General features: G+C 47.9%; 1 protein-coding gene and 1 long non-coding RNA gene across 5 annotated transcripts; one reads left to right on the top strand and one right to left on the bottom strand.

Moving 5' to 3' along the window:
- Positions 1-29,419: 29,419 nt before the first annotated feature.
- Positions 29,420-37,410, top strand: LOC142431393 (uncharacterized). Its single transcript, XR_012780827.1, has 3 exons — positions 29,420-29,739; positions 30,013-30,118; positions 36,553-37,410. It is a non-coding gene; the product is annotated as an uncharacterized LOC142431393 (long non-coding RNA).
- On the bottom strand, positions 35,011-65,842 carry ZFP90 (ZFP90 zinc finger protein). Of its 4 annotated transcripts, none has more exons than XM_075536300.1 (5): positions 65,676-65,842; positions 65,332-65,396; positions 56,494-56,620; positions 56,062-56,157; positions 47,959-51,808 (listed from the first exon to the last, which is right to left on the bottom strand). In XM_075536300.1, exons 2-5 carry the CDS (start codon positions 65,362-65,364, stop codon positions 50,163-50,165), a joined length of 1,902 nt encoding a protein of 633 aa, XP_075392415.1. In that variant the 5' UTR covers positions 65,365-65,396; positions 65,676-65,842; the 3' UTR covers positions 47,959-50,162. The 4 variants fall into 4 exon arrangements, 3 of the variants coding, with proteins under 3 accessions (XP_075392415.1, XP_075392414.1, XP_075392413.1); XM_075536299.1 differs by having other exon boundaries at positions 65,704-65,842; XR_012780826.1 differs by lacking the exons at positions 47,959-51,808; positions 65,332-65,396; positions 65,676-65,842 and adding exons at positions 35,011-37,398; positions 47,834-47,899 and having other exon boundaries at positions 56,494-56,538.
- Positions 65,843-127,082: the final 61,240 nt, after the last annotated feature.

Raw genomic sequence — 127,082 nt, 5'->3', positions numbered from 1 at the left:
CCGGGATCCAGCTCATTGGACCTTCGCCTTCGCCTTTGGAGCCGTTTCTCTCCTTCCTAGCACTCCCCACACTCCCCGACTACAATGACTAGGAAATGCTGTAATCCTTCAATTTCACGGCTGAGGATGCGGCGAGCAATTGGCATCTGGCATCACGGGAGCGCTCCGTTATCCGACCGGTGGTACCCACAGCGGGGGAAGAAGGGCGCGAACGGCGCGCAGGAAAAGCCCGGCGGCAGCTCTCAGGTTTCCGCGTCTCCGCGCTCCTTGCCAGCCTGGCGCTCCAATCAGGGGCTCCGTCGGTGCCCGCGGGGGCGAAGATTGGCTGCGCGGGGCGAGGCGTGGCGCGGGCCGCAGACGCCACAGGGTGTCAGGGCCTCTCCCCGCCTGGCAGGTTCCCCTGCGCCCGCACGGAGCCAGATGCAGCCATTAGGCGGACGGTTAAACACAAATGAGCCTCGGGATACTGGCTCTAATTAAGTAAACACTCGGCTGGAGGGTCGTGGAGCGCGCTCATTTCCGCCTCCTTCCTGGGCACTCAGCATTCCGGGCGGGGGCGGGGACTGGAGAGTCAGCTCTTTTACTTGCCCCTGGGACGGCAGGGATGTTTTCTGCGCGGCTCCCCTCCAGGTGGTTCATTCGTTCCTTCATTCATTCAGCAAATGATGACCGATAATAGCCTGCTGGGTGCAAGGCACTGTCCCGTGCAGAGGGGATAGATATTCCAGTGAACAAAACACATAAATATCCCTACACCCTTGGTCATCTAACTCCGGAAATCTCTCACCAGGGCAAGGAGGCAGTCAAATGAGCTATTGTGGGAAACTGAGGACCTAACCAATATTTGGGCACAAGCTGTGTACCCCCAACTGAGTTTAGCATTTGGAACGTGTGTTGTAGAGAAAAACGATTTCATATCTCTAGCTAGCTAGCTATATGTATATCAAGATAGAGAAGATAGATTTGGTCCCCTGAATCCTGAGGTTCTGGTTCAGCATCTCTGCATTCAACCGACCACAGACAGAAACTACTGGGGGAGAGGGCGCAATGAAGTAGTCAAAGCAACCTCTCCAGGCCTAAGAGGGAGGGGTCAGCGCTAGGTACACAGTGTTCACCTCGTGTTGGGTCTCAGAGCAATCTAGACGTGGTTTGACCTATTGGGGGATTGCATGGGCTACAAGCAAGTACTCGACCATTTCATGCTGGGAACTTGAGCACTCACTGGCTTTGTGTCCCAGAAGCAGCCCTATGGGGAGTCTGAGGACTGCTGGAGTGTGTGTGTGTGAGTGTGTGTGTGTGTGTGTGTGTGTGATGGTGACATGCGCAAATGGGCAATGAGGTGGGGGTGGGGGTCCCAGGCACAATGTGTGGTTGGAAACTGTAAATGTCAGCAAGGTGATCCCATCAGGATTTAGCAGGAAACTGAATCCAGTGGGGTCCATCTCTAATGAAGGGGCTGGAGGCAGGGGCAAGGCACCGCAGGCAGGGATGGTTCTGAGGTACCAGAGACCAGCAGCTACAGGGAAAAGTTACCTCTTGATGGCCTGATGGGCAAAGGGAAGAAAGGATGTTACAAGAAGCCATCAAGAGCAGGAGGGCAGGTCCAGCCCTCCCCAGGACAGCTGTGGTCAGCAGGAGGAACACAGCCACTGCTGAGTGGCTTGAAGGCAGCACAGGGGGGAGGTCCCCCATCTCTCTCCCAGCCCCTTCCATCCACTGGCAGCACCTCCCTCCCACCTTCTGTTTAATCCCAACCAGAAGACTGCAGGCAAGGAAGCCCAGGTGATGGGTTAACAAGTGGGTATGGAAGGTACTTTTTGAGCAAGGAGCCATCAATGGCTAAGCACACCTGGGGGAAATTGTTCCAGGAAGAGAAAACTTCCAGTGCAAAGGCCTTGGGGCAATAGCTTACTTGGGATCAGAAGGAAAAAAAAGTCAGTGTGACTAGAGTCGGAAATGAGTCAGAGTTGGGAGGCTAGTGTCTTGGAGCTGCCCAGGCCATTGTGAAAACGTTGGCTTTTACTCTGAGTGGGAGGGAAGGTGTTGAGCAGAGGAGTGGGGTTGAGCACAGAATTGGGGATGAGGACAGAACTGAGAGGTCAGTGGGTTCCATGGAAGTCACCCAGACAAAAGGTCTTAAGGGCGCTGCGAAGTGATTGGACTATGTCTATTTCAAGGTGTCCAAAGATCCACTTGGGGGCTCAGATGCGGGATGTGACAAGAGAGAGTCAACGATGGCTTCATCTCCCCCACCGTGGGGCTTCCTTGCTTCTGGTTGGGTTTCTGGGCGGCGTCTGCGGAATGTGAAGGTCAGAGAGCTATGGGGGGAGCTTTTGTTGTTGTTTTTGTTTCCCTGTGCTCCCGCTGCTGCGCTCCTCCACAGTTGGCATCTTGAGGGTTGGTCCTCTCGCAAGACGGCAGTGCCACTGTCTGAGATGGGGAAGATGGAGTGGGCAGCATCAGAGCCCTGCTCATAGCCCCTGGTGGCTCTTTGAAGATTTCTGAGCGGCCCTCTCCTGGCTTCCTATATGGTGCTGCTTCTAACAGCTTTCTCCAGCATGTGTCTCTTCAGAGGTCTGCTCTCTGCTTTCTGGATCTCTTCATCTTGGAAAGGAGGTCCCCAAGACTTTGCTTCCCCAGTCCTTAGGCCTGGCATCAGTACTGACACGGGAGTGGGAGGGCTCAGCCACCTTCTCTGCAGGGAGGCAATTGCCAGGTATAATTCACACACCCAAGTGCCCCGCCAGGATCAGACCGTGGCTTCTTCTGTGCAACATCCATCTCCCGAAATGACGCTACTGTTTGGCTTCTTGTCCTTTATCCTACTTCTCCCACTCTTGTACCAGCTCCTCCTCCATGTTTCCTTGGTTCAGGAGCTACTTCTTGGAAAACCAACTGCAAGTAGAGAAAGTTTGGCTTGTGGGGAAGAGCAGGAATTCCAGTGGCGATATGTTTAGCGGTGCCTATTAGTGGCACCCTAGCTGCTAATGTCAAGGTCCAAACGGTACCAGCTTTTTGCTTCCATAAAGTCATCCTCTTGGAACCCTAAGGAGCAGCTCAACTCTATACTATCGGGTCACTATGAGATGGGATGGGCTCATTGGCAGGGGGTTTCAGTAGTGGCCCACTGAAGAAGCTGGGGTTGGAAATGCCAGCTGAGGGGAGACAGTTGGCATGTGGCTATACATTTGTCACAGTGGGAACACATATATTCTGGAGGTGACCTGTGGAGAGAGACTTGCCCAGCTAGCAGAGCCCGGTATATCTGGGACCTTTCCGTCTCTACCAGATCCTGGCCTTCTTCCGCAGGTCATGCTGTCTGTAACTGCCTCCACCCAAGTACGACTGGGCCTGTTTTCACTTTTTGTCACTCCTTCACCAAGAATTGCTCCTTCTCTGTGCTTCTTGTCTGCATCCACACTCACATGTATGCTACTTGATGCTGTCTCACATCTCCGGCACCGGTACTTCCTGCTAGCTGTCTTTTCTGCTTCACCCTCTACTAGCCCTTGCCTTCCTTCTTGGGAGCTCCTTGGGGGTCAGGGATCAGCACTATCAGACTATTAATGATTTCAGACTTCCCTCCAGCACCCAACCCAGGAAATTGAAATTAGAGTCCAGTAGACTTGAGTTTGAATCTTCTCTCTGAAAAAGAATTGCTAAGGGAACCTGGAACAATCCTTTTGACCCCTCTAAGGTTAATGCAGCTAATACTTCCTACTTGATGAATGATGGCAAGAAAGATCCCAAAATGAACTCCAGAGACTTCCCCCACAAACAAGCTCTTCCCACAGTCTTTTGAGTCTTCCAAGTGAGAAAGGTGAGCCATTCTTTTGTCCTCTGATCTTATCCTCTGCCACTTACTCACTCTGCCTCTCCCAGACTGGCCTCCCTGCGGTTCCTCCACCACATCAAGGATGGTCCTGCACTGGCTTGTGACTCTGCCTCGACTATTCTTCCCCAGGCCTCTCTCTCTTGCTTCCTTCAGGCCTCTGCTCAAAGTGCTCCTCAGAAAGGCCTTCTCCGACCACCCTGCACACAGCACGGCAGGACCACCCTCTTGCCCCCCTTGTTGCTGGTGGATGCCTTCCAGATCACTTTGCCTTTGTGACCCCATAGGACAGAATCAGAGGACCCCGTGGGGCTTGGAATCCAACTCTTTCAGACAAGGCGACCTCGGACAAGTGACTTTCAGTCCCCACGCCCCTGTGTCTCAGTGTCCTCGTCTCTAAAATGGGACAAGCGTACTCATTCCTTCCGCTTAGGCTACCAGCTAAGATGTGCAGAGCACTTTAGAGCGATGTGACCTCAAGCATTCATCGCATTGCATTGAGGCTCTCCCTTGCCCGTTGAGTGTGTCCTCTGTGTGGGCGTGGGTTTTATTTGCTTTGCTCACCCGTGGGGATTCGTGCAGAGACAAGTCGGGCAGATAAGAGATACTCAAATATTTATTGAATGAATGAAATCAATAAAGATAATAATGGTTGAGGGTCTGGCAAGGCTGCTAGATGCACCGGAGAAGCAAAATCAATGTTAGTTACATGACCCACCTGGTGGAGTTGCTAGGAGATCGAATGAGTTAGCGTGGGGGAGGGTTTTGCAAGGTGACATCCAAATAAGCCGAGGGGGGCTTCAGAAAGTTCCTGGGAAAACGGAATGAAAAGACAGTGGGATTTGTCCATGAGCATCTTGAAGCCTCTCTGGCATAAAACGAACCTACTTGACAGCAAACGGTTTAGCAGGAAGTTAACGTAAGATGTTTCCCTACCGCCTCTGAGGGCTCACTGGGACATGCGCTGTGTTCAGCACTGTCATGCGTGATCACAATCGCAACTCCATGAGACCTTTCTTAACCTCACTGCATAGACGAGGTGACATGCAGCCCAAGGACACGCAGCCGCAGCAGAGGCAGAGCCAGGGTGCTAGCCCAGCTTTGTCTTGCTCTCAAACACATTTCCTGAATCTGCTGGCAATCTGCTGTCTGTAAATATTTGCTGGAAGAATAAATTCAGGAAGCAGGTTTGGGGGGACAGTGGGAAGAACTCCGTAATATCAGTTCTTTCCTCTTAAGAACCTCTTAAAAATAAACACACTTGACGCTAGTCCAAGGTTAAATTCGGAGTCCTCCTGGACCCAGAAAGGGCTCCTCTGCCCATTTTTGGTAGCAAAGTCTCCAGAGCGCCCCTCCCAGGGAACACATTTCAGGGAGGTGTCCTGGAGACTGGTGGCTCCCAATTCCTGTGGGCCCTGGCCTTTTTTTCTAGGAAGTAACCTAAAACCTGGGTGAGTCACTGTTTCCTGGCCCACCTGTTTGACTCACTGCCTGGCTCTCCGCCTAGTGCCCTATAGGTCGGATCCTACAGTCTTCCTCGCTGTGAGTCTCTTCCTGGCCTGCGGAGAGCTCCTTTACTTTCGTCCTGTGATTCTAAGAGTCAGACCTCCCTAGTCATCTCTTCTGAATGCTTCAAGGTGCTGAGGCAGCTGATCCTTAACCAGAATACCTGACTCTTCCCCGAATCTCAGCCGGGGCTGGCTTCAGCCCCAGCATTGTTTATTTTTTTCTGCCAAGGTATGCAGCTGTCGGTTTCCAGAGATCAGAAGCCAAGCATTTGTGTGTGTGTGTGTGTCTGTCCGTTAAGGGGGAGGCATCGATTAATCAATAAGCACTCATGAAGCCCTGAGTCCTAGTAGTTGGCCAATGTTCAGAAACTCTAAGAACTTTAGGGCCAAAAAGAACTAAGGGAGAAAAAAAGTAATAGAAACCAACGATGATCGGCCTTCCCAGGCAGTCTTCATCTGCCCCTTGTGAAGCAGGGCTGACTGTTCCCCAGACTGTCTTGAAAGACAACTTCCGGCTGGGTTCAGCCAATAGGGTGCACTGATGGGCGCCTGGAGGGCAGGAGACAAGGGGCAAGCCAGGGGATTCTGCCTCCTGTCTCAGCAGGCAGTGTCCTAGCAGTGGCTGTGTCTTGTTTACAGTTACAGCCTTTGCTGTGGGGCAGGTTCTGCCCGGTGACCTCAGACTCTGGGCTTCAGTGACACCATCTTGTCCTTCTTTCTCCTGCTTCCTAAAGGCTAGGTTATGTCACTGTTCTGTTTGACTTCTCAACTTCTCCATCCCCTTGTATTAAATCCTCCCAGTGTGAATACTCACAGTGGTTTCTCCCCCGCTGCTTAGACCCTGACTGCTGTACCCTGTGTACACACAGGCACTGATTATGCACCAGGCAGTGTCCTAAGTTAATGATGTAAATTAACTTACTTAACCCTCTCATTGGAAGGATGATTACATTTTACAGCAGCGAAGCTAAGGCAGAGAGAGCTTGATCCAGCCCAGTGAGGCCCAAAATCTGGATGCATATCAGAAATCAACCAGAAAGTTTACTGAAAAATGGAGGTGAGAGATGCTGTGTTAGTCTGGGTAAACTAGGGAAACAAATCCACAGAAACACAAACATATATATCGTTTTATATAAAGAGTAAGTGTACATTAAGAAAGCATCCCAGAATGATGAGGGCAATGAATGTCCAAATGTGCCCAAAAGAGCCACAGTGTGGCAGAATAGATTTTTTTAAAAGAAGCATCGTCATGGAGAGCAAATATTTTGAGAATTATGAAGGTAACGAATGTACAAATGTGCTTTATATAATTGATGTATGTATGGATTGTGATGAGTTGTATGAGTCCCCATAAAATTATTTTAAAAAGAGAAAAAAAAGAAAGCATCCCAACTCAGTCCTGTCCAAGCCTTATAAGTCTCTAAAGCAAACCCAAACCAACTGCCATTGAGTCCATTCTGACGCATGGCGACCCTATAGGGCAGGACAGAACTGCCCCCTGGGTTTCCAAGACTGTAACTGCTTATGGGAGCAGAAAACCTCATCTTTCTCCCATGGAGCGGCTGGTGGTTTCAAACTACTGATTTCAAGGTTAGCAGCCCAATGTGTATCCACTCCACCACCAGGACTCCTCTATTGCTCTAAAGGAGAATGCAAATGGCCAATACTGAACTGAACTCACTGCTATCAAGTTGGTGCCGACCCATAACTACCTTATAGGACAGGGAAGAATTGCTCCTGTGAGTTTCCGAGACTGTACCCATTCATGGGAGTAGAAACCCCCTTCTCTCCAGGGCTCCCTATCTGACCCAGCCATTCCGTTCCTAGCTGTCTGCCAAGACTGAGAAGCAGGGGCTTGGACACGGATCTGCACCCTCGTGTTCATTGCAGCATCATTCGTAATGGCATCACTTCCACAATGGGGCGGAAATAACGCATGTGCTCACTAACGGGTGGATAAACAAAGCTTGGCACAAACACACTCAGTGCAATCCTAGTCAATCACAAAGGGAAATGAAGTTCTGCTATGTGCTATGACGTGAATAAGCCTGCTAATTAAACATGCAGTAAGTCAGACACACACGGACACATTCTATGATCCCACTCCTATGAAATGCCTAGAATAGGCAAATGCCTGGAAACAAGATTAGAGGTTACCAGGGACTGGGAGGGGGTCGGAATGGGGAGTGATTCTCTGAGGGGTCCAGCATTTCTGGTTGGAAAGTTGAAAAAAGGCAGGAAATATAGCATGTACATATAATTAATGTCACTGGATTCTACACTTAAGAATTGTTAAAATGGAAATATTATTGTTCCATATATTCTATCACAATAAAATAGGATCTGTAGTTAAGAATACAACCCAAGATAGATTTTTAATACCTCCACCTCCTGCTCATTCAAGGTCGTATGGCTCATTTTGATGTTTGGATTTGCTTCTCCTAGGAGCTACCTGAATCCACATCTTAATAGAACTGCTTTTGGAAAATCCAGTAGCTACACAGACACGTCTGCTGGGTGGCTGAGTGGTGGATGGGTCAATGTTTGGCAAGAGGAAAAGGGAGACAGCTTTATCCACTTAATAACTTATTTCTGGATTGTTCTGGATAACTTCAGGGACTGTGTTTAAAAAAAACAAAACAAACGTCCCCAGGCAATCTCCCCCCAATTTTGACTCAATAAAGTTGTGCTATAGCCTCGAATCAATGAGCTCTGGTGACATAGTGGGTTATGCCTTAAGTCCTCATTCAAGGTCAGTAGCCCCTCTGAAGATAAAGTAGGAGATTTTCTGCTCCTGCAAGGATTCATAGCCTCGAAAACTCTAGGGAGCAGTTCTACTCTGCAGTACAGGGGCGCTAGGAGTCAGAAGCGACTCAATGGAATACTACACAACGTGATGAAACACGAAGCACCTCATGATACCAATGGGCCTGGAGAACAGCCTGCTGAGGGACAACTAGTTGATCATGAAAGCCTAAATACAATGAGATCACTACTATAGGATAGAAACCAAGACAAAGACTTGCATACCAAAGGAAACCGACTTTGGAGGTTGCCAAGGGGTGAGGGTAAGGGAGGGAAGATGAAGCAATGGCCTAGCCGGTGGACAGGTGTTGACATTGGTGAAAGGGAGGATGGAGGCCTACAAGAGCAAAAGGGGGGCAAGGGATGAGGTGGGGTACAACACTGGGGGGTGTGATGAATGGTCTGAACCGCTAAATATCAATGGACAGAAATAAGCCTAATTCATAGCAAGAACAAAATCATCTAAAAGCAGGCTGGGATCTGAAGGGATTTCAGTACGACCACAACCTCAGAAGGAAAGTATCTTTGTCTTTTTTTTTTTTTTACAACTATTGCTAAAAAATTTCCAGCTGCAACAATAGTGTCCAGCACATAGTAGGTGCTTAAAAAGTAATTATTGAATTAATTAATAATAAATGCCTCCTCTTGAGTTAAAAAAATATTTTCTGGACAGATACCTATCAAACCCTTGCCATTAAGCCAATGCCCACTCACACCCACCCTATGAGGCAGAGCAGAACCGCTCCACAGTGATTCTGAAGTTCTTAATCATGGCAGAAACAGGCTGCCTCATCTTTCCCCCTGGAAGCAGCTGGTGGGTTTGAACCACCACCAGGCTTTGGGTGAGCAACCCAATGCTTAACTCACAATGACACCAGGTTCCTTTCACAGGGGGTCACTGCCACTGAGTTGATTCTGACTCATAGTGACCCTATAGGACAGGGAAGAACGGACCCCTTTGGGCTTTTGAAACGGTAAATCTTTAAGGGATAGAAAGCTGCAGCTTTCTCCCTTGAAGCGGCTGGTGGTTTCGAACTGCTGACCTTCCGGTTAACAGCCCAGTGTGTAGCCCACTTGACCACCAGCACTCCTCATAAGGGCTAGAACCCTATTTACAGATGATGGAATTGTGTTCAGAGGCACTGGGTGACTTGCCCAGGTCACAGAGCTAGCTAACACAAAGTGTTGCAAACCCCTGATATGCTCCCCTCCCAATTGATAGGAAGACAGGTGGGGCTTGGCATATAAATGCAAAAGAAACCACCAGAAAAAAGGTCAAATAACCTGGCAAGAGTAAGAAATTCTAACATTTGTTTTCCTTAGTGGAGGAGGAGATTGGAAGCTCCAAGGTTCCAGAGAACACACCAATTCCTTCTTCTCTCTCAAACTCCTAAATTTACTTGCTAATTATAATTTTGTGCAAATGACATGCACCTTCTTATTTATTTACCAATCACTCCTTCCCCCTAGAAGTAGTTTTAGAAATACTAGTCTTATGCTAATTTTACAGCAACCTGGTTTTTCTAAATTGGCACAGGTGCCTTATGAAAACACCTCCCTGGAGGGAAAGAACAGTTGGCAAACAACCATAGAAGGAGCATATTATTTATATAAAAACATGGTAATCCAAGTAGCCCTTGTTCACCTACTGTATTGGTAATACTGAACCCAAATCCACAGTCATTGAGTGAATTCCTATTCACAGTAACCCTGGACAGGGTTTCTGAGACTGAACATCTTTGTGGGAGCAGACAGCCTCATCTTTCTCCTGTGGAGTGGCTGGTCCAAGGTTTGGAGCAACAGGGTGGAAGTTCAAACCACCAGCTGTTCCACAGGAGAAAAGAGAGGCTAGCTGCTCCTCTAACGAGGCAGTCTCAGAAACCCTAGAGAGCAGTTCTTCTCTGTTCTGTTGGGCTGCTATGAATCGGAATCAATGAATCGCCGTGGTGTGGTTCATGATGTGTCAGGAGCTGCCTGAAGCACTGGGGAGACGACAGTGAACCAAACAGACAAGATCCTTGCTTTTGTGGAGTGTGTGAGAATAAGCAAGCGGAATGGTGTATCAACAGAATAATTACTGACTGTTGGAAGTGCTATGAAGGAAATAAAGAAGGCAACCAGGGAGTCATTTGGGGAAGTCCATTTTTGATAGAATGGTCAAAGTCTCTGAGGAGGCAACTTTTGAGTTAAGACCTGAACGTGGATGAGTTCACTGGAAAAGCTGTGAGAAAGAGTATGCCGGGTAGTGGGAACAGTACATGCAAAGGCCCTGAGGTAAGGCAAGTTCTAGAAACAAGGAACACAGGCTGATGCAAAGAAAATGGAAGGAAGTTATCAGTGAGGTTAAAGCTACAAATGGGAGCCCAATGACACAGTGTTCTATGTAACAGTTGTAGCCATGAGAAGTAGTCTTGGTTTTCTGTGTTCAGGCGAGAGATGAGAGTGAGTAGGAGAAAAGTGGCCGGATTCTACAGAGCTTTCGGGTATGAATTACTGAGCCTTTCTGATGGATTGCTTGGGGAGTGTGAAAGGAAGGAGGAATTGAGACGCTCTCTTCGGCTTGGGACTTGGATGGATGGTGGGACCATTTATGGTGAGCTGAGAAGGAAGAATCAAGAGTTCCATCTAGACTGTGAAGTCTTAGGTGTTTGGAATGAGACAGGCACAGAGACCGAGTTGGCTGAGGCTCTCGGGGTCTGGTGCTCCGAGGATAAGGCTGGGCTGGAGACACAACTGTAGCTGTCTCCATAGAGATGTGGAGGAAGCCATCGGCTTAGTCCGGAAGCACTCCAACATTTGAAGACTGTATGAAGAGGTAACGGGAACCCCGACGAAGGTTAAAATCCACAGGAGGAGACTGAGAGGAGAGGAAGCAGTCAGCTGCATCGACCGCTGCTGGACGGGCCTCCAAGATGAGGTCAGAGACGTGGCCACTGAATCTGGCTGCTGAAGGTCATTGGGGCAACAGTTTCCCTGGAGAAGCAACTCAGAAGCAAGATATCATCAGACTGAAGAGCAGATCGGAGGAGAAAAGACAAACAGGCAACTTCTTCCGGTTTTGTTGAAAGTGGAGTAAGAAAATCGGGCACAGCTGCAGGAGGGGTGAGGTCACATGAGGGTTTCTTTCTGTTATAAGATGGAATTTATTAGACTCATGTCCTCCAAACTTCAGTTATTGAGGAACAATCTCTTTTTCTTTTTTAAGCTATTCTTATATCCTGGCTATTACATACTTCATACTTTTCTTAATAGGACTCAATTTTAATTTCAGCAACTTTATACTGAAGAGCAAATGATACGATTACATCAAATGGAAACCTAACACCACTGGCCATAAATAGAAGGTAACTCCTAAAAAAAATCAATAAAATGAAAACAAAACAATGTCATTAAATTCTAACTGGCTATTGCTGCCTGTTAGGACTTGAGCCTGGGGCCAACTCTCTGTTTAAAAGGGAAACCATTAAGTGTGTCCGATGTTAAGTTGTCCTGACATCAAAGGGAAACTTGTTCTTGAACTGGGAGAGAACGGAAACCGCTTTCTCATTGTCATTCAAAACGACCTAAGGCCCAAACTACATGTTGGGAAACAGTTCTTTTTTATTGACATAAATGAATTATATTTAGTTGAGTGAACGTATTTTAAATGTGGGTAGAGTTTGATGGGGGCTTACAGAGGAGGGGTTAGCCCCCTCCCACAAAAACAACAACAGAAAAAGTAGTACATATTTTCTTCATTACATGAGCACTGAACCGCTCGCTCTGAGTTAGTGCACCCAGTGGCTTCTCCTGGGAAGGTTCTCTCTGGTCATCGTGAATTTTTTCATAAAAGCAGTTTCTCTCGAACCTTGTTTTTTGTGATGGCTGAGTTAAAAGAACAGCATGTGACTGTAAGATTTTGCTTACTGCTCAGGAAAAATGCCTCAGAAACTGTTGAGATGTTGAACACAGCTTACAAGAACAGCAGACAGCACTATGGGAAAAACTCAAGTGTACAAGTGGTTTTCTCATTTCAAAAAGGTGAAATGTTGATCGATGACAAACCTCAATCTGAAAGTCTGTCAACTTCCAGAATGGATGAAAATGTCTACTGGTAGTACATTTGGAGTTCATTCCACCAGGTCAGACTGTTAATCAAGCTTTTTACTTAGAGGTTCTGAAAAGATAGTGTAACAATGTGTGACAAAAAGGCCTGACATTGTGTCAGACAGGGGACTGGTTCTGCCACCATGACAATACACCTGCTTACACAACCATCTCTGTGCACCTGTTTTGGGCAAAAAACAGCATGCCTCTCTTGCCCACGCACCTTACTCATCTGACCTCCGACGATGACGTAGAAGAGGTGAAGATAAAATGAGGGAGGTGCTATCAGCCATCCAAACAGATGAGTTTGAAAAATGTTTCCAAAAATGGAATCACAAATTTGACAAATATATTAACTGTAACAGATAGTACTTTGAAGGTGATAAGGTTGCTTTGTAAAAAATTTAAATACAGTCCACCACACCATGGCGAAACACTAAGAACGTGCCACAGAGCAGCAAGGGAAGCAAAGCAATGAAGTCCCTGAGGAATACCAAAAATTGACTTTGGGGCCAGGGTATGGCTCGACAGGAAAACACTCATAAAGGTCAACAAACAGACTTGGAACTATTTATAGGCTTCTCTTTTTTGTTGTTGGTTCTTTATGTTGTTTATTTTCTTTTGTGGTTTTGTTTTTTTTGCTTATTATTGTTTTTGCATGTTTATCTAGATAGATAGGTGGAATAAACAATCTGGAGGAGAAAACAATGGGACTAGGATGGGGGGGGGACACAGGAGAGAGGGAGGTGGGGAAAAAGCAGGGGGGTGCCAACAAACCCAAGGACAAGGAAACAAAAAGTCATCTAAAATCAATGGCCAAGGGGGTGTATGATGCCTGGAGGGGCTTAATCAAGTGCAATGTAGCCAAAAGGAATTACTGAAACCCGAATGAAATCTGAACATAATAGTGGGACAAGTGGAAAGCAAAAGGACATAGGCGAAAGTACTAGGAGGCAAAGGACATTTATAGAGGTCTAAATATAGGTATGTACATATATAAATATATTTATATATAACTATAGGGAAATAGATCTATGTACATATATTTATATGTTAAGTATCAAGGTAGCAGATGGACACTGGGCCTCTACTCAAGTACTCCCTCAATGCAAGAACACTTTGTTCTAATAACATGGCATTCTGTGATGCTCACCTTCCCAAAAACAATCGCTGAAGACAAAATGGGTGCATAATCAAACATGGTGAAGAAAGCTGATGGTGCCCAGTTATCAAAAGGTATAGCATCTTGGGGTCTTAAAGGCTTGAAGATAAGCAAGCGTCCATCTAGCTAAGAAGCAACCAAGTCCACATGGAAGAAGCACACCAGCCTGTGTGATCATGAGGTGTTGATGGGATCAGGTTCAGGCATCAAAGACCCAGAACAAAAAAGTATATCAATGTGAATGAGGGGGAGGGTGGAGTGGAGACCCAAAGCCCATCTGTAGACAGTTGGACATCCCCTTACAAAAAAGTCACAAGGAAGAGACGAGCAAGTAAAGGTGCAGCATAGCACCAATGAAACATACAACTTTCCTCTAGTTCTTTAATGCTTCCTCCCCACCCCCACTATCATGATCCCAAATCTATCTTATAAATCTGGCTAGACCAGATCATGTACACTGGTACAGATCAGAGCTTGCAACACAGGGAATCCAGGACAGATAAACCCCTCAGGACCAATTATGAGAGCAGCAATACCAGGAGAATAAAGGGAAGATGGGGGGGGGGGGAACCGATCACAATGATCGACATATAACCTCCTCCCAGGGGGACAAACAGCAGAAAAGTGGGTGAAGGGAGACAGTAGTCGGTGTTAAGACCTGAAAAAATTTAAAATAAATTTTCCAGGGTTCCTGAGGGAGGGAAGTTGGGGGAGGGGGGAAATGAGCTGATACCAAGGGCTTAAGTAGAAAGAAAATGTTTTGAAAATTATGACTATGCATGTACAAATGTGCTTGACACAACGGGTGTATGTATGGATTGTGATAAGCGCTATAAGACTCCAATAAAATTAATTAAAAAATTTAAATACATAGGTTTTAGGGGAAAATTCTGGATTTTTTTGGGGGGGTAACCCCCTCATAAGTATACACCAGTGGGGGGGGGAAAGTACACACTAGTGTATCCACCACACTGCTCAATATGTAGAAATTTCCAGCAAAGAGACTAAGTATCCACTGAAGGCATATTCAACTCTGTTCCTCCCAAGGCAAAGTATGCCCTGTGAGGGCAGATTAAGGTGGGTTAAGTGTATCTAATCCAGGGGTTTAGCATTAATAAGCCCATGTGTCTGGAGACTTAAAGCCACATTCTTCAAGATCGGGTCTCTACATAAAGAGGTGCCATGTTGGGTCTCGTCTGCTGAGTTCTGTGTCTTTGTTCTCAGTTGGTTTAGAGGTCAGGGTGCACAGAAAGGGGTTATTTAACATCCCAACTGGAATGTTCTTTTGAAGAACTAAAAATGATGCCGATCCTTTGAGCTTGACATAAATGTGGCATCCATTGAGGAAGTCAAAGCAGACAGTCAACAAGCAACGGGAGAAGAAAATTTACTTGCATGGACAGATGTGCTATATAGTGCAGGGGGGTTCACACTGTTGACTACAAGGAGAAAGGGACTGATGGATGTGTAAAACCCACTGCTGTCAGGCCCATCTGACTCATACTGACCCTATAGAATGAAGCGGAGCTTTCCTGGAAGCTTCCCCCCGGCATGACAGAGATGGCCAGTTTTATCCCAGGGGAAGCTGGTTGCGAATCCCCAAGCTCTGGTTAGCAGCCGAGCACTTTACTCACTGTGCCACCAGGGCTCCCCGAGGGATGAAGGGAGAGATGGGTGCCGGATGGATGGGTGATACAGCAAACGCATCAAAACGCCGACAGAAGATTCTAGGTGCTGCTCTGGGGTTCCCGCTGTCCACTTCTCTCATGTATTTGACATGTCTTCATGAAAAAAAAATACCCCAAAACAATATCCAAAGGAGAGTCCCTTTAGAAAAAATAATGACGTACATAAAGGTACAGAAAAATCAGCATCTATTTTTTTCTTTAAAGAAAATCTGATCATTCATCTTCCCTGCTGGAAAACCCTGTCATGACTTCCCATCCTCCCCCCCCCCAAAAAAAAAAACACCTTGATATTTTCTTTTTTTTTTAAACATTTTATTAGGGGCTCATACAACTCTTATCACAGTCCATACATATACATACATCAATTGTATAAAGCACATCTGTACATTCTTTGCCCTAATCATTTTCATTTTTTTTGCTCCTCTTTTCTTTTTTCACATTTTATTAGGGGCTCATATAACTCTTATCACAATCCATACATATACATACATCAATTGTATAAAGCACATCTATACATTCCCTGCCCCATTCATTCTCAAAGCATTTGCTCTCCACTTAAGCCCTTTGCATCAGGTCCTCTTTTTTTTCCCCTTCCCTCCCCGCTCCCCCTCCCTCATGTGCCCTTGGTAATTTATACATTGTTATTTTGTCATATCTTGCCCTCTCCGGAGTCTCACTTCCCCCCCTTCTCTGCCGTCCCTCTCCCAGGGAGAAGGTCACATGTGGATCCTTGTAATCAGTTCCCCCTTTCCAACCCACTCACCCTACACTCTCCCAGCATCGCCCCTCACATCCTTGGTTCTGAAGGTATCATCCACTCTGGATTCCCTGTGCCTCCAGCCCTCATATGTACCAGTGTACAGCCTCTGCCCTATCCAGCCCTGCAAGGTAGAATTCAGATCATGGTAGTTGGGGGGAGGAAGCATCCAGGACCTGGGGGAAAGCTGTGTTCTTCATTGGTACTACCTCGCACCCTAATTAACCCACCTCCTCTCCTAAACCCCTCTATGAGGGGATCTCCATTGGCCAACACTTGGGTCTTGGGTCTCCACTCTGCACTTCCCCTTCATTCAATATGGTATATATATAAACATACATACACACATACATATATATACATATACATATACACACACATATATATATTTTTTGCATGATGCCTCATACCTGGTCGCTTTGGCACCGCGTGATCGCACTGGCTGATGTGCTTCTTCTATGTGGGCTTTTTGCTTCTGAGCTAGATGGCCGCTTGTTCACCTTCAAGCCTTTAAGACCCCAGACACTATCTCTTTTGATAGCCGGGCACCATCAGCTTTCTTCACCACATTTGCTTATGCACCCATTTGTCTTCAGCGATCCTATCATGGAGGTGTGCAGTCACTGATATGATTTTTTGTTCTTTGATGCCTGGTAACTGATCCCTTTGGGACCACTCGATCACACAGGCTGGTGTGTTCTTCCGTGTGGACTTTGTTGCTTCTGAGCTAGATGGCCGCTTGTTTATCTTCAAGCCTTTAAGACCCCAGTCACTATCTCTTTTGATAGCCGGGCACCATCAGCTTTCTTCACCACATTTACTTGTTCACCTACTTTGACTCCAGCAATTGTGTCGTGAGAGTGAGCATCATAGAGTTCCAATTTAATAAAAGAAAGTATTCATGCACTGAGGGAGTGTTTGAGTAGAGGCCCAAGGTCCTTCCACCACCTTAATACTTAACCTATAAATATAGACACATAGATCTATTTCCCCATCCTCCTATATATATTTGCATGTACATGTCTTTGTCTAGACCTCCATAAATGCCCTTTGACTTCTAGCTCTTTCCTCCATCTCCCTTGACTTTCCTCCTGCCCTACTACCTAATGCTTCGTCGCTACCTGGGCTAGAGTATACCTCTTCTCTAAGCAACCTTACCCTTGATCATTCCCCACCAGGCCTGCCACTCCCCCTTCTCTACCATTTGGGGTCCCATGTTGTTCCCTTGTCCCTGTGTTTGTTAACACCACTTCCTTACCCTCCTACCCTTCCCACCCCAAGTCCCCCCCGGAACTGTAGATCCTGTTGTTTTTCCTCCAGATAGTTCATCCAGCCTGTCCTATTCAGACAGACCTGTGGAGACACTAACATGCATGAAAACAAGACAGAGGAAAACAAAGCAACAGTATACAACCAGACAACAAAACAACAAAAACAAACCACTGACAAAGAACAAAACAAAACACTTCACAAGAGAAAAGCTTGTAGTTAGTTCAGGGATCGTTTGCTGGCCCTTAGGAGCGTTTTCCAGTCCAGTCTGTTGGGGCACCACGCCCTGGCCCCAAAGTCCACTTTCAGCATTCCCTGGGGACCTTGCCGCTCCATTCCCTTGCTGTTCCGCTGCACTCCCCCAGTGATTTGCCTCGGTGTGGTGGGATCAGGTCAGGTGTAATTCCCACATTGTGTCTCCGGTGCTGTCCCCTGTATCGCCCTTAGTCACTGATTGGCATCATGTCTCATAGTAGGGCCAGCCATGTTGTTCTCTCTACCTTGATATTTTCCACGAGCTACTTGGTGGGCTCTGGCTCACCCTCTGTATCTCCCTCTCCACCCTCTGGGCACCTTTCTACTCCGGCCCTAAGGCGCTCTGACTAGCCCAGGAACTGCCAATTCTACCTTGAGAATCTGGCTAGATCAGAGGATCTTTCCTGTCAAAGGACATTTGCATACACACTTCCCACTGCCCGCGGCGTTCTTCATTCCTTCTCCTGTCATCTCCGGTCAGCTGCCACTTCCTCGGGGAAGTCCTTCTAAGGAGGCCCAGCCCCCGGGACAGGACGGAGGAGAAATATCTGTGGGTTTCAGAGGCTGGAAATCTTTCAAGGAGCAGAAAGCCTCCTCTTTCTCCCGCAGAGCTGCGGGTGGGTTCAAACTGCCAACCTTGCAGTTAGCAGCCCCATGCCTAACCCATGATGCCATCTGGGCTCTGGATTTCATACGCTCCTAGGTTCCCGAGGAGATGGACTGACACCGTTGAGGGGCTCGCACAAGAACAATTGTGGAGGAGGGCTCAGGACTGGGTGATGGTTTAATCTACTGTCCCCAGGGTCACCAGGAAGGAGCCCTGGTGGGGGAGTGGTTACGCCCACAGTTAAAAATCAACAGCCAGGGATCAGATATCAGGTACCAAAGAACAAAAAATAAAATAATTGTGAATGAGGGCAAGTGCAGATTGGGGACTCAAGACCCACCTGTAGGCAACTGGACATCCCCTTACAGAAGGGTCATGGGAGGAGTTGAGCCAATCAAGATGCAGGGTAGCAACAATGAAACATACAACTTTCCTCTAGTTCCTAAATGCTTCCTCTTGCCCCCACCCACCCACCTATCATGATCCCAATTCTACCTTGCAAATCTGGCTAGACCAAAGGATGTACACCGGTACAGATAGGAACTGTAAACACAGGGAATCCAGGATAGATGATATCTTTGGGACCAGTGGCAAGAGTGGCTTTACCAGAGGGTCGAGGGAGGGTGGGGTGGAAAGGGGGAGCCGATTGCAGGGATCTACATATGGCTTCCTCCATGGGGGATGGACAGCAGAAGGGTGGGTTAGGGGAGATGTCAGACAGTGTGGTATATGACAAAATGGTAATGGTTTATGGATTATCAAGGGTTCATGGGGGAGGAGGGAGCAGGGAGGGAGGGGATAAAAGAAGGAGCTGAGACCAAGGACTCAGCAGAAAGCAAATGATTTGAGAATGAGGATGGCAACAAATGTACAAAAGTGCTTGACCCAACGGATTGATGTATGGATTGTGATAAGAGTTGTATGAGCCCTCAATAAAATGATTTTTTTTAAAACCCAAAACCAACAGCCACTCCATGGAGGGAAAGACGGGACTTTCTGCTCTTTTCCATCGTTATCCTCTTGGAAAACCCACGGAGGGTCCCTCTGAGTCGGATCAGCTCGATGGCAGTGAGTTTGATTGGGGATCCGTGAGGGTCGCTATAGGTCAGAACTCTGCTTCCAGAGCACCTAACAGCAGCAGCAGGACCAGAACCAGAAAGGACACCCTCCCCCTGGATAAAACCACAAACAAAACATAACAACCCACTACCCTGGGCTGAGAGATAAGAGAAGCAACCAAACAGAAGACTCTAGAAACAATTCTGTTCCTGTGGGGAGGGGGTTGGGGGGCAGGAACGGAGGACATTCAAACCACCCTTTGGAGCCCTCTCCGCAGGCCAGCCTGCTAATCTCTCACTGTCCATCTTTCCAACAGCCGTGGCTTTTACACCTTCATGCCCATTAGTTAGGGACACCAAAGCCCGCTTGTCAGGCCTCTTATGTAAAACAATGACATCCAAACAAAGCATCACCAACAAAAGTCTTTAAAAATTTAAGGAGCCTGTTAAAAGTCTCCACTTGGCATCTGCCACCACAGGAAACTGCCTCTAGCGGTGCCTCTCTTGCTGCCTTCCCTTTTCCCTGACATCTTTTCCCTTTTCCTTCAAACATTTTATTGTGAAATAGGTAGGGGGGGGATAAATAAAAGAAATAGGCGAGGGGCTACCTATCAGATCCTTGTGTTTGCATTCAACCACTTCAACAGCTTCTCCCTCCTCCCTGTGGCTTACACGGTTTCCTCCCCTCTGCCTTTCCCTCCACCTCCCACTCCTAGTGGATTAGCTTCCCCTTCACCAGTTCACATCTGTCTCCCCCCTAGCCTAGTGCTTCCCCGCCCCTGCATTCACTCCCACTCCTGGTACCCATCAAAGTCTGCTTCCTTTGGCATGGAAACCTTTGCTGGATGTTGAAACACCGGCGATCTCCTACAATACCCGTCCTGTATAGGTGTGACTAACTTCACTGGGACTAATGTCCTCCAGACCCCTCCATGCCATAAGGTGTTTCCATTGTCTCAGGATTCTTTAGCATTGCATAATCTTCCATGGTGTACTTGATTTCTCCGTCTTTCCAGAGATGGGCACTGAGTTGTTTCCATCTTCTTGCTATTGTACAGAGTACTGCGCTCCCTCAGCTCCCTCCCTGAGAGACGCTCTATTGAGAAGACACATGGCGCTAGACCGTGGGAGCTGGGGAAGCCACATGGACCTACCCTGATGCAACCAGACCTCTGGAGCCGGAGAAGCCACATAGAGAGCCTGCCAGCGCTGAGATGCTCACAATGCCACTGGATCCACAATACTTCCCACCCACTAGCCTGTGATCCTCATGCATTGGCATGATTGCATGTATTTCATGAGTCTGAACAGGACTTTATAAATTGGTATCGGACATATGGGCTAATATTGGACTTATGGACTTGATCTGGACGAGGCCAGGATGTTTTCTCAATATTCAGGTGCTCTTGTCTATAAACCTATTTCTTATATACAAAAAAGAAAGAGTGCCATGCCGATCCTGGGTGTGTCGGTATCTGCTCTGCTCTGCTCAGTGCTCTCTTTAACTCTGTAGGGTAAGCACCAAGGAGCAGGGCTGCTGGGTCCTGTGGGGTTCCTAGTCCCAGTTGATTGAGCAAGCGCCATCCTGCTCTCTGCTGTGGTTGGATTGCTTTTCCAATCCCCATAGCTGTGTCCAAGAGCTCCAGGCTCGCCCCCTCCAGCATATGTCAGGTTCTGCTGTTTTGAACGCCACCCCTGCTGGGGTGAGGTGGCTAGGGATCGCGAGCATTTCTTCCTGTGGCCGCCTGAACGCCTTCGCTGGCCAACTCTCTGTCTAGGTCCTCTGCCCTGTCCCTGACACCACTTCTGCAAACACCGGCCTCAGTTGTTGACTGAGTGACAGTCCCTCTGCCGGAGGAGCTGGAGGGTGGGGAGCCCCAGCCCCCACCCCACCATGTTCACAAGGGAGAAAGGAACCACGTGATGTCCCTGCAGCAGGTTGCGGATCAAAGCCTGAGATGGGAGAACATAGTTGCCTGTGGGCATGAGTGGGCTGGGGGGCCTTGGCTGGCTGAGTGATGGGCACTGACCTGCTCGTGAGAGGCACAGGTGTGAGGGCTGGCTGCAGCGGGTCAGGTCCTCACGCTGATGCCACAGACAAGGAAGGGTTGATTACTGTGATTCATTAAATCAATGCAGGGATGTACAGTGATGTGTGTGGGGGGGGGGCAGTGGGGATGAAGAAAAGGGAAGAAGAAATAAACCATCAGTTATATGAATTGAATTCTCCCGGGCCCAAATGAATCCAGGTTGGAATTTGACTTCTTTGCTTCCAGCCTTTTCCTGCTTACCATTTAAGGAAAAAAAAAAAAAAAAGGACCAGTGTCCTTTTAGTACTGAGATAAATCAAAGAAGTATGCCAACAAAATGCTAGAAACGTTCATTAACCCAAAACAGCCATGTTTCTCGACAGAGCCTCCGTCTCGGCCTGTACATCTCTGAATCAGTGTTTCCATTGCTCCAGCCTTTCCGGGGAGGATTCTGTCTCCTTTGATTTACATCCTGTTGAAATGGCCATTGGAGCCTCCTCCAGGGACTCAAATGGTGTTTCTTTTTAAAAGTCCTTTGAGTTTAGGAACAAAGAAAAGTCTGAAGGGGCAAGATCAGGGCTGGCGGCTGGAGGCTGGATCGGGTGAGGTTTCCCAACAAAATCCTCATAGGCCAGACCTAAGCGATTGCTCGGTTGTGACGGGGGAACAATCCTCCGTACAATTTCCCCGGCCTTTTCTCATTAATGCACTTTTCTATTTCCCTAAATCGTCTTCCTTGTAACCCTCTAGGGTCACCCTGTTTCCTTTGATCACATCTACTCAGATTACCCCCTTGGGATCCCCACACACAGTCCCCTGACCTGACCTCACGATCTTGAACTTAACTGTTCCCCAGTTCACTTACCCCCACACATATGGAATTTTTATGAAGCACAATAATTGCCTTTCAAATCCTGGTTTACGGATGTTTAACCCTAATGAGTACTGAATGTTATCGGCAACTTTCTTCTACCGGCATGGAGAGAATCCCATGTCTCTCCTCTGACCAGGAATGACTGGGAGCGCATAACAGTCTATTCATAGGGGCTTACATGCAGAGAGAGCCTGCAGCCGAGACACCATTGCATTCCTGGGACAACGTATTGCAATTCTTTCCCACGTCACATTTTTTGTCTAGCTCCCGTCACAGATCATGCTTTGGAGGGCAAAGTCAAGTCCTGTCTTGGCAGCTGGTCAAAGATGGCAGTTTCTCAGTAGGCATGCTCTCCTTGAGGCCCCGGCAAGCTTGGCCGTCCATTCACGATGTGGTTGGAGTAGCCGAGCGGCTGCGGAAGAGCCTGGGGCGTCGGGCTTTGTGGTATATACTTCAGAGGAGTCAGGTGAAAGGCAGGCGTGGAACCAGTAGCGAGACATCGTCTGCCGAAGCCACCCACTGTGACTTGTAACCATAGATGCAAATGTTCCGCCAGTGCCGGTAAAGTATATTCTGTCTCATAGACAAACTATAACTTAATCCCTTGTGTTGTGAGTACTTCCTAGGACCCAAGGACGACATGCAGTCATTGTGGGAGAGAGAGCATCCTGAGGAATGATGGTGGCTACTGCTGACTGATCCCTCGCCCACTTCCAGGCACAGGGGTAACTGTGGGGTGAATCAATCGTACTTCATTCAGTACCATGAACCACTCTCTGGGGCAGAGAGTATGACTTCCATTGTACAGACAAGGAAACTGAGGCTGGCTGATCACGAGACGGAGCTGAGATTCCCATCAGGCATCTCTCCCCACAGAGCCTGAGCTCTTGACCATTGCGGTACACACCATGGGAAATTAGCACTGTCAACTGAAGCATGGCATTTACAAAGTGCCCCATAAACTCCATGACCAGTCTCAAGTACTGGTCACTCCGTGTGACCAGCACATGACCGGGCATTGGCAAGGATAAAGGATGGGAATCATCTGCGAGCCAATTGGTCTCCATGCCAGGCCATGACACATGTTCACATGAGGTGCCGTGCAGTAACAATCCCCTGAGGGAGACTGTGACACTTCAAAAACCCAAACCGTAAAACAATGACAGCTTTACTGGGCTGCAATCCACGCACCATACAATGCATTCATTGAAACAGACCATCAAAGCACTAAGAATGTTCACGAAGCGGTGCAACCATCAGTATAACGAAATATTATACAGCAGCTTAATTGAGACGTAGTTCATATTCCATGCATTCGCCCATGTAAAGTGTCCAATTCAATGGTTTGTGTGTGTGTGTTTAAAGGGGCCTTTAAAAAGTTCATGGGAAAACCCCAGTATCATTTCATTCCATTTTCCATAAACGTTTTGAAGGCCCCTTGATATGTGTGACCATCACGACAGTGAATTCATGAATACTTTCATCATCCTAAAAGCAAACCCTGGAACCCCCAAACTTCTAGCATTAAGCATCCACTAATCTATGTCTGTAGATTTGCCAATTAAGGACAGTTCGTATAAATGGAATGTACTATAGGCAGTCTTTCGTGTCTGGTTTCTTTGACTCGGCCTGGTATTTTCAAAGCTTATTCACAGTGTACTACATATAGATATAAATTGTGTAGTGTTTGTTCTTACTGGTGAGTAACACTTCACTGTGCAGATAGACCACATTTGCTTGTCTTTTCATCAGCTAATGGACATTCGAGGGACTCCCACCTTTGGGTCGTTCCGAGTACTACTGCCATGAACGGTCACGTACACGTTCTGATATGGACCCATATGGACTTTCCATTTGTACATTGCTTTTCAGATGGTACGTCTAAATCCAAAACGAAACTCACTGCTGCTGAATAGATTCTGACGCCTGGTGACCTTATAGAACAGAGTGGAGCTGCCTCCTTGGGTTTCCAAGGCTACAAACCTTTACTGGAGCAGGAAGCCTCGCCTTTCTCCTGTGGATCAGCTGGAGTGTGTGTGTGTGGGGGGGTGCGTGGTGCAATGTGTAACCCACTCGCGACCAGGTTCTTATATGGTGCATAAGCATTACTTACTTTTGGAAAACTTTTGTCCATGTTCAGTTCAACTGTTCTGCAGCTGAAAACGCCCAAGAGCATCTCTTAGAGAGAAAAAGAAACCAAGTGCTCATGGATACAGCGGTGGGTTCGTTCACCAACTCCAAGTGTGTGAACAAAGTGGAAATGGTTCCCAAGAAAGTATTGCCTATTCTGCATCCCAGCCCCAAACTCACTGTTGCTGATTCCAAGACAGAGTGACCCTACAGGACAGGTTCCGGGGGGCATGCTCAGGTTTTTGGCTGGCAGTCTCCCATCTCCACACCTGAGTTCATGTCCCACCCAGAGGCCATGTCTTCGACATTCTTGCAAGATGCCTTTTGCGTTTCATCATCTGTCTGCCCTCTGGGTGTGCCAGGTGCACTAGAGACTGCAAAGCTGCCAGGGGCTGCCACACAGAGCCTCCTTCTCAGACAAGGGCCCAGGGGTGTTCTGTGTGAATTATGGTGGCTCAGAACTGCTCCTATCATTGATGGTCATGCATTCGTTCTAGGGCAGGTCTTGCTGGTGTGGTTTTAAAACCTCATTACTCCTGAACACCCACGACCACACCTGTGGCTGCACCCCCAAAAATTGTCTAAAATTCAGCTAAGAGCCCAAAGGGGAGAGGTTCTCTCTCCCTCCCTCGCCCTTGCTAGTGAGTCTTGCCTGTTTTTCTTGACTTGATATTGATATGTGTGAATTCCGGTTGGAATAAATTGGTTAAAAAACAATAAACAAACAAACAAATAAAAAAACTTGTAAAAATCATAGCATTGTGAATGAGGGGCAGTGCAGAGTGGGGACCCAGGGCCCATCTGTGGGAAATTGGACATCCCCTTGCAGAAGGGCTGTGGGAAGGAGATGAGCCAGTCAGGGTGCAGAGTAGCAACGATGAAATATGCAATTTCCTTCTAGTCCTTGAATGCTTCCTCCTCTCCCACCCCCCCCACTATCATGATCCCAATTCTACCTTACAAATCCGGTTGGACCGGAGGATGTACACTGGTACAGATAGGAACTGGAAACACAGGGAATCCAGAACAGATGATCCCTTCAGGACCAGTGCTGAGATTGGTGATACTAGGAGGGTGGAGGGAAGGTGAGGAAGAAAGGGGGAACAGATTACAAGGATCTACATATAATCTCCTACCTGGGGGATGGACAGCCGAGAAGTGGGTGAAGGGAAGTGTCGGACGGTGTAAGATATGACAAAATAATAATAATTTATAAATTATCAAGGATTCATGGGGGAGGGGAAGTGGAGAGGGAGGGAAAAAATGAGGAGCTGATACCAAGGGCTCAAGTAGAAAGCAAATGTTTTGAGAATGATGAGGGCAACAAATGTACAAATATGCTTGACCCAATGGATGGATGTATGGATTGTGATAAGACTTATAAGTCTCCAATAAAATGATTTTAAAAACAAACAAACAAACAAACAAACAAACAAGCCTTATTTCTCTGCCACCATCCTAATCCCCGGGGCTGCTACCAGACAAAACACCACAAGGGGCTGGCTTTACAGAACAGACATCTATTTACTCGTAGTCCTGGGGCTAAAAGTTCTAAACAGGCTCTCAGCTCAGTTGACCCTCTGTGCCCATAGACCTCGGTTCCCTTCTCTGTGTGTTCCTTGTATCTAACCTGCTGTTTCTAAAACTCAGAAGTGATCAGATTTCGAATTCTGCCTAATCGGATTAGGATCTAATTGCAAACAAAACCCTATTCCCAAACAGGACTGCATCCACAGGCATAAGGGTTAGGATTCTCAGACACCTGCTTTGCTGGGGGGTGGGAGGAGCCACAGGAAATATAACTCACGATACCCAAGCTAATTGGGTCCCTAACTCAATTTCCCTTTAGTGACTACATCCCTGAGCATGTCCCCCTAGACCTGACCCAGGGATTTGCCAAAGTGTGGAGAAGAAGAGGAATGTGGGGCAAATCAGGAGGAGCCGATTCAATCAGGCAGCGTAGTCATTCGGTCATTCACCGAGTATCGACTGAACACCTGCTACGTGCCAGGCACTGGTGTGGGCTCTGGAAAAAAACACTCCAAAAAGCCCCTGCTTTCCTTGTGCTGTTGAGGTGGGAGGATGGACAAAGAGGACAGTCACCCTAGGACAAGGTGAAGGATCTGCTCTCTTAGTCCCTAGCAACCACCTGCTTACTGCTGGTGGGAGCTGCTAGGTGATGTGTTCATCTTGCAATAGACCCTGTGGCCTTGCCACGTTACATCATCACGTTGGTTGAGAAGCCACTGCCACGCAGAGAAGACCCGCGACAACACAGCGACATGTGGATGTTACTTACGACAAACCGTGATAGACACAGCTCACTAGAGCCAAGCGAAACGTGTCCCCAACTCAACTTCCCTTTAGCGACTAACTAACCCCTCCCATAGGCCCAGGACCATGCCAAAGGTCCTCAACGCAGGGAGGGGGAGCGCCAGGGTGACAGAGGGAATGGCAGACTGGGAAGAGACAGTAAAACGTTTACCTTTGCCAATTTCTGAAAACATATCCAGGGCCCCTGCTGGTTCTCCTGTGCAGCTGGTGTGAATGGGGTGCTGGAGTTCAGACTTCATTGGGTCCTTGGTAACGATCTGGAGTAGAAAGACTAATGCCCTCTGACCTCTATAAACAATTGTCCACACCATCACTCCTGGGATCTTTGGATCCCTGACTGTCTGGGCCAAAGGAGGTTGAGGATGTAAAAGAAAAGGCGGGTGTGTGTGTGGGGGGGATTGTCATTGAAATGATGGGATGAGGGGGAAGAGCGTCTGGGGTCTCATGGTAAGGAAGGCGTTGATTTTAAAGAGGAGCACAAGCCACAGTCATGGTTCCGGGCAAGCAGGCAGGGCGCGTGCGCACAGACAGATGCAGGTCAGGTCACAGGTGCCTGGGGTCACGGGGTTGGGGGGGGGAGGGGGGCTGTGGCGCTTCTCTTCTCTGGCTTCCATTTCCCCACTGAAATCACCTGCTTGGCGTGACCATGGGGTGAGGAAGTGTTTTCAAGTGGGAGCGCGAGGAGAAAGTCTGAAATGAGGAGCGAGAATGATCTAAGCCATGGTGGAGATGGTCAAGTGCATCACGCTGTGAATCTTTTACAGGCTTCTTGGCATCCTCTGAGGCATCCGGGGATCAGAGTCGCTAGTTCTAAGGAGTTGGAATCAGAAAACCAAGAACCTGTCATGCTCTGGGAGCCGTGGGGACCTCTCCTTCCCACCTCTTGCAGCCCCTGCCCTCTGATTCACAGCCAGCTCCCCCCTCCTCTGACCCGGCACGACCTCCACAACGCCAACACCACACATACACCCTTGGGTGTCAAGCGCACTCTCCCGTCTAACCAACTTCAGCAACAAGGCCGCCCATAATTTTAGATCATTTCATTGGGGGCTCTTACAGCTCTTATAACCATCCACACATCAACTGTATCAAGCATATTTGTACATATGTTGCCATCGTTATTTTTCAAAACATCAAAACTTTCTATGTGAGCCGTTGCTATACGCTCCTCTTTGTTCTCGCCCTCCTATTCCTCTACCTGCGTGACCCTTGATAAATGATGAATTATTATTTTTATATTTTACACTGACCACTGTCTCCCTTTCCCCACGGCTTCTTTCCCCCTCCTCTCCCCACTTTCCCCCTACCCTCCTGGTATCTCTACTTCCATTTCTGTTCCTGAGGGGTTTATCTGACCTGGATTCCATGTGTTGTGAGCTCTTCCCTTTACCGATGTACATGTTCTGGTCTAGCCCCCAGTGCAAGGCAGGACTGGGGTCATGATAGTGGAGAGTGAGGAAGACTCAAGGAACCAGAGGAATAGTGTGTGCTTCATCGGTGCAATACTGCGCCCTGTTTGACTCATCCTTCCTTGTGACCTTTCTGTGAGGGGATGTCCCACTGTCTACAGATGGGTTTTTTCGGTCTCCGCTCAGACCCTCTCATTTTCAACAATATGGTTTTTTGTTTGTTTCTAGGCCCCAACTTTCCAGGACAAAGAACCTGATTGACTTGAATCCGGCCCAAGAATTGGTGTCCCTCTGGGGTTTGTGCCCCACTTGCAGTTCAGTCAGCCGTGTCCTGGGCGTGGGTCACATGGTGCACCACAGGCGGCTGAAGCAGATGCTCCTAGACCTGAGTGAGGCTCAGGAGACAGGGACTAGCAGCTTCATGCTCCCACCCAAGAATCACAGACAGCAAATAAACAAGGAGCTGCTGCCTGGCCTCGGGTAGCTATGCCCGATGTCTGCAGAGAAGCTGCACTAGAGCTGTGCTTCTCTGTAGGCCTATTGGCCCTCACAGCTGGTGGGGCTCCTCTCGAACCTCCTGGTCTAGGGTCTACCACACTATAAACCTTCAGGGCTCACGCAGTCATCTGGGCAGGCCGACGAGAAAGCCTAACTCAGACACCCATCTCTCTCTGGGCTCAGGGCTGGGGGAGATTTGTTAGCATTTCATTTCACAGATGCTTCCGGAGAATCTCTTCCAAGAGGTCAGTTCCAGCCCCAACCCTGCCACAGTCCCTTAGCTGGTCCTCATGGACGTAGACAAGGAGGAGAGAGAGGAGAAAGAGACGAGAGAGAAGCGTGGAGAGGGAAAGAGAGGAGAGAGAGGAAAGAGAAGAGAGAGAGAGGAAAGAGAGAGGAGGAGAGAGGAGATGGTGGAGAGAGTGGGGCGGGGAGAGAGAGAGAGATAAAAGCAAAGAAGGGATTCGCCACGAGCCTCTGTATCTTGAAGGGATGGAGGTGGGATGAGAGAAATTTTATCTCACATATAGAAAATATGATGACTTAAAATCAATGCATACATATTATTATTATTATTATTTGGTTATCACTGAAAATAGACACAGCAGAACACATAATTCCCACAGGTACAATCGAGTGACATTGATTGCATCCTGCAGGTCATATGACCTTTCCGGCCTTCCTTCTCTGAATTGTTCCTCCCCCTTAACACAAGCCCACGGCCTCCTCCGCTTCTGGTTACCCTGGCTGTCAGTCTGAGCTCACACAGAGAACATGGCACCGCTACACAACGCAAGGCTTCCCACGGGTTCAAGGGGGAAAGCAAGTCTCTCCTTTCTGATCCTGGGCTTCTCCACTTCCTTCCTCAGAGGCGGTCCCCGCTCACCATGCACGCCCTTCTGGGTTCTTCCAGAGACACTCTGTGCACACACAGCATTGACAGTAGCTCCTTCTTTTCTACCCCCATTAAAAAAACAAACAGTCGGGCACCTTGCTTCTCTCATTTAATATGAGAAGATTTCAAAAAGTTCCTGGAAAAGTCTTTCTCTTGGCATTCCAAGTCTTTCTCTTGGTATTCCCCAGCACTTTTGGAAAGTCCCCTCACTTATCTCAGCTTGTTCTCTAAGGAGCCCTGGTGGCATACAGGGTTAACACCCTGGGCTGCCAACCAACGGCCAGGTCAGCACCTCGAAACCTCCAGCTGCCCTGTGGGAGAAAGATGGGGCCTCCCACCCCCCCTAAAGAAACTGCCCAGCTGCCAACAGCCACGGGGAGCAGTCTGTGCGGTCCTACAGGGGGTCTCTGAGTGGGAATCGACTCGATGGCAGGGAGCAGTTTCGGTTTCATTTTCTAAGAACTCATGATGAACTCTCGCTCTGTCCACTGCACAGTTTTCCACGGAAACGGATGTCAGTTTACTTGGCTGGTTTTCTACTGGTAAATATTTGAGATGTTTCCAGTGTTTTACTAGGAGAGCAGTTCAGAAAGTTCCTGGGAAAAATGGAATGGGGAGGAAGGGGGAAAGGAGGAGCGGACACCAAGGGCATCGAATAGAAAGTAAATGTTTAGAAAATGATGATGGCAACTTATGTACGCATATGATTGATAAAATTGATGTATGGAATGTTATATGAGCTGTAAGAGCTCCCAATACATTTAAAAAAAATGGAATGAACAGATGATAGAATGTTTCTGTGCATTTTTCTGAAGCCTCCTTGGACTACGGGCAGTGGTTCTGTGTGTCTCCTGGACGTCCGATGCTTCCCTGCTGTGCACATATGTCTGAGAGACGCAGTCCTGGATGGCAAAGTGCTGGGTAAGACTATGTGTACCTTAAACTATGGTAGAAGCTGCTTTGTGTATCAACCAAGGTCCTGTGCAATAAGCAGAAAGCACACTAGGTATTTTAAGCAGGAGGAGATGTAATAGAGGGCATAAGGGAATAAGGGGCTCCTGAAATTGTTGGCCAGCTTAGAGAGTCGCCTGTAGCCTGGGCCTCCAGGGAAGATACCAGGTCATTACAGAACTAACCCTCCAGGGAGGCCACGACCTCTGAAGTCACCACTGGAGCTGCAGCTAGAATTTGGGTCCCAAACACTCCTCTGAGCACATCTGCTTCTTGATACTCAGAAGGTCGCAGAAAGACTCTGCTGCAGGAAGACCTCAGGTTTCCACCTCCTCTGCCAGCACCAACAGCCAGAGGAGTAGGGGGGAAATGCCCCCTGTCTTTCTTTCCCCTTCACAACTTTCAGGGATTCCTCTGACTGGCAGACCTACCGTTTGTACTCGAGTATAAGCCTACCTGCATATCAGCCGAGGCACCTAATCTGACCACAACAAGGGCATTAAAAATGTGCTGAAAAACTTATACATGAGTATATATGGTAATTTGCTTATGGAACCCTAGCTGCAAGGGAGCCTGGGAAAGGGAGGATTTAGCTTTTCACTGTCTCCAACTAGTAGATGGTGGAGTGAGAGGTGAGAGAGACAGCCCACAGTATTCACCTCAGGCTCCCAAACCAAAATCAACTTGGCTCTGTCTGGCAACCCCAGAGCTGTGCTCCATAGGGTCTTAAGGCCAGTGCTGCCCCCTGGAGTTGTGCAGCCCAGGGACCGTGCAATGTGGTGAAGATCCATTTGCATTTCTTCTGTGCCTTCTTTGCCCACCTGCTGACCTTCCGAGCCCCCCTCGCACATTGTAGCTAGACACACGTGCAGTGGGGCTGAGTCTGGCTCCCTGGGTACCCCAGGTTCCCACATGCTCCTTGTAGCTATCTCCCCTGGAAGGCTAGTCTCCGTGTGTGGAAAGGAGGGGCAGCTTCTGCCGGAAAGGTCACAAGTATCTCAAGTCCTGAAGCTTCAGAATGTGGAACCTCCCTGGTCTTTGTGGCTCCTCCCAATGGTAGTTTGTACACTGTTCTTGTTTCCTTCCTGCCTGCCGCTGATTTAATTATGAATCACGCTGGATGAGAGGGTAAGCACACGGCGTGCCTAGTCTGCTGGGCTTGCGTTCTTGTGGTTTATAATGTCTTCTCGGGTGAATAATAAGCTCGAGTCCATGCCAGGCTTTTTGGTCCTTGTTGCTGACCTATAGGAGGGCTGCAAGCCCGAGATCTCAAATTCAACAGCAGCCTTTTAAGCCTGGTCAATCAATCAGGCTGCATAGTCAGAGCTCCTGCAAGGACACAAGTTGCTGATGCAGAAAGACCCAGCTCCCCACAGGAACACACCACTTACCAGGAAGCGGGAGACTGAATGCTGCCGGAGGGTTTCAGATGCTCAGTGGCAGGACCAGCTTGCAAGGTGTGCACCTGGGGACTTTTCCTCTGAGTCTCCATCTGATACATCAAATTCCATAATTAGGTATTCACTCCTTAGGCTTAAACCTCCCCTCCAAGTCACCAACCATTCCCAACTCTTTGCCATTGGGTGGGGTTCAACAGGCTCTGGTCATCTCAGGCCCTTTTCTTCCTCGATCCCCTCCCCCTCCAGTTAATTGAGAGGAATCTTTGATTAGTTCTTCAGCGTGTCCGGGGAAGACCACTTGAAGTGGCCCTCAGACCAGCTGTGTGCCCTTGAACAGGTGATTCAACCTTCTGAGCCTCAGTTTGGCTCCCCTGTAGAGTAAGGCTAACAGGATACTACCTCACAAAGTTCTCATGAGGAGCAAGAGTAAGGCGTGGCTTTACAGAATTCGAGGATTGTCCGTGGAAAATATACACGCGTGCATGCAGCAGCAGCTGGTCCTTCCTGCTCTGTTCCTTCTTCCCTGGCCCGATTTCAGGCCTCTCTTCCCCTCATTCCTGCAACAGCTTCACAACTGGCCCTTCTGAGAACACCCCACTCCCTCTCGTCCCCTCGTGTATTCATTCAATCCGGTCCAGAGCAACAGACCCAGTTAGAGATGTGTATGGTTTTATCTTCGCTCGTTAGGTTGGCAAAGATCCTGCTGCCAACTCAGGCTTTACGCTGAGGGTCTGGACCGGTGGTTCTCCGCCTTCCTCAGGCCGCGACCCTTTATTATAGTTCCTCATGTGGTGGGGACCCCCCAACCATAACATTGTTTTCGTTGCTACTTCATCACTGTCATTTTGCTACTGTGATGTATTGGGCGACCCCTGTGAAAGGGTCATTGGACCCCCACAGGGGTCTTGACCCACAGGTTGAGAACCACTGGGCTGGACAGCCACATAAATTTGGGGTGGACACTATTCAGCCCCGCCCAGATCAGCTGAGAGTGTGCAGACCCCAGATTCAAAACCCCACCTTCCCTTCGGGCATCTCACCCAGTTCCTCCATGTTCATGCACCTCCCCACCCCCAAGACTTGAATAGCCATCAACTCCTTGGGGCCTTGGCTATCTGATCAGTATCTCAGCCTTTCCAAAACAAGATGGAATGTCCCACCCCCAGGCCACCTCAGTCCCTGTCCCTCAGTGGCATCTCTGCCTGCCACACTACTCCTGATGGCTTCTTTGGCTTTGCATGGCAGACTTGGGCAAGAGTGCAGGGCTCCTGGGGCCCAGTGGAAACTTCCTTCTTCACTTGTGCTACGTTCTATGGTCCCAAGCAAGGCCAGCCCAGATTGCAGGACTGGAGAAGTAGACCCCGACTTTTAGAAGAGACGCTACAAGGGCCTGGCCCAGGACGAGGCTACAGGGAGGTGTGAGGGTAGCCACTGGTGCACTGGCATTGGGTGGTGGTGGCGGCGGGGGGTGTTTCAGAATAAATATACTGGTCAGCTGAGGAAGCAGGAGTCTATTTTCTCAGCTTGGAAGCCAGTTCAAAATGGGTTCAAATCCTGGCTCCCCTGCTAACCTCGCCAAGCCTCAGGTGCTTTGGGGATCCAAGAAGGCAGCCTATGGAAGGGACTGGGCCCAAGCAGTGCCTAGCACCCACAGAGAGAATATTCAATACACAGAAGCCCCAGTTTTCTGAGAACACAAGGTGGGACCCTCCTGGGCTCCTGCCAGTCTGGCTTCTGCTGCGGGGGGGGGGGGGGGGGGGAGGGGGTGACTCCAAGGGGGAGGGGCGAGCCATGGAATGCCAATTACAGAGTAAGAACTTAATTACCATCCTTTGGGAAGAGAACAGAGGAAAGCAACCAGGTAGGCAGAGGGGAGGAGGCTGGTAAAGGCAGAGGGTGGGGGGAGGGCAGTGAGGGGGAGAGCCTGGGGGAGGGGGAGGCACGGGGAGATGGTTTGCTTATCCAGTCACCAGCTGATGGGCACATGAGTCCATTTCTACGTGGAGGCGATGACAAATAATGCTGCTGCCAACATTCACGTCCTGGCTTTTGTATGGGACCTGTGTGCTCACTGACGTAGGCGCCCTGGTGACACAGTGGTTACCCACGAGGCTGTGGTCCTTGGGCAGTGTTTTGAAACCACCAGCCACTCCTTGGGAGAAAGACGGGGTGAGACGGGGGAGGCTTTCTATTCCTGGGAGTTCCAGTCTAGGGGCAGTTCCACCTTGTCCCATAGGGTCGCTCTGAATCGCATCAACTGGATGGCAGAGTGACGGTAACTCTGTTGAATCGATGGAGAAAGCAGCCACATCATATGACATGCTCAGCAGTCGTGAGAGTCCTTTCGGACACGTGTACCCGAGGCAGCCAGCTGCTGTCCAGTGACCCCGCCGCGTGCCAGGGCGCGAGTCCGCACAGGAAATCAAAAGCTGTCCCCGTGACCCGCGGTGTCCTGATAGGACAGGGTAGAACTGCCCGTGTGGATTTCCAACTCTCACCACAGAGCGGCTGGTGGTTTTGAACTGCTGACCTTCTCGGGATGTTCTCACTGCCCCCACAATGCCTCAACACTCTTGGGTTTTGGGTCTGCAGCACAGCATGATGTCTGAGGAACTGGGGTATTGGGATACACATACCTGGGAACTAGGAGGCACCCTACAGAGGGCCAGCTAATGGCAGAAGACCTTCCAGGAAGCCAGCCTCGGGTCCACTGTTAGCAGACTGCTAGGTCCAGGTTTGCATTTTGCTAGGCCTTTTAGACTAAGGACCCTTTGGACTTCTATGCCAAAGTATCCCCTTCACTCTTGCTGTTCAAACCTTTTCTCTGACTTGGGTCTAATTGTGTCCCTCACCTGAAACCTTTCTTGTGAAGAGACAAGAACTTAGGAGTGCAGAGACGTGAAATTCTGAGCCCCCTTGCCTTCGGGAAGCTGGACTTCTGACAGAAACAATAAGCATCAGGCCTTTGTGAAGCAGTGGGGTTGAGGGGCACAGGGAGGCATGGGAGGAAGCAGAACTCTGGCCCGGAGGAGGTGGGAGCCCCAGTCTTGGGGCAGACATCAAAGTCACTTCTGATTTAGTTTTATTAGGCAACAGCCAGAGCCAGGTTCTGACTAATTAATGATGATCAAAGTGCTCTGACAAGATGGAGTGCTTGCTAAACACCCACCGTGCATTATTCACAGTGGAGCCAAGCGGAAGGGACTGCCTTTGATTCCCCAGAACCTGCCAAAGTAGCTCCCTTGCCTCCTGCTCAGTGTGGGGGAGCCGGAGCTGTCTGCAAACCCCGGTTCTCTGTCCTGAGTGGGCCAATGATAATCTCACTCTTTTCAGGACCCGCGGGAGAAGGGCTGGCCACTGAGTCTGTCCCCATCAAGCCCAGAGCAGCCCAGCCCCAAGCTGCTCTCCCCCAAACAATAACTCATAGCCACAGTATCCCCACAGAGTTCCCAGACTGGCAGATACTTAAAAAAAATCATTTTATTGGGGGCTCTTACAGCTCTTATCACAATCCATCCATCCATCGTGTCAAGCACATTTGTACATAGGTTGCCATCATCGTTCTCAAAACATTTGCTTTCTCCTTGAGCCCTTGGTATCAGCTTGTCCCCCGCCATGAACCCTTGATAATTTATAATTTCCTCCCCACATCGTATCTTACATGACCGCTGTCTCCTTTCACCCACTTTTCTGTTGTCCATCCCCCTGGGAGGAGGTTATATGTAGATTATTGTGCTCAGTTCCCCCTCTCATCCCCACCTTCCCCTTCCCCTCCTGGTATCTCTATTCTCATTATTAGTCCTGAGGGGTTTATCTCTCCTGGATCCCCTGTGTTTTGAGATCTTACCTGTAGCAGTGTACATGCTCTGGTCTAGTCGGATGTGTAAGGTAGAATTGAGATCATGATAGTTGGGGGGAGACAGGCAGATATTTCCTATGAAGGGCCACACAGTCCATGTTTTAGGCTCTGCAGCCCACCTGGTCACCGCTGCACCCTCCTGTCTGCCACAGTGGGGCAGAAGCACAAACAAGGTGTGTGCATTGTTCAATGGAAACCCAGTTTGCTCGGTAAAGCTGGACCCCAATAGGAATTGCTTTTCCCCAAACAGCCATGATAACATGTGAATGAAGGAACACACATGTCCACTGAAGCTTTACCCATGGACAGCAAAATTAGAATTTTGTACGCTTTTTCACAATCTACTTTTCTTCTCGGGATTTTTTTCTTCATTTAAAAATGGAAGAAAACATTCTTAGCTTCTCTAGACGGTCTGACACCAAGCCTCAAGAAATGACACATACTGTGATCAGTTTGACATGACAATTCCACGCCTACATTGGTATCGTCAGGTGCCACTAAGTTGGCTCTGCCTCATAGTGACCCTGTGTACAATACAGCGTCCCACGCCAACCTCGCCATTGCTCTCATGTCTGAGCCCATGGATGCAGCCACTGCATCAGCCCATCTTGTTGGAGGGCCTGCCTCTCCTTCACTGTCCTGGGGCTTTACCAAGCATGGTGTCCTTCTGCAGGGACTGGTCTCTCCTGACAACATCTCCTGACAAAGTCTCACCATCCTTGTCTCTGAGGAGCATTCTGACAGCACTTCTTCCAAGACAGATCAGTTGGTTCTTTTGGCAGTCCATGGTACTGTCAATAGTCTTCGCCAGCACCATAATTCAAATGCATTAATATTTCTTTGGTTTCCCATAGAACAGGTCCAACGTTCACACTCAGGAGAGGTGAGTGAAAATACCATGGCTTGGGCCAGGTATACCTTAGACCGCCAAGTAACCCCCTTGCCTTCCAACACTGTAAAGAGGTCGTATGCATGCAGCAGTTACTCCATGCAAGGTGTCTTCTGATCTCTTGGCTGCTGCTTCCCTGAGCCCTGACTGCAAATCCAAGCAAGACAAAATCCTTGAGACGTCAATCGTTTCTCCATTTGTCATGATGTTTACCTATCAGTCCAGTGGTGAGGATTTTTGTTTTCTTTACACTCAGTTACCATCCATCCTGAAGGCTGCAATCCTTGAACTTCCTCAGCAAGTGCTTCAAGTCCTCCACACTTTTGGCACGGAAGGTCCGGTCATCTGTGTATCACAGGTTGTTACTAAGCCATCCTCGAATCCTGGTACCGCATTCTTCTTCCTGTCATCCAGCGTCTCTGATGATTCGCTCAGCGTGCAGATTGAATAGGCATGGTGAGAGGATGCAACCCCGACACACACCTCTCCTGATTTTCAACCACCCAGTGTTCCCTTGTTCTGTCTGCCCAGCTGCCTCTTGATCTGTGTACAGGTTCTGCGTGGACACAATGAAGAGATCTGGGATTCCCATTCCTCTCAAGGCTACCCCTAGTTTGTTATAGGCCACACAGTTGGATGCCTTAGATAGTCTAAGTCTACATCCTAAAGAAATAAAAACTCGCTCCCCAATTTTTATAGAAGCTATTATTATAATAAGCAAAAGGTGTGTGTGTGTGTATAAGGGTGGGTGGGGGTGGGGTGGCGAACAGGACCAAATAACTACCCTCCCCTAAAGAACGGACACATGGGGCGGAATACACACACACATACACAGGCATATTATTTGGCAATATAAAGGAATGACGTCCCAACTCAAGCTGTAGCATGAGTGAATTCTGAACACATTATTCACAGTGAAAGAAAGCAGGCACAAACGGTCAGTAGGATTCCATTTAGATGCGCTGCCCAGAACAGGCAAACCTAGAGAGACAGAAAGTAGATGAGTGGCATTTCCAGGCGGGGCGGTGTGGAGGGAGCTGGGAGTTTCTCTCTGGGGGGATGGAAATGTTCTACATCTGATCATGGGGATGAGTGCCCATCTCTGTGAACAAACAAGAAACCATTGAATTAAACATTTAAACTAACCAGATTTTGCATGCGATTATTAAAACAAAACAAAACTCACTGCCCTCAAGTTGATGCTGACTCATAGCCACCCTCTCGGACAGGGTAGAACCAGAACCGCCCCTGTGGGTTTCTGAGCCGGTAACTCTTTAGGGGCCAGAAAGCCTCATCTTTCTCCTGCAGAGTGGCTGGTCGTTCCTGACCTTTTGGTTAAGCAGCTCAAGACATAACCACTACTACACCACCAGGGATCTTTATGTGAATTATAGCTTAATAAAACTGGGGAAAAACAAACAAACCCCAAACTAGACCCAGATGGAGGATGAAGGTGGGTCGTACTTTGCCAACACCTGACAGCACCTCGTTGTACTAGCCTTTGATAAAGCACCTGTCACCTGTCACGCTACCCAGGTGCCATCCCTCTGAGCCTCGCCCTAGGACAGAGATAACCAATGGGGAGGTGTGTGTAGGACCGAGGTCTCCTCCTCCTTTCCAGCGTCTGTTCCATTCACAGACCTGTCAAAAACTACATCCAGGAACTGAGCACTCCTCGAAACCTCAGGTAGAGGCCATGACAAGCCCAGCCCCTTCCCTTGTGTCTCCACCACACCAGATACCAGCTTCCAGCACGGTCCCTCCCCATACATAGAAAAGGCTGAACTTCTTCCAGTCATTCAGCCCACAGGGCAGAGCTGGAAACTGGAGCTCAGAGAGGGTGAGAACAGCCCAGGTGCACACAGCTGCTACTCAGACCTTTGAGGGCCATGGAACAGAAGGAGGAGGAGTTGGGAGATCGGGGTGGGGTTGGAGGGGAGCAAAACTCCTCTGTCACATGCTGATTCTGTGCCCTCCTCTCTTCATATTTCCCAAGGCACCAAGGCAGAGAGGGCCAGGACGAAAGTCCTCAGCTGTCCTGAACTCGGCTCTCATTCACAGAGTGACGACTGGTTCTGGGGTCTCGCACGAGGTTACAGTTGAAATGTCACTGGGACTGCAGCTTGCTGAGGCTGCAGGCGTGGGGCCAACTATGGGAAACCGCAGACCTCCCTGGCTCGCCGGGGGCTGCTGTCCCCACAACAGGGCTGCGGACTTCCCTACACTGGGTGCTCCAGAGGGCACGGAGGAAGCGGAGTTTCAGAAGCACATCATGATTCCAGAGCTAGCTACTGGCTGGGTAGGGTTAGCTGCCTGTGTGTTGGAGGTAGGGATGGGGAGGTGGGGGCAAGGATTCCTTGGAGATGAGCTAACCCAATAAGAAACAGCATGAGCTCTGTAGTCAGTAATATTGCAACTAATTAATAAATCACACGACACATGTGACAAAACCACCCATAAACTCAAGAACATTTCATAGTGGGAGGAATGGGGGGATAAAGATCAGTGAACTCATGGAACAAAAACCAATTAGGAGGGCTGTGAACTGAGACGGTTCATCCAACTCCCTGCACCCCAGTGTCGTTGGGGGCTGCCGAGTCCCACGGGGACAAGGTGACAGTCATGGTGGCGGCCATCTCACTGAGGGTCTTCCTCATTTTAGCTGATCACCTAACTTCACCAAGCATGATGTCCTGGTCCCTTCAGACAACATGTCCAAAGTACGAGAGACAAAGTCTGTTGACCATCCATCTCCTGAAAAACCCCAAAAAAGGTGGTGGGGGCGGTGGGTGTGTGTGTGCTTGAACTAAAAGAGACACCTGGTCCAACATCACAAGAGTCCAGCTTTCCGGGCCTGCTGAGCCCCCTAAACTCTCGCTGACCTGGGCAACCCTTCCCTGGCTACCTAGGGAAGGTTTTGCCTGCGGGAAGGGGTGGGGACCTGCAGAACCAGCCTGGGAAGAAAAGACCCAGTTATTATCCAAATGGTGGTGCAGGTGGAGGGCTCCCTCCCTGCTGCCTGCATTCTTCCCTCTCTGGAGACAAAGGGGCTCTCAGAGAGCAGAGCCTGGGTGGGGGCACCCGCGCAGGCTAACACACACATCCCCAGGTCCCCACCCCCCACCCCAACTCCAGCCTGGGGTGTGGGATGGAAACTCATTTCCTTAAAAATGCATCTTGCAACTCTAGGCCTTATTAGGTCTTACTGTCTCGCTCCGGGGTCTCATAAGCTCTGCCAGGTCATTTCCAGAAGCTCAGGGAAGGGGGCTGGCTGCTAATTGTTTTGCTTCCCTGTGAAGCCAGCCATTGACCCGGCAAATACACGCTGAGCTCCTCCTGAGGACAGCCCAAGGCCCAGTGGGCAGGTGCGTGGGAGGTGGGGGGACACGTGCTAGACAGACAACAAACAAGCAGGAAACAAGACGTGGGGTCCTGGTAAGACTTGCTCCTTGGGAAGTATTCCGAGTGATTCCTGAAGTGTAAGGAGGCCCCAGGCGAGTGAAGAGGGTGCACAGGGCTCTGAGGGTGGGGGATAAACGCTAGGCCAGTGGTTCTCAACCTGTGGGTCGCGACCCTTTCACAGGGGTCGCCCGATTCATAACAGTAGCAAAATGACATGATGAAGTAGCAACGAAAATAATGTTATGCTTGAGGGCGTCACCACATGAGGAACTGTATTCCAGGGTCGGGGCATTAGGAAGGTTGAGAACCACTGCTGTAGGTGCTTGAAGAGATTAGGTCATTAGGAGGAAGACTGCCCGCTCCCCCCGCCCCCCGGAGTTTGGGGTTTATTCTGCGCATTAGATCTGCCTCCATCACAAATCTCTCCTCTCTGCTCCAGGACTTGCGGGTGGAGATCGCTGGGCGCTCAGGATTCCCATCTGAGCACGCGAAAAGCCAGCAGAGTTTAGACTCTAAACTTTAGAGGAGGGAAGGAAGGAGAGAGGGAAGCCCGCACAGATTTGCGAAGGGAGGGAAGGAGGGAGGGAGAGAGAGAGAAGAAAGCCCGCAGGGATTTGGAAGCGCAAGAGCCCGGCTCCGCCGCCTGCCGCGCGTCTTTGGAGTCCTGCACCGCCCCCTGGTGGCCGGAAGGCAGGAGGGGCCCAGCATCGCCAACTGGGGCTTGCTGTTTGGGGCGCGGGAGAATGTGCCCCCGGCAGAGTTCCGGGAGGGGGCAGGCACCCCCAAAGTCCAGGCCTGTTCACCTGTCCCCAGTGACTCAGGCACGGTGCAGGGCGCTTTACACATTAACTGGCAGCTGCCCTAACAGGTGGGAACATGGAAGTCCCCAATTTAACAGAGGGACTTGATGGGTGAAAAGGTCGCAGAGCGCACTACAGCCCAGCTGCTCCTAATGATCACGGGGCTATACTAATGGAAACAGTAACACCAATAGTGCTGACTGTGGGCCACACCTGGTGGTAAAGTGATGGATGGCATGTTGGACTGTGATCTTCACGGTCAGCAGTGGAAACAACCAGCTGCCAGTTAAGTCTTGGAAACCCAAAGGGGCATTTCTACCCCGTCCTATAGGGCGGCTGTAAGCTGGCATTGACTTGATGGCAGTTTCATTTTTAGGTTATACCACATCAACATTTCTAACATCAATTCCTCCCCTCTTAACCTCATTTCTTTTTTTTAATTTAATAAATCTTTTTATTGGGGCTCATACAACTCTTATTACAATCCATACATACATCAATTGAGTAAAGCACCCTTATACATTCGTTGCCCTCGTCATTCTCAAAATTCGCCTTCCACTTGGGTTCCTGGAATCAGCTCATTTTCCTTTTTTCCCCCTCCCCTTCCCTCCCCGCTCCCAACCTGTTCTTTTTGGGTTTCATAATTTACTGCAATATTTCTTTTTTTTTCTTTTGTCTTTTTTACTGCAATATTTCACAGAATTCACACAAGTCCTAAATCTGTAGGTTGTGTGTCAGCTTGGATGCTTCGCTTGACTCACAAACTTGCAGGGGCTGATGAAGCCAAATTGGCAGGTAGAGGACAGGCAGGTCAGAGGACTGGCTCTGGAACCAGAGGTCAGATGATGATGAACTTAAGACAAGCTCCACGGCAAGAGAAGGAACTTTGCCAAAGTGTTCGTATATATGAGTCAGCTTCAAGAGTTTGTTGGGGGAAACAAAAATGGAATTAGAAGACAATGTAGTTTTCCCATGAGCTTTCTTCCTATCCTGGATGCAGACTATATCCTCAAGGAAACTCCCTTGACTTGAGCAAGGCAGTGCATAAGGGTAGTAAATGTGGTACGTGGGGTAAAGAGAGCGCCTGGAGTCATATCCTCAACTAAAGTGGTGACTCAAGATGTAGCCTCCCTAATCCTGCCTCGTTTATCGGACAACTCAATCCCAAATGGGACCATAACCACGGGTACAGTTTTACAGCACCTCACAATATGGAGGATGATTGCATCAGATGAAAAAAGAATGAGGACAATTATATCAGACCACAAACAGAGGATGACTACATTATACATAACTACATTGTACATAAATATAAAACCACTGAAATCATGGCCCACCCAAATTATCACGTAGCCTTACCCTTCACAGGTTCAATACACCTAGCTACAAATACCTATTTTGCATGCTTGCACCAAACATCATAGGTGTGAAGGTTGGACACTGAATAAGGAAGGCTGAAGAGAAATCAATTCATTTCAACTATGGTTTTGGCAAAGAATATTGAAAGTCCCATGGATGGACAAAAGGACATACAAATCTGTCTTGGAAGAAGTACGGCCAGAATGTCCCTTAGAGCAAGTGATTCTCAACCTTGCTAATGTCTGTCTTGGCCCTTTAACACAGTTCCTCAGGTTGTGGTGACCCCCAACCATAATATTCTTTTCATTGCTACGTCATAACTGTCATTTGGCTACTGTTACGAATTAGGTGACCCCTATGAAAGGGTCATTGGACCCCCAAAGGGGTCAGGACACACAGGTTGAGAACCGCTGTCTTAGTGGCAAGGATGGTGAAACTTAGTCTCACATACTTTGGACATGTTATCAGAAGGGACCAGTCTCCTTAGTAGGGTGGAGAGGCATTTTAAAAGCAGCCCTGGACAAGATGCATCAACAGTGGCCGCATCGATGGGCTCGGACATGAGACCGATTGTGAGGCTGGCGCAGGAGCAGGCAGTGTTTCATTCTATTGTACACAGGGTCGCTAAGTCAGAGCCAACTCAAATATCACCCAACAACAACCCCATCACTCCGTGGAAGTCACAGTCCTTCTATGGCTAGAAGGGCGATATTAAATATTTCACAGCACCACAGAAAGCACTGAGAAGTCTAAGAACTGTCAGCTTCTTCGGTTCTCAAATGCTTTTCGAGTGTCTACTAAGGAGCTCTGGTGGCTTAGTGGTTTCAATCCACCATCAGTTCCGTTGGAGAAAGCGGAGGCCGCCTAGTCCTCTAAAGATGTAAATTCTCAAAAGCCCAGGGCGGTCTCCTCTGCCCTGTACGGTCACTACAAGTTGAAATCGACTTATCGAGGCAGTGAATTTACTTGGCGCAGGTTCCCGCGTTAAGACCTACGCGTGCAGAAGATGCAAAGAACACAAAACAGTTATTAGACTACTGAAAAGGGAAACCAGGCAAGAGCAGAGGTAATCTGTTCACAGACATGCCATCCTGCAAGGAAGATCCTCATCCAGAAGAATGGAATGGTGTGACGGCGCAGTGCAGAGATACCTGGGACCGATAGATCTCCGCTTACCTAGGCGATTGCATTCCTATGTTTCAATTCATACCCATTGTGCCAAGTAGAATAGGGGAATGGTATGGCGCCCCACCCAGCCTCGGCCCGGGAAGAGCCGGAAGCGCGGGGCACAGAGCTCCAGTCCCGGGTCGGGGCGGAGGTCGGGCCACCAGACAAGGTGCAAATGAGGGGGCCTGGCTTGGGGCGTCGGGGCCACGGGTCGCGGAAACGTACAGGCGGCGCGCGAGCACGCTAACGTGGACCCAACCCGAGCGCACCTGGCGCTGGAGGCCGGCTCTCAACGCACCGCAGCCCACAGCCAGAGAACGACCCGGAGCCGGAAGTGCGGCATCCACCGCGAAGGCTTCTGGGGAATGTAGTCTCGGCGTGATAAGCGGCCACACGTGTGGTGATTGCTCCGGGGAGGCTCTCTTCACAAGCACCAGGTACATACCTGAACGAATCCCACTCCCTACTCATAAACGGCAGGGGTCAAGAATGGAAGGAAGTGGGCTTCCTGTGGCTGCTGCTTCTCTTGAGGACACACTCAAATCGTCATGTCATAAATTCCAATTTGCATGATTTAACCCAGTGGTTCTCAACCTTCCTCATGCCACACCCTTTCATACAGTTCCTCGTGTTGTGGTGACCGGCAACCATAAAATTATCTTCGTTGCTACTTCCTCACTGTCATTTTGCTACTGTTATGAAGTGGGCAACCCCTGTGAAAGGGTCGTTTGACCCCCAAAGGGGTCTCAACCCACAGGTTGAGAACCACTGGTTTAACCATTAAAAAACAAGGTCTCCTCAACCACACCAGGCTGAGATCACCTTTTCGAATCCCTTAATCTCAGCAAATACAATTTCGGATATTAAGAATGAATCCAACCCAGTTCAAAACCTCAAACGTATCCTAAGATGCCAGCTCTGGCTTGCCAGGTCCAGGCCTGTCTCCTCCAGTGGGTTGCGCGAGTGGGAAGCAGAAAAGACGTGAGAAACAACGGTGCCCGGATGATGACTGCTTGAGGAGGGCAGAGTAGTCCACAGGTGGAGGTGTTAGGTAGCTACCATAGGGACTGGGGCATTCATTACGCATGCTCAGAGGTTTGAGCTTCTGGACAGGAAGGGGTGGTACACCTAGGTGGGCGTTACACCTGGATTGACCCATCTAAGCCAGGCGAATTTGATTCAGCCAATGGGGTCGACCAAGCCTTCCAACAGGACCCCTGAAAAGCCAGAGGTTTATTTAACTCTGGGCTCTCTTTCTCCGTGCTGCTACACAATGTAGCAGAGCTGGGCTGCGGTCTGGAGTGGCCAGGCCACAGTCTCGCAACTGTGCCGTGGGCCCTCTCTAGCTTCTGTTCCATTTACTGTAGAACCGGAAACTGCTACTATTCTCTATAAACCCACTTGGATCACAAACCAGGCTTCGGCGTGAATTCTTTCTCGTGCAGAGCCAGGGACCAAGGTATATCTCTCCTCGGAGAGATCTAACAGAGGGGTAGGGTGTGTCTAGGAGCAGCACTCCAGGGCCCTATTCATTCACCGCAGGGCAGCCTAGTTCCTCATTGGGTCCATGCAGCTATCTTCGCTCCAGGTGGTATATCTTCTGTTTTTGAAGGGGAGCCTCTGGGATGCAGCCCCCATGGCTCCTGCCCAGCCTCTGTCCCTCCTTCTCAGAACCTCCAGACACAGGGTGAGTGTTCAGCGTGGTTTGCAGGATCAGTCCTGACCTTCTGTTTGGTTAGCTTCCCCTTCATTTTCCAGGGTCTGTTCGTACTGCATCACGGATTGGCTGAAACATGGGGACTCTCGGGAAGTTTCTCACTTTGTTATCTCTCTCTCTCTCTCTCACACACACACATACACACACTCCAGAAATCCCCAAAGCAGTGGCCACCAGCTGGTAAGCGTAACAATGAGGACATAAAGATTCTAGTGGTGTTGGAGCAACAGCAATCTAGCTGAGAGGAATTCCTAAGAGGCAGAAGAAGGGTGAGCGTGATGGTGGGGCAGGAGGAAGTAAATGGAAAGATCTAGGAAGCAAAGCTATGGATATAGGTATAAACATAGGTGTATACCTATGTAAATACATCAGTTCATGAAAAATAGAGGTATTGTCCTGTGTACATATATTTATATGGCAATACACTGAGGTAGTGGATGGACTTTGGGCCTCTGATCATTTCAAGAACACCTTTTTCTAACAACCTGGCATTCTGTAATGCTCACTCTCCCAGCATGATCATTGAAGGCAAAATGGGTGCACAAGCAAATGTGGTGAAGAAAACGGATAGTGCCCAGCTATCAAAAGATATAGTGTCTGGAGTCTTAAAGTTAAACAAGCGGCCATCTAGCTGGGAAGCAACAAAGCCCACATGGAAGAAGCACACCAACCTGTGCGATCATGCAGTGTCAAAATGGGATCAGGTAACAGGCATCAGAAGACCCCAAACAAACAAAAATCCGTATTGTTGAGAATGATGTAGGTCAGAGCAAAGACCCCAAACCCTTCTGTAGATAAAGGGACATCCCCTCACAGAAGAGTCTCAAGGAAGGGATGAGTCAACCTGGGTACAATGTAACACTGATGAAACACACAATACTCCTCTGGTTTCTTGAGGCTTCCTCACCCCCCACTATCATGACCCCAGTCCTGCCTTTCACTGCGGGCTAGACCGGAGCATGTACATAGGTACAGGTAAGAGCTCACGACACACAAAATCCAGGAACAGGAATGGGAGTAGTGATACCAGGAGGGTAGGGAGAAGGAAGGTGGGGAGAGGAGGGAAGGGGGAACAGATTGCAATGATTGACACATAACCACACTCCCCACACCCACACCTACACTCCCCAAGGGGGAAGAACAACCGAAACCCATGGGGGAAGACAGCAGTCAGTGTAAGCTAATAACAATAACTGATCATTTATCAAGGGGCCACCAGGGTAGGAGGGGGTAAGGAGGGAAAAAAGAGGAGTTGATACCAAAGGCTCAAATAGAAAGTAAATACTTAGAAAATAATGGTAACATATGTACAAACAGTCTTGATACAATTGATGTGTGGATTAGTATAGAGCTGTAAGAGAAAAAAAAAAAAAAAGCTGTAAGAGCCCCCAATAAAATTATCTTTTAATTTAAAAAAAAGTGGGCATCGCCATCAGCATTATGCTTAACACCCACCAATGTATTTTACTTTTTAGTGCTGGCAGAGCTGTACCGAATACTCTAGTGGATAGAACACCTGCCATCCAGCTCTCTTCCTCATCCACCTGGCACCACGGAGAGGGGCGTGGGAGGATAGCTTTCTCCTTTGGCAATTTGAAGACAGTTTATTCTTAGACCTTTGTATCAAGCAGATGGTTTCATGAGTCTCAAATCATCTGCTTATACGGCCCTACATATGAACCAGCAATCTCATTTTGAATATTTTCTCTCATTATTTTCAGAAAATATCTTTGTGTGTGTGTGTGTGTGTGTGTGTGTAAAAGGATAAGAGTATCCCCATTGCTACTTATAAAAACCAATATTAAAAATAGTTCAATAAGTGTCCCCACATCAAGGGACTGGATACTGGAAGCTATGCTCCATAATAAACCAAAATAACCACCAAACCAAACAAACAAATAAAAACAATCTCATTGCCATTAGGTCATTTCCAACTCAGCGACGCTATCGAGCAGAGTTGAACACTCCCTGTGGGCTTCTGAGACTGTAACTTTTCACAGGAGTAGGGCACTTCATCTTTCTCCCAAAGAGCAGTGAGTGGTCTTGAATTGCTGACCTTGCGGTTGGTAGCCCAACGTATAACCATTACACCCCAAGGATTCCTGCTCCACTAGCATGCATGTATATTTCAAATACCAGTAGGTCACTCCCTCACCCCCCATGGGCAGGTTTCCTTGGACTAAGGCACAGTAGAAAAAGAGCCTGGCAATCTACTTATGGAAACTAGCTAATAAACACTCTTGAGAACCACAACAGAATATTGCTCGTTACAGTGCTGAGATGAGCCAACGTATTAATGATCACGAGTACGGAAGACCAAGCAAAAAGCCATTGTTCTATGTAAGCCCACTGTGAGTTGGAGCTGACTCAACAATGAACAGTAACAATGACAACTTACTGAACGAGTTTGGAAAACTCACTCTGAAGCTATGCATCATTTTGTCTCTGCTTGGTCACCAACCTGACCCATCACTGTAGCCCTTCAACCTCTGATCCCCTCAAACGAGCAGTTGCATGCAGCTCCGGAGCCATGTGTTAGGTTAAGAGCTGCCCTTAAGAACCCTGGGTTTGGAACCACCATCTGCTTGTACATTACTTCTGGTCTCTACTTGTTACAAAACATGTATGGTCTCTCCGTTGTAAGAAATATAAACAAGCAAAACGAGGAAATAGTTTGCTATTGGGTTTACTTAGCCCAAGAGCTCAGAAATTGACCAAGGGTATGGACCTCAGAGATGGGCGATATAAATACCTTATCCTCTCCTACTACATTATCTGGTACGGAATTGGGCTCCAGGCCTTCATCTATCCTGTCAATTCCAAATAAAGACGTTTCCTTGCCAAGTATATTGTGGAAAAATTCTGGCAAAGAACTCTGGTTGGCCTGACATACTATCGCCAAGCCTCGAGGACCATCCTGATTTACATAATGGTCCCCTTGTTTCCCTGAGATCAGTAAAGCAGGCATTGTTACAACAAAGAGAAAAAGGGAGAAAAACTTTGGGCAAACAGAAAAGAAATCCAGCAATGCCTAAAAGCACTTAGCATGATGTTGTTCAGTGTATGATAAATGGCAGCTATTAGTAACTCACCTGGCTGTGAAGTTTAGCAGTTAATCCATCCTCCTTGAGGGGCCTTTTCTTAATCTTATCCAAGTTCTGAAAATTGAAAAAGACAAACTAGCTCCCATTCAACCAAGAAGGCTATTTATTGAGAGAATACATAAAACATGACAAGGACAGATTTCGTGTGGCCCAAGAAAGCTGCGTAGTTCATGGTTGCTGGGACTAAGGCAGTCCTCTGCTCCTGAGGACTGCACGTACATCCTGAGCTCCCTCCTTGCCAATGAAGGTGTGCTGAGGTTGACTGGTTGGCTCTAGGTCAGGGTCTACATATAAACCAATTGTCTCCTTTGGGTCTTCTGGAACTAAAGTGGTTACACATTTGGCTGTGACCTTTAGGATCAGCAGTTCAAAATCACCAGCCACTCTTCAGGAGAAAGGTGGGGTTTTCTACCCCCGTAAAGAATTAGTCTCAGAAACTCACAGGGGCAGTTCTACCCAGTTCTATAGGGTCGCCGTGAGTTGGAATTGACTCGATGGTAGTTTGTTTTCGGAGCACTTTTTGGTTACAATCACACCATTCCACTATGGGAATCTCCAAACAAACTGCAGCAAAATTAGTTCCCAACACGTATTCCAGTCAATCAACCAGGGAAAGATCTGAATAGAATTACCCATAGTCAAACTGTGAATCAGACAATACAAACAAGGACTTGGTACCAAGCACAGAACATCATTGACAATTTCTTTTTTTCCCTGAACGGTGAAGGCAGATCTGCTGTTTTACAGGTGGTGGACTCACTGCAATAGACCTCTCACGTTTGTTCCCATGAACGGCTTCCCTGCCAAAAATGACAAAGAATGCTTGGGAGCGTTCTGGTGGTGTCCAGAATACAAGAAGGGCTGGAGATCCTGCGACCTGGCATGCAAAGAAGCCAGTATGGAAAGCTCCTATTATCTCTACCCATGCCACCCTTCCTCCTGACTCTTTATTCTCACTGGGAAATGTGTTTATTTTAGGGTGAAACAATTCTTGTCTGAAAGGGATTAGTGTTCATAGTTGCTTACACATGTCTACACTGTCGGTGCCAGTAAGTAGTCCAGGTCTGGAAATTCATTTAGGACAAGCCATGGGAGATGTTAGGAGTTGGCTTAAGTAATGCTTCTCTGATGGAAAAGCACCATGGACCAAGTTAAAAAAAAAAGCTATGGTGAAATATATCATGTGAACAAATACCCTATGTTTTTCCAAATGGAATCAAATGCAGAATTCATAGCAGCAGGTAACTGGTCTTATGCTTTTCATAAAATTTGGGATAAGTTATATCCTTAAGTCTCTTTTTTTCTGAGGGATCTATGACAGAAAGCTTAGGGCACTTGCTATTTCATGGAAGTGAGTCATGAAGAGAATACACACACAGAAGGGCTTCATTGTATGAAACAAATATGCTTGCTCAAAGTTTACAGAATTATTAGAGTTGGGAAAAGGACTCACCAGAAATTCGACCATCTACGATCTTTGTTAACATATTGGTTTATAAGTTTCCAACAAACCTCTTTAAACAAATCTGTGACAAAACTGCGTAAGTTTTGCTGCCTTAGACCTTTATTAATTCCCAAAGTGTTCAACTTATGGGTGCTCATTAGATGCTGTGCCTCTGCATCCAATTTACTTGAAATTTTACTTAAACCCCTCTGAATTAAAACAAGACGAGAAAACTTTTTCTCAGTGCCAAGACCATGGGGCCAAAGGTCCAGGTAAGCTGCATCTCTGCCCAGCAGAGCCATTATAAAGCTGCATCACACTGTGTAAACCACTTCACATCTTTGGTTTTCAGTTTCTTCATCTGTCCAAAGTGGTTGGACTAGTTGATCTAATTCTTGAAATATTGAATTCTTGGAAGTGGGATCGGTTTCCAAGGTAAATTTTGTCCGCGTTGCAGCTGGGACAGTTGTAAACAGTTTAAAAAATGAGTTTTGGTCATTGCTGCAGGTGTTTATTTATAAAAAGGCTGTAAACAATTAAGGTTACAAGTCAAGCTATCAAGAGTTGAGAATCTGTGCATACATATATTCAAAAGCTTTATAATGTCCAATATATAGGCATATCATTTCCAACCAGTTACATAAGACATCGGCAGTTGTTTATACAAAACCTGTAATTAGATCTAAGAATGTGGCTTTCATGAAAAAAAAAAATCACACAATGTCTACTGGCACAGTTTTCTTCACACACAACATAGAAACACACACATAATTACATTCTTATACTTTCTCTCCAGTATGAACGCTGTCATACTGTGTAAGAAAAATAATTTAGCGAAAGGCTTCTTCTGCACATTCCTTGATTTCAGGGTTTCTAGAGTTTATTTCTAGCATGAATTCTCTGGTGTTTCGTAAGAGCCGAGCTTCGACTGAAGTTTTTCCCACATTCCTTACAGACATAAGGCTTTTCTCCTGTATGAATTCTCTGATGATCATGCAGGTTGGTTTTCTTTCGGAACGCTCGCCCACATTCGTTACATTCATAAGGCTTCTCTCCTGTGTGAGTTCTCTCATGCTGAATCAGGGATGAACTTTGACTGAAAGCTTTCCCACAATCAATACATTCGTAGGGTTTCTCTCCAGTGTGGGTTCTCTCGTGCTGTGTCAGCGAGGAGCGCCGACTGAAGGCTTCACCACATTCGTTACATTCATAGGGTTTTTCTCCAGTATGAATTCGGTGATGCTCTATGAAGCTTGTACTCCTTTTGAAAGCTTTCCCACAAACATTGCACTGATAGGGTTTTTCTCCTGGATGAGGATGTGGTTGCTGGCCAAAGGTCTGCTCGCAGTCATAGTACTCCCCAGTGTGCATCCTCTGATGGTCACTGAACTCTGTATCATCACTGAAGTCTTTCCCACAATCGTTACAATGATAGGCTTTCACTTCGGTAAGCGGGCTCTCATTTTGGGTGAGAGGCGAGCTGTGCTTAAAATCTATGCTGTAGTTACTGCTTTGGTAAGGTTTGCCTCTTTTATGGATCCTCATATGTTTATAAAGAGATGGGCTCTGGCCGAAAGCTCGCCCACATATGCTACATTCAAAAGGTTTCTCTCCCGTATGTGTCCTCTCGTGCTGGACAAGGGACGAACATCGACTGAAGGCTTTCCCACATTCCTTACACTGGAAGGGCTTTTCTCCACTATGTGTAATCTCGTGCTGGGTGAGGGAGGTGCCATGCCGGAAAGATCTTCCACACAAATTACACCGATAGGGTTTCTCCCCAGTGTGAATTCTCTGGTGCTGGACGAGGGAGGAGCTGCGCTGGAAGGCTTTCCCACAGAGACTACACTGGTAGGGTTTCTCTCCAGTATGAGCGTTCTCATGCTGACCCAAGGACGAGCTGTGCCTGAAGGCTTTCCCACACACATTACATTCAAAGGGCTTCTCCCCAGTGTGAATTCTCTGATGCTCCGCGAGCTGTGTCTTCCAGAGGAATGTCTTCCCACAGTCAGTACATTCATGGTGCTTCTTCCCAGGATAAATTCCCTGATCTGTACCATTAGGGAAAGCTGCCTCTCCTTTATGAGTTTTCTCATGTTTGGTAAGTGATGATCTGTGAATAAAGGCTTTTCTGCATTTATTACACTTATAGGGCTTCTTTTTTATAAGGAGACTAGTCTGATTAAGTAAGTCTGAATTATGTTCTAAGTTGCTTCCAAGAGTATTACATTCACTAGATCCTGTTCTTGAGGAAATGTTTAATTGTGTGACCAGGTCCGTGCCTAATCTGGAGTTTTCACCAGATTTATTCTTCTCAGAATTTCCATCTGGTGTGATTATTTTCTTCTGGACATAGGCATCTGGCCCCAGATGTCTCTTCCAGGCTTCCTGGTGTCTCTGTAACTTTCTACTACTATCCAAGCTGTCTTCTTGAATGACACATGAGAGCTCATCTGTGCGACGGGAGACTTCAAATATGCCTGGCTTTGACGATTTGGCTTCCGGCCTGGTCTTCCAGTCTGAAAGAAATTCAAAGTGCAAAAATCCCTATTCTCTCCGGTTCAAACAAAGTGCTACAGTAAGAATGAGGATATGTTCTGAAATCAGTCCTTAGCCTGGGGAGAACACCCAAAGAGGGAATGTGGAGAGAGGTGACAGTAGACTTACAACCCCAGAGTGTGTTGTAAAGCGAATGGAATGGGAACAGAGTCTGACTTGCACGATCCTATTCTCCAACTTTCCTATCCATTTTACAAACCACCACAAAAATCTACCTTCCTAATGGACCCACTTCCTAACTTCTTTAAAGTCACCTATCAGATTCCATAGTGATCCTATAGGCCACAGGGTAACTGCCCCTGTGGGTTTCCAAGACTGCAAATCTTTACAGGAGTAGAAAGTCTCATTGCTCCTGTGGAGTGGCAGGTGGTTTCAAACTGCTGACCTCGTGTTTAGCAGCCCAATGCATAACCATCACACTACCAGACTCCTTAGAGGGCTGCTATCAGTTGGAATTGCTAGATAGTAATGAGGGATTTGTTTTTATGAGGCTCCAGGTCTCCAAACCCTGCCAAGTAAATCTGCAGCCAGTAATCTAACTGAAAGGTTTATTTTATACATGTGGACACAGAAGGATATCCTTCAACTAGGGAAGAAAAACGGTGGTGTGTTTATCTGAGTTCTGGCTCTACACTTACTCCGACTTAAAAAGGGTTTACCTTAGAATACCAATAGCAGAGAACAAATTTCTAGGCTCTAAGAATGGCAACTTTTGAAAACTAAGAGTAGAGAACCCTCTGGAGCGAAGGAAATAGTCCATGTTGGTAGGTTCGGGTTAAATGAATAAATGCATCTATCCAAACAACTGGAAGGTACACAGAAGAGTTCAGTATATCATTGTATGCAACTTCTTTAAAAGAGAAAAAACAAAACTTTCTGCTGGCAAGTCAATTCTAATTCAAAACGATCTTAAAGGACAGAGTGGAACTGCCCCCTTGGGTTTCTAAGGCTGTAAATCTTATAGAGAGACTGCTACATTTTTCTCCTGTGGAGTAGCCGGTGGGTTTGAATCACCAGCCTTTTGGTTAGTATTTTATCTCTTTAACTACTACCCCACATGGGCTCCTTAAAAGAGAAAAATTCTAGAACCATTAGAACTTTAGATAGGAATAAGTCTGCTAACATATTTAGGAATAAAAATATATTCATAATTTCAACTTATTTAGAAATATATTAAATATGATGGATTGACAGGGGGATCGTGATCAAGCACATATAACAAAATGTTAATTGCAGAATCTACATGTTAAGTATGTGGGTGTTTACTAATTATTTTAACTTTGAAAATATCAATAATAAAATGTTGGAAAGAGAAAACAAAACTAAAGGCTCTTATTCTCTAAAATTCTTCACCCTAGAACTGGACTCAATTCTAATCTCATAGGAGCAGACACTTGGCATGATTTCTTTTGGAAATCCTTCTCAACAAGACATTCAAGAAATGTTTAATGAAATGAACAAATGAGAATTTGCCTTCTCAGCCATACTTCAGAGCTACTAGTGAAGTATTATCTCACTGTCTTTGAGATAACCTGCAACAGACGACTCTTGCTCTAGGAGCTTGAAATCTTAGAACAGAAACAAGACTCAATATTTTGACAATTAAAAAAAACCCAAAACACATTGGATAGTATTTCAAATTTGAGTATGTGTAATAGAGATGATATAAATGGTTATCTGTGATCAAGGAAGAAGGCGATATTTATGTATATAAACCTTGAACTCAAAGAATTTGAAGAAATAGAGTATTGTATCGCTTCTTGCCCTTTTGGCTAAGAGTGAAAGTATTACCTAATAATGTAAAAGTATATGCTTAAAAAAAAAGTATTTGCTAGTTAACAGAGAATACTAAAAGAAGTTCAATCTAACAAAACAATAACAAATAACAAACAAATAACAAAACAATACTGGAAGGTATGACAGAGAACTGTAATGAGACGGAATAAGATTTTTTTTCAGAGGTCTGTGGCTTATGAAGATAAAGCTTTATAATTTAACATGGCCTAATCATTTAAGAATAAATAGAATGTGATATATCCATATGGTGGAAAATTATTCAGCCATTTGAAACAAGAATGAAGTGGGTGAAGGGAGATGTCGGACAGTGTAAGACATGACAAAATAATAATAATTTATAAATCATCAAGGGTTCATTGGGGAGGGGAGAGCAGGGAGGGAGGGGAAAAATGAACAGCTGGTACCAAGGGCTCAAGCAGAAAGCAAGTGTGTTAAGAATGATGATGGCAACAAATGTACAAGTGTGCTTGACACAGTGGATGTATGTATGGATTGTGATAAGCGTTGTACGAGCCCCCAATAAAGTGATTAAAAAACAGAAAGAAAAAAGAATGAAGTAATAATATATTCAACAACAGGGATTATTAACCTTGGCAACATTAAGTGAAACAAAAAAGATACTAAAGGCCACATATAAAATGATTCCAGGTACCCCAAATAACCAGAATAGGCAAATGCATATTGATAAAAGTAGATTAGTGGTTGTCAGGGCCTGGGGATACCAAGGAAAGAGGAGGGGGCAGCCAAATGGGCTTGGGGTTTCTTTCTGGTATGATGAAGAATATCTTAATCAAAACCCAAATCCAAATTTACTGCCATCACATTGATTCCAACTCTTAACAACCCTGGAGAACAGAGTAGAGCTGCCTCCGTGGGTTTCTGGGACTGGAACTCTTTTCCGGAGTCGGAACCCTTGTCTTCCTCCCTTGGAGTGGCTGGTGGTTTGAACTGCTGACCTTGCAGTTAGCTACCCAACCTGTAGCCCTATGCCACCAAGGATTCCTGGGAAAGCCATCATGCTTGGTACAGGAGAGGGTCAGTGCAAATGAGTAAGATCTTTGATGAGATGGGCTCAAACACAAAAACAATTGTGAGGATGTGTACGACCAGGTGGTGCTTAGTTAGTACAACGCTACTGTATAGGGTTGGTATGAGAACACAACACAGCTTGGTTCAGGATGCTGCCGATACAAATCAAAAGTTTTTTTGTTTTTTTTAAAAAAGGTAAATATTTTTCGCCAAGGAGAAACAACATGAAGAGATCAAGTAATGGGTTTAAAAGAGAAAGAAAACTAACTTGGTTATGGAGTCTGGCCCAAGTGACTACCAACTCAGTGGTGCCCAATGGTCAAAGGTAGACAGAGGCTGACATGAGTAATGGGCAAAGCAGCAAAATATGGTGGCTGGGGGTAAAAAGATGATTCGTTATTTTATACACAGTCAACATGGACTGAATGGGGCTTCTAGGTGGAGAGGCCCTGTCAGAAGGAAGAGGTGAGAATTCTGAGTCTACAGCACAGACTGAAGAGCTGCAACCAACAGAATGAAGGTGTCCTTACAGGGACACAATGTAGCGGGGAAGGCTGGAGGGCAGATCTGTTGAAGCAAGTTCACTGAGGGGAAGAGGCAACACATGCCTGAGAGCCCAGAAGCACTGGATAAGCAAGGAGGCCAGCGGAGAGACCACAGGAGCCACCCTGGGCGGGGGGCAACGAATGCAAGCACATAAAGGTGGGCCAGAAGGAGGCTGGTGCTGGTTCCTGGAAGAGGTTTTAATGTTTCCGGGAAAGAAGTCTGCAGACAGGTTACAAAAGCAAGGGACAGTCAAGGCCGGGAATGTCTCCTGCAAGTCAGAGCCACCTTACAATGACAGTGACTCCCCCACACCCTAAAATTAGAGGCGATGTGGAAGTTGGGGAATGTCTGCATGAGTAATGGAGATTGAGGAAAGTCAGAGGAGAAAAGAATTCAGTTAAGTAGGGTTTCAGGCAGTGGTTCTCAACCTTCCTAATGCTTCGACCCTTTTATAGAGTTCTTCATGTGACTCCCCAACCATAAAATTATTTTCATTGCAATATATATGTATATTTTCATTGCTACCTCATCACTGTCATTTTGCTACTGTTATGACCCACGGGTTGAGACCCTCTGGGTTAGGCAGAAATGGTCTTCACCGTCCAGGACAAGAGGGAGGTTACTTTTAAACAGGACAAAATGTACTCTTTCCTCCATCCCTCAGTGATGTCATCAACACCCTGTGGTGGCAGACCTACAAAGGCGTCACCAGGAAACCCCAAACCAAATGGCGTCAACTTCCTCTACAGGGCCTGGGGCTCCCGAACCAGCCCAAAGGTGCACCAGCCACCCGGCTTCCCTGAGCGGACCTGTCATCTGCATTAATTCCTCACTCGGTTACCTGAGCAGAGAGGTCTTTGGATTTCTCTCTCCGAGATCCATGGCTCTTCTCCTTGCTCCAGTTTGAAGATGACCTCAGGCTTGGAAACTTGGTACCCTGCTCATGGGTAAACACACAAGCTTAGATTGTTTGTGCAACTGGACAAAGAACTTTCCTAGATGTCAACGACAGTCCTTAGTCAGCAGTAACTCTGGAGCACGTGAGAGGTGCTATCTAGGAAGCCAGGCAACTACATGGCCTATTTCTAATTCTCCAAAAGAAAGACGTTTTCTCTTGAAAGCAGAATCAAAACCCCAATATGTTGGGTCCCAAAGCAATGAACAAGCTGGACCTCCACCTTACAGCTACCTAAGCTATGAGCACCACAGCCTTACTGAGCGAGAAAGAAAAGGTCCCACCCGGAGGTTAGACACCGAAGGGAGCCATTCTTACCAAGCGACACCAGGTGGCTGTAGTTCTCCAGCATGACATCCCTGTACAAGATCCTCTGAGCGGGGGCCACATGGTGCCACTCTTCCCTGGTGAAGTCCACAGCCACGTCTTTGAATGTTACCGATTCCTGTAAGAGCACATTCCTGCTTCATTAGGGATGGAGTTGACAAAACACTCTCATGCCCAATCTCTGGAACACATCACAGCATTGATCAAAAGCACTGATCACACACATTTGATTTTCTGAGAGGGTCAGAATGGGTTGTATATACTGGTGTTTAATTATATAACTTTATATAAAGTCAAGTGTAACAGGCAAGAAAGTCTGGTCTCCAAACCTGTCTCCCAGTTAGCTAGCTCTTCTTTCTTTCCTTCAGAGACAAGCCTCAAAGTCAAGTTGTTGTCCAGCCGGGGTGGCTGGGGGTGGTTGGGCAGGGAGGGTTTTCAATATCCCCATTCCATGGGAGTAAAAGTGATAACCAATGTGATTTTCCTCACCAGTCCTATTTCACTCTTCAAAAACCAAATCCATGGGCGAAGGGAGATGGTGGGGAAACCAAACCAAACCAAACCAAACCAAACCAAACCAAACCAATCACTGCTAATAATTTGGTCTATAGCTTAGGAGTCCATTTATCCTGTTTAACACACACCCTCAATTTGTAAAATATCATACATAGAAGGGGACTTCAAAAAGTTTGTGGGGAAAAACCAATGAAAAGATACTGGAATTTCCCCCCAAATTTTCCAAAGCCCCCTCGTTCCACCTCTTGCTCTTTACATTTAGCGATATATCACTTCCTCATACAGCCACTGCCGAAAACCAACAGCCATTGCCCACTCACGACTCTAGCCACCCTGCTGCCCGTGCTGCTGCTTGAACAACTCAGGCTTGTCCCAGTCCAGGTGGTTACATTTGCTATTCTCAGATCACCACCTGGCTGACAACTTGTCACCTAACATTTCTAGTGCTTCTTCTTCAGAGAGGCTGTCTTAGCACCTCTTCTAAGATACTCTCCATCATATGATCATGTTTAATTCCCCCCACAATACAGCCTCTTTCAATGTCCCAATTCTTGCTACCAATCAAATTCAAATAGAAAAGAACACGTGTACTACTGAAAATCGGAGATCAGCCAGCTGGCTAGTTGAGTTCTTCTATTGTAAACTCCTTGAGAGCAGAGATTACTCATCTTGATCAGCTGTATGCCCAGGGCTTAGAACAATCCCCAGCACAGAACAGATGCTCAAAACACACCTGGCGAATAAATAATAAATGGAACAGTTCTTTGTTCAGTGACATTAGAAGGGCATGCAGTGTTGTCCAACTGTGAACATTATCACAACAGATATTTTTCATCAAGGCATCTAGAATTTCCCTAGGATAACTAGAATGGAAATTGCCAGGTCAAAGGTCTTTTCATACTTTTACCCTACTCCAACCAGGCTTCTTCTACACCACTAAAACCAAGTCAGTCAAGTTCCCAATGCCTCCCAGCTGTTCCGAGGCTGTGGGCTGCTTTCTGCCTTGCCTTCTTGGGCCCTGTTAAGCCACGACATTTGCGACCATGCCCTTCCTGCAATATCTCCTTTGGTTCTGGTGAGTCTTCTAGCTCAGGAAGTATATAATGAAGAGTGGAAAAGACTACTGGTGTGAAGACATTCAAAGCAGAGCTGGGTCAGCTGCAACAGTAGGGGAAATAGAGTCAATTTTCTTTACTGTCGATTCTCCATTGCCTAGTATAGAGCAGGCACAAAGTAGGTATTCCACGAGTATTTAACCAATAGTTACGACTTAGTAAGAACGTTACCTGCATCTTCTAAAAAATTATGGGTATTAACGTTTTTATACTCATTTATAATGTACATCATATTTACTTTGGACGAGGCAGTTCCAGATTATCTCTCAGCTCTGGTCTTCTTTCCCTCCCAGGGCCACTGAATCATCTTTCTCTGAAATTTGGCCTTTTGCCGCTCCCCATACCTGACTTTGCCTCTACCAGGTGGACCCTCTGCCATCCATCTATTCATCCCTTCTCTCCCTCTGTATCTCTTTGCCTTTCAAGCAGAACTTCAAGCCAGTTCTTCCCAGGTCAGGAAGAGCCAATGCAGCAAACCAGGAATGGACCAGAATCTGTAAAGTGTGGGTGAACCGAGATGCTAACCACAACAGGAAAAATTACAGGTGATCACCCTGTTCAAACATAATCTCCATCTTAGAAAACAATGCACTGCGTGGCAATGGAATCGACTAACTGGCTTAGTTGGAACACTGGTGACCCGCTCAGAGACGGTATCTGACAGCACTGCGAGGAACGCGTGTCGCTCCGCCAGAGTGCTGGCAACAATCCAATTCCTGCAACCAGTCTCCTGAAAGTGCCTCCCTATGCCTCTTCCAAGTCTCCCATTCCAGAATAGCAGTTCAGTTTTCCCTGTTGTTCTGCTTCACCCAGATGTTAAAATTTTGGGTCTGTTCTGATTTCAGTTAGTCAGTCATGACTGCACCAGTTCAAATCCCAGATTCATATCATAGCATACATACTCCATTCTGACTATAAAGTCCTTTCTTTCCTCAGTTCTATCGCAAGAATCCTTGGTCATCCTTCTAGAACTAGGTCAAGGGGTCCTTTCCTGCTGAAGCTTTTCCAGATCCCCTCTCCCATCCCCTTCAGCATCTACTCCATGTGGCCATTGCAGAACTGTATTTGTTTAGTCATATATTCGTCTCCCTTATCAGTTTCTCAAATCTCCATGGCTACTATCTGAGAACTCTTCATGTCGGACTCCCCAATACAAAGCATGATGGGACTGTCCAGAGTAATCTGGGCAACTTTTCTAAATTACCCATGGAGGACCTTGTCAAGTGACCTACATAATTGGAAGAATGTTCCATGTTCAAAGGAAGACAGCATTGTGAAAAAGACCCTCTCTCAAAAAAAACACTCACTATCACCGAGTCAATTCTGACTCATAGCAACCCTATAGGACAAGGTGGAACGTCCCCTGTGGTTTTCCAAGACTGTGACTCTTTCTGAGAGTAGAAAGCCTCATCTTTCTCCCACAGAGCAGCCGCAGGGTTTCGAACTGCTGACCTTGGGGTCAGTAGGCCAATGCATAACCACAAGGCTTCTAGGGCTCCTAATACTACCCAGAGTTATTCTTAAATATAATGCAATTCCTACTTAGTTATTTTAAATATAATGTAAGGTCCCAGGATCATTCTTTAAACAGAAGTAAAACTAATCAAATTTATACAGACAGCAAAGAAACCCAGGATAAGCAAAGCACTGTATAAGAAGAATGTGGGAGGGCCTTCCAGCTCCCAACCTCAAAGCCTACTTACTATACAGTCCTGGGAGTCAAAACAGTATAGTGATAGAGATGTAGATCAGTGGAACAGAATGGAGAATGGAGATATGAATTCATCCACCTACAGACAACTGATTTTTGACAAAGGTCCAAAATACACGAAATGGGGAAGAGGCAGTCTCTTCAATAAATGGTATGCTCATGGCAGCACTAGTCAGAAGAGCAAGCAGATGGAAGCAACTTAAAGGTTCATCAGTGGAAGAATGGACAAATAGAGGGAGGGAGGGAGGGAGGGAGAGAAGGCGGGAGAGGAAAATATGAGCTGATACTAAGGGCTCAAGTAGAAAGAAAATGTTTTGAAAATGATGGTGGCAACAAATGTACAAATATGCTTGACACAATGGATGGATGCATGGATTGTGTTAAGAGTTGTACGATCCCCCAATGAAATTATTTTTTTAATGGAAAAATACACTTTGGTACATACGTACAGTGGAATAGTACACATCGCTAAAGAACGACAAAACTGAAATACCTCATGGTATGGATGGATTTGGACATTATGCTGAGTGAAGTTAATCAATCAAAAGGATAGAGTGTATATGACACCACTGTTATAAAAGAAGGGGAAAAAAGGTTTCTAAGAAAAGAAGCAGACGGATGGTTACCGGGGTGGCAGGGTAAGGGAATGAACAGGCTGGAGGGCAGACGGGTGTGTTAACTTAGGTGACGGTGAGGAGAGTACCTTTTTTGAGGGTGAAGAGAAAGAAGAAGAAAGAAAAGAGAAACAGTGGCAAAGGGCAAGCTACTGGGAGGTTTGATATGTAGTTTAAGTTATGGAATACAAAAAATGATTGTCTGAAACGTAAACTCTATAAAAAAGTGTTTAAAAAAATTTAATCGTAGAGGGAGGGTGGGGTGAAAAGGGAGAACCGATTACAAGGATCTACATGTGACCTGCTCCCTGAGGGATGGACAACAGAAAAGTGGGTGAAGGGAGACGTCGGACAGTGTAAGATAAGACAAAATAATAATAATTTATAAATGATCAAGGGTTCATGGGGAGGGGACAAAATGAGGAGCTGATGCCAGAGGCTTCGGTGGAGAGCAAATGTTTTGAGAATGAGGAGGGCAATGAATGTACATATGTGCTTTACACAATTGATGTATTGTGTGTGTGTATATATATATTAATGATGTATGTATGGATAGATGTATGGATTTTAAAAAATTAACGACTTTTGTATTGGGAAAGTGTAGGTAAAGATGTCACTACCCACCATGGTATTTTCAATGGTCTCTATTGCATATAAAAGGTGTACAATGCATAAGGAAGCCTGGAGAAAAATGGATGCATTTAAATTGAGGGGGTAACCCCCCCAAAACAGGAAAGAGTTCCACTGGGCAGTTTTTATAGTATGCAGTTTTCCCTGCTAGGTGAGCATCAACCAACTATCTCTGAGCTAGTGGACCCAGTGGCTTCACCTGGGAAGGTTCTCTCTCGTCACAGTGAACTTTTTTGTAAAAGCAGTTTTACTCGGACCTCGTTTTTTTGTGATGGCTGATTTAGGAGAACAGCATGCGGCTGTGAAATTTTGTTTCCTGCTTGGGAAAAACGCCGCAGAAACTGCTGTGATGTTGAACACAGCTTACAAGGACAGCGCTATGGGAAAAACTCAAGTGTATGAGTTGTTTCCTCATTTCAAAAAGGGTGGAATGTCAATTGATGACAAACCTCATTCTGGACATCCATCAAGTTCCCAAATGGGTGAACTGTCCACCTCATGCATTTGGAGTTCTTTCCACCAGGGAAGACTGCTAATCAAGCTTTCTACTTAGAGGTTCTGAAAAGAAAGCACCACAGTATGCAACAAAAAGGCAAAGGCCTGATTCGTGTCAGACGCGGGACTGGTTTTGTCACCACAACAATGCACCTACTCACACAGCCATCTCAGCGCACCAGATTTTGGTTAAAAAAACAGTTATGCCTCTCCTGCCCCATGCACCTGAGCTCACAATCTGTGCGACTGCTTTTTTCCCCCACAAGTGCAGGGGGACTTGAAAGGACAGTGATTTGACAACGTAGAAGAGGTGAAGAAAAAAGGAGGGAGGTGCTGGCAGCCATCCAAACAGATGAGTTTGAGAAGCGCTTCCAAGAATGGAATAGCAGATTTGACAAATGTATTAAGTGTAATGGAGAGTACTTTGAAGGAGATAAGATTGTTTTGTAAAAAATTTTAATGCAAAAATATATATATATTAAAATTTTTTTAAATGCATAGCTTCGAAGAAAATCAATTTTGTTTTTTGAGGGGTAGCCCTACGTATAGTGCTGGTGAATATTCCAAGTACTCTGTGGACTGCCAAAAAACAAACATCTCTCTCAGAGGAAGTGTAGCCAGGATGCTCCTTAGAAGAGAGGATGGGGAGACTTCGTCTCAGGTACCACACACGTTATGGAGAGAGAGCCGTCCCTGGAAAGGCGCATCACGCTTGGTAAAGTACAGGGTCAGGAGACAAGCCGTAGAAGGGCCAGGAGAGACATGAACACTTGAGGCTGGTGCAGGACTGGGCAGTTTTGTTCTGTTGCACACACTCACACTATGAGGCACAACCAACTAAACGGCACCCAACCACAAGCCAAGAACACACACCTATGTAAACTTTGTTCACTAATGGAAGTCTGGGTGGCATCAACAAGGAAACCTGGACTACTGGCTGAAAGACTGGTGGTATGAACCAATCCCGGGGCACCGCAGACCAGCCTGACAGTTCCCAAAGGTCCCAGCCTTGATCACTGCGGCAGTTCGCCTCTCCCTGCGCAGGGTCAGCACAAGTTGCGATTGGAATTACTCCACGGTAACTAGTACGGGTGTATCCCAACCTCCTGGGAAAGTGCTCGCTGATGATCTACTGATGAAATGGATGGATGGGCCACCAGGAGTCGTAGTGGGATAGAGGACTGCAAGTTGGGCTGCTGACTGCAAGATCAGCAGTTCTAAACCATCAGCCTCTCTCAAGGAACAAGCTTTCTGCTTCTGTAAGGTTCTCAGCCTCTGAAACCCCCAAGGGTAGTTCTATGCCGTCCTGTCAGGTTCCTGAGTCAGAACTGACTGGATGGCAGTGAGTTTCGTTTAGTTTTTCCATGGCCAAAGAAAAAAACCCCAAGTTCCTTCTTGTCTCACTTCCCCATTGCCTACAGCCAGCACCTTTGTCACACAGGACATTGCGGTGCTGGTGGAGAACAGTCAATGTACTGTGACAGCCTTGGAGGAAGTGCAGCTGAATCCTCTTCTCCACCCTCTTTATTTTACTACCTGCTTGGAGCCCTGGTGGCATAGTGGTTACACGTTGGGCTGCTAACTGCAAGGTCAGCAGTTCAAAACCACCAGCCAGTATTGAGGGAGAAAGACGGGGCTTTCCATTCCCGTAAAGAATTGCAGTTTAGGAAACTCAGCATCAACTCAATGGCAGTGAGTTCGGTTTGGTTTACTAGCCACTACCTAGCACGTCCTACTCACAGGTGAGTCTTCAGTAAATGCTTCCCACAGACAGAATTTTCTCTGTATTCAAAACAGCCGTTGGACCTCTGAACAATACCTGACATCCCCTGTTCCTGGAACTGTGTTTCTGCATGAGACGATCTTCCCCCTGAGATCAACTTTCTGGGTAAGCAGTCAGAGCGATTCAGTCACGAATCTTTGCATTCCTGAGAGCCATGCTTAGAGAAGGGAAGCCACTGGCCAAAGGGAAACTTCTGACTATAAATCTCCTCTGTAGGGCAGTGTTCTCCTGCGGACCCTGCCGGCTCAATACTTAGCATCGGAGCTAAGTAACCCAAGGAGCTGTCGGGGAACCGCAGAATAACTGAACCAGAGTGCTTGGGGAACCCAACTTTAAAAGTGCCGTCGAGTGCCATCTGTAACATTCACATCTCCTTTCAGCTTTCTGGAAGACCATGAGCTCCACCTTTGAACAGACTTCAAGCTCAGCATCATGAAGGAAGCATCCCGCCCCTGAAAAGAATCATCATCTCAGGTAGGATGCTAATCAAACAGATCCCCAAAGCGGTGGTGGCACACTTGCTATGCAAAAGGCCAGCAGGTGGAACTCACAAACTGAAGCAAGGAGTCAGTAAAGACTGTAACCTTGGAAGCCCTGTGGGGCAGTCCCACTCTGTCCAATAGGGTGAGAACCTACTCAAAGACAGTGGGTTTTCATAGAAAAAATGTGAATCTAAAGGTGATAATGATTTGCCAGCATCTCCTCAAACCAAATAACCGACTAGCTCTAGCCGGTCTTGTCTTTCTCCTTTAAGGCTCACCTCTGTCAACAAAACAAGATGTGAAAACATGAGTCGTGCGGTTTAGTGCCATGGACGGCTTTTCAAGGACACTATTCCCAAACCTAAAACCCAACAGGCTGCCATCAAGTCCATGCCCACTCACAGCAACCGTGGATAGGGTTTCCAAGGCTGAGGAGCAATAGGTGGGTGTGAACCACCGAGCTGGTGGTTAGCAGTCCAACCGGTTACCAAACAGCAGCACCAAGCCTCCAAGAACACTACTCTCACTGCCTCAAAAGCACAGAGTCAAACAGCTACAGTGGGTTTTCTGACACTGTAACTCTTTACAGGAGTGGAAAGCCTCAACTTTCTCTCAAGGAGCTGCTTGCTGGTGGTTCAAACTGCCAACCCTGTGGCTTGCAGACCAATGCACAATCCCCTATGCCACCAAGGTTCTCTAGGCATTTTTTTCAGATTTGAGTTTCAAGGTCTCACACACGAAGCGAACAGATCTGTACTTTTTTCCTTCCTCCTCGAGTGGATGGCCTAAAATATCATCTGTCCCATACTGGTTCACGGATAAACTTCACGTGATTCGAAAGATAACCTAAGGAGTGATGCGTCTAGAAAGCTCCCCAGGTCGACTCCCACCCCCTCAAAGAATGAATGGGTTCACAAATCACCCTCACAAGCGTGAGGGCTGGACGTGGGGGCAAGTGCAATATCACACCTGTGTAAGAGCAGAAAAGGGCCCGGGAGATGACAAACAAGTCCTCCTGGCTTTTTGTCTTCTTGCCCAAGAACGCCCATCTCCAGCCTCTTCCAAGGACTGGCCTCTTTGGGCCCTTCCTGGCACTCTGGCGACTGGCTCAGAAGCTGGCGCTCTTCTCTCCTTTAACGCCCCCCCCCGCCCCCCAGTCACTGCCCTACTGTTTTCGACCTGTTGTCCACTCTCTCCATTCCCTAACGCCATAGTCCAAAGCACTCAGGACTCTCAACACTGACCCAATCCAACCTTACCTCCTCTCCCAGACCACGCCGCTCTGCTCCCTTTCCCGGCGCAGTCCGAGCGCGCCCTGTCCTGTAGTGCAAGCCCGTTATGTCTACTCCAGACCTGGACATCATCCGCGTCCACCGGGCTTCCCGTGTGCGACCCAGCGAGGTACGGACGTCTCTAGGTGGAGAGCGAGGACTTCCCCAAACAACCTTCAGGCGGCTAGGGGAATTAGGAACGGGCTGCTCACCTGGAGCGCGGCCTTTGGTGGCCTTGGGGCCATTCCACCGCGTCGGGGGCTCGCTCCCACACGGGCTGGGGAGAGAGGAGAGCACGCACTTACCCTTCTGCAACCCCAGCCCTCAGCTCTCCCTGCCCGACCCCGCTGCATCTGCCTCAGCCCTCAGGGCTCCTCTTTGCGGAGCGAGGTGGAATGTGCGCAGATCCGCTCCCTCAATTTTAATCCTCCTGCCGCGTCCCGGACCCCTACACCTCCAGCCACGCCCGAGTCCCCAGGCAGACGGAGAAGCGCATCCTCTCACACCCCGGCCGACCCGTGGGAGGTGCCACCCGGACCCTTGCACTGGCAATCACCGCCTCCTGGTAGCTGAGGGCTTCTCACCCTCCGGCCCACCCTAGGGCCTCGGGTCGGCTTCTCCCGCCCCAGCTCCAGCCTACGTCCTCCCTTTCGGAGAAACACAAGAGTCCCCCAGAGATGCCTCTGCTGCACCGGGGCAGGACAATGGCCGCAGCTGCGGCGCAGAGCCGGAAACGCGCCTGCGCACTCGGAGCCTCACGCCCGTAACCCTCGGGGTCGCGGCAGCCACTCCAACTACATTTCCCAGGTGGCCCTGCGCGCTAGTCCCCTAGAGGCGGCCTCGGGGAACTGCAGCCCATCTCTTTTCCCCTTTTTTTTTTTTGGCCAAGTGATAGGACGCAGCGGCTGATGTCAAAGAGAATCTCAAATCTCATTTAAGGAGAACATTTATTAAGCCCTAAACAGGACTAGGACAAAGACGGATCCTAAGGATGCAGGAGACCATTAGCACAAGATCATAATGACATACAAGCATTTACAGAGTTTATGGCTTAAATAGGACATGGGAGGACAAAGGAAATTGTCAGAAGCATGACTGGTGGCAGATCAATATATCACAGTCGCAGAAGGGACGACAGAAATGAAACGGGACCACAAAAGAGCTGACAAGATGGTCCAGGGTCCTCCAACCAAGGCACTCATGACTGAGTGACCCCCATACCCCAATCTCCATCAAGGGCACACCCCGGCAAGCTTGTAAAGGAGACTCTCTTTTCTGGGCTGTTGGTGGGGAGGGGAAGTAGGACTGGAGGTGGTGGGGGCTCATACATCCATCACAATACATACATCCATTGTGTCAAGCACATTTGTTGCCCTTATCATTCTCAAAATGGAAGTTCATTTTCTAATGCACTCTGCCCAAGGCTGTACATATCCCTGCTTAGCGGTCAGAAGGAATTGAATGGAGGCTTGATCCAAGTGGGGGACTGTGCAATTGGGATTTTGGGTTTTCATTCTATTCATACCCTTTGGCAAACCTGATGCTCAGAAGTTAGATCCCAATACAGGATAAGTCCTGCAAATCTGCAAGCTTAAAAACTTCCCATCTTGACAAGTTAATAGAAAATAAAAGACACAGGAACACCATAGGGAAGACAATCACTGAGAGGTGACAACGGAGTCGCAGAATGGAGATAGGATTTAGCCAGGAATGTGAAGTTGAGAAAGATTTTATTGAGGGAAAGCGCTCCTGGGAGGAGTAGGGAGAGCAGATAAATGGACAGGAGCATCTTTAGTAACCGGGCAGGTTCCAGTTAGGTCAGGGAAACCGTGCCAGTCAGTGGGGCAGTGGGATATTTGTAGGATTTGGGTCAGGGAAATATGCAAATGAGGTGGAGAGAGCTGCTGGTGCTTGTGCGGATAAGGAAGGCTTCCTGGTGTGCAGGTGCAGAATCTGAGTCCTTCCCAGAGCAGCGTCTTGGAATGTGGGGGGAGAGGCTGCACAGTCCAGCTCTGGCCCTGAGAGGTGGGGGGAAGGGGCTGTGTGGATCCTGCCCGGAGGGATAAGCTCCTTGGAATGCTGGAGGCAGGGACTGCACAGTCCAGCAGGTCCCCGGTCTTTCTGAGAGGCAGGGGGAAGGGGTTGTATGGTCTGGAACCGGCCCAAACAATCACAAATTGTGAATCCTGGAAAATTCGACAGGACAAAAGATTTTCTTTTTCTCTCTCAAAATATACATGGAGAAAAGTTAAAAAACGGACAAGAGGAGGAAAATTAAGAGAGATAATAAGCAATATGAAGATCTGATCAACATTATACTTTAAACAAATCAATTGGGGACATTGGAAAGTCAGGAATGTGAACATGATTGTTATTTCCTGCTACAGAAGTATTAACTTGCTTTAGTTGTAATAATCACAAGGTCGTTGTACCAACAGAAAAAAAGTCTATCTTTTAAAGATTCACACTAAAACATTTATGGATGAAATAATGTCTAATTTGTTTGACAAGATTCTGGAAAAGGGGGTGGGTAAAAGTACAAGTCAAAGAAGATCAGTGATCAGGTGTTGATAATAGTTGGAACTGGATGATGGAGGTTCAGTACATTCTCTATTTTTCCCCTCCACTTTATTTTAATACTTTTATTAGAGGCTCTTACATCTCATCACAATCTATACATTCATCCAGTGTGTCAAGCACAGTTGCACATAGGCTGCCATCATCATTTTCAAAGCATTCCCTCTACTTTATTTTTCATGTTTGCAATTATTCTGAAGAAGTTAAAAATAAAGATAAATGGGGAGGGAGGGGGGGAAAAAAAAGAGGACCTGATGCAAGGGGCTTAAGTGGAGAGCAAATGCCTTGAGAATGATTGGGGCAGGGAATGTATGGATGTGCTTTATACAATTGATGTATGTATATGTATGGATTGTGGTAAGAGTTGTTTGAGTCCCTAATAAAATGTAAAAGAAGAAAAGAGAAAAAAATGATTAGGGCAAAGACTGTACAGATGTGCTTTATACAATTGATGTATGTATATGTATGAACTGTGAAAAGAATTGTATCAGCCCCAATAAATTGTTAAAATAAAAAAAAAAAGATAAAAGCTTGTCAGCTGTAGCTTGATGTTCAGTCGAGGTTCAGATGGGTGAGAACCAGGTGGTTGCTTTGATGGAGTCAGCTACCTTTTTGGGGACGGGCAGAGGGGTGAGGGCTTAGTCCCCAAGGCAGGGGGTGTCTCACACAGGGAGTGTGGCAGATGGAAGTTCTGGCCTTCTGCAGGTGATCAGGGTACACGGAGTGAGACAGCCAAGTCTGAACTTCAGGGTAAATGAGAAATTGTACGCTGGGAAGAGATGTTGGTCGGACAAGGGCTGACTCCCCACAGGACTCCTCCTTCCATCTGCCCCACCCCCACCTAATTGATAGCATGGGTTTGCGCTGACCTCACAGAGCTTCTCCGTGTCCATGGTAACTACAAAAACAGAATGCCCTCAGGTAAGTTCACTACCATTTCTCTTGGAGACAATAGTTCATAAGGTTGCTGGAGAGAGAATGTGTGACCAGATTGTGTTCATTAACACCAACATGTGTCCTGCCTGGTGGGAAGGTCACAGAGCAGGTAGGCCTATGGTGGGCATCTGTGTGAGAGGCATTTTGTACACACAGACTCATGGGGTGGACACCTATCCTCCTGCAAGACAACTCAAAACTTCTCCCCAAGTAGGGTCAAGGGTCTGGGATCTCTTCAGGAGCCCCTAGCCTATTCACTATTGACAGTAAGGCTCTAATCTTAATCAAGTGACTTCCCCTTGGGGCTAAAAGAAGGCTCCATTCAGACCTTTCCTGACTGGCCTCTCAACAAAAGCCCACCATGTTTCTTGGCAAGGGATGTAGAGAGCAGTTTGAGGAGGAGTTATTGGAGGGCTCCCACGAAGCTCCCCTTCACTGGGCTGTCCTAAGACATACACATAGGGCCTTCAGACTCACACTGCAGAAGAGGTATGCCTTAAGGAATGTTTCTTGGCTTGTGGAAGGGAGGGATTGAGGGGACCAGGCCCATAGTCATTAGGGGTTGAACTGTCTTCCCTGGAAACATGGATTCAGTTTCCAAATCTGTGATTGCCCAAAGGCTCCATGGGGCTCCCTTTTCAGTCAAAATCTCTTCTGCTGAGGACTCTGAGAGGCAAAGGGCCAGGACTCTAGTTTCAATGTCAGTTGGCTGAGAAGGTTTCATGCAGAAACAGAGAGTGAGAGAGGGCGGGTCTTGGCAGCATCTGTGTGAAGTATGGACGGCTGATCAGTTCTGTTTTTCTTCCCAGTAGCAGTGGCTCCCAGGAACCTCTCCAGCCCTGGGCACTACCACGTCCTCTACCGTGGGTACGGAGAAGCTCACGTGACCTGGCATGGGGAGACCTACTGCCTGGTTGGTGGCTATCGTTCCTTTGGGGACCCACCTCTGGCCACCTCACCTGACATGGCAGCAGAAGAGCCAATACCCAGCCAGGTTCCTGACCAGCACCGGGCTCAAAAGAGACATCTGGGTCCCATGGTGTCTGATGGGGAATTTGGCTGCCCCAGTGCCAAAATTCCACGCTTGGCAATGACAGTCAGGAAGCTGAAGTCCACCACAGCTCGCTGGGTCAACCTGTCTAACAAGTATCGCAGGCTTGCTGCCCGCCTCAGACATAGGAGACAGACCTCAGGCACTCTGCCATAGCCTTCCCCAGCCAGGAGGAGAACATGTGACCTCCATAAGGCCAAATCTAGAGAGCTTACCAGCCCTTTCCCCAGGCTAATCCAAGACTTTCCAGCCCCTGTAAATATCCCATATCCCATTACCAATAAAATTATTATTTTTAAAGTTTTTAAATGTTTGAAATCAAGCCTCTTTAAGTTGTTCCTTGAGGTACATCTCCTCATGGGAAGCATGGTTTGGAAGACCTTCTTCCAAGAAGGGCCTCTGGGTGTAGCTTCTTACCCCGCAGGCCCCTCCCTGATGTCTGTGCAGAGTGGGGCAGGACACAGGCAAGTTCTGTAAAAGAGAGAAGGAGAGAGAGAGAGAGAGAGAGAGAGAGAGAGAGAGAGAGAGAGAGAGAGAGAGAGAGAGAAAGGAGAAGGGAAGAGTCAGATAATACTGCTACATCCATCCATCCATCCATCCATTTATTAAACAGATATGCATTGATTGCCACACTTGAATCAATTCAATGTTAGTGGGTTGGATTGGGTTTTTGGTTATTACCTACCAGCCACAGGGCCTCCACTTAAGACACCCCAAACTAAGGCGAAGAAAGAAGACAAACCAGTCAACAGTAGGACAAGACAGTAAAACCAAGTGGAAGAGGAATATCAATGAATCCAAATGGGGGCTGTGCCAATGGATTTGGGGCTTTCCCCGTTATCCCCAACCTCCTACAAACGTGGTAACTCGACATGGAAGGTTGAATCCAGTGGGCAGGGTGTGTCTAGTGGAAGAAATGGCAAGTGAAAACCCTGACTGGAGTAACCTGGCCTGTTCTCCAAGTCATTGCCATTCTGACTCACAGAGACCAGGCAGGGCAGAGTTCAACTTCCACAGTAGGTTTGAGACTGAAACTCTTAGAGTAGAAAGCCTTGTCCTTCGTCCATGGAAGGATTGGTAGTTTGGAGCTGCTGACCACCTAGTTAGCCACCCAATGCTTAATTAACCACAATGCCCCTGAGCTCCATATAGGCTTGGCTGCTATGAATCGGAATTGGCTTGACGGCCCATTCTAGGTCCAGTAAAAAGGCCAGTGTGCTGGAGGAGTGAACGGTAGAACATCAGACGTGGCAGGAGAAGCAAGCATGGACCAGAGCACCGTGAGCCTTGTCAGGTGTGACCAGGGCAGATACAGAGTTGTTTAGAGCACCCTGCCGGGTCCCAGAGCAAGGAGGGGCTGACTGCCATTATGAATGTCTCAGTGCTTAGAGCACAGCGGGTCACGAGCTGTGGGTTGGGGTGCATTCAGAGGAGAATGAATGGCTCACCTTTAGTCGGGCTTATGCAAGACAGGAGTTTCCAAAAAACATGCCACGCCTACTAAGCTTTTAGGGTAAAAAACCAACAAATACAAGCAAGCAGGCAAACAAAAAACTCCCACTACCATCAAGTCAATGCTAACGAATAGCAACGCTATAGGAGAGGTGGAAATACCCCTGTGCATTTCTGAGACCCTAACTGCTTATTGGAGTAGAAAGACCTGCCTTCTCTCCTAGGGTGCAAAGGAGACCCTAAATTTGTAATGTAATTTAAGAACATCTATTATATTTTAAACAGGAAAACAACAACAAAAAAAAGAAACAAAAACAATACGCAGGTAAGGAAGACCATTAGCATGAGGTGAGCGTGATCTCCAGGGGTTTACAGAGAAATGGAGGCTAAAGTAGGATGTGAGAGGACAAGAAATTGTCACAAGAACATTAGTAGTGGACGAATACATCACAGGTGGAGGCAGGACCGTAGAAATGGGAATAAGACAACGATTGGGATATGCACATTATTCTAGAAAGAAGAGCTTACAAGATCCAGCCATTTCCAACAAAGGCAGTCAGGACATGGTATGATGTAGGAGATCTCAGAAGAGCTGTTGCTATCAAGGATGCATCCAGCCAGGGCCCAAATGGAGACTGTACAACAATGGGGCCACTTAAGAGCTTAGAGGACATCTACTCTCTAATACTCTCTGAACAAGACCCATAGTGCTACAGGGGACAACACTGGAGACCCAGTGTGGGAATTGTGCCCCATCTGACCCCACCACACTGAGGTGAAGCACTAAGGGTGCGCAACAGAACAGCAAGGGGAACAGCACTTACCCCAAACCACTGAGAAGTAACCGAGCTCCTCCCGCCTCTCAAGACCCAACCACTCTGAGGGGTGCTGTGTCAGGCAAGGAAGGGCCAGAGCTGGGATCTGAACCCAGACCCTGGGCGCCTTGTGATCCGCCGCCTTCCCAGGGAATGCCAAAAATAGACTTTGGGGCCAGGGTGTGGCACCCCATCAGACTCGACTGGGAAACCCTGCTAAAAGATCAACAAAGAGACCTCCAACTATTTACAGGGTTTTCTCTTTTGCCGCTGGTTTGTTTTCATTTTCTTTTCTTTTGTTGCTTTGTTTTGCTCGGGCTTGTTTTTTGTGTATATTATTATCTCTGCAGGTCTATCCAAATAAGATAGGAGGGATAAACTAGCTGGAGGAGAAAAGACGGGACCGACGGTTCCAGCGGGACACAGGAAGGGGAGGCAGGGGAAAGGAAGAGGGTGTTAACAAACCCAGGGACAAGGGAACAACAAGTGATTCAAAATCAATGGTGAGGAGGTGTAGGAGGCCTGGTAGGGCTTGATCAAGGGCAATGTAACTGAGAGGAATTACTGAAACCCAAATGAAGGCTGAACATGATAGTGAGACAAGAGGAAAGTAGAAGGAAATAGAAGAGCTAGGGGGCAAAGAGCATCTATAGAGGTCTAAATACAGGCATGTGCATATATATTTATATATGAGGATGGGGAAATAGAGCTATGTGCATATATTTATAGGATTAGTATTAAGGTAGCAGATGGACATTGGGCCTCTACTCAAGTACTCCCTCAATGCAAGAACACTTTGCTCTATTAAACTGGCATTCCATGATGCTTACCTTCCTGAAATGATCACTAAAGACAAAGCAGGTGCATAAGCAAATGTGAAGAAGGCTCATGGTGCCTGGCTATCAAAAGATATAGCATTTGGGGTCTTAAAGGCTTGAAGGTAAACAAACGGTCATCTAGCTGAGAAGTAACAAAGCCCACACGGAAGAAGCACACCAGCCTGTCTGATCACGAGGTGCTGATAATATCAGGAATCAGGCATCAAAGAACAAATCATATCACTGTGAATGAGGGGAAGAGCAGAGTGGCGACCCAAAGCCCATTTGTCAGCAACTGGACATCCCCTTACAGAAGGGTCATGGGGAAGCCAGTCAGGGTGCAGTATAGCACTGATGAAACATACAACTTTCCTCTAGTTCTTTAATAGTTCCTCCCCGACCTCCACTATGACCCCAATTCTACCTTACAAATCTGGCTAGACCAGAGCATGTACATGGCTACAGATAAGAGCTGGAAACACAAGGAATTTAGGACAGATAAACCCCTCAGGACCAATAAGATTAACAATACCAGGAGGGGAATGGGAAAGTAGGGGCAAAACAGGGAAACAATCACAATGATCAACATATAACTCCCTCCCTGGGGACAGACAACAGAAAAGTGGGTGAAAGGAGACATTGGAAAGTTGAGACATGACAAAATAATTTATAAATTATCAAGGGTTCAGGAGGGAGGGAAGATGGGGGGAGGGAGGGGAAAATGAGGAGCTGATACCAAGGGCTTAAGTAGAAAGCAGATGTTTTGAGAATGATGATAGCAACAAATGTACAAATGTGCTTGACACAACGGATGGATGGATTGTGATAAGAGTTTTATGAGCCCCCCAATAAAATGATTAAAAAAAAGTCACTATCCAGTTTCTTGTGGCCTCATGGCAAAATAGATCACTATAACGGAAGGCAATCACATATGGAGCCTGGGTCATGCGTGGTTTCCAGCTCTCCTTGATTCTCTGCTTCTCCAAAGGCGTGGCCAGCAAAGGTTACACTTCCGATGACTGCCAACAAGCATGTATGGCCCAAACACTGCACAAGGAACGCTGAGGTAGAACAAAAGCATTAGCAACAGTATCAGGCCAGTTCTCTGAAATAAACCGTGAAACCAGGCCCCCAAGGTCTTTGAGCCAAGGAAACAAATTCCACGAGGAGTTAATTGATATATAAGCTGAATGTGTCATTTCTTCTCAGATGTCTCAGCAGCCACTACGTTCTGCAAAGCCAAGCCCCAGATTGGATATTACTAAGCACAGCAACCTTGCTCAGGGAAGGGAGACTAACGGGATCGACTGCTTTCCTACTTTGTACACACACACACCTCACATTCCAGATACCTCTCCAGTGATGGTCTCTACAATTGTACTAGGTTAATCAACAGAAGCTTTTAATTAGAGAATTCAAATCAAAACCCATTTAAAGCCTAATTATTTCCTTTAATGTATAAAAACAGCCATTTCGGAACCTAATAGCACTATGCAATCTATAAAATATTATATAGTAAGAATTGCCTCATCTCCTAGTTCTTCTTTTGAGTGTTTTTCCTGGGCTCAATTTGATATTCCTCACACACTGTTTACCTTTTCTCTTGGTTAATTGAATATATATAGTTCCTATCTAATTCTTATATATAAGAAGAACCAATCAAAATCTGCAGGCAAAAAACAACAAAACTTCGCAGTTAGTTTATAGAAGGGAAAGTAGAACAAATATCAGCAATATTCTAGCAGGTAACCTTTTATTCCACTCAGTCCTATGGAGTTACAATTCTGCTCCCATGTTTCGGATTCAGCTGCATCCTGTGAGTCCATCAGCTACTCTATCAGCTCTGGAAATCTTAATTTAATCTAGCTGTACCCATGTTCAAAATATTACTGTCCTTTTCATAAAATGACGGTAGGTAGTCCAGCTTTGGTCGTACTACTTCAGTCAAGTATTTTCTGGGATATTGCAAATGATTAGCTTACAATAGTCATATGCCCATTTCTCACCTCTTGATGTGGCCAGGTTCTAAAGACCAGGTCGATGTGCCCAAATTGCTGTTATGTGAAAGTGTGTAAGTTATGAATACACATCATTTTAAGAGAGCCCTGGTGGAACAGTGGTTATGGACTGGGCTACCATCTGCATGGTCGGCAGTTTGAAACCGCCAGCAGCTTCATGGTTCAGAAAGAGTGGGCTTTCTACTCTGCTAAACAGAGTCTTGGAAACCCACTGGGGGCCTCTAGGAGTCAGCATTGACCTGATGGCAGCACGCAACACATAAGCTTAACCATCAAAGGCCACATTATTCCTGCCTTGCACATAGACATTGCTTACTGCCAGACATACCTCATTTATGCATGAGTTGGAGAGTAGATCTGTCACATGCCAAAAACGAACACTATTGGACAGCAATGTAGTGTTTAAGCGAAGTACTTCTTAGCACTTTGGATTTCAGCAGTGATGGGCACCAAGTGCAAAAGTAATGCAAAGTCAAATAAAAAGCTGCGACCAAACGATCTCTAACCATAATGATTAATCTTATTTTCAAAGCGCTTCTCATATAACAGATAACACTTTTTAAAAAATCCATGGGACTCCGGAGAGGGCAAGATATGACAGAATAACGATGTATAGATTACCAAGGGCACATGAGGGAGGGGGGAAAGGGGAGGGAGGGGAAAAAAAAAAGGAGGACCTGATGCAAGCAAGGGGCTTAAGTGGAGAGCGGATGCTTTGAGAATGATTGGGGCAGGGAATGTATGGATGTGCTTTATACAATTGATGTGTGTATATGTGTGGATTGTGATAAGAGTTGTGTGAGTCCCTAATAAAATGTAAAAAAAGAAAAGAGGAGAAAAAAATGATTAGGGCAAAGACTGTACAGATGTGCTTTATACAATTGATGTATGTATATGTATGAACTGTGATAAGAATTGTATGAGCCCCAATAAATTGTTAAAAAAAATCATGTAACAGTAAGTCACCAAGAATTTTGCTTTGTAGAAGTAACATGCCACCTCTTATTTTTACTTGATATTTTTTCTAATAAAATAGTGTCATTTTTGATATCTCAGTTATTAAAATAATTTTTCTAACGCCATCTGAAAAGCCCTGGTGATTCAGTGGTGAAGATTTTGACTGTTAACCAAAGGTTGGTGGTTCAAACTTTGCAGTTAATTTCTAGGGTGGTGGGGTGGGGGGAAGTTTTGGCCCTTTCAGATGCAGTCTGTAGAAATTGGAATTATTTTTACACTCAGAGCATAAAATGGGTATGCTAATGAAACAAAATGAATATAAAATTTAATGGAAGTATGTACAGGAAACAATTAAATGTGACCAGGCGCACATAAAATTATGGACCATAAAAATCAGTGTCAATGGTATATTCATTATATAGACATTATCAATATTACATTCAGTTTTATGACATATATTAATGCTGTGCTTTAATAAAGGAAATTTGATTTTAAAAATCCATGGGAAATGATGTAAACCAGTGGTTCTCAACCTTCCTAATGCCACGACCCTTTAATACAGTTACTCTTATGTTGTGGTGACTCCCAACCATAAAATTATTCTTGTTGCTACTTCACAACTGCAATTTTGCTAGTGTTATGAATCAGGCGACCTCTGTGAAAGGGTCATTGGACCCACAAAGGGGTCACCACCCACAGGTTGAGAACTTCTGATGTAAACTGTTGACTTTGAAGATGCCAAGTAAGTTGTGACCAAGTGAGGAATTAAAAAATATAAAAGGATGGCGTGTTGGTTACCTAAACTCAGGTGTGCATCACTGTCTCAGTGATCTAGGGCCAGCACTCTAGAAATACCACCCCCGGGGGCTTTAGCATATCCAAAAGTATTTTCTTGCCGCTTCCGAGTGAAGGCGCTGGGGGAAGACTTCCCTTTCTGTACGCTCAGGAGGCTGGTCCTGGCCTCTTTGGCTTTGGCTCCTGGGAGATTTTCAGATAGCTTACGGCAGAATCCTGAGTCTAGGAGTTTATCAGCACAGGTTCTCTGTCGAAAGGAAACACTCTTTCCTTGCTTTCCTTGCTCCTTCTTTGCTCACATCTCTTTTTATCTCCTGTAAGATAAAGGGTAATGAGCCCCTTTACCTGTCACTTCACTCTCAGCTTGTCTTGCTGTGGGGGTCTTGGGCTTGCTGTGAGGAGGGAAGGCGTGTCTTTCAAATATCATCAGGTTCACCCAAAGGGAACAGGTTTAAGCAGAGCTTCCAGATTGACATCAATCCAAGGAGAAGGAATAGGCTATTCGGGGGAATTGGACACTGGGAAATTTATGGACAGCAGGGGAGCATGATCAGACACCGAAAACCTCACGAACAGCAACAAAACATTGTCAGAAACCGTGCCAGAAGGGGAGCCCCTCAGGCAGAAAGTGCCCACAGATGACCGAAGCAGCGGTGCCACCTCAAAGTAGAGTGGAGCCTAACGATGTGAATGGAGTAGGGCCGTCAGGACCTTCTTTGGCTGATAGAGCACGATTCAAAATGAGAAGAGCTGCCAACATCTAGTATCAACTGAAACTTGTACAAAGCATGAATTTAGGAAAATTGAAATTTCAAATTGAAATAGATCATGTATAGACCGACATTCAAGCCATTACTGAGCTACAGTGGAATGGTATTAGCCATATTGAATGAGGCAGGCATATAATTGACTATGCCGGGAATAACAGATTCACGAGCAATGGCATTGCACACATCGTCCCAAAGGACATGTCAAGATCTGTCTCGAAGCACAATGCTGTCTGTGGTAGGATGATATCTACCTGAATGCAACAAAATCCAATTAATACAATTATTCAAACATAGGAGCCGATCACTAAGCTAGTGATGAGGAAATTGAACGTTACCAACATTTCAGTGTGAAACTGATAAAACACACAATCCAAGATGCATCGATAATTCTTGGCGATTGGAATGCCAGCGTTAGAGACAAAGAAGAAAGAACAATAGTTGGAAAATACAGCCTGGGTGATAAAAAGGTAGCTGGAGATCATATGGTAAATGTTTACAAGTTCAATGACTCCTTGATATAAATACTTTTTTCCAAGAAAACAGATAAACACACACACACACAGAGTACCAAAAACAGAATTGTGCAAGGCAAAGCTTTCATAGTGTGCATTTTTCCCACGGGGTGAGAATCCACCAACTCACTTTGAGTTAGTGCAACCAGTGGTGTCTCCTGGGAAGGTTCTCTATGGCCACAATGAATGTTTTAGTAAAAACAGATTCACTCGAGCCTTGTTTCTTTTTGTGATGGCTGATTTAAGAGAACAGTGTGCATCTGTGAAATTTTGTTTCTCACAGGGAATCCAGGGCGGATGATCCCTTCAGGACCAGTGGTGTGAGGGGCGATACTGGGAGTGTAGAGGGAGAGTGGGTTGGAAAGGGGGAACCGATTACAAGGATCTACATGTGACCTCCTCCCTGGGGGACAGACAACAGAAAAGTGGGTGAAGGGAGACATCGGACAGGGAAAAATATGACAAAATAATAATTTATAAATTATCAAGGGTTCATGAGGGAGCGGGGAGCAGGGAGTGAGGGGAAAAAAAATTAGGACCTGATGCCAGGGGCTTAAGTGGAGAACAAATGTTCTGAGAATGATGAGAGCAATTAATGTACAAATGTGCTTTACACAATTGATGTATGTATATGTATGGATTGTGATAAGAGTTGTATGAGTCCCTAATAAAATGATTTTTAAAAAGTGAACAAAAAATTTTTGTTTCTTGCTCATAAAAATACCGTAGAAACTGCTGTGATCTTGAACCCAACTTACAAAGACAGCATGATATGCAAAACTCAAGCGTCCAAGTGGTTTTCTCATTTCAAAAAAGGTGAAATGTTGATTGATGACAAACCCTTCTGGACGTCCATCAACTTCCCAAACAGATGAAAATGTTAATTCATAGTGTACTTGGAATTCGTTCTACCAGATCAGACTATTAATCAAGCTTTCTATTTAGAGGTTCTGCAAAACATCATCACAATGTGGGACAAAACAAGGCCTGATTTGTGGCAGACAGGGGACAGGTTTTGCCACCATGACAACGAACTTACTCATACAGTCATCTCAGTGCACCTGTTTTTGGCAAGAAACAGCATGCCTTTCTTGTCCCAGGTACTTTACTCACCTGGCCTCGCTCCGTGTAACTTCTTCTAGTTTCCTTGAATGAAGAGGGACAGAAAAGGGCAGTGCTTTGATGACATAGAAAAGTGGTTCCCGGCTTCCTCAGGCCGCGACCATGTAATACAGTTCCTCGTGTGGTGGTGACCTCCCAAGCATAACACTATTTTCGTCGCTACTTCATCACTGCCATTTTGCTACTGGGATGAATTGGGCGACTCCTGTGAAAGGGTCATTTGACTCCCAAAGGGTTTGTTTCAAACATAGAAATTAGGTGTCCATAATTGGCTGGGTGATAAGTGATTCAAGACACTGTTCTGCTGACTTTTTATTTATACTGGGAGCTCTTACAACTCGTAATAATGCATGCATCAACTGTACATGTTACCATCCCTTTCAAAACATTTCCTTGGGATCAGCCCCTGCCCCAACCCCTTTTCTCCTTTTTATCTTCGGAATTATCCTTAAAGAAAAGTTTTTTCAAAAAAAGATAAAAGCTTGCCAGCTGTACCTTGATGTTCAGCCAGGGTTGAGGTGGGTGAGGGTCAGGCGGTCAGCTTGGTGAAATCAACTACCTTGTTGGAAGCCAGGCAGAGCGGTGAGGGCGGAGGGCCCCGAGACAGGATGCGCCTCAAACAGAGGTATTGCAGGTGGCAGGTCTGGTCTTCCGCAGGTGAGCAGCAACACTGAGTGAAACAGCCATGTCTGAACTTCAGGGTAAATGAGAAATTGTGTGCTGGGAAGAGATGCTTGCCGGACAAGGGCTGACTCCGTACAGGACTTGCCCACCCAACTCACCCTTCCATGTGCTTCCACAGGCACGTGGGATCGCTGGGGGCTGGCCCAGCCACTGCACTGCTTACTCCCAGCAAAGAACTGACCCAGTGGGTCATCTGCAGAGTGCCAGCCAGAGTGGACAGAGAGGACAGCTTTCAGTTGATGTTGTCATTTGTTCCCATTTAGGGGTTGGTTTTCTTTGTCCCCAAGGCTGCGCTCATTAAAATTCCTTGACGAGACAAATACACAGGGGCAGACATGTATGAGTGGTAACCAGGGACTAGGGAGAAATGGGAAGTTTTGCTGAAGGGGGACAGAGTTTTCTCTTCAGAGATATGCAAGTCATTTGGGAATACAGAGTAATGAAGGTGACCACATCAATGTATGCCAACTTGAAGACGCATAAAAGTGTTGGGTGGTAATCCAACCTGTCATTCAGGTCACGGCCTGATGGTGCCTCCTGGGGCCTCTCCCACCGAGGGTCCTGGGAACCTGCACTCTATCTACCCTTCTCTACCGTCCTGCTTTCTGGGGCTCTGGGGGCCACCCTGAGACTTGCCCGGGGCCCAAACATGTTTACTGACCTGGGATCCACATGACTGTGCACCCAGCGGCCTGTGATCTTCTTACATTTCACATAATCATCTGTGGCTCTGTGAATCTGTAGAAGGACTGACGGACTACTACTGGACTTATGGAACTGAGTTGGCCTTGAGCAGGATATATAAATTGACTTGATACATAGCTCCGTCTTATACGTACAAGAGTGTCACGGGATCTGTTTCTCTAGTTGACTCAGCCAAACACAGCAGGGACATTTAAAAATGGCCAATGTGACTAGTGGGGGGGGGGGGAGTTTTCTGCACCAGCATTGCCTGAGGTGAGCTGGGCCGCTCTTGGCGGGATGGCTCTGGGCAGAAAATGAAAGGCAGTCACTGCAGCAGTGGATGTGTCCCAGGCTCTGCTGTCCGTCCCATCTCTTGCTGAGGAAGAGGAGGATCACAGTGTTTTGTGAAACCCACTGCCATTGAGGTCACTCTCGCTGCATGGTAAATCGACAGAGCCTCATGGAGAAGCTGCAGTTAGTGCTCCAACACCTACCTGTAAACCATTCCCTAAAGCGGTCAGATAAGCCCAGCCCTCACCCGCCCCAGATTCCAGTCTCTGCAGCAGGATCCCAGCACCCCAGGGAACGATGAGGAGTAAGTTCTTGCAGCCTGTAAAAGGGTAAGGAAGGCTGCCCAGAGGAAGAATGAATGGGCTTGCCCTTTGGGGCAACCAGTTTGCCCAACTGTCAACCTTGACCAACATGTCTGATACCTTAGCCTTCTTCCCTACCTCCCCCCCACCTCCCGGAAAAAAGCAGACTCTCAAGAGCACAGAAACAAATGGGCTGAACCCAGTCTGTCTGCACCTTAACCATTTTAAATGGAACAATTCAATGATTGTTTATTCACCTAGACATAATTGCAAAACATTTGCATCGCCTCACTCAGAAACCCTTTCTCCAGTAAGCAGGGAAGCTTCCCCTGTCCTTTTATGTCTGGCAGTCTGAGGGGTCTCATGTTGGTCCTTCTACCAGGGCAAAACCTTCTCCCTCCACCCCTAACAGGTCAGACCTAAAACCACACCCAATGTCGAAGTCCATGCTGCATAGGGACCGTCTTGGACAGGGGAGCCCTGCCCCTGTGGGTTTGAGATTAACTCTACTTTAATAGAAGGCTTCTCTCTCTCTCTTTTTTTTAACCAAAAGGTAGTTTATTCGTTTATTTTTAAAAACAGATAATTTTATTGGGAGTTCTTACAGCTCTTATAACAATCCATACATCAAATGTATCAAGCGCATTTGAACATATGTTGCCATCATCCTTCTCAAAACATTTCCTTTCTACATGAGCCCTCAGCATCAGCTCTTCTTTTTTCCCTTCCTTCCCCACCCTCCCACCCTTAATAGATTATAAATTATTTTCATATCTCACACTGTCTGCTGTCCCTTCACCCACGTTTCTGTTGTTTGTCCCCCTCTCCTTTCTGTCCCTGAGCGGTTGGTGGTTTTGATCTGTGGACCTTGTAACCACTTTGACCCCAGGGCTCTTCCATCACAGGTAGGTTGTTCTAAGTGGGCCTGAATTCTCCCTGTCACACAAATTGTGAAACACAGGAGGAAGAGGTTGTGGTTCCCAGCCAGGTGAGGCCAGCCTCTCAGAGAGTGCAGCCTCTGTCTCCTGGAGAAGCTCCTCTGCTCCAGCCTCAGATAACACGTGTCTGGTCTCTGCCCAAAAAGACCAGTTGCAGGGAGCACCCCAAGGAAGGCTGTTCCGTCTGTGGACACCTCACATACCCAGGAAGTCCTCGGGCACTCTCAACCAAAGGCTCCGCTCCATGGAGTCCCATAGTGAAGGCCTGGGTCCCCCCTGTCCCAGGAGTACCTCCCCCTTGCTGCCGATGTGTCATTTGACTGACGTTCGGCACCCATCTCATCCTTTCATGGCGTCTTCCTGTCTTTTTGAGGATGGGGGTAGCAATAGACACTGTGGTTGGTTTTAATATCATGTTCAAATGGGCTCATCATTCCTACTGTGAATTTCTTCACAACCCTGATTCTGCTGTCCCTCGCAGCGTCACCTTGAAATGCCATCAGCTTGTCCTCACATCCCTCCCTATCAGCTCTCAACATGGAGTCCTCACATCCCCTGACCAATGAGCATCAGTCGTTTTACTTTGTGGACGAATGGGGGTCTGGACCAAAATATGGTCTTTTCAATCATCTCATATGCATGTGACATTGAACACAGAGTGTGGCCGACTGAAGGAAAATCGTGACAACTGAGTTATGGAGCTGGTGAAGACTATTGAAGTACCGTGACTGTCAAAAGAACAAACAGATCTGTCTGGGGAAAAGTACAGCCGAAATGCTCCTTAGAGGCAAAGATGAAGAGACTCAGTCTCACCGACTAGGGACATGTAACCGGGAGAACTCAGTCCCGGAGGACATCAAGCTTGATCGATAAATTGGAAGGACAGAGAGCAAAGAGGAAGGCCTTCAACAATGGAGAGAATGTCGCAGGACCAGGAGGTACTTCATTCTGTCCCACCTACCTGGGGCCCCTATCAGACAGAACTGTCTCCAAGCACCAAATCCCAATAATAACTGTAGCAAAAGCCTCCCCACTACCTGGGTGTCTTGGGTGGCCCTTCCGCTTCTGGGGTTCTGTGGGGGGAACCAGCCCCTCACACTGTATCTCGGGTCCGGTAGGGACAATCATACAGTTATGCTATATAAAGATTACAGTACAGATAGGAGAGAGAGTAAAATGAAGAAATCAGACACATTTCATGGTAGCACGCTCACCTCCTAAAAGGCCATGAGCTCACCAGCCAGATCCGCACACAGGGCAGGAGGGTCTCTATTTCTGGCCATATATCCTTAGTGGGGGCATGATTTCAGGTAACCACACACATCACAGGAAGGGGCGGTACAATAGGCATACACCTCACAGGAAGGGGATGGGCTAGGGGTGTACACATAATAGTAAGGGGAGAGACTAGGGTTATACATGTGACAAGATGGGCGGACCCTAGATTCAATATGGCAGCCTAACCTTGGTCACCCTTAAGTGGGCTTGACCTCCCTGGGCTCTCCTTCAGGGAAACAATCTACTACTCTTATCAGAAGGGAGTGGGCCCTACTTTAGGGTGGGACAGACTATACAGTCTGATTGTTCTGGCTGATAACCCTTAGGGAGGATAACCTCTGACCTGCTTGCAATGACCTCCAAGTGTACAGTCCTTTACCATGTGTAGCAAGCAGCCTTAGCTTTGACATATATTTGGGGAAGACAACTTAAGAGAAATTCCACAGGTTTCCTCCAGCCTCAGCTGGTAAAAATGTGAGCATTCCATGAATTTCCATTTGGAGGAAGACTAGGTCAAGAACAGTTTGTGTTTTACTTTCTTTTTCCTGACTGTAAAGTCCTCCCTTTCCTCTGTAATTTGTCCACATCTCGCTTGTCTTCCAGGTCCACCTCCAGGAAGCCTTCCCTGATACTCCGGCTCTCTCCCTCTCTCTCTCTCTCTCACACACACACACACATCTAATGCCTCTCCATCTGCTGAGTGCTGGGGGTTAGTGCCATTTCCTTCCTTAGCTCAGGCCTGCTGCTCAGGCCATCAAAGAGTGGGTTTCTCTTGCCCTTCTGGGCCAGCCCCACAGCTAAGCACCACAGGGAGTGGCTACCTGACTAGGACAAAGTGCAGAGGGTCAGGTGTGACAGCCCATGCATGCAAGGTACCTATCTGCCCCCCCCCCTTAGGGGATATCACTGGTTTGTGATGACCTCACAGAGCTACTCAGTGTCCAAGGTAACTAGGAAAACAGTCCCCTCAGGTAAACTTCACTACCATTTCTGGACAAGACAGCAGCCCCTAAGTTTGCTGGTGAGAGAATGTGCAATCGCATTTTATATATTAAAGCCAACATGTCCTGGATCCCCTGGGAAGGCCCCGGATCAGGTAGGCCTACGTTTGGAATCTGTATTAAAGGGACACAGCCTTACCACACTGACACCCATCTTCTTTTGGATTTGCCCACTACAACTCAGAAGTTCCCTGTAAGCAGTAGCAAGGGTCCCTGATCTGGTAAGAAGCCCCCAGCCTACTCACTACTGGCAGGAAGCAAGTTGCGTTCCAGGGCAAGTAGTGTTAATATTGATCAAGCCACTGCCCCCTGGGGCTAAAAGATGGCTCCATTCAGACCTCTCCTGATTAGCCTCTCGGCCAGAACCAAGCATCGTTTTGTTGGCAAAGGATCCGCAGAGCAGTTTGAGGAAGAGCCCTTGAAGGCCTTTCACTGAGATCCCCTCCATCCCCTTCCCCTTCACTGGACTGTCCTGCCACAGACACGAGCGTCCCCTCAGACACACATCAGCCTGAGAGGGAGGAAGGATGGTGTCGGAGTTGGGAAGAGCAGAGGAATCATGCTCAGGGGAGGAAGCAATGCTGAGACTGGCCACCTGTGAACATGTAGTTGTAGGCAGTGGGGCCTGACCACAATCATTGTGGGGTGGTCATGCCTTTCCTGGAAAGGGGACCTGATTTCCCAATTGCTACAGCATCCAGAAAGCTCCCTTTACAGCCATCAGCCTCCTTTAGGGGACCCTGAAAGGAAACGGACCCACTGTGTGTTCAATGTCAACTCGTTAAAGAGGGCTTCCTCTAGAAACGGAGGTGTCTGTGAGAGAGGGCGGGTCTTGGCAGCATCTGTGTGAAGTATGGACGGCTGATCAGTTCTGTTTTTCTTCCCAGTAGCAGTGGCTCCCAGGAACCTCTCCAGCCCTGGGCACTACCACGTCCTCTACCGTGGGCACGGAGAAGCTCACGTGACCTGGCATGGGGAAACGTACTGCCTAATTGGTGGCTATCGCTCCTTTGGAGACCGACCTCTGGCCACCCCACCCGACATGGAAACTGAAGAGCCAATCTCCAGCCAGGTTCCTAACCAACAAAGGGCTCAAAAGAGACATCTGGGTCCCATGGTGTCTGATGAGGAATTTGGCTGCCCCAGTGCCAAAATTCCACGCTTGGCAATGACGGTCAGGAGGCTGAAGTCCACCACAGCTCGCTGGGTCAACCTGTCCAACAAATAACGCAGGCTTGCTGCCCGCCTCCGACATAAGAGATGGACCTCAGGCACTCTGCCATAGCCTTCCCCAGCCAGGAGGAGACCTTGTAACCTCAATAAGGTCGAATCTGGAGAGCTTACCAGCCCTTTCCCCAGGCTAATGCAAGACTTTCCAGCCCTGGTAAATATCCCATTAGCAATAAAATTAGTTTTTTAAGTTTTTAAACATTTGAAATCAAGCCTCTTTAAGTTGTTCCTTGAGGTACATCTCCTCATGGGAAACTTGGTTTGGAAGACCTTCTTCCAAGAAGGGCCTCTGGGAGCAGCTTCTTAGCCAGCAGGCCCGCCCTGATGTCTGTGCAGAGTGGGGCAGGACACAGGCAAGTTCTGTAAGAAAGGGGGAGAGAAGAGGAGGAGGGTAGAGTGAGAAGATACTGCTCCATCTATCCACACACCCACCCATTTATGTGCCAGATACGTATCGATTGCCTATTTCACACTGGAATCAATTCGGTGTTAGGGCGTTGGATTGGGGTTTTGGTTATTACTGGCCATAGGGCTTCTACTGAATACACCCCACACCAAGGGAAGAAAGAAGACAAAGCCGTCAGCAGTAGTTCGAGGTGGTGACCATGATTATTAAGAAACAACACACGGGAGAGGAAGAGCGATGAGGAGATGCAGAGCATAGAGGAGAAGGCAGCATCTCAGCAGAGACAGAAACGTGATATTGTAGGCTACAAAAGACTCCCCAAATTTCGTATCATTTAAGGAGAACATATTAAAACTCTTAAACAGGAGAAAGCAAGATGGAGACAAAGGCAGGTCATCTGAAGAGGGAGCCCACTAGTACACGGCTCTAACGGTGTTCCAGGGCTCGCAGGGATTCTGACATTTAGGAGAACATGGGAGGGCAGAGGATACTCTCACAAAAACATCACTGGTGACGGATCACTACATCACAGTCACAGGTAGGACTTACAGAAGCTGGAATGGAACCACATCCACCGTTAGGCTGAAGCTCTTACAAGATGAATCCAGGGCCTTCCCCTCAAGGCAGTCAGGGCAGGAGCCCTAACTAGGCACCCCAGCATGGGGCTCTCCCGATCAAGGACACAACCTGGCAAGTCTCTCAGGAAGACTACCCTTCCCCTCAGCCAGCTGAGGGTGCTGGTGTGAATCTAACTTCTAATGCACTCTGCTCCCATCCCTGGTTAATGGTCAGAAGGACTGCAGTAAAGCCTGAATCCAAATGGGGGCTGTGCCAATGGATTTGGGGCTTTCCCTGTTATCCCTAACCGTCTACAAACGTGGCAACTCAGTACTGAAGGTCGAATCCAGGGTGCAGGGCATTTTTAGTGGAGGAAATGGCAAGTGTACTAGCCTGGCCAGTTTTAGGACCAGCAAACAGACCATGACTGAGAAAGAGTGACAGAAGGATGTAAGATGTGGTTGGAAAAGAGACACTCACAAGAGTATCAGGCCAGTTCTCTGAAATAAACCATGACACCAAGACTTTAAGGTCTTTTACCCACGGAAACAAATTCTATAAGGTGTTTATCAATAGCATCAGTAATTTCTTCTCAGGTGTCTCATCAACCACTATGTTTTGCAAAGCCAAGCCCCAGATTGGATATTACTAAGCTCAGCAACCTTGCTCAGGGAAGGAAGACCAACAGGGGATTGACTGCTTTCCTACTTTGTACACACACACACCTCACATTCCAGATACTTCTTTCCCCCACCCCAGATACTTCTCTAGTGATGGGCTCTACCCTGTACTAGGTTGATCAACAGAGGCTTTTAAGTCAAAAAAGGCACTAGCTAAACCCACTTAAAATCTGATTATTTCCTTGATGCAAAAAGGAAGAAAAGCTATTTCAGTACCTAACTGCCCTGTGCTGACTATGGCGTGGTATATGGCAAGAATTGGCTCATACCCTAGTTCTTCATGATCCCATCTTCTGCAGCGTGGGTGCCATCGGGGTGAACGTCAGAACCTGCTTCCTTGTTTTGGACCTCCTTCGTCACAGGCGTTTTCACAGGTGCCATGGTGGCAGAGGAGCCAGAGAGGGCGCACAGGTGGTTTTGGGAGACAGTATTTCTGAGGCAAAAGAGGAAAAAAAAATAATCCACTTTGACATCCAGGAAACTCACATGGGCATAATACAACAAACTAGTCCCTAGATCTGACGGGTTTCACCTGCTTTTGCATATACTTGGCTGTTAGATATTTGTGTATAGTTCTATGTGGCTTTATCATAGAATAGGATTGTATAGCTGCCACCACATTCAAGACATAAAATGGTTCCATCACTCTAAAGGAATTCCCTGTGCCTACCCCTTATAATCACAGCCCTTCTGCCCACCGTCGGTAACCCCTGATCTGCTCTCTGGATGCCAGTCATTTCTAGACTACTCAGTAAAAGGGATCCTATAGACTGGGGCCTTTGGAGAGGGCCCTTTCTCCACACAACACAATGCCCTCAAAGTCCATCCAAGTTGTGTGTATCAATGATCCCTTCTTTTCTGTTGATAAGGAGCATTCCATGGGATGGAGGTACCAATAGTTTCTCACTGGTTTGTCTAGTGAGAGTGCCTTACTTAGACTCGGGGCAGGGAGGAGAGTTGGGTAGGGCAAACAAGACCCACACATCAAGCTGTGCACATCGGGGGTCTTGTCAGGGAACCCCCAGGTAAGCTCTGATCTTCCTGACGTGCCAACCACCCTCGGGTTAGCCTGCAGTTTTCTGAAAGCTCCACAGGTCCAACAATAGCTGTCAGTTCAACCCAAGTTCAGTGAGGATCTTTGTAGCCCAAGCTTTCGGAGGCCCGCTCCCCTAGATTTTCTCTCAGAACCCACTCGGCTGTCCTCCTGCCCTCCTGGGCGAAGGTGACAGTTGTCGTGACTCAGGCTGGGGCCAAGTGGGTTTACCTGAGGGCAATGCAACAAGGGCCAGGGGCCAGGAGACCTCTCTTTGGGTTGTGGTGAAACCACCCGGCTCCCCCAGAGGGACCCTCCTCAGTGCAGTCATTGACTCCCTGTATCTATAAAGTTTCTTTGTCAAGGAGAGGGTCAAGGGATGGACTTCTATCTGTGCCCTGACTCTGTGGTCTGCTCCATTCTATCCTATTCTCCTGGGCTTGGAGCTATGGGGTGGGGGTAAGAATGCCTCCCTAAAATGGGCTTATCTCAAATACTCTGTTGCTGAGACAAGGACGTCCAATGATCTGGGGTCATGGCTGGGAAGGGAATTGACTCCAGCGGGCCCTCCGAGATGAAAATGGAAGACAAAAATGAGCCAAGGCCAGGCTAGGGACGAAGGGCAAAGAAACAGAGAAATAAAACAACAAATGACAATGCGGACACATTGTATAGAAATTATCACATGGGAATCTAATTTGCTGTGTAAAACATTTGCCAAAGACACCATTAAGTATTCTTTTAAAATTATTTTCAGATCAAGCTTATTGGATTAGCTCTATATTTGAGTGCTTGAATGTACTGGCAGCTCCTCTATCTGATGTAGTTTTGTTTATGTTCAATGCCCTCCACCATTGCAACCAGATTAACAAATCCAAGGGACCTGGGCTAGGCTGAGGCTGCTGGGGACCCAGTTACAGTCACAACTGATGGCCAAGTGGGCTTTGGCTCCCAGGTGTCTTAGCTCATGCTGAATTTTAAAAATGCAGGCTTTGATTTGTTACAAGGAGCAATGGGGCTTGGGACCAGCTCCCTCTTTTCATAGATGAGGCAGAAGTCGAGAGAGGAAGGCACTAAGTAAGGAAGGAAGAAGATCAGAAAGAATGAAAAAGCTGCATGTCATCAGCTGAGCTCTGGTGGCCTAGAGCTTACACCTTGGGCTGCCATCTGCAAGGTGGGCAGTTTGAAACCATCAGCCACGCCGTGGGAGAAAGATGGTGGGGCTTTCAACTCCCATAAAAAGTTACAGTCTCCGGGGAGGAAGGGGAAAAATGAGGAGCTGATACCAAGGGCCCAAGTAGAAAGCAAATGTTTTGAGAATGATGATGGCAACAAATCCACAAATGTGCTCGACACAATGTATGTATGTATGTATGGTGATAAGAATTGTATGAGCCCCCAATAAAATGATTTAAAAAAAAAAAGAGTTATAGTCTCCGAAATGGATAGGGACAGTTTTCCCTGGGCCCTTAGGGTCGCTGTGTGTCGGCATTGGCTCATTGGCAATGAGTGAGTTGAAGAGATTCTTCTTTTTAACTTAAAAAAACAACAACAACAACAACTTTTATTGGGGGCTCTTACATCTCTTATCACCATCCAGACATTCATCCAGTGTGTCGAGCGCCTTTGCACATAGACCGCCATCACCATTTCCAAAGCAGTCTCTTCCCACATGAGCCCCTGATTCTTTTTAACTTTTTATTGTGATCTGGGCAAATGTTCACAGAGCAAGTTGGCTTTCCATTCAACAATCCCTACACGTTTTATGTTGCAAAATCCATTGCAGTCCCCACACCGGAACTGCTCACCTCTCCCTTTCTCCCTGCGTTTACTGGTCCCAGGTGGAAAGGACCCTAAGAAACCGTGTTGTTTTGAAGTAACTCTGGAAAAAGCCCATGTTTCCAATTATTTACATTCAAACATGAATTAAAAATTAGGATGCATTGCTAGCTTGCTCTTTGAACATGTGCCTGCCTTCCTTCCTTCCTTCCTTCCTTTTCTCTTCAGCTCTGTCTCCCTGTCTGTGGGGGTGGGGGGGAGGGGGGACTAGGTAGTTTCCAACAAGTGTCACTCCCTCTCTGGGGTTCTCTTTCATGTGTAAAGTGAAGAAGCTGGTACAGCTCATTCAAACCTCTGAGTTTTCTTCTGCCACCGGTCAGACGACAACCACAAAAACCTGATCCGGTTGCTACGAGTGAATGGTGGTGACTCAAGAGGATGGGGGTGACTGGTGGCAGCCCCACAAGGCGCTAAGTTGAGCTGTTTCATAGGGTTTTCCTGGCAGCAATCACTATGGTATTCTTTCTTTGAGCCACAGAAGGTGTGACCTGCGGGAGGATTTTAAACCATGAAAGTGAAGCTTGGCTGTTGGCCTAGAGCCGCAGGCCACAAAACTCTGCCAACATCCCAGGCACAGCGCCTGGGACACCTGCAAGCTCCCAGGTTACCACGGCATTCTCCAGTGGCTGCTGCAGCCTTGGGTGCCCCATAGTGGACGGTCAGGGGACTTGCAGCTCTGTCATTTTCCACCTGCAGCTTGCTCCCCACAGCTCCCCACTGGAGTGTCTTTAGGCTGATCCCTGGCCTTAGTGCCTCCCCAGCCCACCCTCCAAGTATTCCACCCCCCTGAGGCAGGAGCTCTCAGGCCTTGTGACCCAGGCCAACACCAACTACCCTTCCTGTCCAGCCAGAGCACTGGGGGCTCAAGAAAGGCTCTCACTGCCTAAGTGTCTCTGAAAGGCACAGACATTCCACGTGGTGTAGGCCAGAATACCCTTCCTCTGCCAGATCTCCATTAGGCACTGCCATCAAGTCAATGCTGACTCCTAGTCACCCTATCGGACAAGTCAGAGCTGCCCCTGTGGGTTTCCGAGACTGTAACTTTTAAAAAAAATCATTTTACTAGGAGCTCTTACAGATATCATAACATGCCATAGTTCAGTCACATCAAGCCGTATTGTACAATTGCTATCACAGTCAGTTTCAAAACATTTTTCTTCTTGAACTCCTTGATATCAGATCCCCTTTATCCCCTCCCTCTTCCACCCTACCTCCCAGGAAACCTTATTATATTATATTTACTTTTTATCATATCTTATATCATCCAATGTATCTGTTCACCTACAATTCTGTTATTCACTCCCCTTGAGTGGGGTTGTACAGTCATCATTGCTATCAGTTCTCCATATCCTCCTTACCCGCCTCTCCTCCCGTACCATCAGGATATCATTACTCCCATTACTGTTTCTGAAAGGGTTATCTATTTTGGCTTTCATGCATCAAATGATCTTAATTATACAAATGAACCTATGCAGGTCTAACAAGTTTAATTTCATAAAAACAACGACAATGGTAAGGGGAGGAAATATTAAAGAACTAGAGAAAAGTTATATATTTCATTAGTGCTATACTGCACCTCAGATATATCCCTTCTGTGTGGCCCTTCTGTGAGGGACTGTCCAATTGTCCTACAGGTGGGTTTTGGTCTCCACTTGGTCCATGCTCCTTCACATCAATGTGATTGCTTGTTTTTGAACTTCTGAAAACTATGCCATTGACACCTCATGATCACACAGGCTGGTGTGCTTCTACCATGTGGGCTTTGTTGCTTCCCTGCTAGATGACTGCTTGTTTAACTACAAGCCTTTAAGACCCCAGATGCTCTGTCTTTTAATAGCCAGGCATCATCAGTCTTCTACACCACATTTGCTTATGCACCCCTCTTGTCTTCAATGATCCTGTTGGGAAGGTGAGTGTCATATAAGTGTCCCATTATTAGAACAAACTGTTCTTGAACTGAGGTCAGATTTAAGTAGAGGCCCAAAGTCCATCTGTTTCCATGTTATATATATCTATATATAGATATAATCTTTACTTTCTTCTTTCCTCTTTTTCTTTTATACTTTTTCCTTCCCTCCTGCCCGACTATCGTGTTTACCCATTGTTCACCTCTCAGTCATTCTCTTGGACACACTTCAATCAATCAAACACTACCAGGAGCACTACACCCACCTCGCTGGCAATTTTAGTACCCTTGCTGTTCCCCTGTCCCTGTTGTGATTGGCTCAGTACTCCCCTCCCCCGCTTCCTCCCATCCTATGGCCCCTGGAACCATCAGTCCCATCGCTGTCTCCGTGGGATTGCTTGTCCTATCTTAAATAGACAGACACCCCAAGGAAAAAAGAAAAAAATGACCATACACATAGTCCCAAGTCTGACTGTTATCCTGCTCCAGAGTAGATGAGCATCTCTCTATTAAATAGCAAGAAGGATGTGTTATAAACCATCCATCCATCCCCCTTTCCCTCCAGGTTCCATATCCCGGATCCCTGTTACCCAACAGCGCTTGTACCCTTTTAGCCCTCGGCATTCTGAGAAGCGGGCCTCCTGAGAGTCCCCATTGCTCTTCCTGCAGTCACGGAGGGAGTGGTCTAGTGCCCCACCCTCACCCCATTACACCTTTAGACTTTCAGGGTAGCTCCCGTGGAATAACCCCCAAACAGTGCAGATGAGGTGCCAAGGGCTGCCCTTCCAGGTCAGAAGTCTACAATGAGGATTCCTCAGGGACTTCCTGGCTCTGGTCCCATGCTGGTCTGTTGCTCTCATGTAGGCGGGTCAGACCCATCGCTCTCCCCCAACTACATCCTCAGTGCTGTCCTCAGTAGAGTTGTCATCAGAGACTGTAACTCTTACAGGAGTGGAAAGCCCTGTCTTTCTCCCAAGGAGCAGCTGGTGGTTTCAAACTGCTGACCTTGTAGTTAGCAGCCCAATGTGTAACCATTACGTAGCGGTCCTTTATTTAAATCTCAGCTTCTGGAGCCACTTCTCCAGAAGGACCTTGACTGAGGGTCAAGGGAGGGTCCCATTGATAGGATGACCTGGCAAGTGTCCAGGGAGCCACCAGGGGGTGAGACCCCACTGGAATAATGGTGGCCTCAATTGGGAGAAGGGCAGGCATACAGACAACCCCACCAAATACAGGCATGGACAGAATGGAGGGCACCAAGTGCCCTGGAGGCACTGAATGGGGGAAGGGACACCCACCTCAGCCAGAGGTCAGAAAGGCATTCTGGGGGAAGTGAGACCTGAACTGAGCCTTGCAGGATGAGTAGGCATGTGGGTTGGAGTAGAGGTTTCAACGATGGTTAGATACAGTTGGACTGGAGAGTTTTCCAGGTATGCTTCTCTGAGTAAGCGTTATTTCCCATTGGGGTCCACAATCCTGTGCCGCCGCCTCCTCTCCACTTCCCCCCAGGAAAAACCACACACACACACACACACACACACACACACACACACACACACCATCTATCCCCATCTCACTAGCACCACCTTATTACATGTGGTTCCTTCTATTTGTCACAAGGGGTTCTTTCTACTTTGCCCCCATATTGTTACTTCTGTCTGATCTGTTCTTGACTTTGTTTGCCTACCCGATGAACTCGTACGCATCCTATAAGACCAAGCTTGGGGTTCAGATCTCTCTGGTGCCTTCCCAGATCCTGCCTTTCAATCATGCACTCATTCCACAAACATAATGGGCATCGACAGATGTTAGGCCCAGGGTAATGGACCTACAGCCTTACTTTCTGTTCAGCCATCAGTCTCTCCAGCTGAGCAGGATCTCCTGGCCAGTGTGTGGTGAAGTAGGGGAGGGGGGCGGGAAGAGGAGTTGTGGGTTGTTTCTAAATTCTTTGGCTTTTACACTCACTCCCCAGATACACAGATAAACGAATGAGTGACTATAATCAAAGTTGATAACATAGTAGCAGCAAGCGAGAAACACTCCCGTTAACAGGCTGAGTCCCTAGCACTGCCACAAAGGTAGCTGCCATTAAAGGGAATTACATTTTGCTCGAAATAACCACAGATTCCCCCACTCCCTGGAGCCTGCAGTGGCCAGGTTACATCTCCTCCAGGCACAGAAGTTTGACGTTTCACGGCGAAGTCATTCTCTTCTCATTTCCTTATGTTACTAAAATATTCAATTTCTCTTCACTTACCCTTTGTGTCCCCATTACTCAAGTTTAAATTTATCTCCTGCCATTTCATCATCTGACATAGGCTAGTTGGTGCGGCTATTCCTAGGAGCTGTCTGTCCAGCCCGGACCAGCTGTGTACTCCTGGGCCAGTCTGAGACCAAGACTCGACCCCTCCCCAGGACCGCTTGTTGAGCCTGGATTTCTCCTAAAGATGACTCGCACTGGAGGGGCCTACCTCTCCCCCTGAACTCACTGCCTTTCTTGCCTTAGATGCCACCTCTTCAGTTTCTTGGGGTGTGGTTTTCATTCTGCCTCTATGCCTAGCCCTTTGGAGATCTCGAGCCACATAAGCATTTTGTCATTAAAGGGATGGACTTCCCAACAGGGAAGCTACGGTGGGTGTTATTTGGTGTCTTCTTGAGACATCATTTATGGTGAAAGGAAATGCTTTGGAATGGCTCTTCTATGGAAAGTCTTTGTAATTCCCATCAGAGGATTGGTGGGACCATAGAAATAGGGTGTGTGAGACTCTAACAGGGAGGAAAGATCAGTTTTGCCATTTCCCCGGGTGTAAAGGAAGCCCAGGAAGAGGGAATTTCAGAAGGAAGAGGGAATCCTTGGATCAGCCAGAAAGAACCACCAGGAGGGAAGCACATCTGAGATCCCTGTGTGGAGGGCCAGTGCAAAGAGCAGCCTGAGACCAGGGGACTGAGCAGATGAGCAGGGCCAAGAGTGTGCTGTTGGTGTTGCTGTTAGGTGAATCGAGTGTGTTCTGAGCCACAGTGACCTTACACACGACAGGACGAAACCCTACCTGAGCCTGCACCTTCTCACATTGTTTCTATGTCTGAGCCCATTGCTGCAGCCACTGGGTCAATCCATCTCCTTGAGGATCTTCCTCTTCTCCCCTTCTCCTCTCCTGACAACAAGTCCAACGTATGTAAGACGGTGTCTCAGTAGCCTTGTCTCTAAGGAGCACTCTGGCCGTACTTCTCCAAGACAAATTTGTTAGTCCTTTTGGCACTCTGTGGTATTGCAATATTCTGCAGCATCACAATTTAAGCACACCAATCCTTCAGTATTCCTTATACAATGGCTAACTTCTACAAGCATTTGAGACGATTGATAATACCAAGGCTTAGGTCAAGTGCACCTTATTTTCAAAGCAACATCCTTGCTTTTCAATACTCTACAGAGGACTTGTGCAGATTTACCCAAGGCAACGTCCCTTTTGATCTCTTGACTGCTTCCATGAGCAGTGATGGTGGAGTCCAGCAAGACAAAATCCTTGACAACGTCAGCCTTTTCCCTGTTTATCATCATGTTACCTACTGGTCAAGTTGTGGTAGAGATTTTGGTCTTTTTTTCATTGGGTTGTAATCAGTAGTGGAATTCAAATAGTTTAACAACTGGTACACAGCCCTAACAACTATTTTAAGTATTTAAAAATGATACATTGAAAGGTAGTTTATTCATTGTGAATGAGGGGGAGTGGGGAGTGGAGACCCAAAGCCTATCTGTAGGCAACTGGACATCACCTTACAGAAGGGTTGTGGGGAGGAGACGAACCAGTCAGGATGCAGTATAGCACCAATGAAACATACAATTTTTCTCTAGTTCTTTAATGCTTCCTCCCCACCCACCCCCCACTATCATGATCCCAAATCTACTTTACAAATCTGTTTAGACCAGAGGATGTACACTGGTACAGATAAGAGCTGGATACACAGGGAATCCCAGCCAGATAAACCCCTTGGCACCAATAACGAGAGTAGAGATACCAGGAGGGTAAGGGGAAGGTTGGGGAGAAAGGAGGAACCAATCACAATGATCTACATATAAACCCTTCCAAGGGGGATGGACAACCGAAAAGTGGGTGAAGGGAGACATTGGACAATGTAAGACACGGGAAAATAACAATTTATAAATTATCAAGGGTTCATGAGGTAGGGAAGGTGGGGGAGGGAGGGGGGAAAATGAGGAGCTGATACCAAGGGCTCAAGTAGAATGAAAATGTTTTGAGAATGATGATAGCAACAAATATATAAATGTGCTTGACACCATGACTATATGTATGGATTATGATAGGCATTGTATGAGCCCCCAATAAATGATTTTTAAAAGAAAAATAATTAAATCATACCTGACAGAAATCCATCCAACTGTTATTTAAGGTATTCCCCACCCCCACTCCATCCCCCAAAAGATATTTCCATATTGTTTTTTGAACGACATTGCAATATCGTTGGTTGTTCTCTGAGCGTCATCATGGTGCTGTTCATCCGTCACCATCTCTTCATGTGGGAGTAGGCTCCCAGGTCAAGTAGATAATAGTCACCGTGTGCGACCTATTAGGAACAGGCGAGCTCTCTTCTCTAAACAGATGATGTTCATCTTTGGAAAACCCCTTTCCGCAGTCTGCTGAACTTACAGCAATTGCCCTGACAATATTTTCAGCTTTTGGAACACTTTCAGGAGCTGCATGATTCACCCACAAGTTCTCATGGGAATGTGGGTGTCACACAAAGCTGAAACAAATGACGGTGTGCCACCCTCTGGTTGTGTGACACTGTTCTCTTCACAGTGTGTGCTTGTTTACTGAAGTAGCAAGCACAAGGAAATGAAAAGGTAGCTTTTCCTCAAAAGTATAGTGAGCTTTATAAAATGAATAAATAAATATTTCAAGTAGAGTTCAATCTAATTTTTTATGCCTATGGGCAGAATGAACATTACCATGGAGCCACAGAAAGGAGAACCCAGCTCCACATCCACCCAAAGATGATTCCTGTGAGCCAAAGGCCAGGCATGCTTCCACCCTCCTTTTCTTCATCATATTCTGATACCAAGCAGTCCTTCCCTAGTACTCCTCTGCTGTTTGAGCTAACTGTATGCTGATACAGTTCTTTTGTCCACAGTGCCTCTTATCGACCATGCTGGCAGGCCTATTTCTCTCTGGGCCTTGGCCTCTGTCCTGCTTAGGCAAGTGTTACAAAGTTGTTTTTTAACTCACTGCCAGCGAGTTGATTTCAACTCATAGGGACCCTATGGGACAGCTTAGAACTGCCCCTGTGGGTTTCTGAGACTGTCACTCTTTATGGGAGTAGGAAGCCCAATCTTTCTCCTGTGGAGCAGCTGGTGGTTTCAAACTGCTGAGCTGGCAGCGAAGCACAAAGTATAACTGCTATGCCACCAGGGCTCCTTTAAAAAGCCCCCTTAGCACGGATAAATGCCCAAAGGGCACCCCACTCTGCAAGCCAGCCTTCTCCTCCAAGGCACTGAGCTTTGCTCATCCCGTAGGCTCGCAAGTCCAAAGCTCTGTCTTACGTTCTTATTCATTCAGTGCACTGAGCAAATCTTCGGAGCAGCTGGTTGGTATGAAGAAGAATGCAGGGACTGGAGGAAGGCTTATTAACAGCCTGTGAGATGCAGATGACACAACCTTGCTTGGTGAAAGTGAGGAGGATTTGAAGTCCTTGCTGATGAAGATCAGGGAAGGCAGCCTTCAGTCTGGAGCACAACCAGTGGTGGCATTCAGCCGGTTCGCACTGGTTTAGCAGAACTGATACCTACTGTAATTTGTTGTTGCGTTTGGCAAACCAGTTGTTAAAACGGCACTTGTAACCAGGGTTCTCTCTAAGGAGAGTGGCTCCCTGGCCGCCCAGTGTGGAAATCGCTAATTTACAGTCCGTACTCTTTTTTAATATTCCCCTGCAAAAGAGCCACCCTTCTTCTTGCCAGCCCCACCCACCCTCCTGATAGAGGGGCAAGGGGGGATTCTTCTTGGAACATCCTTGGCAGAGGCCAGAAAAACACCTGTTCCATATTTCACTGTGCCACAGGGCCTTGTGACTGAGCTTAGGACTGCTTAGGATGAGAGTGATCCTACCCCAGCAGGCAGAGAGCCCCTGCCTGGCCCTGGGATGCAGGCTCAGAAGCCAGGATAGCTGGCAATGATGGGGTATTTGCAGTCTTCTGGGCTCTGTGGATGAGTGTATTGGGAGAGTGGGTGCTGTGAAGTTCACCCCCAACTTGCCCAAACGGGCTTGAGTGGAACCGCTCAGAAAGCTCCATACATGTCCTTTGGAAGTGGGTGGACTCATGCCAGAGAGATCTAAATGGCAGGGGATAGGCCAGCCAGGTGGTTTCACAGTGCAGGAAGGATAATAACTGTGTTGGGGTCTGCAGCATGCCCAGAGAGTGGCAGGGCAGAGGATGAGGGAGTACTGGAAGTGAACAGAAGAAGCTGTTGACATAAGAACCCCTGCATAGGTTCCCCGTAGAGCCCAACCAAGGAGACTCTTGGAGGACCAAAAGGGCATTAGCCTAAAGAAGCTGGAAGTTGCTACTGGACTCAAAGGGTGGAAGGGGGTCACATGGGCGCTTACTTTAAATTTTACCCCAGGACAAAGTAACTCTGTAAATTTAAAGGACCAAGTTAGACAAAGATAAATTGGGTTATAGTTATATTATATGAATTGTGTTTACAGGGTTACACATAGTATATCTCATTTAATTTTTTTCTTTAATAAAGTATACTTTATCCTTGAGTTGAGTTAAGCATTTATCTTCCCAGAACAAGAGCCTGTATTCAGTCTGTATTCCTTTCTATTTCCTATGATTTCTAAGTGTATCTAAGTAAAAACTGAACATTTCACAATTCCCAAAATATTCTCTGCTTTAAAATATTTTCCCTCATTGAGCTTTCACAACACCACTGGGGATGGGGACAGGAATCTCCTTACCCCCTGTTTTCCATCTGGAAATCAAAACGAAGAAAGGGGCTTGAGATCACAGAAGAGGAAGTGGCAGAGTAAGGGTTCAGTTGGAAAAGTCAGATCTAGGCGGTGGTCGAGGTATAGGCGGTGGTGGTACCAGGGGGTGGTGGGTGAAGGGCCGCAGTAAGCCTCTTGCAAACCATTATCACCAACCCCACTTTTTGATGGGGGCAGTGGCTGTTTAGAGCTCCTGACAAATGCCTAGAGCAGCGGTTCTCAACCTGTGGGTCGTAACCCCTTTGAGGGTCAAATGACCCTTTCAGAGGGTTCGCCCAATTCATAACAGTAGCAAAATTACAGTGATGAAGTAGCAACCAAAATAATGTTATGGTGGGGGTCACTACAACATGAAGAACTGTATTGGAGGGCCGTAGCATTAGGAAAGTTGAGAACCACTGGCCTAGAGGATGGTGGCCCAGAGGCTAACACAAACTTAGGCTATCCTCTGGGGAAAAAAACACAAAAAACACAAGGGGACCAGAAGGGGGTCTCCTTGAACAATAGTAGCTCTTGGAACTGTTGGGTCAAGTGTCATGACCTGGACCAGTGATCCCAGAACGTGTTTGTGCCAACTCAGCTCTTAGGGGCACAAGAACCAAGGACTGGTCTACAGACTGAGGTGGGATCACAGAGCCAAGAGACAAAGTGAGTAACCCAAGGCACAGCACCTAGGAGCTGCTGTCTACACCTGGCCAGTTCCCCACAGGTAGGCCTAACAGGGCTCTCATAGGGGAGCCCCTGCAGGGGTACCTGCTCCCTTGCAAATTGAGCTAATGCTGGGTTTCTCTTCTGGCATCAACATATCTCTAACAAAGAAACTCAAAACGTGGAATTTCATGAACACTTTATAGCTCCCTGCAGTCAGTGGCCCATGCCACAGTCTCCCTTTCTTCATGCTACATATTTACAGGCACTGCCTCTCCAAGAATGCCAGGTGTCGAAAAGTCTAGGGCAGCAGAGAGTGAGCCATAGTATGTGCCTGGCATCTTACTGAGGTTGACTTCTTAATGGAGTAGTGAGTTATGCACTGAGCTGCTAATCACAAGGTCAGCGGTTCGAGGCCACCATCCTCCCTGAGGAAGACAGATGAGGCTATCTACTCCTGTAAAGAGTTACAGGCTCAGAAACCCACGGGGGCACGTCTACTCTATCCTAGGGGGTTGCTATGACTCAGAATCGACTGGACAGCAGTGATCAAGTCTTTTCTTGATCACAAGGAGCCAAGAAGAAAAAGCTCTGGCTGCAGCTCCCTGCTCCCTACCCCACCCCACCCCACTCCAAGGGTCCACAACCACAGAGGCTTGGAAAGGAGCAAAGTCAAGGATGAATGCCAAGCACACCCATCATGGGAAGGTTAGATTTTTGTTTTTTTTAATTCCCTTGGAAAAGCCTTAGAAAAATTGCTTCCCCAAACTTGCCATAATCGGGCTAGGGGATGATTTATCAAGCATGAGGCTGACTGGGCCAGCTCTCCTGGCCAACTAAAATTGGCCTAAAAAATAAGGAAATTTGTGGCTGTCAGATGTTAAATTAAATGATCCCAATACTACAGTGGCTGATTAAAGGACTTTATTCAATTTCCTCTTGAGGGCAGGCGAGAGACTGTTTCTGGAAGAAATGCAATATTCGGAGACTGCTGATCTAATCCAATGGACGATGTCGATTCCATATGGTGTGCCTTCCCCCCTCCTGGCCTTTTTATGAAAGGGGAGCCTTGAAGAGGGAGGAGAAAATGGCTCACTGTTTGCTTAATTGTGAACAATCCTCTCTCTGCCAGGCATCTGGGTAGGAGCCTCCCCAGAGAACCAGGCTGGGTGCCTGGGAAAAAAGGAAGGGCCCTTAAAGGAGCTCTCAGGAGCTCTGGTGGGCGAAAGACTGCCGTAAAGCGCAGCAGTCTCCAAAACTCACAGGGGCAGTTCTACCCTGTCATCTCAACTCGAGGGTGGTGAGTTTGGGTGTTTTTTGAAGGGGCCCTGGGGGCCCAATAGTTAGAAGCTCAGCTGCTAACCTAAAGGTTGTCAGTTCGAACTTACCCAGTGTCTCCACGGGATAAAGACACTGCAATCTTCTTCCATGAAAATGATGGTCTTGACAACCCTATAGGATCATTCCAGTCTGTCACACGGGGCCACTGGGAGTTGAAATGGATGCCAAGGCACCTGCCAACAGCAAGAACACATGCGCTCTCTCAGTTCATTACCACCGGGTTGGTTCCGACTGCTAGCGACCCTATGCGATAGAGCAGAACTGCCCTGTGGGTTTCTGAGACTGTCACTCCAGACAGGAGCAGACAGTCTTGTCTTTCTCCCGGGGAGCAGCTGCTGGGTGTTAACCTTGCAGTTAGCAGCTCAAGACGGCATGACCCATGATGCCACCAGGGTTCCTCAGCCAGCTCTAGGCAACATCAGAAGTCAACACATGAAACTGGAGCATGGATAAACAGGAAAACAAATCCATCTAGAAGGATAGCAGTCAGGTTAATCCTGGAGCCTCTATCACCCATGGCACCTCTTAAAGCGACAGCCTTGTAGCCGTCACATGCGTGTCCTTTCTCTTTGGCCCCAGCTGATTGGACTGCCAGGAGATCATGGTCCCACGCAGCCAAGCCAGAGCTAAAGGATGAGGGCATTGACCAGGTGAGCTGGCTTGGGAACGGGAATGAGACACTCCAGCGACAAGCTTTTGGCAGCTAGGCCAGATGCTCAAAAGAAGAAAGAGGGCAGCCAGGAGCTACTCATGCCACCAGAGTTCACTGGTCACTTTTAGACAAGAAATTTAAAAATCACAAGGACACAGAGGAGAGCTAGGAGACAGGGAAGGCAACTCAGTGCGCAGTGAAAGGAAGGGGCTGCTGGTAGGGATCAAGGAGAGGACTGCATGAGACCCCAGCAGAGAGACAGAGAAGGCCCGCATGGTCCCTGTGCTCAGATCCTCTCAGTCGTGGGTCTATTCCAGCTCATGCTCATCTGAAAACAAGCTCACCCCCCCCCCTTTGTAACATGGTGTGAGCAAGCCTTTAAAAGGCCCAGGTGGACACCAGCATCAACAGTTCTGCCACACTAAAGAACAAGGGATGTGTGTGTGGAGTCTATGATATGAAACCCCATCAGCTTTGAGAGCATCTCATTGAGTTTCAAGGGGCTGTGATGAACCCAAGCCAGGAAAGTGCCACCGAGCTCTCAGCAGACTGAAGGGGCTGTGGGTCCCTGGGGAACCAGGGGGACAGGGTATCGTCCTTTGGCCAGGACAAGGAGGGAGGCAGAATTGTGAAATGACGGAGTTCTCCTTCTTGAGGGGCCACTCGGCCTCCCCCTGACCCTGCTCTGGCCTCCTATGTATGGAGGGAGGGCAGTCAGAGACATCAGTCACCCCTGGCTCTCACCACCCAAGCCGACAGGCAGAGAACTCACCAAGGGGAGTCGGTGGTGAAGTTCAGCCCCCTTTAGGATCTAGTGAGGTGACAGGACCCTGGAGGTCCGGGGAGGGAACAAGAGAGAGTCCCTGTGAGCAGGATGGGCCCAGGAGCAGGTATGGAAGACCCTCATCTGGAATTGACACTGACTGGCCTTTGGGCAGGCTGCCTGCGTGGAGTATGGAATGTGGGTGAAACAGGTCCTCTCAGAGTAAAGCTGTCATGTCTAACCCCTCTCAATGCACTTCCCAGGCTGAACCAATTACCTCAATCCCCCAAATCCCACATATCCTTGGGAACTTTCCCTTCTCTCTCCCTGACTCCACTCAGAGCCTCTGGCCCTCTGCTGGGATTCAGGGAGGACAGTTGTCACATGGAGACAGTTGCAGGGAGCTGGGCAAGCTCTCCAATTTATGGTTAGCAGGCAGATCTGTCCTCTGTACACCTGGCAGGCTCCGGGGCACAGGCGATGGACATCAGTGACTCATGAGGAGTCCCTCACCTCCCAGCAGGTCTCTGCTCAAGTGTCACCTTCTCCAAGAGGTTGCCCTCACTGTCTGATATGAAATATCCAGCTCTTCTCCCCCCCTCCCCCTGTTGGCGACTTTGATCTTTTCCACAGACTTAGCACACCTGCCACTCTAGTTTTATGTTTGTGCACTGTCTGCCTCTTCCCACGAGAACAGAAGGCGGCCTCACGCTTTATAGTTCTAGTTCACTGCTAGATCGCAGTCCCCCGCACCCCAAACGGGTTGGCATTCAGTCCACAGCTACTAAATACTCCTGAAGTAAAGCCATCCATCGAATAAAATTTTACTCGACACTTCTTTGGTTTTCAGCCAAGGTGTACGTTTTTTGGTTTTCGGTTTTCATCTGTCAAGAGTCACCTAGCATAGGGGGAGAAAGACGAGGCTCTCTGCTCCTTTAAAGTATTACGTTGTCGGAAACTCAAAGGAGGCAGTTCTCCCCTGTCCTGTAGGACTCCATCGCGGTGTGCTTGGGTTTTTTTTTGGAATGCGAGCACTTACCCGTCTCCAGCCGGCCGCCGCTATGCGTCGGCACTAGATGCAGGGGGCGTCCGAACCCGCAAACCTGCCATACCTGTGTGTGCGCACCCCGCACAACATCCAGGGGGCGCCCGAGCCCGCAAACCTGCCGTACCTGTGTGTGCGCATCCCGCACAACCTCCAGGGAGCGCCCGCCACCCGCGCCGTCCTTAGGAGGCGGCTCCGCGGCAGACGGGACGAGTACTCTGGCCAGAGACAGAGACGCAGGCAGGCTCCATTGGCTTGGTCCCCTCTCCGCTTCACACCACTCTCCACTCCATCTGGGGACAGGGAGTTGGGGAGGGGCGGGAGTGCAGTTTCCCTGTGCGGAGCTTCAAAAGCGCTGTTGGACCGTTGGTAACGGAAGCCCCGCGCCTGGCCCACCGTGCACCTGGCCCTGGCCGACGGGGCTGCTCTCCCAGGGTCTCAGGGGCCGCTTCTCTGGGAGGGGGCAGGGGGAGGCGGGGAGACAAAGTCCTCCTTGTTTGCCTCCTGAGAACTTAGCACATTAACACATCGTCAAGGGCATCTTACTGTGACCCTGACCCTGGGGACGGGGTGGGGGGTGGTGGTGGGGGAGGTGGGCTGGCCAGCAGGAGGGAGCTGTGGGATTGGAATTCCCCAGGAGACCAGTTTACAAGATTACCAGGCAGCAGTCCCTACGGGGGTAAGAGGCTCCAGGGCTGCGACAAGGAAGGGTGGAGACAACAGGGCTCAGGGCAAAGAGTGAAGTCACAGGTTGGCCTGGGTGGGGTCCCAGATGGAAGTGAGGGGGCACAGAGCCGGCCAAGACCTAAGGACCAGAGGCTTCTGCTGTAGCAGAATGAGGGAGACATAGGGTGCCCTGTGTGCCCCAAATGCCCCAGACCTTTGATGTCAGGTCTGAATCTGTGGCCAGTGTGTCATTGCTCAATAAACAGAGTAAGAAAGGCTTCCTTGCTCATCAGTAAGCACAAGTAAGCTGTGCTTACTGTGACGATTGGGCAATGTGCCCTTGCATGCAGCCTGCATGTGGCAGGGACCATCAAGGAAGCTTGTGACCTGGTCAGTCATCCAGACCCCATCCAAGGGGCCATCTTGGAGGTGAGAGGGCACAGGGCAGGGCCTGGGAAGCATGCGAAAGGAGGAACCTCAAGGGTCTGGGGCATTTGTTCAGGGTCCCAGGAGCAAGAACTCTAGGTGCTAGGGTGGGGTCGGGGGGAGGGTGAGAGGAAGAGCAGCCCCTCCAGGGCCTGTGGGGACCTGTACCTGGGGCTGGCAACATCACCACAGGAGGTGGAAGGAGACTGAGGAGCTGTCTATGGGAAGTGGTCCTGGTTTTGCAGGGTAGGAGGATGATGGATGGGGAGAAGGGGAGGATGGGGTCACCAAGGTTGTCAGGGGTGGAAGACTGTGTCACTGGTCCGATGCAGGTCAGCAGAGGCCCCATCAGCTGTGCCCCAGACCCTGGCCTCTGCTCTACGGAACCCCCTGTCCCATGATGAGTTCTCGAGCCAGCCGTGGGCTCCCATTGAACGCCAAGGAGCTCTACACGTGAGAAGCTTTCGGAAGCATTAAGTGCTTTCAAAGGCCTGTGGCCTGGCATGTCAGCCCCATTAGAGAGAACTTTTTTTTTTTTAATACAATGGAGGCACAAGTAGCCTGTTGGGTGGTAATTGCTTTCCTAACCCATAGATAAAATGCATCACAAGCCCACCACAATTAGGTAAAGTGGTCACATTCCTCTAGTTGATTTAAAGCTATTTAGAAATACTAGTGACTGACTTTGCTTCCACTCTTTTGTTCTTCCCCTCAACTGAAACCCCCCTCCCCCTTCTCTTGAAGCTCATGAAAAGAGTCTCAGTGCTCCAGGAGGGAGGAATGAAAGATGTTTGCGTTTCCCTCTCTGCAGCCAGCCCTCACTCACAGGATGCCTTCCCTGCATCACCCGGGGCTTTAATGTCCTCAAATATTTGTAATTAGGCAGAAATAGCCCTACGAAATGTTCGGCTTGCTCACAGTTGGATAGGATAATCGTTGGCATCCAACGTCCACAACCTTAGAGCTGCTGCCTGAGGCTGGAGGTGCCCCTCTGCCGCTTGGGGAAGGCAAGGCCTAAGGTCTGGGCGCAGGGTGCTGTGGAGGCAGAGGGAGGGGGCAGCAGGGAGCCTTCCTTCTTCCTGTGCAGCTCTCCTTGCCATATGGCAGGTTCTTCCCCTGGTCTTGGTGGGCTCCTTTCCCCTCGGAGCCAGAAAGGACCAGAGGGGGAGTGTAAATGGTGCCCAGCCCCAGTGGTTAGGAGCCCTCACTGGCTGTAAAACCACACATACACACCGCAGGTGGACACGATTGTGCCCAGTGAATCCTTTAGGCAATGCCCAGCTGAAGTCCAGCAACAAGAGCCCCAGAGACTCCCCTACAAAGGATTCCGTGGCCAGATAAGCAGGGGGAGCTTTGCCCTTTGGAGAGAGACAAGGCAGGCTCCCTGTGAATACTCTACTTGCACTCTCCTTCCCTGTCTTCTGCTGCGGCTCCACCCACATTTCCAGAAGAATAGCAAGAAAAAAAAAGATTTTCCCTGCATAATTACTGCCTCCTCCCCACCCACCTACACACATCTCTCCTGCTTTGAAGTGGCAGCTGCTCTGATTTCTTTTAGTGGACCGCAGGCTGCATTCACCAGGCAGGTGGAGTTAAATTAAGGGAGCCACCAGCTGAGGCTGGGAGCCAGCACCCTCAGCACCACCACCCTCTCCCCTGGACGTGCTTCAGGTCCTTTTCCTGGTGCTCCTGGACTCGTGGTCCAGGACTGTTGGTCCCAGCCTGGGTCACCTGGGGCTCCTTTCCCTTGCTCCAGGCTGCCTCAGCCCAGGTCTTGAAAAGCTGAAAGGAAATTCTTCCTTTGTGAAATCAGCCAGGATGCTCTACAGGTAACAGAGAACCCAGTCCAACCAGTATCAATACCGAAAGGTGATCTCAGTTTGTCAACTCATCCTGGGACCATGCCACTAGGGCTCTGGGACTTCCTGTTTCTTCTTCCCTTTCCTCCCTTCTTTCTGTTGATTCTGTTGGAGCAGCTTGGGGAATGGGCCGCCAGGGTGCTGGGGGCTGGGGGCACCACAAGTGCATGAACACTGACAACGATATTGTGGGATGTTGTTCTCAGAGTTAGAAGGTGGGGGCGGGGACAGTTTTGCCTTGTATAAACATACACTTTGTGAGAAACCAGTACAAACCTGGATGTCTCACCTTCGACGCTAAGACTTCGCAGAAACAGCCCCCTCACAGTTTCCTTATGAAGAAGTTGCCAGCTCGGACATAGGAGCTTCCTCCCTTGAAGACTCTTGTTAGCAAGAGGGAAAGATGACAATGTTTTTCTTCATTAAAGAAAAAAAATCTGTAAAAGTTTGAAAACAGGCTTCATATTCGGCTCTTACTTCTAGGGTCAACTTGCAGTGTGGTGGCCTCTGGACCAGTGGACAACCCAGGTCAGGTGTTTGGGCAGCAGGAAGGGAAGCCACAGCCCCCTAGCGTCAGGTCTCAGATGCCTGGAATCAGGAAGAGGAATGAAATGAATCCAAGTCATGCCACATTGTGTAAAAGATGAGACCCAGTGGGGACTGTCATCAATAACCTCCCATATGGTGGGGTTTGGGGTTCATCAGTTTTCATCAAGTGTGTCTGGTGTTTTTGTTGCAACTACCTGGCTGCCCACCCCCCCCACTGACTCATGTGGCCTCTGGGTGTGGAGTCAGCTGTGCCACCTGAAGAATGACCCTCTTGGCCTTGTGGTCCATGGTCTTCAGAGGGAGTTGATGTTGACTAACCCCTGGGGAGCACCGCTTCCTTCTTCCCTCTCCCCATCCCTGCCTTCTTCTCCAGAGCTCTGACTCCACCAGCCTGACTGAAAGACCTTCATTCATCTGGTGTCTGCACCACGGAGAATGTGCAGTCTGCTTTCTTGGCCATTTTTAAGTGAATTCTGTGGCATCAAGCAAATTCGCCATGTTGTATAACCATCACCACCATCTGTTTCTAAAACATCTCCACTGCTCGGATTGGAATAAGGAATAAGGTCCAGTCCTCTCGGCCCTCACCCTTTGGTGACTCCCAGCTTACTGTTCCATTCGGACAACTTTGCCTATTCTAGGTATTTCACACACATACGTAGAAAAAGTGCCCCTTTCCTCCTGGCTTATTTTACCTAACAATCTTTTTAAGGTTCATCCATGGGATAACAGGCATTCGACTCTTATTCTTTCACGCCCCCCCCCCCCAACCGAATACTATTCCATTACCCTGACAAACCACATTTTTCATCCATTCACCTACTGATGGACACTGGGTCATTTCTACACTGTGGCTACTGTGAATAATGCCCTCAGGGACACTGATACCAAAGCCTCTGTTCACGGGTACAGAGCAGAGCTGGAAACACAGGGAATCCGGGGCAGATAAATGCCTCAGGACCAATAATGAGAGTAGCGATACCAGGAGGGGAAGATGGGGGGTGAAGGGGGAGAACTGATCACAATAATCTACATATAACTCCCTTCATGGGGGACGGACAGCAGAAAAGTGGGTCAAGGGAGACATTGATCAGTGTAAGACATGAACAAATTATAAATCATCAAGGGTTCATGAGGGAGGGAGGGGAGGAGAGGGAGGAAGGGAAAATAATGAGGAGCTGATACCAAGGGCTCAAGTAGGAAGAAAATGTTTTGAAAATGATGATGGCAACAAATGTACAGATGTGCTTGACATGATGGATGTATGGATTGTGATAAGAGCTATTTGAGTCCCTAATAAAATGATTATTAAAAAAAAGTATCTGTCCCTGCATTCAGCTCTATGGGGTGGGATTGCTAGGTGGAATGGTCATTCTGATGAGCCTTCATGATATAGTGGGTTATGCTGCAAGGTTAACAATTCAAACCCAGCAACCGACCCATGGGAGTCAGGTGAGGCTGTCTCCTGTATAAAGGTTTTCAGCCCCAGAAACTCTAGCAAACAGTTGGACTAGGTCCAGGTACAATGGCAGTTGGTTGGCTAAATTGGCAATTCTTGAATTTTTTGAGAGTGTGTTTCCTGGGTACATACTATGCTTCCAGTACTGCACTAGGTACTGGGAAATCTAATTTCTATTGTCCCTCTTCCTACCCACACACAGCCCTGAAAAGGAAGTATGGGCCAAAGAGAAATGTCTTGATTAGAACATAACCATAGTTCAGCCTCCTACCTCACCAGCTGAGTTAGTTTCCTATTGCTGCGTTAGCAAATTGCCAACAGACCCCCACTACCCCCCCCCAAAAAAAGAAAAACTTAGTGAATTAAAACAACACCAATTTATTATTTTATAGTTCTGGAGGTCAGAAATCTCAAATCAGTCTCACTGGGTTAAAAACAAGCTATCAAAAGGACTGGTTCCTTCTGGAACCTCAGTGGGAAGGTTCTGCTGCCTTGTCTTTTTTCAGTTTCTGGAGTCCATTTGGCTTGTGGTCCCTTCAAGTGTCACTGCCTCTCACCCTCCTGAGCCCAAGGGATGATTATAAAATAATCTGAGGTAGGTTTGTGTCCCAAAGTCTGGGAAGTTTCACCATGGGTGCCACTCCTCATTCAGGTCCAAGTGAAACCGTTCTCTTGGCTAACAGAGCCTGCTGCAGACAATTCAAGAGGTGCGTACCAGGCGCCACACAGTGACGAGCCTGGAACTGACGAGGGTGGCGCAGAGCCTTCGTTGAGTACACTCTAGTGTGTGTTGAGCACACTAGAGCACACCAAGAAGGCAAGGTTGGCAACCTGTGCTTTATGTCATCATGAACCTACCAACCTCAAATCTTGGGATCCCCAGTCATTTCCTTTTGGGAAACCTGGCTTCACTTGAAGTTGGAATGTTGAGATTGGTTCTACAAAGAGGGGTGAAAACCTGGTTTCCACTGGCTACAAGTGAATCAGAAACCCTTTCAACTATTCAGGGTAAAAGGCTTTCCTGGGAAGTCTTTAAAAAAAAATATTTTAGGGGGTTCTTGCAGCTCTTATAACAATCCATACATTAATTGTATCAAGCACATTTGTACATATGTTGCCATCATCATTTCCAAAATATTTTCTTTCTACTGGAGCCCGTGGTATCAGCTCCTCTTTTTACCCCTCAGCTCTTTTTCCCCCCTCCTCTTTTTTCCACCCACGTGAACCCTTGATAATTTATAAATTATTTTCATTTTCATATTTTACACTGTCCACTGTGGCCCTTTATCCATGTTTCTGTTGTTCGTCCCCCTGGGTGTGTATGTGTGTGTGTGTGGGGTTGTACATTGATCATTGAGATTGGTTCCCCGTTTCTCCCCCTTCCTCCCCCACTTTCCTCCTTACCCTCATCACATTGCTACTCATTATTGGTCCTGAGGGGTTCATCTGTCCTGGATTCTGTGTGTCCAGAGCTCTTATCTGTACCACTGTACATGCTCGAGTCTATAGAATTTTAAGAGAGAACTGGGGTCGTGATAGTGGTGGGGAGGAAGCATTAAAGAACTGGAGGAATGTTGTGTCTTTTGTCAGTGCTATGCTGCACCCTGGCTGACTTATCCCTTCTTTGTGACCCTTCTGTGAGGAGATGTCCAATTGTCTACAGATGGGCTTTGGGCCTTCATTCTGACCACCCACCCCCTTGTCCACATGGAAATGATTGTTTGTTTTGGGTCTTCTGATGTCTGATACCCGATCCCATCGTTTAACCCAGTGAAAATATGAAGACCTCAGTAATCTTGTGAGTCTTTTCCCCGACAAAGAGGTCCCATCGACAGAATTCCGATGAGTTGCAATCGGCTCGATGGCAGTGAGTTTGGTTTGGTTTATAGTTAAATGTCTCCATCAAGGTGCAAATGAAGTTCCCAGCCAGGCTCCTCCCATGTCAAGCTGTGTTTGTTTAGCTCAGCACCCCTTCAAGCAGATAAATGTGTACCTGGTGTCATCTATGTTCAAGCCGCCTTATCAGACAGAGGGAGGCGGTGGGGGCGGGGGGGGGGGTGTTGGCTGGCTACATTTCACAGAGTCTGGCAGATATAATCAATCCCCAGCGACTCTCAGTTTTATCTACCTCTGTTGACGGATGAGCATACTGAGGCCGAAGGAAAGCAAAGGATACTCCAGGAAGCCTAAAATAAAACAGCGTGGGAACAGAGTGGGAAACGGGGGTCCAGACTCCCGGCCTCCAGAACTCTGTTCTTACCAGTCTGGTGAACTGGGGAAAAGACCCCCAGTGCCAGCTGATGGAGAAATGACCTGGATGAACGGTCTGCACTGGGCCAGCTGAACCACCAAGAGAGAACTGGACTTTCCCTGAAAGGTGAAGAACCTTGCAAGATTTGGCTGGGTGCACATGTGCTTCTGAGTATTGTTTTTCTTTTTTCCCCAGAAGGGAGTCTAAAACACTCATCATAAGTTGTACACAGTCCAGGACCCCAAATAGCTTGAAAAGACGGGCTGGGCTTGGCGAACCAAAGGTTCTCCAGCCCCCACCCTGAGCTCACTGTCCTCGCCCTGGGCTCGGCAGATAGAAAAGTGCTCAGCTGTGTTATCAGGATTCTGGTGCAGCCTGGGGACACATCCGGAAATCGGGCTGGGCAGTGCTGGATTGGCTCCCAAGGGAGTTGTGAGATCATCTTCGTGGGAGGGTTTGCAGAGAGGAGCAGCCCTCCTGTGTGATCAAAGGGCCTTGACAAGTTCGACCTTTGGAGCAATGGGCATAGTGGCCTCCAGAGCGGGATGCGTGAAGCAAGGAAGAAGTGCCGAGCTTCACCAGCTCAGCAAGTCCACTTCCTCTGCTGCCTACTTGGTTCTAGTTGCTTCTCTGATGCTTAGTTGCTGCTGGGGCCCTGGGATTCCACTGGGAAGGGCCTTCCTATACAAACCATGTGTTATGGAGTAATTGTGTCAGCGCCGCCCCATAATTCATCCACGTATGTGTTGGCATCCTAACTCCTGGGCCTGCTCTCCTGCTGGGAAATAGGGTTTTCTTTGTGATGTTAATTAACTCACTCAAAATGACTGCCTTTCTTGGGTTATAAGAAGAGCAGGGACCCACACACAGGGGAAGACAGGTGCCACTCCGAGGACTGCCAAGGAACCAAGGCACACTTGGGATTCACCACCAAGAAGGGATGGTCAAGGCTGAAACCCTGACTTGGGCGGTTTGCTTCCAGAAGGGTGAGAAATAAATGTCTGTTCTCGAAAGCTGCCCGCCCGTGTGCGGTTCCTGTTGCTGCGGCATGTGGTCACCGAGACTCCGTCCGCACGGTGGTAATTGTTTGATAGAAAATGTCGCATTTGATTCTTATCATATGAGACGGCGCTTCCATTTTCCCAGGGTAAACTGAAGCCTGTGGAAGCCATCCAGGTGGTAAGAGAGTGGCCCTGGGGCTTGAACCCGGCAGGTTGAGGCCAGGGGCCTCTCTACCAGACATTGGGCTGCCTGAGCCTGCCCTTGTGCCACTCTCGTGGTGGGTTTGGCTCCTTCTGTTCCTCTCAAGAGACACTCTGGATGTTTCTTTCCCTACCTGGTGTCTGCCCTGTCTATGGAGCATGGGGAGGGCAGGGGCTGTCCCCATCATGGTGGCAGAAGTCAATATTCCCTGCATTCTGGGTGGAAAGTGAAAGGAGAGGTGGAAAGGAGCCTCATCATTCTCCAGGATGAACTTGGGGAAGACAAGACGGAAGGGAGCGGGGACGACAACTCCTCAGCCCTGCAGGGAAACAGGGGAGCTTCACCCACTGGAAGAGCCCTGGAAAGAAAGGAAGGGCTTGCATGTTGGCTGGCAGTTACTATCCCATCCACCATTCCAGTAAGCATCTTATAAGCTAGTGGCACTTCTCCAGCCCCCAATACTCCCCTGAGCTCCAGACTCACACGTTCAGGGCTTCCACACTTAGTTGTACAGTTTGCCCACTGCACTGGGCAGCATGGCTAAAAGGGATTGAGAGCCAGCTGTATTCCGCTCACCAAGCCCAGTCCTGAATGTGAGGCCATTCACCTGGAGCAGGAGATGCCCCTTTCTGGTCTGCACTAAGGCACCACATGGGCTGGCATAAGCCTTTTATTTCTCTATCTGACTCCTGGACACCACTACTTGGTCTCTGACAAGCACCTCAAACTTTGCATGACCAAGACTCAACTCTTGATGTCCGCTTTTCTCAGCCTGCTTCACTTAAGACCCGCACCCATTTCTTAACTATCGACACTCCTTCAACCAGTCACTAGACCCAAAGCACTAGACTGCTTTATATCCAGCCCAGCAGCAAGTCTGTCAGCTCTATGTGTAACGCTCCCATCTGAGTAACAACCATCATCATTCTTTGCCTGGGTGGTGGCAATAGCCACCTGTCATGTCACTCCCCCGCTGCCAAGTCCCATATCTAAGAAGGCTGATGTCAAACTTGTCACAGTGCCTTACAGAGGCCTGGAGGGTGGACTCCATGACCACTGGCTCTCCAGGGAGCCGGCCTGTGAGCATCATAAAGCATTCTTGCCCAAGAGGGATTCCTTCTGCGTGAATTGGCCACAGAAAGAGGCCCAGGCCGACACGGAGCTGCGTGAAGAGGTGCACTCCATGCTAGGGAATGACAAGGGGACCATGGCCGTTCCCAGGAGAGAAGGATCCAGAAGCTGTATGTCTCTCGAGGAGAAGGTCCTGGCTCTGATGCTAAGAAAGCCCTTCTCAAGTCTCTTGATGCCCTTTCCTTCCCTCTCCCGCACCCTGGCCCGCCTTTAAAGAGATGGGCCTCAGAGCTGCTGATACTGTGGAGGATGAATTGGAACAAGAAAGAAGAGACTCCGGCAGCCTCCTGTCCCCACTGGAGGTTCCCGTGCCGAGGCTTAAAATAGAATAGACTTGCTTACGCGGTGGTGGCTGTAATAGCGGTGGAGCTTGCCTTTCCAGAGGAGACAGGAGCTTGGGAGAGAGGGGGTTGGCAGAAACCAAGCCTATCTCCTTCTTCAAACGGCATACAGGAAAATTTAGAGATAGAAAGGTGAGCGCCTAGCCAGGGTACAAGTAAGTCCCTCTCCGCATCTTTTTGCATGGAATATGCTGGGGGCACTGGGGGTGTGGTGAGGAGTAGCTAGCAGGGAGGATAACCTTGGGCTTAGGGGCCATGACAAAGAATCCTGGCCCTACTCTAAGGGCACCAAGGAGCCATGGAAGGTTGTTTCTGCGTAGTGCCATCCCCAGGTCAATGTCTTCTGAAGTTCCCTCTGCCTTTGTGTGTGTGGAGAGTGGACTAAAGGGGCCAGAGCAAAGGTCTGCAGAGCCCTGAGCTAGGATAGAGGCGGTAGGGTTGGCAATATGAGGGGGACTGGCAAGAAATTGAGGAAATGAAACGGGCAGGGCATGCTGCATTGACCCCAGAACCCCTTTGTGCCTCAATGAGTCACCAAGGCCTGCAGGAAAAACTGAGCATCTGCTGTGTGCCAGGCCCTTGGCCCCATTTGTTCACCCACACAACCCTCAAGTGGCCCCGAGATGTTGGAATCATCACTTGCATTTGGCCCGTGAGCAGACTGGCTCTGAGAAGCCCCGTGACTTCCCCAAGGTCACACATCTGGGTAGAGATGCTATCAGGCCAGAATGTGTTGGCCGTGGAGGTAGATTGGATCCGTGGACAGACAAGCCTGGTGGCAAGTTGAGTAGCACCTCAAGTGGATGACACCAGACATGGCTCCCCGCACGTGATGAGGCACACCCTCATGGGAACACAGGGGCACCTGAGGGTCCTGACTGACATGGTATGTCCTGGTGAGAACCCCAGAGCAAGTGATGCCAGGGACAACTGGTAAACTGGCCAGGAGCCAAAGGAACAGGGCCACACAGAAGAGAGTGAGCAGAGCTGCTGGAGTCGGGGACTGGAGCCTCCACCTGGGCACCGCTACAGGTATCTGGATCCACAGGCCCTCCCACCACAGCCCTGCTGAGTGTGCAGACCACAGGCCACCAAGACACCAGGCCCTTTGTTCTGCTTCGTTTAAAATAAGACGGGCTATGCTCCACCAAGAGAAGTGCCAGGCCACCTTCCTAAAACAGGCCTGTGTGCAGGGCGGTCTGTGGCCGAGACTCAGCTGGAGGCAGACGGAGGGAGTCCTTGTTTACCTCCCTGGCTCGAAGGGGTCGGCGTGGCAGCCTTCGGAATGGAGCAGGACAACAGCTCTTCTCAGCCTGGCTTGGTCACTTCGGTCTCCCTTGCCTCCCGGGAGAGTGGGTACTGCTGAACAGGAAAGAGAGGGGCCAGCAGTTCCCTGGGCTCTGAGAAGCGCAGGGGTGGGGGTCTTGGGCACCAGGGGCAGGATGGAACTAGACCTCGGCCTCCTCCTGCTCTGGTTTCTAAGCTGCCATCTGGCATCTCAAAAGAGAGACTGTCTGTCCCAACCCCCCAAGAAGCCAAGCCAGCATGTGGACCCCCCCTTTGAAAAGGGAGGCAGGTGAGGTCCAGGGCGCTAGCACCTGCCGAAGAGTGCTCAGGGAGCAAATGGCAAAGCCAGGAATCAAGTTCCTACAGTGGCCCGCCACCTCCCTTCTCACGAAAGCACTCTGAAGCCACACCAGGAAGGCCTCTCCTTGTTCTGATACCCTAGAGACACACCAGACGCAGTAGATTTCCCCCACCCCCCACCCCCCTGGGTAGATTTTCCTCACCACAGACGCGTGGTGTTTTTCTTCCGTTTGCTTTCCCACTGGTCCACATGAAGAGAACATTGGAAAAAAAAACCATAATAAAAGAGCTTCCAAATGAGAGGGAAGCCATCACAGCAGAAAAGAACTATAAATAGAAGAAAGCCGGCCGCCTCCACGCCGCCCTGGACAGTGTGATGAGGGAGAAGGCTGTGCATTCCCACTTTGGGCCCTGGGAGCTGGCTGGGTGGCGTGTGGGGCTGGGTAGGGTCCTGCACACATTTTTGGGTGGGTAGGTCCTTAGCCAGCACAGGGAGGGTTCTGCATGGGATTGAGACCAGCATCCACATGGGCAGTGTCTCCTCTTCTGGGCAGGCAGGAGGCAGGCCTAGAGACAGGCTGTGGCCTAGAGGTGCGTCCATTTTACAGTCAACAATTAATACACACATTGTTTCAACTCAGCCCTTTCAATCCCCTCAATGTACCATCATTTTTTACCACTTGCAGTGTCAGTCCTCCTTCCTTCCTATCCCCCTGGTTTGCTTGGGTTAGACCTGCCCATCTGGTCTTAAACGGTAGATTATCCTAACTTGGGTGGCTCAGTCCCAGACCTGAAGGGTGACTAAGGGCCATAGTCGTGGGGTTCCATCCATCTCCGTCGAGCAGGAAGCCTGGTCTGTTTTATGATGCTGAATTCTGTTCCACATTTTCTCCCACTCTCGCTCCACGACCTTCTCATGTGATCCCTCAGAGCAGTTGGCAGTGGTTGCCGGGCACCATCTACCTCTTCCAGTCTCAGGTTTGTGGAGACTGACTTTTACACAGCCCATGAGTCCATTGGACTAATTGCTTCCTTCCATGTACTTTGTGATTTCCACCACTCTTCTTTCCTCTGAAAGGGAAGAGACCACCAAAGTAGGCAGTTGAACGTTGTTAGGACACCTTCTTAGACTTGACCATGCACATTCAGGGAGGCTAGTAAGTGGGGGAGTTAATCACAACACGGACAACTGATCTTCACTGGGGATTTACTGTACACCAAGCCCATGCAAAGCACTGCCCACACATGATTTTATGAAGTCCTCATAGCAATCTTGTTTTGAGGATGATTGCACAGAGAGGTTAAGCAATTTACCCAGTGTCACAAAGCAGGTTAGAGGTAGAAACAGGTTTGAACCCCAGCTGCTGTCTCCAGTGTCTGTGAATCTAATCACCATACTGCATTGCTTCTCTGATAAGACAGTGAAGTGACCCGTGTCAGGCCCATTGGAGGTCTCTGGCAAGGGGCCACAGGGGAGTTTGGTCTCAGCTCCCTTCAGTCTGACAGGCCTTGGATAAGGAAAGAGAAAAATCAGGGGCTGACTATATTTAAGGGTGACAGGAATCCGGGAGGGATAGCTGACACAGAGAACGCTCATGATGCTACGAGCTACCTGGCAGGGTTGACAAGGTGCATCCATTAGGATGAAGCATACCTGTGGGACAAATGGAGAGCTGGGATCAGTCTCCAGTGACAAGATCAAAGGTGGGGGAAGGCTGAGCTGTGTTTGAGCAATGTACATAACAGGTAGCCATCATCAAAGGCATTGATCAGACAGGGCCACTGGCCTTAGAGTCGGCTGGCATGGGAGCAATGAACCCCCTGGGTTGAGGATACCCAGGGCTACAGGTTGCAGGTCCTCAAGTTCATGAGCCTCCGGTGTCCCTAAGTTCAAGGATCCTCTGGGTTATCGGCCCCAGAGCAGAGGATCCCCAGGGTCACAGACCCTGATCTGTGTCTCACCCTCTGCAGCCACATAGGTCTATGGCCATGGTGGCCGTGGACAGGAAGGCTCTGCCATGGGGTAGAATAAATATCTCCAGCATGAGCAGGGCTTCTTGGCATGTGTCCAAAGGAGAGAGGCTGAAGGAAATCCCAGGTCCTACTTGGGAGGGACACTTGAGGGAGACAGGGTAGGCAGTAAAGAGTTTAACTAAGGCAAAATGTGATGTCCCAGGCCCCCCCCCTACCCCCCAGATGACCATGGGCAGAGAAGCAGAGCTTGCCTTTTCCAAAGAGCCCCACAGAACCTGTCTGCACTTAGTCCGAGAACATCTGGCACAGAAAGGACAGGCCGATCAGGAGGGGGCAGGAACCTTCACTGAAAGTCCTGAAAAGGCCAAACCCCTCAGCTTTAGGCTTGGAGGGACTGTCACTGAGAGGGACTCCTCTAGGGGTCTGCTTGGTTGTCCTCCTCCAAAGTGAGGATTTTCTACTCTACCATCCAGACGGCTGCCTGGGAGCCCTGGGCTGGTCCAGGCTGCTCTGGACCATAAACAGTGGCCTAGAAAACAAGACAGGAGGTCACAAGAGACCCTTACATAGCTTGCCCTGGGCTCCCCGGGCCCTGCCTTTCTAGGGCGCTGAGTAAACATCAGAAGGTTGCTTCCTTCCCCTGAGGAACACAGTGGTCTAATAAGGCCGTTGTTGTGCACAGTACAGAAACTCTCCTATCACAGTTACCCCGGGGCCTGAACGTATTAATTAAGGCTCAAAACCATGGAGACTGAGCAGATGCTCATGCTGCTAGAGCCCCTTGGGTGAAGCAACGGTCCCAGCCCCTGCAGCCCCACTCGCAGAGCCCCTCCCCATATCCCAGGTCAGGGAGGCTTTAGGGGTTCTGATGACTCCAGGACACCCAGGACAGAGCCAGTTTCAGACCAGAAGGACACAGGTATCTACCAGAGTGGCTGCCAGGGGAAGGATCTACCTCCTCTGGGATTGTTTTACAGGACCCCTAATGGGAGCAGTAGGTTACATTTTGGGTTGCTAACCTCAAGGTCAGCAGTTCGAAACCACCATCTGTTCCACCAAAGAAAGATGAGTCATCTTTCTACTCCTGTAAAGAGTTACAGTGTCTGAAACCCACAGGGGGAGTTCTACCTTGTCCTATCTATCGGGGCACCTATGAGTCAGATCAACTCAATGGCAGGTGGGGTTTGGAGTTTGGGGTGTGTGTGTGTGTGTGTGTGTGTGTGAGGGTTTCAACAATTTAATTGAAATATACAAGTCATTCACATCCCCTTTAAAGTTACAAACGCAGTGCTTTTCAGTCTATTCACTGAAGGGTGCATCTACCACCACAATTTTAGAATATTTCATTCCCTCCTCTCCCCAAATGAAACCTTGGACCCCTTTAGCTATCACTCCTCCATTCCCCTATAGTTTCCAGACCTGAAACAAAACATGAAGAGACAAACGAAAATGAAAGGAAACAAAACATCTCGCTGTTGAGTAGATTCTGACTGATGTTCGAAGCAGGTGCTCTACTGGGCTTGTAATGGCTGTGCTTGATCACCCACCCGGGCCTGTTCAGCATGAATTGCTTGAACCTCCTCCGGACTCAGCTCCCAGCCCAAGGCAACCACTCACCTACTTTTCATCTCCAGCGATTTCTGTCTCTCTGGAATCTCTATAGATTCTGGCTGGTTTTTTTTTTCTGGCTGGTTTTTAAATTAAATATTTCAAATAAAAGTACAGGGAACAATTGATATGAAGTGGCCCCACTTCCAGTTATGTCACTCTCCTTAGAGTTCACAAAGGTTAGTCTTTTGTCATATCTGCTTTTACTTTGTTTCTTTTTTGCTAATGTCCTCCCTAACCTTCTGCAGAGTTGATCCTGGTCCTAGCTAATTTTCTAAAAGAACATTATAAAATATTTTAAACAGAAAGCATTGTTTTCAATAAATGCGCTTATACTTTTACTATGCAAATTTATATCCATAAAAATATATAGTACTTAATGTTTTGTGTTTTTTAATGTACTTAAATGGGATCATATATTGTCCATCTTGTCACTTGCTTCCGATTGAACATCTTATGTTTTTCTCTTTTTTTTTTGAATTGCACCAGTTTTACTGACATATAATTCACATATGCAATTCAATGGTTTAAACATCATCATCACAATCAATTTTGGAACATTTTCTTAATTCTTGTACTAATTATTATTAGCTCCTTCCCTCCCCCCCAACTTCCTCTGCCATACCTTAAGAAACTGTTAATTCAGTTACTGTCTCTATAGATGAACCTACCCTGGATTTCATATAAAGAAAAGCATACCGCAAATTAGAAAACAATCCCAACAACAGCAAAATAAAATAGAGAAAAACCTCAACTGAAAAGAAAGCAGAAAATGATAAAAACTAGAACGAATCGCAAATGAGCCAAAAGGGAGAACCAGTGATAAAGTGTTCAATTGTAACCTAATGCTATCTGCATGAATCCACAAGACTTCACATGTCTGGCCAATGACATGTGATGCCCTGGAGGCTTGGAGCCTGCAAGTAGATTTGGTGCTAGAACATTGCATTTTTGAGACAATCTCATGCTGACATGGGCAGGTCTGGTTTGAGCATTTTCCCTGTTTTACTGTGTTCTGTGTGTGCTTTGTCTCTCCTGCCCACCCCACCCCCCAAAAAACAAACAAACAAACTAACTCACTGCCACTGAGATGACGCCAACTCATATCGGCCCTGCTGGACAGGATAGACCTGCCCCATGGGAGTTTCTGATAGTGTATCTCTTGATGGTAGTAGAAAGCCCTGTCTTTCTCCTGAAGAGTGAGTGGCCAGTGGTTTCTAACTGCTGACCTTGCAGATCTCGGCTCAAAGTATGACCACTACGCCACCCAACTCTGGCTTTTATTCAGGGATTTCCCATTTGGAGCCTCACCAGAGAAGGCAGTCAGACTCCTGTCTGAGCAGGGCAGATGGTAGATAGGACGGATCTCAGGGCAAGCCAAACCAAACCAAAGGCACTGGTGTCGAGTCACTCCTGATTCATAGTCACCCTATAGGACAGACGAGAAGGACACCATAGCATTTCCAAGGACGTAATCTTTCCAGAAGCAGACTGCCACCTCTTTCTCCCTCAGAGCAGTCGGGCCAGACAGTTGGTGGATTCTAATTGTCAACCTTTTGGACAGCTGGCAAACACTTAACCACTCGGCAGGAAAATGAAACACATGCGTGACCGGGGTCTTGAACTCCATCCCATTCAGTGACTGTGGTCAGGCTGGTCAATCCAGTGAGACTCAAAAGCTTCCATCCTTAAGTTTTCATTTGTGTGTTGGGAAGAAACAAGACTAGATGGGTAGAAAAAAGACCGTTGGTTGCCAGAGACCTGGCCATGTGCCCTGGGCTTAGCACTCAGGGGAAAAGAGCCTCTTTTGCTCCATCCCTTCAGGTTCCCCTTCTGAGCTGCAGATTCCCTGGAGAGGCAGAAATGCCTCTCTTGGAGAAATGTGCCAACAAAGGTCCTTCCAGCTTATCCCCAGAGCCGGCTCCAGCCACCTTTCCCTGATGCTTTCCCCACGTGCCTCAGAACCACTGGGCCTGCAGGTGTTTGGAAGGATTAAATGGACACCATCATGCTGCCCATGGCGGAGATTCTCAATAATCCTTGCTGAACAAGTGATCAAATAAGTGGACAAGACAACAGACTCAGAGCCCCTGGCACATGGTAGGCACACAGTGGTTATGAATTAATACATGCTTTGGAAAATTCAGGTTTATTGAGACATTATTTATATGTAGTAAAATTCACCCCTTGTAGCATATGGTTTCATGAGTTATAAGAAACACATACAGGTTATAAAATATTTTCATCATCCCCAAAGTTTCCCTGTACCCTTTATAGTCAATCTTTGCATCCCCGAATTGCCACCCCTGTAGTCTTGTTTGTCCCAGTGCATGGAAGTACCAGAACCTTGATCCGTTGGCCATTTGAAGGACAGTTGGGCTGTTCCTAATTTGGGGTAATTAGGAATAAAGTTAAAACACATGATGGATCCACATTTTTTCAGGAACCTAAATTTTCATTTCCCTTAGGCAAATATGTAGGGCTGAGATTGCTGGGTTGTACCGTAAGGATATATTTAACTTTATAAGAAGATGCCTAAGCGTTTCCCCAAATAGTTGTGTCATTTTGCCTCCAGGACTGTGCTCGTGCAGAGCCTGTACACGGACGCCAGAGGCCACCGCTCCAACAGAACAAGGGAATACCCAATGGCTTAAAGTAAGAAAGGTGTGTGTCAGGGCTGCGTTCTCTCACCATGCGTATTCAATCTGCCTGCTGAGCAAATCATGCAAGAAACTGGACTCTAGGAAAAATCACTTGGCGTCAGGATTGGAGGAAGGCTTGTTAGCAACCTTTGACTAGGGAATGAAGGTACTCAAAGTGCTTGTGCTCACTGAAATCAAGGAGGACTTGAAGCCCCGCTGACGAAAAATTTAAAAACACTACAGCCTTGAGTATGGATTACTACTCAATGTAAAGACAACCCCAATCCTCACAACTGGACCACTAGACAACATCACGATAAGGCAAGAGAAGACTGAGGTCCTCAAGGATTTCATTCTGCTTGGCTCCACCATCAATGCTCATGGAGGCAGCAGTCAAGAAACCACATGAGATATTGCACTGGGAAGTCCGCTGCAAAGCCTCCTTGAAGTGTTGAAGAGCTAGTCTACTTTGAGGACTAAGGTGCGGATGACCGAAACCTTGGTATTTTTAACTGCCTCATACGGTTGTGAAAGTTGGACACTGACCAAGGAAGACCAAAGAAGACTTGATGCATGTGAACAACGATATTCGTGAAGAATACTGACTGCCAGAAGAGCAAACAAATCTGTCTGGGGAGAAGCACTGCCAGCCAGCATGCTCCCAGAGGCGAGGATGGTGAGACTTTGTCTCACATCCTGTGGACGGGTTATCAAGAGAGATCAGACAGCAGGCTGGTAAAGTCAGTAGAAAGCAGGAAGACCCTCCAGGACACGGAGTGGCACAGTGGCTGCCAGAGTGGGCGCAAACATTAAAAAAAGCAACCGTGAGGACCTGGCAGGGTTTCATTCTATTGTGCATCAGGTTGCTGTGAGTCAGAACTGACTTGATGGCACCTTACCAACAATAACCCTCAGCAGCACACAAAGAATTCTAGTTGTTTCACATCCTGGCCAGCACTTGGAATTGTCAGTGTTTTCTTTCAGTCACTTTACAGATGGGTGGTGGTATCTCACCGTAGTTTGACTAACCACAATACCTAATAATATTTGAATGAATGTGTTTTCATTGCCAATAAATCTGGTGTCCTGTGTTGTGTGACTGACTGGACACACTCAGGCCACCATGAGGCCAAGGCAGGGGGCAGGAGGCAGGCTTAAGGCTGTGCCAGGAGCCATGTTTTGTTCAAACTGAGTGCTCACCTGCTGTCCCATTCAACTTCAGTCCCTCACTTGTGACTGTGAGGCTAGGTAGGTAGTGACTCAGGCCAGCTGTGACATTTGGGGTTAAGAATATTTCCAGTCCCCTCTTGGGGTCCTCTCAGGGTGTGGGGCACCTATGGGCCGGGGAGTAGGAGTAAACTGTGGGCAGGTTGGGGGCATGTGGTCACAGGTCCCATAGTTGCTTCCTATGCGTTTTCTTGGAACCTGTCCAAATGGAAAGAGGCTTTGCTGCCCCCATCTCACAGGGCTCCTAAGTGGGGATCCCAAAGGGATCCCCAGTGACTTCAGATCAAGATCCTGTCACTGTTCCAGGGGACCCATGGGAGGCTGCCAGTGGAAGTACCTTGTAGCTTATCTTCACCATCCATAAAGACTTACATCCAGAGCCTAGGGTTCTAGGCCCTGTTCCCTTTCCCTGTCTCAGTATGTTAGTCCGGGTTGACTAGAGAAACAAATTCATAGACACTCATATGTGTATAAGAAAGAGCTTATATCAAAGAGTAATTATATATTAATAAAGCATCCCAACCCAGTCCAGATCAAGTCCATAAGTTCGATATTAGCCCATATGTCCGATACCAGTCTATAAATTCCTCTTCAGACTCACACAATTCATGCAATGACACCAAATGCAGGATGATCACAAACCAGGGGGTGGAAAGTCTTGTGAATCCAGTGGTGGTGGAAGCATCCCAGCGCTGGTGTGGGTCTCTACATGGCTCCTCCAGCTCCAGGGCTCTGGCTCCATCAGCATAACTCCATGTGGCTTGTCAACAGGAATATCAAGCAGGGAGAGTGTGTGTCTGGTTTCCAGAGAAGAAGACAGGAGTTTCCAGAATTCTCAGAAGGCTATGTCCACACAGAGGCCTCATTGGCTATGATCTGATTGACAGGCTAGACTCCACCCCTTTTCTCAAGTTGACATTAGATTATGTAACTGCCACACTCAGTCACTGATCGCAGTTCTAATTGGTATCCCTGGCCAAGCACCAACATGATCTCGTTGGTCTGGTCCCCTGGTCAGTAGCTTCTGCTGATCATCTCTGTCTGCACCCAGCCCCTACTGGCAGACCTCAAAGAAGTGACCGGCTTTCTGATCTCCAGTCTGGAGAACTCCAGAAGCCTCCACTTCCTACCTTAGGTCCTTGCCCAATTGTGGCCTTGCTGGATGAGGCCTTGCTTTCCTTCTCTGGCTATTTCCTCCCCCAACACCACCCTAGAGCCTGAAAGTCTTCCTCTAAGGTAGAAAGGACTCAGCTGGGCCAAGGAGGGTTTGGAAGAGAAACGAAGGGATGCATGGTCAAGGGGCAGGACCAGAGCTCCTGCTGGAATATCATACCTAAGAACAGAAAGGTAGGCAGCAGGATGCCAGTTGACATGTGAAGGATCCCATGTTTGATCCTGGGAGTGCTTGGGAGCCATTGAGAAGGCCAAGGCCAGTGTTTCATTCAGCCTGCTCTTTTCCCCCACAGAGATGTGCCTGAAGTTACACTCCCCACCCCACCCCCACTGCCCCATGTAGCAGGTAGGAGGCCTAGGGGCTGGGGGAGCAGGGAGCTGAGGAGGCTGTCTGGCTATTTGATCCTCCCTTCCATCGCTCATTAAGCAGGTGGCCAGGGGCATCTCCTCTTCCCAGAAAGCCCATAGGGAGCTTTACGGAGGTCATTTGTGCCTCAGGGCCAAGGTAGCTGCCTGGACTGTGCACCTCACTTCTGAAGCTGCCAGGTGGTGCCAGGAGGCTATGCAAACACAACCTAGAGATCGCAGCTTCCTTCCCCAGGGGCACACCCTGCCGGTTTCCTCCCATTCACCTGAGGTAGGGTGGCAAACACCCCAGGTGGGCATCTCTAGTTCCAACTCCTGAATCACTAGAGGAGGGAGATTTGTTCCCGGAGCCTTGGGATGGTCAACCCAGACCATCTGACCAGGGGTCAAACGCCTCTTCACTGGGTTTCTCAGGTCAGCACCTCGGCTCATTGCCTGGCTTTGGTCTTTATTAGCAAGCTCTAGGGGCGTGCCTTGGACTGAGAATAGCAACGTCAGTGTTGGCTTCCCATTGATGTGCCAGGCACCGCCTAGCACTTCACACATCTTATCTCCAGGTCTCTCAGCCTCCACCCTTGCCCTGACCTTGTTCTCCTCTCCTTCTTTGTCTGGACCTGCACCACTGCTAACAACTCTTGCTCAACCCTGAGTGGCCACTGCTGCAACTGCCTGGCCACGTTCACTGACCAGGCCTGAGCTAGGCTGGCTCTCTTCTCCCAGCTGCTCCAGAGACAAGGGAGCCAGGAGAGGCTCACTGCTGAAGCCACAAGGCAGGGAGCAATGGTCACTGTGCTATCATGCCCCCTGTAGCCCCAGGAGCCTTTGAAGCCCATTGGGACAAGCTTGGCTTGGGTTACTCTTCCTACCTCTCTGGGTCTTTATTTTCTCTGACACAAAGCTGTGAGTTAACTTGACACATCTAAGCACGTTCGAACTCGGGAACAATAAGACTGAAACCGTGATGGTTCACAAGGCTTGTGAGCGACCAAGTAATCACATTCTTCATGACCATGCTGGATAAGTTGGTATCAGCTGTCTGTGTCTGGTGTTGGGGGCCTTAAGTAAGAGCACTCCTTCTTTGCCAGTGGTTTGTTGTTGTTGTTTTGTTGTCTGGTTGTATACTGTTGCTTTGTTTTCCTCTGTCTTGTTTTTGTACATGTTATTATCTCCACAGGTCTGCCTAAATAAGACAGGCTGGATGAACTATCTGGAGGAAAAACAATGGGACCGACAGTTCCCGGGGGACTTGTGATAGAGGGAGGTGAGGGGTAAAGAAGTGGTGTTAACAAACCCAGGGACAAGAGAACAACATGGGATCCAAATTGGTGGTGAGGGGGGAGTGGCAGGCAGGCCTGCTAGGGAATGATCAAGGGCAAGGTAACGAAAAGAAGAGGTATAGCTGTAACCCAGGTGGGGACGGAGCATGATAGTGGGGCAGGAGGAAAGTCAAGGGAAATAGAGGAAAGAACTAGGAGGCAAAGAGCATTTATAGAGGTCTAGACAAAGACATGTACATACAAATATATATATATACATATGGATGGGGAAAGATTTATGTGTCTATATTTATAGGTTTAGTATTAAGATAGCGGAAGGACCTTGGGCCTCTACTCAAGCACTCCCTCAATGCATGAATACTTTCTTCTATTAAATTGGCATTCTATGATGCTCACCCTCCCGACACAACTGCTGAAGCCAAAGTGGGTGAACAAGTAAATGTGGTGAAGAAAGCTGATGGTGCCCGGCTATCAAAAGAGATAGCGTCTGGGGTCTTAAAAGCTTGAAGGTAGACAAGCGGCCATCTAGCTCAGAAGCAACAAAGCCCACAGAGAAGAACACACCAGCCTGTGTGATCGCATGGTCCTGAAGGGATCAGTTATCAGGCATCAACGAACAAAAAATCATATCATTGGCTGCACACCTCCATGATACGATCACCGAGGACAAACGGGTGCATAAGCAAATGTGGTGAAGAAAGCTGATGGTTCCTGGCTATCAAAAGAGATAGTGTCTGGGGTCTTAAAGGCTTGAAGGTGAACAAGCGGCCATCTAGCTCAGAAGGAACAAAGCCCACATAGAAGAAACACACCAGCCTGTGTGATCACGAGGTTCCAAAGGGATCAGGTATAAGGCATCATAAAAAAAAAATTTTACCTGCGGACCTGGTTGTATCAGAGGATGTACAGCGGTGCAGTGGGGATCTGGAGGCACAGGGAATCTAGGACAGACGAACCCTTCAACACCAGCGGTGGGAGAGGCGACACCAGGAGGGAAGGGCATGTAGAAAGGGAGAACGGATCTCTGAGATCTATGTGTAATCTCCTCTCTGGGAGATTGTCAAGGGGGAGGCGGGTGAGGGGAGACGCCGGGGAGTGTAAGATAAGATATAATAATTATTTATAAACTATCAAGGGACCAGGGGTGGGATCGGGGAGGCAGGGGGATGGGGGAAAAAAAAGGGAAACCGAGCTGATTCCAGGAACCCAAGTGGAAGGTGAATTATGAGAGTGACGAGTGCAACGAATGTATAAGGGTGCTTTGCTCATTTGATGTATGCACAGATTGTGATAAGAGCCTTATGAGCCCCAATAAAAAGATTTTTAAAAAATCTCAAAAAAAAATTTTACCATAGTGAATGAAGGGGGAAGTGCAGAGTAGAGACCCAAAGCCCATTTGTCGGCCACTGGAGATCCCCTCACAGAGGGGTCTAGGGGAGGAGATGAGTCAGTCCCGATGAAGAATACAACTTTCCCCCAGATCCTAAATGCTTTCTCCCCCCCCACCCCCCAACTACCATGATCTGAATTCTACCTTGCAAGTCTGGATAGAGCAGAGGTTGTACACTGATGCATATAGGAGCTGGAGGCACAGGGAATCCAGGGTGGATGATACCTTCAGGACCAGGGGTATGAAGGGAGATACTGGGAGAGTAGAGGGTGAGTGGGTTGGAAATGGGGAACCAGTTACAAGGATCTACATGTGATCTCCTCTCTGGGGGACAGACAACAGAAAAGATGGTGAAGGGAGACACCGGATAGGGTAAGATATGACAAAATAATAATCTATAAATTATAAAGGGCTTATGAGGGAGGGGGAGCGGGGAAGGAGGGAAAAAAAAGAGGACCTGATGCAAAGGGCTTAAGAGGAGAGCAAATGCTTTGAAAATGATTAGGGCAAAGAATGTCCAGATGTGCTTTATACAATTGATGTATGTATATATGTATGGATTGTGATAAGAGTTGTATGAGCCCCTAGTAAAATGTTAAAAAAAATAAGAGTACCCCAAATTAACTTAGGGCTCTGGGCATGAAATGGTAGCTATGCTAACGCCTGAAGCCAAAACTCCATTTTGAAACCAAAAGGAGCTTCTGCATTGAGAATGCAATATGTC

The sequence above is a fragment of the Tenrec ecaudatus genome, chromosome 18 (genome assembly GCF_050624435.1).
Source record: "Tenrec ecaudatus isolate mTenEca1 chromosome 18, mTenEca1.hap1, whole genome shotgun sequence".
Lineage (NCBI taxonomy): Eukaryota > Metazoa > Chordata > Mammalia > Afrosoricida > Tenrecidae > Tenrec > Tenrec ecaudatus.
The sequence above is the reverse complement of the archived record's forward strand: the minus strand, read 5'-3'. Positions and strand labels throughout refer to the sequence as shown.

Bases quoted from the DNA above. Each gene is read 5' to 3' on its own strand.
- ZFP90 (XM_075536298.1), bottom strand. From the start codon at position 65,212: ATGATGTCCAGGTCTGGAGTAGACATAACGGGCTTGCACTACAGGACA. The intron at 56,621-65,107 runs GTAAGGTTGGAT...GTGCTCTTACAG, and splicing joins GGCGTGGTCTGGGAGAGGAG to GAATCGGTAACATTCAAAGA. The intron at 56,158-56,493 runs GTAAGAATGGCT...ACCCATGAGCAG, and splicing joins CAGCCACCTGGTGTCGCTTG to GGTACCAAGTTTCCAAGCCT.